The sequence below is a fragment of the Carassius gibelio genome, chromosome B20 (genome assembly GCF_023724105.1).
Source record: "Carassius gibelio isolate Cgi1373 ecotype wild population from Czech Republic chromosome B20, carGib1.2-hapl.c, whole genome shotgun sequence".
In the NCBI taxonomy this organism is placed as follows: domain Eukaryota; kingdom Metazoa; phylum Chordata; class Actinopteri; order Cypriniformes; family Cyprinidae; genus Carassius; species Carassius gibelio.
The window spans coordinates 27358622-27497832 of record NC_068415.1 but is presented as its reverse complement, the minus strand read 5'-3'; the positions used below and the strand labels follow the sequence as shown (position 1 = coordinate 27497832).

At 38.3% G+C, this 139211-nt stretch overlaps 4 protein-coding genes and 1 long non-coding RNA gene across 5 annotated transcripts; 3 read left to right on the top strand and 2 right to left on the bottom strand.

The window, feature by feature from the left end:
- Nucleotides 1-3201: 3201 nt before the first annotated feature.
- Nucleotides 3202-6374, bottom strand: marcksa (myristoylated alanine-rich protein kinase C substrate a). Its single transcript, XM_052587159.1, has 2 exons — nt 6001-6374; nt 3202-4834 (listed from the first exon to the last, which is right to left on the bottom strand). Exons 1-2 carry the CDS (start codon nt 6073-6075, stop codon nt 4241-4243), a joined length of 669 nt encoding a protein of 222 aa, XP_052443119.1. The 5' UTR covers nt 6076-6374; the 3' UTR covers nt 3202-4240.
- LOC127984503 (uncharacterized) lies at nt 5572-6051 on the top strand. Its single transcript, XR_008160606.1, has 3 exons — nt 5572-5683; nt 5798-5849; nt 5927-6051. It is a non-coding gene; the product is annotated as an uncharacterized LOC127984503 (long non-coding RNA).
- Nucleotides 6375-23223: 16849 nt separating the features above from the next.
- lama4 (laminin, alpha 4) lies at nt 23224-78956 on the top strand. The gene is made up of 40 exons (XM_052586442.1): nt 23224-23675; nt 35195-35296; nt 35921-36048; nt 38812-38892; nt 38983-39197; nt 39764-39864; nt 40023-40203; nt 50972-51055; nt 51496-51647; nt 51736-51846; nt 52181-52292; nt 52964-53128; nt 53212-53405; nt 53581-53697; nt 54785-54933; nt 55073-55214; nt 55455-55548; nt 57389-57505; nt 57926-58111; nt 59012-59151; nt 59698-59862; nt 63168-63313; nt 63554-63716; nt 64571-64704; nt 65228-65399; nt 65540-65671; nt 66388-66530; nt 66628-66757; nt 67224-67361; nt 67713-67846; nt 68130-68288; nt 68705-68855; nt 68941-69125; nt 70523-70712; nt 71501-71656; nt 73205-73364; nt 75273-75403; nt 76304-76397; nt 76487-76606; nt 78527-78956. Exons 1-40 carry the CDS (start codon nt 23580-23582, stop codon nt 78670-78672), a joined length of 5616 nt encoding a protein of 1871 aa, XP_052442402.1. The 5' UTR covers nt 23224-23579; the 3' UTR covers nt 78673-78956.
- Nucleotides 78957-80540: 1584 nt separating this feature from the next.
- tube1 (tubulin, epsilon 1) lies at nt 80541-94144 on the top strand. The gene is made up of 12 exons (XM_052585549.1): nt 80541-80710; nt 81697-81770; nt 82795-82847; nt 82976-83021; nt 83913-84028; nt 89066-89187; nt 89270-89457; nt 89893-90065; nt 90359-90499; nt 91704-91844; nt 92185-92359; nt 92526-94144. The coding sequence occupies exons 1-12, from the start codon at nt 80686-80688 to the stop codon at nt 92673-92675; spliced, it is 1404 nt and encodes a 467-aa protein (XP_052441509.1). The 5' UTR covers nt 80541-80685; the 3' UTR covers nt 92676-94144.
- A 2854-nt stretch (nt 94145-96998) lies between these two features.
- On the bottom strand, nt 96999-121081 carry ccn6 (cellular communication network factor 6). Its single transcript, XM_052585824.1, has 5 exons — nt 121001-121081; nt 118167-118428; nt 117699-117938; nt 107296-107489; nt 96999-97769 (listed from the first exon to the last, which is right to left on the bottom strand). The coding sequence occupies exons 1-5, from the start codon at nt 121046-121048 to the stop codon at nt 97488-97490; spliced, it is 1026 nt and encodes a 341-aa protein (XP_052441784.1). The 5' UTR covers nt 121049-121081; the 3' UTR covers nt 96999-97487.
- Between the last annotated feature and the right edge of the window lie 18130 nt (nt 121082-139211).

The following is a 139211-nucleotide window of genomic DNA, read 5'->3' as shown; positions in this document are numbered from 1 at the left end:
ATCCAGACTGTAAAACTTGACAAAAGTGCTCGGTGAGAAACATCATCGTGACAGTCTCTCGGGAAGCACAAATACCCAGCCGAACTCCAGCTAGAAGGAATTCGCTCACAGCGTCCGTTATCAAGGAAAGCGCATGTGTACAAGTCACTATGTTCTGTGTGTCTAATCCTGAAGCGTATCCACGGCAGAATTAAATCCAACAAAATGAACATCGGGCCACGCCACTAGCGTGATTACAGCAGCTGTGTGAGCCGTTATAAACTGGCCGTCTTTGTCAGCCTCTTGTGCCGTTCCTCAAACTCTGAAGGCTGGATTGTGCAGAGTGTCTGAGGGGGCGCTCAAGTGATAGCTCGATCCAATGACGCTCGAGGTGCCTTTGCTGCGATACAGTCAATGTTAGAGCGTGGGGATTGAGGACGAGAGGCTTTCTCGTTAAGAACCGCCATAAAGTGAAATAAATTTGCCGAGATTAGACATGACTCGACACGCCTTCGACAATACTTTAGGCCTCGGCCGAGTTCAGCGCGATCCGTTCGACTAGAGAGTTAGTTCACCAGCGGCATCGCTGTATAACAGCAGTCTGCCATGTCAGCAATGATGGCTAAACCCACAGCGTTCGTGACGTGCGCTGATTAAGGCTGCTTCCAGGACCTCAATAGGAAGTGGAGGCGCGTTTCTCCTTAGGGCACAGAGGATTCGCTTTTTCTGAAGGAATTAAAATCTGTGCGAAATAGTGTATACGATGCGTACGCATGCGTAGGGCAGGGCCAATCGCTATTTGGCCAATAGGATTGGCGGTATGGTATAGGGCTTCAGACATTCGTCACACCGAGGGAGGGTGTTCCCATACGGTGACATCATCGCAGCATCGAAGTGACTTATGAAAGGGAACTGTTTTTATGCCTGGATGCCCTGTTCAGGAGGCAGACACACGTCTGCCTGAGTGGAGAAGTGCAAACAGGTTATGATGGCCGGGGTGAAAGGGTTCTGTGATGATGTTACCTGCCAATTTTTCTTCACTCTGGAGTGGTACTAGTCCTGAAAGTGGCGCAGGTGCACATCAAATATCATTTCAGCTTTCCTGACCCTGTTGGAAAAAAACAGCATATGCTGGTTAGGTATGTTTTGAAGCATGGGCTGGATAGCTGGTCCTAAGCAACTAGCTTCAGGACCAGCTCAGATCTGGAAATCTGGAATCTGAGGCTGCAATAAATCAAAATATTGAGAAAATTGCTTTTAAAGTTGCCCAAATGAAGTTCTTAGCAATGCATATTAATACTAATTAAAAAAAAAAAAGTTTTCATATATTTACGAAATTTACAAAACATCTTCATGGAACATGATCTTTTCTTAATATCCTAATGATTTTTGGCATAAAAGAATAATCTATCATTTTGATCCATTAGGGCTGGGTTTGGGGTACTTTCTGTTGTACTGATTCAATTTTCGGGAGACAACAAACATGAAATTGTTAAAGTAGAAATAACATTAATAAGTAGGCTGCTCCTGTTTACATACTGCATATCAGTTTACATACTGTGCATGCACAAAACATTTTCACACTTGAATACAGCATATCAGAAGACCCATCCAAAATTTTAGCTACTTTTTTAAGCTACTCTAGCTTTATAATTATGAATTTGAATGTGAAATGTAAGTAATATTAATCTTGATTGAATTAAATTATTTTCTTAAATTAAAATACTAACATAAATGTTATTTAAAGTTAAAAAATGTAAACCAATAAGTATAAAATACTATTATGATTTAGATTCTTCTAAATACTTACAGTAAGTGTTACAAGCTATTATATGAAAGAAGAAAAACAGTGCAGAGCAAAGAGAAATGCAGAACATTGTTTGAAGAGCTCCACAGCAGCCCTGTTGGAGGCCACGTGGAATCATTAAAACTGGAAATGCATTGTGTGCATTATCTATATCCTTTCAACGTGGTAGTTCAACTGATAGACATTTGGAGCTGGTAAGATGTGCTACCACTGTACTTTTTTTAAGGCGACACAGTTCCTTCTGAAGAAGAAGCTCATAACGTAAGACATGACAGCTTGAACTACCGGTTGATGAAACTATCATTGTTGTCCAGATGGAGCCCAAGTGCCACTAACAAGCCTGTTACGTACCGTGTAAGCAGATCAAGTTCAAGAGCATGGGAAGACTTTATTATTTTTATAATTATTCAGAAATAATCTGCTGGAACATTGAAAATGATGGACTGGCTCCTCGAATCTGGACCTCAACCCCATCGAGCAAATTTGAGGCTAGCTGAAAAATAAACTGAACAGATCTATTGTGCATTCACAGGAAAGCCTTTGGCTTGAGTTTCATGGTATAACATCAGTGTTGAAGTTCTCAGGCAATATATTGACGCTATTTGTCAGAAAGATATGCTGCTGTAATTGCTGCAAAAGGTGGACAATAGTGGATAAAAACAGACCGACTCATTTCTTCTGATATGTACTGTGCTTATAGCAAGCATCTGCATGTTTAATCAACATTATGAAACTAAAAATTTTGGAGGCAAAAAGTTAAAATGAAAAATCTGATATGTCAGGTGATCTAAAAATGTTGGACACCACTGCGTGTTTGTATATACAGTATATATAATCTTACTATAAAAATTACTAAATTGAAATAAATCTGTATATAAGTGCCCCTTTTTACATTTGAGGACTTGCCCCCTAGTAACTCTCTGCAGATCACTCCTGTAAAGCTAGTTAGAGGCGGCATTCTTTCATTTTTCTGCAGCCTTTTGGAGAGGCGGAGATCTCTCTCTATTTAAACTTCGACTTTGGTCTTTATTGTGCATATTGGTCTCTTTATGGGGTCAAGGTGTGTTCTCCAGCAGCATGTTTTGCTCTCTGTTTGTCTGTATACTTGTGGGAATTTGATCTTTGGAGAACTTTGGGTGGGGCTGCTATACATTCATTTACTGCTTTATGCTCTAATTGTAGTATTGAATAACACTGTTGGGTCAAAGAGTTTGATTCGGAGTACACTCCCTATGAAAGAATGATTTCACCTTTAAAAGGTTAAAGGAAGTGGTTGCAATGAACTACAAAGTATAATAAGCCAATGGTTGTGAAAAGGCTTTCTCAGCTCATGGGTTTGCAAACACCAAAGGCCACCTGTTGGGTGGGTTAAAACCTTAGACTGTAAATAAAGTAAGACAACTGAGACAAACCAATTCAAATCGCATTCACATTTATTTTGCTTTTAGTGTGCTCGCATAAAATTTAGGACACCTTCAAGTTTAATATCAATTTTGTAAGCAAAGTTACATTCAATCTCTAAGTCAAAGGTAAAAGCTTCTCCAATATTTACAAAAGAAAGAGTCAAGATGCTACACAAACATTGCATCTGACAAGTTCTTTAATTTTGTCAAAAGACCAGTGAAAAAGCATCCTCCTTTATAATCAAAAAACACAGTATAATCAGGAATATGTGTCACAGCTTGGTTTTAGTTTTTTTGTTCCAATGTTTTAAGGTTGACTTACAAAAACAGACGTAGTGATAGAAGAGTTGCATGTGCTTGTTGAGATCAAGATATCATTTTTACAATAATCAGTTAAAAAACCTTCTATACATACTTATACTTTAAGCTCACAGAACCAGCAATACACCGTAAAGCATATGTAAACTGTTTCCCTACTGAATTAACAGACTATTACAGCAAAAAAAAAAGAAAAAAAAATAGAGTGTTTAAGGTTCCCAAGACCTATAAAATCACTGTTTTTAACTTGTTGGTATTGTGAGTTAATTTGGCTTGTTATTAACTATAGTGGATGAATTAATGGTTCTTCTGTTTTTGTATTACTACATGGTCTGTGATGTAACGCTCATCAATGTGCCAAAATGTAAAAACCCTCATTCCCAATCCCTGCACCCCTCTTTGACCCCAAACCAGCTGCCTCTAATCCACAGGGATGTCTATACATTTTCATAAATGTTTACATTGTTTTTGTTTTTGTATAAAAATGCAAAAAAAAAATATATAAAAAAGAGAGAAAGAAATTCCAAATTTTCTATGTTATTGGAGCCACCCATTTTTCGCAGCTCCAAGAATAGACACAAAGGCAGTGTGAGATTTGGGAAGAGGGAAAATGTATAAAAAAAGTAAAGACTAAAAAGATCTAGTTCTCGAACGTCTCATAACCTGGGACCACTCCACTGCACAACAGGGAAATACGCCGTGATTATCTGTTGTTTGGTCTGCACTGTGCACATTACTCTGTGGCAGATTCTGCATGGACCTCTGGACTGGATTCTGCTTCTTGAACAGTGGGAGTGGATTCCTCTGCTACAGGTGCTTCATCTTTAGAAGGAGCAGGCTCTGTCACCGCTGCGGGTTTCTCCTCCTCTTTGGACTCCTCAGGGGCAGGACTGGCAGCCTCGGGCTCCTCTACTGGTTTCTCCTCTGGCGTGGATTCTGCTTCCTTCTCTTCTGACACACCTCCTTCAATAGCTTCAGCTCCCTCAGTTTTGGCCTCCTCACCTTCATCTCCATCTCCATCCCCATCCCCGGTCTCTTTCTTGGTTTTCTTAAAAGAGAAGCCACTCAACTTGAACGACTTCCTAAAAGAGAAGCGCTTCTTCTTCTTCTTCGGTGTCTCATTGCTTGTGGATGGAGTTGCGGCATCCTCAGCTTTCGTGGCCTCCTCTTCAGCGGCTGCACTCACTTCTGTGTTTGCTTGATCACCCTCCACAGCCTCCTCTTCAGATTTAGCTGTCCCAGCCTTCTCTCCGTTAGTGTGAACCTCTTCTTTCTCCACAGCAGCTGCTGGAGATGCATCTCCGTTCACCTTAACATGGCCATTTTCCTAAAGCAAAACAGACACAATCACTATTAAGCTTGACTTAACACGAGTACTACCAAGTCAGGACACAGTGCAGGCTGCAAATACAAATGTAATTTTATGCACTGAACGGGGACTGCTTCCATTTGATCTATACATGTCCCTGGAGCACAAAAGCACAAAGCAGTCATGAGTAACACCGGTATATTTGTAGTTTATACACATTGCATGGGTCAAAATTATTGATGTTTCCTTTATGCCAAAATCATTAGGATATTAAGTAAAGATCATGTTCCATGAAGGTACTTTGTAAATCTACCACCATAAATATAAAAACACTGGTTAGTAACAGAACTTCATTTGGACAACTTTAAAGGCGATTTTCTCAATATTTAGATTGTTTCGCAGCCTCAAGATTCCAGATTTTCAAACTGTTGTATCTTGGCCAAATATTGCCCTACTCTAACAAACACATCAATGGAAAGCATATTTATTCTCAGTTTTCCAAAAAATGACCCTTATGACTGGTTTTGTGCTCTAGGGTCACATAACAAAGACCACTGTGGGTAAACACCAGACTTTATAAAAACAGGTAATCACTCATTCGCGCGCGCATTAAACTGCCACCGGTGGGCGCCGCTTGTCCATAAACGCTTGGAATAAACCAAACCTAATCACACACGTCACCTGTACAAACACAGACTGTATGAATGGCCATCACGGCACAACTATGTAAAGATAAATACACCCGTTGTCCTGCTCTTCTGTGGTTTCCCCCCAGTGGAAAAGTCCCATTGTGATACTGAAGAGAGCATCTGCGACTAAAGGCGTGGCGAGCCGTTGTTACTCGACAATCAACCCCCACTTCAGCCTGTAAGATGATTTCCAAACACTAAATTATTCTCCACATCACCTGTTTTGTTTAGATAAATCATCTTTACTTCTCAACAAAAATCCAACGCTAACTTAACATTTCTCAACAACAAGGCTTCTCCGGAAAATCAACGCCAGAAACTGGATTTTTAATCTAAACATCAAGGTATAAAAGCATTCGAGTAACATTAAACATATTTTACGATCACAGTTCAATTCAGCACTGACACAGCCTCTCTCTAGGGTGGAGAAATCGTGTAAAGTGAGTGGTCGTTGGATGCAGCAGTCGCCTAACAAACACTAAGACCGGGGTTTACCTGTCCGTTAGCTTTGGAGGGTGAAACTGCAGCCGTTTCTTCCTTTCCAGCTGTCTTTGAGAATTGCGCTCCCATGCTTTTGCCACAACAAAGAGCTCAACAGATCCTGGACAGAACAAAGAGCAGCACGCCTCTTCCTTGGAGTGAAACACCTGGCCAACGAGCGCGAGCAAATCCAGCCTCGGAGGGAAAAGTGTAGAAAAACCTGGAAATAAGTTTTTAATTCCCAAAATTGTGCCCGTGACACTGTAGACAGCTCAGAAAATGGGAGAAATTTCCCGGGTGTAGCCCGCTTCTTTCAACTAAATGTAGCTAAAGCCCGTTTGAAACGCAGTGCTGTTGCCCACTTCATTCAATGGAAAGTAACTAAAGCCAGTTTGAAAAGTCGCTAAATGTCGCTAGTTGACGTCATACGCTAATTAGCATATTCATGACGCCATCGCGTCGTGTTGTCTCTCGGTTTGCCTTGCTGTGCTCTCATTTTGTATTTTAATTTAGCCAAATTCCCAATAAAACTTTTTTTCATTTATATCATTTATTGTTTCTGCTGTCAGTCAACGGAATAAATATGGAATAGTGACTGAAATGTGGCCCTTTAAGACTACATAATCAGCTCTGGTTTATAATCGAGCAGTCGTCTGATGAAATCAAATACACTTAACATAGACAACGACAAAGACAATTCATGTGTCGTGTTTTCGGCCATGTTTGCATGTAAAATTAGAGAAGCAACATCATATATATTTTAACCGAGAGAGAGAGAGAGAGGTGCGCGCTATTAAAGCAAGCAAGAACTCGTGCTCGTGCGGCAAATATCAGTGAGTCAAAGAGACTCGCTAATGTTTGTCCAAAAAGTCGTTAGGGGGTATGAAAACAATGCAAAGTCGCTGTTATTCTGCACAAAAATCCCGATTCATAATTACGACGTCTCCTAATGAAAGCAAATGCACAAAAGATAAAGACAATGACTGTGCTGTGATTGCGGACATATTTGCATGTAAAATAGAGTAAGCGACAGAATCTATTTTGTAACTGAAAGCGATGCTCCTCCAGCAGCTCGCTGAACAGAGCAGACCATAGACTTTATAAAAACAGGAGCAGAAGCAGAGAAGAGACGTGTGCGCGCGCTGGGAAAACAAAACCTCGCGCTCGTGTACTGACGACACATGCTACCTGTCAGAATGTGCTACCACAAATATATTTGCATACACTTGTTTTAACGGTAGGATTATGGATAGGTTAGGGCAGGGATAGAGGGGTATAGAGATAAAAAAAAAAAGTCTCAAACCACATGAATAAGATTCTGGTAGCACAATCCAATCGGGCGCATGTTTCAGTGCAGATTTGAGCTATCTCTCTGCGCAATGTGAGCGAATAAGCGGCTTCTTTGAGCCCCCGTGACCCCCCCCCCCCCCCCCCCCAATGTACATTAAAAATCAGCTTTATTTATTTATTTTTTATTTAGTGATATATTGTGTAAATGGACAATGGTAATTATCCAAAAACTCAATATTAAACAACTAAAACATAAATAATATGTATCATCTTATAATCTACAAGGACAGGAGGCGTGTGTATAGTGTAAAAAATTACAATGTAGACGAACAGTGGGTAAAGGGCAGTGTGTATTTAATTTAATTTAATTTATCTTTGTTATATATTCATGCATCTCACTCACAGCCAGGCAACCAATGTTGCCAACATTTTTTAGCTAGTTTTAGATGAAAGTTTTTGTCTTCAGAGATGAGTAGTGTTATTGACATGGCAGTCTATGGGACAGTCCCAAGCATCCCGATTTTCATCCAAAATATCGTAAATTGTGTTCCAAAGACGAAAGAAGCTTTTACGTGTTTGGAACAACATGGGGGTAAGTGATTATTGTCAAAAGTTTCATTTTAATGTCATTTGTGCATAACATAACCACTTGTGGAAAGGGACCCATATCAAGGCGCCTCAACAACATCCTTGTGTGTGCAGAATTATTATTATTTTTTTTTTATCTTTCATTATGAACATCACTGTCAACAAGTATTCTTTTTGTTCATTTGTAATGTCACACACTGTTGTTCATATAAATAATTTGCATGTGTGACAACATATGCAAAAAAAAAAAAAAAAAAAAAAAAGGTGGGGCAGTCAATCACACACAGTTCAATGTTAAATAACAAATCTTTTTCACCAGTTTCGATGTCATGTTATAGTTTTTCATTTTTGCTAATACACTAAACTCCATTCTCTGAACCAAATTCTCAATAGTCTAAACAAATTTGTCAAAAAATATCACTTTTTTTTTTTGCAAAACCTTAAACAAGTTTAGACACTGTTTGAAGATTTCATGAACTCTTTTTGCAAAACTCTAAATACATTCTCTCAAAGACACAGTTTGCACTGTGATGAACTTGTGATGCAAAACCTTAAACACAAGAAAGCAAAAGATAAGCAGAACTGCATCACAGCTGTCTTCTTTTACACACATTTACTCAAAACTATACACACTTGTTTCTAAATATGACAGCAAAAGAATTATATCAGTAAAAGAAAAGTGGAAGAGAAACTTGTGTAGAATTGCAAGATTACCATGTAAGGGTGGAAGAACTACATGCACTGGACACTGCGTCTCCATTTTAATGAATGATCTGCAGTGCATTTATTATTGACAAATATGTGTATGATTTGAAGGCTTGATTTTGACTACAGGTGACATGGTTTTGAAGCCATTGTTTGATTTTGTCTGAAGAGTCAGGGGGATCTGTGAATGTAGTTTGAAGATTTGGATATGTGTTTAAGACTTTGAGAAAATGAGTAATGGATTCAAGAAATGTGTTTAACAATTCAGAAAAACTGTAATGGAGCATATAACACTTCACTTGAGACAATGCTAGTTGGTTTTTATAGTTATATAGTCACAGTTAAAACAACATCTGATGCTCATTTTGTTATGATTTTATCAGTATTACAGTTTTTCTCAGTCTCTCTTTTGCATTTCTCAGATCAGAAATTCTCAAAACTCAATCTCAACATCATCTAGTCACTTGTGCACATCATAAAAGCAGTTTCTCATTCTTTGAACAAGTTGTGATTGCTTTGGTACATTCATGCAATTGATTATTGAGATTTATCTGCGGTTTCCAACATTGTCAGTTTCTAATGTCACGTAGCTCAAAATATGTTATATAGTTTTCTGTGCAGTAGTCTTACCCCCAAAGACATCTAGTCATTAGTTCATCGTATAGTCATTAAATGCAAAATCTAGTTGTTATAAAATGTCAATGCACTTTTCTACCCATTTCTGGTAGACTTTTTGTGAATTTGTAAGGATGCATGGTGGAAAATTGCAAAGGCAAAAACATATAAGCGAAAGGATATAGGTGAATATGAGATGAAATGTCAACCATGGCCTTAGGTGGGTTTCCTGTATTTGCCTTTATAAATTTGTATTTTAACTTTGTGCTTATATTTCTTTCAGGCTAAAACTGAAGCTCAAAGGCCAAAATGTGAATAATGCACCAAAAAACTGTAATATCAAGGACAGTGGTAGATTGAAAGGTTCATTCATTATTTTTTTTATTATTGACATTATTCAGAATTATCATTGAACATCAAAAAGTTAGTCATCCTTAAAAATGCATCTACCATTAGATTTGTTGACTAGTGTTGTATATGGTCCATAAAATGAAGTGCTTAAAGATAGAGTGATGGAAAAGAATAGAAAAGCTTTGTTTTCCCATGAGTAACTTTGCATTTGCGTACAAAACATTTACATTCTTTGTAAACAAACGCAAAGTTTCTTGGGGGAACCAAAATATTCTGAGTGACTAACACAAAGTTGAGTATTTAGGTACATTGCAAATGTAAATGTGATGAAATTAACCCTATAATACGTTATTATGGATACATTTCTAAGGCCTCTATATAATCAGCATGAACAGAAAAATCATTACATTATTTTACAATACATTCTTTCATCTGACAAATATATATATATATATATATATATATATATATATATATATATATATATATATATATATATATATATATATTAGTAATGTTTTTTAGTATCATTATAAAAAAATGTCCACCTTGACTTTTATGTACACATACTTGACTTTTTAAGTACACATAAAAATAACTTTCACATTTTCACATAACAAATCACATTTTAAGCTGAGCGTTTAATGGACTGAAGCAATTTAGGTTTACCCACCCACAATAAAAACTACAGAGCTCTCATCATTCAACTAAAGATTATGTATCATCTCACAAAAATAGTATTTGAAGAACTGGTGACAACTGATATTTATATAAAAGTAATTTGGAGCTTTATAAATCTCTACAATATAACCATCAATGTTGCCTTTTTTTTTTTTTTGCATTAATAAAATTCAAAAATCTCTTGCAAGTCAATTGGCTCTTTTAAACATTATTTTTGGTCCTAAATTAAATGTAGAAGTAAATGCTCCAGTCATTCAAATCTAAATAAGCTGCCATGGTATATCTCCAGAACAGGTGGAAGTACACAAGTACCACATTCCACATTCTAGCAAATTGAATGGCAGACCATACTTTTTCATCTATTTGTATCACACATTAATTTGTCAATATACTCTATTATATCACATTCACAAGTATGTAATGTTAATTTGTAAAGAATAAACCAGTCTGTAATGAGGGGCAAGCACGTAAGAAGGAAGAAAGAGAATGAGTAAAACATCAGCCATTCAAAACCTAAAAACAGAATTTTAACTATATTTGTACTTAGTTGACAAAAAGTTGACAAAAAGTCATTTGTTCCTCTAGGGGGCATCCCAATCATCTAAAATATTCTCAGCATGTCAGACGGTGTTTATACATGAAGTTTTCTTGCTCCGTTGAGTCCCACCCTTCCGTCCCACTGTGCATACTTTCCATCCAAATAGTATGTGAGATTAGAATAAGCATTTCTCAAAGCATATGTTGAGAAGGGTATGCCAAAAATCCATGGAAGATTTGCTGGTAGTGTGGATCCATGCACGCTCAACTAATCCGGCTGATTTGGTTCAAAACTACAAACATGATTATATTTCGAGTTATATATCTGCCAACAACATTGTGAACTTTTATAAAGATATAATTACTAATAAATATACTGAAATTAACTATTAAATGCATCATTTAAAAAAAAAAAAAAACATCTACTAAAATGTGGTGTATGAGGATTTTAACTGGACTGGATTGATTCTGATGGGGTTTCCCTTGTATTTCTGCTTATTATGCTTTATCCATCTTAATATTCAGACTTTTTCATAAAAATGGTGGAAGCAGATCACTGATGGATGTGGTTTATTGCCAACTGGCTGATTTTAACCGGGCAGCCTGTGATCTCTCTCAAAAGTTGGTGGCCAACTCTAAGCCTCTGGCAGCATTTAAGTGATTGTGATGCACGTGTAATGGTGCCTTAATTGCTTTCTCTCATGGTCAAATGATTTGGAAAAACACCCACAGTCTCCTCAAGTACGTCTTCTAACCCTCATTAGAGTATTGGTAGATAATAGGGTTAGTAGACAGGTAGGGTTAGGGTTAGAATAAGTTGACATGCACTTGCAAAGTTACTTATAGTCAGTAGAATGTCTGTTGGGAGACCATCACAATAAAGAGTTGGCATATATTAAGCAGACAGTCTACTACTATAGATAATAGATTTAGTTGAAATTTAGGTGCAGCATTACATATTGTCAACAGAATGCTCAGAAGGGACCTTCAAAATAAAGTGTTACCAAATATCCTCCCATTTTCTATTTGTTGTGCAAACTGACACTATACATTTTATTTACAGTATATATAAATGGGTGATTTCCCATGTGTAGGTTCCGTAATTCCACTTTAATGGCAATGAATAGGTTCTTTTCATTGTCATTAAAGTTGAATAACTGAACATAAACAGGAGCCTGAGAAAAAACGCAAATTTTACAAGAAAATTTGACCAACAGCCCCTACCCTATACATCCTGTTGCAGTGTAGCTACTTCTTACAGATAGAAATTTTTAAAATGAATCACAATCACTTATACATAATTCCATTTACGCTACTTGCTACAGTTGCAACATATTATAGTTAAATTTAGGTGTCTGAAAAGTGTTTCATTAGATAAACTTACAAGAAAGCTAATGAATTCTACACAATTTTATGAGATGTGATGCAGGCTATTGGGTTGGAGGTCACAGGTCACTGAGGGAAAGGTTGCGGTCAGTATTATAATTCAAGGGTTGCTACAAAGTTCCTGACTCTATGAGGCCATTTCATGTGTTACAGTAGGCACAATGTATGTGACAGCAGCTGCTTGGTCTGACCTTTGACTTTGAATACTGTTTGCTACCCCAGATGAATGGACTCATTTACAGTCAAATCAAAGCATTCTTCTTTCATTCTACAATACTGTCTGTTCTTTATTCCATTACTGTGGTCACACACACACACACGCACGCACGCACGCACACACACACACACACGCACACACAAATTACTTACTGCTGTGCATTATGGTCTATTATCTCTTTCAGAGATCCCTCTCATCTGCTATTAATTAGAGCAGACAGTATTTAAATTCCTTTTCTAGTTCCAAAAGAAAAACAATTCCACAACCCATGAGAGTGAGCAAAACAGACAGTTAACATTCCATCCTTCCAGATCAACAACAAATTTGTAAACAGAAATAATTGTAAACAGGATCTTGCCAATGAATATTGCAGTCCAAACCTTTAAAAGTGTGTGGTTGGAATTTTAAAATTGACCACAATATCTGGGTTTTGGCTTTGTTTTCTTATCGATATATACTTTATAGACACGATATAGTTATTATTTTTTGCTTATTTTTTTTTATTCCATTTAAAATCATAGACCAATACTAGTGCTCTTAAAAAGGAGTGTGAATCATTGAATGTGCATATTTAGTACTTAAAAACAAAACAAAAAACAAAACAAACAAACAAACAAAAAAACCTGTAGCTTTAGTTTTTAACGATTTAAAGTTTTTGTACAATTGCTACTACATTTTTTACAATACTTATAAAAAAATTCCTAAACTCTTAATGCACCAACACACCTACAACACACAACTGACAAAACAGTTAATTTCATGCTGCAAAATCACACATTCAAAAATAAACTCTAACACTAATTTTCTAATTACAATAATATACTAACACAATACACTACATCTACCAAAACAACCACAACCTTTTGCACTGCTAACAATGCTCAACCACTGAGCCACAGGAACACAGTGTTAAGAACACTCTTATTAAGAACACTCGCACCACGGTGCTCGGGCCCTAACAAGAATGCATGAAACCAAAAGATATGCAATATTCTGTCATTTATTATGTGAAAGTACAAAATATACAGACTGAATAAGCCACAGAGTATATGTAATATAATAAAGTTTGTTTGGCTGTGAAGGAAGGAGATCGGGGTCGGCATTCTGAGGCTCGTGGGTTGTTTATTTTATATTTTAAAAAGAACAAAACAAATTGCGCCACATGCGCACACACTTCCAATCAATTTTCTATTTTACAATACTCTGCAGCCTTTCTCTTGCTGGCTTTCTGCTTCTACGTCCCCATGAGTCTTTAGCTCTCTCTCTTTTCCGGTCATTGCCGACCGGCTTATATATCGCCTCCCCATAAAGGAAACCATGGTGACACGTCGTGTAGTGTGGACTGAAGTGATGGAGGGAAAACATGTGGAGTTGTGGCAAAGAAAAATAAACAAAAAGGGGGAAGAAAGGCCGGGAAGCCATCTACCAAAAAATCTACTTCTGCTCTCAGGTCATACTGGATTTCATTTTTGCTATCTGAGCATCCGTCCTCCCAAGTTTCTTTTAGGAAGTTTAAAACCCCATGGGGCTGGAGTCCATAAAGAAGTTCTAAGGGGGAAAACCCTGTGGAGGCTTGTGAGACCTCGCACACTGTAAATAAGAAGTGTTACAGCCATCTGTCCCAATTTTTCGCGTCTTCTTGCACAAATTTACGAATCATTGTTTTCAACGTGTTATTGAACCGTTTGACCGGACCGTCCATCTGTGGGTGGTAGACGCTGGTGCTTACTGATTTAATGGCCAATAATTCGTACAATTTATTTAATGTGCGTGACAAAAACGCAGTGCCCTGATCCGTGAGATTCTCTTTGGGGATTCCCACGCCGGAGATTAAACGAAACAGGGAGTCCGGCACACTCTTCGATGAGTTGTTGAGGAGTGCCACTGCTTCAGTATATCGTGTTGGAAAAGCATTTCCCGATGGCTCTGTGGTACCAACAATTGGGTTGTATCTTCCTTTGTTTGAGCATCATGGGTCACTTGATTCAATCGGTCTTTAATAATGGCAAAATAAGGATAGGAGAGTGTGCCGTCAGGTTGGAGGACCTGCCCATCGATAGAACAGACCTGTTCAAATTCATGTTTAAGCGTCTTATCTTGGGACTGTTCCAGGGGAAAGTCATCGCGACTGGAGAGGTTTAGCCTTACCAAGCTGCTTGGTTCCCCTGAAACCACCCCACTGGGTCCCAACAAAGTTTCTCCAATCTGAGCACTCGCCCACCCTCCCTGCCATCTCTTTTCCCCAAAAGCATCCGCTGTTAAACATCCTGTTCAAAACAGTTCAAAAGCTGGCCAATTGGTTCCCAAGATTAGCAGATGCCGGAGGCACGGACTGACGGCCACCTCTACATAATGCTTTTGTCCCCTAAATTTGATGGTTATGCCTTTTACGGGGTATTCTACTATATCCCTGTGCACCCACCTCACCATGCGTCCCATATCCAATTCCCCGGATTGTATCAGGCTTTGATGGATGGAGGTCTGGTTAAAATCCTGAATCAACCAAAGCCCGATAGGTACACCCCTTAATACTCACAGGTATTTGGTATAACCTGGCTTGATCAGGGGCGGCCTGCGGGGTCGTCCGGAATCCGGACCAACGTTCCCACCTCCATGACCGGGCACCGATCCACGAAATGGCCCGGATCCCTGCAACGCCAACAGGCCGGCCCAGGCCTCCCCGCTGCTCTAGTGGCAGGAAGTAGGTCAAGGGATTGACATGGGGAGGCAGTGTGATCCTCTTCGAGTCCCTCTGAATGTGAAACCCCATTCCCCGGGCGGGGCCTCTTGACCTTGCTGCCGGCTCATTCCCTGTTCTCCAGTGGGAAGTGGCCCTCAGTGGCCAAGCAAAAAGCGAAAGCGTTGACAATGTTGCCCGGGATTGAGGCCGACCCTTTGGAGAATTGCTCGTTTTAAGTCCGCGTACACCAGGAGGTTCGGGATGGGCAGTTGTTGGGCAGCCTTCTGGGCTTCAACCAACAGCAGCGGAATCAAGGGCACTGGCCAGCTGGTTGGTGGCCACTCACATGCCTCGGTCCTCTCGGACAGGTCTATGAATGCCTCCGGATCATCTGACGACTCCATCTTAGTGAGTCCTCCTGCTGGGCTTGCATCATCACTTGGAACTGATGTTTCTGGTCCGCCCGCAAGTCTAGCAGGGCTTGATGGTTCCCTTGATGTAGACCCCGCGAACGATGTAATGATCTCCGCAAATGGCAATCGTGATGGTCCTGACAGAGTTTGCATGGCGGTGTTATTCTCCTTTCTTCCCGGGTTTTGGCACCAGTGTAATAATATAAAGTTAATTTGGCTGAGAAGGAAGGAGATCGGGGTCAGCTTTCTGAGGCTCATGGGTAGTTTATTTTATATTTTAAAAAGAACAAAACAAATCGTGCCACATGTGCATACACTTCCAATCACTTTTCTATTTTACAATACTCTGCAGCGTTTCTCTTGCTGGCTTCCGGCTTCCACTTCCCCATGAGTCCTTAGCTCTCTCTCTTTTCTGCTCATTCCCGACCGGCTTATATGTCGCCTCCCCATGCCAATCACTGCAACGAGAACCAGGTAGGTGTTAGTTGTTTTTCATTTGAATCACTTACCACCGCTCATCTCCTTGCTCTCTCTCCCATCGCAGACCTCTCTGAACCACGCCTCCCCCGCCACAGTATAAATAAATCTAATCTGCCCAGTTGTCTGTGTTTGGCCACATGTCCTCATCCACATCACACCTGATATCTTCTCTGGCAAGGCATCTTGGGAAGATACTTTTGGTATGGAAGTTTGTGCTCTGCAAGGGAACAGGGCCTTGTGGTGCCATCCCAAAGAAGTTCAAAATCACTTTCACAGACCTTTTCCTGTGCCCAGCTGGTGGAATGACCTGCCAATCTCAATTCGTACAGCTGGGTCTTTACTCATTTTCAAGAAACATCTAAAGACTCATCTTTTTCGCCTGCACTTAACCAACTAATACTAGCACTTTTCCCTTTCTTGTCTTTTCATTTATAAAAAAAAAAAAAAAAAAAAAAAAAAAAAACCTGCCTGTGCATTCTATACTAGACTAACTGAGACTTGTCATGGCACTTGTATACTGTTGTTGTTCTCTTGTTGACCTGACTGCTTCTATTGTTCATTTGTAAGTCGCTTTGGATAAAAGCGTCTGCTAATGATTAAATGTAAATGTAAATGTATGCCTTATCCACCCCTGCAGTGTTCAGCTGTAATGTCTTGGCATGCAGCATCCATTGTATCCTGGAGGGACATTTGGTCCTGTGGACTGTGGTCAAAAACCTTCAATCTCCAGACTCAGAAAAACTACTCAGTGGGGTTGAGGAAAGGGCCAAGGAAAAGAGACATCATTGACTGACTGCTCTGGGAATTGTTCAGTGAGATCACATATATTGGTCTCCCACCTGTCCCCTTTTTCTGGCAACAGTCTTTGGTACAGATCTTCTGGGGAAGTCATGGCCTAATGGTTAGAGAGTTGGACTCGCAATCGAAAGGTTGTGAGTTCGAGTCTTGGGCCGGATGGAATTGTAGGTGGGGGGAGTGCATGTACTGTTCTCTCTCCACCTTCAATACCACGACTTAGGTGCCCTTGAGCAAGGCACTGAACCCCGGGCGCCGCAGCATAAAGGATGCCCACTGCTCCGGGTGTGTGTTCACAGTGTGTGTGTGTTCACTGCTCTGTGTGTGTGCACTTCGGATGGGTTAAAAGCAGAGCACGAATTCCGAGTATGGGTCACCATACTTGGCCGAATGTCATTTCACTTTTTTTCTAAAATTTTACATTTATGCAGGAGTGCACTTTTCCACACAAGATCAGTCCAAAGAGGTCCTCTTTTACTGTATATCATATGGTCATGAGATTGAAAGAACCCTAACACCTTTCCTAGATGAGAATCAGCTATAATTTACATTTACATCAGTACATTTAGTAGACACTTCTATCCAAAGGAGGAGGACAATAGAAGCAATAAAAACCAACAAAAGAGCAACAATATGCAAGTGTAAAGTCTCGCTAACGCATTACACATAGCATATTTGTGTTTCAGTTTACAATATATTCACAGCTGTTCACTTTGATTTTATCTTACAAGTTAGAATTAGAACATGATGCTATCTGATCTGACATACAGTGTGAAAGCACTTGGCAGTAAAATTACCTTGTTTTGGTCTTTCGTCTTGTGTGTAAAGCAAGTTAAATTTGTGTTAACTATGCATTTTGTGTCAAAGCAACAATAAATGTGTTTATTGTATAGCCTACACAGACAGATGTTGTGCTAACTGCATTAAGAGTTTAGGAAAATTGTTAAAAGTATTGAAAGATTGTCATAGCAATCGTGAAAAACTGTAAAACAAAAAACAAAAGAGAGCATCCTGTCATGACTGATTCTTGACATTCTTAAGTACACTTTTAAAAAAGTTTGTTTTGTATCAATGTAAAAAGTTTTAAAATACATTTAAAATTATTATATTATGTTTTAATATTCTTTTGTTATGCTTTGAAGTAGAGTTGTTCCGATTCCGATACTAGTATCGGAAATATCTCCGATACCACAACAAATTCTGGCATCGGCATCGGCGAGTACATGAACCCATATACCGATCCGATACCATTTTCTTAAAAAAGACCTAGTTATGACCGCAAGCTTTGCCTAACCGCTGCACGGTTCTTCTTCGCTGCTCAAAATGCATTGAAAACACAGGAAGTTGTGCTGTGTTGCCACAAGCAACCCCTGTTTAGAGCAGCGAAGAAGAAATGAAAACGCGTTAGCAGCCCTTATCTATATATGACTGGATCACTCATCACATTCTAAACTGCCAAAACACAGTGAAGCCGCTACTATATTATAGATCAGTGGTTAGCAGTATGTCTCTGTAGTACCGGTAGTTACAGACTCTCGAGTATATTCAGTACCGGCAACTGCGTTCAGTCGCTTCCGTGTAAGTCAAAACGCAGGGCTCCAGACAGTAGCCGAATATATACTAGTGTCTGTGAATATTAAACTGCAAAATACTATTTAAATATTACTCCCGCAAAATCTACATCTCTGTGGGTGACTGGCACAGATGCGCGAGAGCTCGCTGTTTTGTAGTCTCTGCTGTGTGTCATGAGGACACGAACGCATAAACCGTCACTTCATGAGAATTTACCGTTTCATTTGAGAATACTGTCATATCATAAACACAGACACTCAAAGATCTTCATGGCAGCCCATTAAAATAAATGTTTGGTTTACATGAGTAAATTGACAATATATAAAGCTACTGTTGTAGCCTACAGTAATAATAATACATCTCTATAATAATAATAATTATGCCTAGATGGTTGCTTGTTTTTTACTTGTTTTTTACTTGTTAGAGATTATCTGATTAATAGATCTTTTTTTATATTCCTAGACTTATTTGTTGCAGTTTTTTTATACAGTTATATTGTAAAACTTAAATACCTTTTTTAGTTTGCGGTGTTAGATTTTTGGCTGCATTTGAAGTTCTTTTTTGCATAAGAAAATAAATAATACTGTCAAATTCATGTTAGATAATAAAAATACTGTAATAAATACAGTAGTTCACCATGTATTTGTTCATGTTTTATTGAGGGATCTGTCTGAAGCACACCATAAAAAAATTCTAGCAATTTACACAGGGCTAGTAGTATGTATATACAGATATACACCCAGGTATCGGATCAGTACTCGGTATCGTCCGATACCCTGAGCCCAGGTATCGGAATCGGTATCGGGAAGAGAAAAAGGGTATCGGAACATCTCTACTTTGAAGAATAAGGTCTACACTTACTTTGATGTGTTGACTAACATTCTTAAACACATGTAAATTACTTGATTATAGATTTAACAGGAGTGTGTTATACAATACAGTTAAACCATCACAGCTGTAAGATAACATCTTATATTAAATATAAAGTAATCTTGACAAACTGTAAACAGACACAGACACAGAGCCTGAGCTGAAGCCTGAGACAGAGATCGCCCCTGAGCCCGAGTCCATGAACCTTCTTCAGGATTGGTCCTTTCCTGTGTTGTGTTTTCATTGTTGTATTGTTTTCAGAGTCTTCTTCACTGTTTCTGGTCCCACCCAAAACAGAATTTTAACCATCACTAATCCCCAGTGTTGGGGGTAATGCATTACAAGTAACGCGAGTTACGTAATCGGATTACTTTTTTAAATTTTGTTTTTGTTTTTTACAAATTTTTACGTTTACGTACATTTTTATTCTTTTTATGTTTGTTGCGAAAGGGCTTATACATTTTCCAAAAATTATAATTTTTTATATTAAAAACAAACAAGTGAGCCCAGCCCAGATAAGAAAAAGTAAACACAAAAGTAATGTAATGCATTATTTTGTACAAAATTGCAAATGCAATTAGTAACATTTTTAAGGAGTAACGCAATATTGTAATGCATTACTTTTAGAAGTAATTCTCCCCAACACTGCTAATCCAAGCCATAACAGAGTGTTCTTGGTCAACATCTTTGTCCAGCACTGAGCTGTTTTTGTTAGCCTGACTACGTCAGACTTCCTACTTCCGCTCAATTTCATTTCACTTCTATACTCTGTCTACGAAGCAAAGTGAAGTAGCAGAGTCTGGTATTACCAGGCTATGTTTTTGTTGCTGCTGGTCCTACCTTACATGAAGGCTGTCTCCTCACTTATTACCTCTTTGATATTGTGCACCCCATATATTCTGAATGTCATAGAGGAAAACTGTGCCAAAATAAAATTTTACTGAAAGCTAATTTTAAGATATTAACCTCAAATTTGGAACACAAATTTTGGGCTTTGATTTTCTAGAAGTTTTAGACTCCAACAAAATATTTTTGATAAAAAAAATAAAATAAAAATAATATCTAAATATATATATATATATATATATATATATGTATATGTATATGTATATGTATATATATATATATATATATATATATATATATATATATATATATATATATATATATACATATATATATATATATATATATATATATATATATATATATATATATATATATATATATATATATATATTTAGATAGACAAAAAAAAAATACAAATAACAAAACCTTTTTAACAAAAATTGAAAATGGAATTTTGGTGTTATGCTCAAAAAGTGGGACTGGCCGTTAATAATGCAAATTATTAAATTCATGAAGTACAAGATTCCATAGCGTTTAGTTAACTCTTTACTCGCCAAACACAGAATTTTCAGTGTTTCCGTGTTTTCACTGTTATACGCTACTGGTGCTATTAAGCATCTCCTGAATGAGTATAGAGAGTGCTGATCAAAAACGCAGACCAGGAATATGCAGAAACAAGAGACCTCATATGTAAGCATATTCATATGAGAAATAATGCGATCATCAGCACTAATCGCAAATGAAAACTGCCTAATGTTACAAAGTGAAATGTAATTCCAGCAAGTGGTAGAGGCCTGTGCAGGCTTTGGGAGTGCTGATGGAAGTCATCTACTGCATTTTTGCCTTGATAACATTACTGAATATGATCCAGATGTAGTATTTGATATAAATGTGATGTTCTCACATACAACAAAATAGTCTTGGGGCAATGAAATTTTAGTGAAAATCAGCAAAACGCTGCGGTGGCTGGCAATCCTTTTTTTCAAAACACTGGAGGGGAAAGAATTCACCATAAATGCTTATCAGTACATTCAGTGGTACACTTTAATTCTATAAAATAAAATACATAAAGACAACCAAAAGCGATCATGGATGTAGGCTACATATAAAGATACTAAAGATTACTTAATTTTAATTGTGTTTAATCTGCATTATAAAATAAGTGCTCCTTTTAAAATTTTTGCTAAAGTCTGCTTATTTTTCACTTGGGTGCAATGTATTTATAAAATATATTTTATACATAAAATTTGATAAGTCAAATAAATAAATAAATAAAAACATCCTTTCGGTGATGTCACATCCATCTGCAGATTCATGAATTCATTTCCTGTTTTTTCAGGTGTGCAGAAGCAGAAGAAAAGTCTCTCTCATCTATATAAGGCTACTAATCCAATGAGACACAGGAAGTTCTCTTTGTGTGAAGTGGTGGATACTACTTGTGCTCCACCATCTATTGGAAGGTTAGTCCTGTCACAAACAGGAAAAACCCTGCTGTAACTGCAGACCAGAGTCAACATAAGTTCTTATGCATTTAGCAGTCCTGTAGTAAATATCTAACTTTAATTGTCCTGTAGTTACCTGAGCTTATGCGATTAGATCAAAGTCAAAATGGTGTCTGCTCACTCAGCCTACAATTCAGTTACTAGCTTCAGCCTCAGACTGCACACCAATAAACATCCCATAGTCTGTTTACATGTCAGCTTATGTGGCATCAGTGGTTTTCAATTCCAGTCCTGGCGACCCATCGCTCTTATGACTAAATATCGTCATCAACAAACATTTATCACATGACGAAAACGAGACGAGACACAACGTAAATGCTGGTCATGTGACAATGACTATAATTAAATGTAAAATGCAAAATTGTTGATGAATAAAAATGAGACTAAATGTGGTTAACAAAATAAAAACTATGCTAAAATGTCTCTTCAATTTTCGTTGACCAAAACGAGACAAAACAAAATGTTATAACGTTTTTTCATTTCGTTAAGTCGTGTTATTATTATTATTTTGCAGTATTTCTGTTTCCTGTGTCTCACTTCAGGTGCTGCATCAGATTGCACTGCGCAAACCAGGCGACGTCACTTCCTCAAGTCCCACTCGCGGCATTATTTAGAAGAAGACAGCAAACAGTTAATTCTGACACAGAGAAAGGGACTAATGTGTGTACGTCTAACATGTTTGGTTGGTAAAATAAATGTTGTCAATTTAAATCAGTGCGTCAGTGCGTGTATGGAATGGATGAATTCTTGAGTCTATAAGGTAACAATAATATAATAAGATAACCTTGTTATCTTATTATATTATTGGATAAATGCTCCACATGTTTTTCAGCATACCCTAATAAAACTGAAGGTCAGAAGACTGGTATATTTTTGGAAAGAAAATGCATTTAGGGACAGCAGCAACTCAGAGCTGAAGAGATCCTGGCATTTATATCAGCACAAATAGTACAATGCGAAGCATCGAAGGAGCGGAGTAAAGCACACTGTCACTGGACTCTAGAGCAGTGGAAACCTGTTCTAAGGAGTGATGAATCGCACTTCTCTGTTTGGCAGTCTGATGGTTAAGTCTGAGTTATCGGGAAAATATTTCCTGCCTGACTGCATTCTGCCAACTTTAAAGATTGGTGAAGGAGGGATAATGGTATGGAGCTATTTTTCAGGGATTGGGCTTGGCCCTTTGCTTCCAGTGAAGGAAAATCTTAATCATTTTGGACAATGTTATGCTTCCAGCTTTGTAGCAACAGTTTTTATTTTAGCATGGCTGCCTTTGCGCATAAAGCAAGGTCCACTTTCCATGAGTGACTACACCAACGGTTCTTAATTCCAGTCATGGTGACCCACCGCTTTCCATTTTTGTATGTCTCTCTCTTATATAACTTGCTTGATTCAGAACATCATCTCATTAGGAGAGTGTCAGATAAGAGAGACATACACAATGTGCAGAAAAGTGAGTTGATAGGAATTGAGAACCAGTGGACTACACAAAGAACAACCAACACATATATGTTTCTCAGCATACGGATATGTTGTCACGCATTCACCTAAATGTGTGTGTGTGTTGTAGGAGATGGTGTTTCCAGTGGGTTAGAAAGGTTAAGAGATATTCACAGGGAGGGGGAGGTCCACAGCCAAGGTCAAAGGGTAGTGTAATGAGCAAAGAGCTATCAATTACTCACTCTCTGCCAAGCCAATGCAAATTATTTCACTCACTTTTAGGGTAACAGCCAGAAGAAGTTATACAAGAAAACACAAAAAGTTTTGATATTTCTTCCTCGGGTTGGATTCTTTAAATTTATTATTTTTTTTAGCTGCATGTGATTTCCATTCAAGATCTTGTGAGGGAAATGTGTGCGTGAGGAAGAGGGGGGCCGGGGGTGCTCGAGGGAGGAAGTCCAGCTTGGCAGGGCAGGGCGTAAACGAGAGAAGAAGAGAACAGCAGTGAAGACTACACAGACTACACTGAGGACAAAAAATAGCCTAGGGAGAAGTAGATGTGAGAAAGACTACAGCAGTGAACACAACAACATTCACTGCCTGGGCATTTGTTTGCGGGGGGAAACATGGCCTCTCTGCAGTTTGGACCTATCTGTGTTCTCTTCATCTTGTCAGCACTCACGCACACAGCTGCCTCGCAACAGTTAAACACAGTCTACAGGGTAAGTCCTTTCTTTGTGGCTGAGAAAAGAGGAATATTTGAATTAGCATCATATGCCAAAGGTTTTACAATAAACACAAATAATATGTTGAATTTATTTCCTTTATTACTTGTTTGCAGATATACTTCTGTCTATAGCAGGGTCTTAAAAAGTGTTGCTTAACTTTTAGAGCGGCATGTGTTCTGAAATATAATAAAAAGATATATCATTGTGCTCAAATATCTCTAATCAAATTCAGTGTTCTGATTATTTGAGCTAGGCTATGCCAGTACTTAATGTCAAGGAGTGCCTCATTTGTGTTTATACTTCTCCTGAGGACTTATAGGAAAAATATATCAGAAATAGTCACTTAAAAAAAAAAGTGTTTTGTGAAAAGTGCTATACAGCATATAAACAAATTCGACTAACATTTCAGAACTTCATGAGCAACTATAAAGCACTTATCTCTGTTGTTTCTGGAGATGTTGAGATTTTTCTGTAGCTGTTGATCAGACTGAAATGTTCTACATGGATGTTTGGGTGTGGACTTCTTGTATGGACTCTAGTGTTCCAGTAAACATAAGGTTTAGTGCTAAATATGCTATTATAAAGTTGTTTAAAAAGGTCTTTAGAAAGAGAGATGTTTATGTGTCTCATGCTCTGTAATGAGAAAACTCTGTGCCCTCCCCACCCCCACCGACCCAACCAGCAGCTGTTGAGAGTCTAGAGGGTCTTGTCACTCCTCACCGGAAATGCAACAGAGGCGAATGGAGGCCATCTGTTGGGGGGACATACTGATCCAATGGGCAGAGTGGGAACACTTCTGTACTGCCACATTCCCTGAGGATCAGAGGAGATTCAAGTTCTGTTCCAAAGCCTATAATAATCTTTCTAATTAGACCTTTTTTTGTTGACATTTATAGACATGTTCTTCCTAATCCAAAGTCTGTCTTACAAGTAACAAAATAATGCTGCCATTTGAGAATTTGGCAGAACAATAGGTGCGTTTACATGGACACTTTTTGCTTCCATCGGAATTAATTCATTCTGATTGATGAGTCCGAATGTAGTGTTTACATGAACGCTGAATAAAGTGATCAGGTTGATATGGGCGTTAACATGTCACAAGCTTCTGATCGGATTTACTCTTTTGACATGCGCACACTGCATGCATATACAGAGTTGCTGCTTTTGCATGATGTTTTAAAAAGCACACATGATATTTGTCTTCTTCGGGTCCTAATTAGGCGATGACCAGCTGAACTGTTGTGCTGCTTAACGCTACTTAAAAAAAGTAAAAGTGCCCTTTCCTGCCCTCAAAACTAGTCGTCTTAACATTGCACTGTTGCCAGCAGGTGGCGCTATGACTATAACTGAATATGGGCATGTAGATCTGTTAAGGGCAGAAGTCTTATCTAACATGTGAAGTTTGGGGCAGATTGGACATTGTATGTCTGAGTTACAGCAACTTCCTTTTTCATGGCGAAACATCGATATTTTTCAGGCCGCCATTGACACGCCCTTTAACAAAACTCAAGATCTTCGCAATTTAACATCGAAAAGGCCTTTAGAGTACACTGACCTAGTTTGGTGTTGATCTGAATAAATCTCTAGGAGGAGTTTGTTAAAGTACAACCCCTGAAAGTGGCAAAAACAACACCAATTTTGCAGAGAAAATTCGAAATGACCGACTTCCTGTTGGGATTCGGATTTCGTACCAAGAAACTTTTCGTAGGTATTGGTGTGTTACATGTGTGGACCAATTTTCATACATGTACGTGGAAAATAGCTCGAGGTGCACTCCGTTGAAAGTATATAGGTGGCGCTATAGAGCCATTCTGCCACACCCGGTGGAATATTGGCCTTTAGATCTGTTCAGGCCAGGACTCTAATCACACATGTGAAGTTTGGGGAAGATCGGACATTTTATGCCCGAGTTATAACATATTTTATTCCCATGGCGAGACATCGAACTTCGTCACGGCGCCATGCTTTTTAACGAAAACTCAGTATCTTCACAACTGAACATCGTTAAGGCCTTTAGATTAGACTGACCACAAAAAAGACATTGATGTCTTAAAATTTCTAGGAGTAATTCGTTGCAGTGTCAAATATCTCACTTCCTGTTGCCAATAGGTGGTGCCATGACTATAACTGAATATGGGCATGTCAATCTGTTCAGGTTCGGAGTCTTATCAAACATGTGAAGTTTGGGGCAGATTGGACATGGTATGTCTGAGTTATAGCAACTTCATTTTTCATGGCGAATCATCGAAATTCGCCAGGCCGCCACTGACACGCCCTTAGACGAAAACTCAAAATCTTCACAATTTAACATCGCAAAGGCCTTTAGATTAGGCATACCAAATTTGGTGTTGATCTGAATAAATCTCTAGGAGGAGTTTGTTAAAATACAACGCATGGAAATGACAAAAATTAAACAAAATTTGGTCATAATATTAAAAATAACCGACTTCCTGTTGGTTTCAGAATTTTGCTCCAATAGTCTTTTTTGTAGGTATTGGTGTGTTACATGTGTGTGAAAATTTTCGTGCATGTACGTGAAACATAGCTGGAAGGCTGTTGATTTCTTAGTATAGGTGGTGCTGTCGAGCCATTTTGCCACACACTTTTCTGAATCATATATCATACGAAAATTTTCACCAGGTTTGACACATGTGCAAAGTTTCATGACTTTTTGAGCATGTTTGAGCCCTCAAAAATGCGATTCATTTTGGAGAAGAAGACAAAGACGAAGAAGAAGAATAGACGGAGCAGATACAAGAGGATCCTCGCACCATCGGTGCTCGGGCCCTAATAAACCATCCCTTACAATCCGATCAAGATTTTAGTTGGATCTGGCCAATTCAATCCGATTGACGTGTTTACATGTGACTTTTTTATTCTGATTGTGCTTCTAGTCCTATTATGATCAGATTAGTAGTGTCCATGTAAACACAGCTATTGTTTCTTAGTTCAATATATATATTTCATAGTTATATATGACATATATGAAAGCTGTCTTTTATTAGTAATCATCTTTAATGTCAACTTAATATTGTATGTAATTTTAAACTTAAAATTCGGTGTCAACTGATTTGTTGTAGTAACTTATAAAATTTATCTTGATATCTTTGAACACTGCATGGGCAGTGGGTTTCTAGTTCACAGCATGCTTGGCATAGAACAAGAGAAGGGGAGTTGTTTTTTGTGTGTGTTTTTAGTTAAGGCAAATACCTTTTAGTGTGGTGCACATGCCGTTCATTCCGCTGTGCATAATAGCACCAAAGGAAAAAGATATATGGGCCATTCTTCAGAATCCTATTTTTTATGTCATTACTGAAACAGTGTATGTTATAGTCCATTGGCCAAGACTGATTTTAACATAACATAAATTTATAATCAGAAAATATACCTGTGTGCCCCTCTCTCATAGCTACAAGGTGTGAATAGATAGGTCTCATCATTTTGAGGTAAATGTGTTCAAAATTCAGAAAAATCTGTGTGTAACATTCTAATACATTGAGAAACACGTGTGTGTGTGTGTATACTGTGCATGTATCTGATACAAGATGAATGCAAATGCACCAGGGTTGGATAGAATTGAGTCTGAAATCAGAGCAGTGCAGCGGGGGGAGTTCAGCAAGCATGCCCTTCACGAAAGCTCTCTAAATGTATTCCATATGTAAAATCATGTTCTATTTTACTGACAACTCATATTTTCTCATTTTCACAACAGGTGATTTACATTTTTAATGATCCATGATGATTTTTGTAGCTACAAGTTTTGACCTGTGACCTTCCATCAAATATTGTTTATTTGTTTGCTTGTGCCTATATTGAGGGTTTGGGTGCTTCTAATGTAGCAGACAGCATATGGAGTTTATTTTTTATTTTTTTATTTATTATTTTTCTTTCTTTCTTTGCAGGCATGAATTTCTTTTCTGCCTTCATTTCTTCTTTTCACCATCCAAAACACAGAAAGCCAGTCTAGAATAGCATATATGAGTGGAGCAGAGTGAGAGATATTCCCCCTCCCCGCTCTGAGCGATCACGTATATAATAACATAAATTTGCTTTCATTCAGCGCTGCATGCATAGTTTGGACTGCTTTGAACACTAACATAGCTACAAATATTGAAATGTCTCAGTATGCTATTATACTATATTCCAGAACTCTTGGAACACTGTTTGGCCAGTCAAATTTGAGGACCAAAACCTAGTGTTAACCTACTAAACTACAGATTGTCCAATAGAATTTGAATCTGGTATGCACTCTTGTGTGTTTCTTAGTTAGTGTGTATGTTCACTAAAACAATGTAAACAGTGTGAGAAACAAGGAGAGAGAGATGGGATACAGGCAAGGAGCATAACAAGCTGTTGCCTTTGCACAAACTGGGAGTCCCTGAAATGGAACTTTTGTTTATTAACATTTACCCACTAGCAGACATTTTAACCAAAGCAACACCTACATTTTATGAGCTCATGTATTCCTTGAGAAGCAGATTTACCGGACTTCTGACTGTTCATTCTGGCCAAGAACTTACCACTTAAGCCAAAATAATACTTCCCTTGCCATATGCTTTATGCTTGCATCCTAATTTTTGTGCCCACGTGGACAGCAGCGCATGTATGAGTGATTTATGTATCCAAAAACCAAAGGTGCATTAGGTAATGTATATTCACTGAATACATTAATCTGTGCATGCAGTCCATAGAATATACTTTGAAAGGCTTGTACGATCGACTGTGCACAAAATGGATAAGAGCAAAGAAAATGTATTTCACTATAAAAAAGGTAAACAGTTCAAACTAAAACTAAGGCAGAAATCAAATTAATAGTAATACAAATAATAATAATAGTCAAGTCAAGTCAAGTCACCTTTATTCATATAGCGCTTTAAACAAAAAACATTGCGTCAAAGCAACTAAACAACCATTAGTTAGGAAAACAGTGTGCAAATAATGCAAAATGACAGTTAAAGGCAGTTCATCATTTAATTCAGTGATGTCATCTCTGTTCAGTTAAATAGTGTCTGTGCATTTATTTGCAATCAAATCAATGATATCGCTGTAGATGAAGTGACCCCAACTAAGCAAGCCAGAGGCGACAGCGGCAAGGAACCGAAACTCCATCGGTGACAGAATGGAGAAAAAAACCTTGGGAGAAACCAGGCTCAGTTGGGGGGCCAGTTCTCCTCTGACCAGACGAAAACCAGTAGTTCAATTCCAGGCTGCAGCAAAGTCAGATTGTGCAGAAGAATCATCTGTTTCCTGAGTTTCCTAATAATACCTAAACATTGTATTTATGTTGTGCAATATAACTTTCAAGTTTCAGCCTAACTAAAGCTCAAGCATGACATAAGCATTATTGGAAGGCTTTGTGGCTTTTGCGAGAGGCAAAAAACAGTGGAAAGGAAGGTAGCTTGGAGAGCGAAAGTCCATATACTGTTTCTAAACCATTTTTCAGCAACATGAAATTTGTTATTTGGAGAATAGACCTTCTTAAATTTCATGGCAGTGATAGAAATTAATCTGTTCCAGGAAGTTTAAATAGATTTGTACATTTTATGGGCATTTTAACCTCTCATCTTTTTCCGGGTGTTAGTCCTGCAGTGCAGGATCCACCAATTGGCACAACATTCGCCACTTTGTTTGTTCATGGGCATCGTTGTTGTGGGTCCACATGTTGTCCTGAATGTGCTCCATCCATTTCTTTTTGAGCCTTCCTCGTGGTCGCTTGCTGGGTGGACTGAGGCGGAAGGCGGCCCTGACCACTGAATCGTCATTGCTCCACACTTCTTCCATCTTCTCCATAATTGGAGTGATGCCAATGGCCCGTCTGACTTTCTCGTTCTGCACGTGGTCGAGCAGGGTCAAGCCGAGCTCCCATTGGAGCATGCACATCTGTATGGCATGCATGGTGTTTTCGTGCTTTGCTGTAGCACTCAGATCTATACAACACAATGGGCGCATTACTTTTTTTTTTTGTTTAGTATATATTCAACTTCAGGTGAATCGGCATCCTCCTATCGCAAATCTGTCATTTGTGCCATGCAGCGTTCATGCGCGCTCGGGCATCAGGCAGCGAGTCACCATCTGTGGAGATCAGCAAGTTGAAATATTTGAATTTGCAACTTTTCTTCAGGGTCTGGTTGTTGGTTGTCTTCATGTCAGCTTCCAGGTACTCGGTCTTGGTGATGCTGAGCCTCATGCCGTTCACGTAGAGTCAGTCCAACCATTGCTGAATTCGATGTTGGAGCTGCTGGCTGGTCTTATCCACGAGGCAGACATCGTCAGTGAACAGCTGTAATAATAAAATCTTCCTAACCATCGGGAAGAAGGAGGCGGGAACCGGCGGACAATCAAAATGAAACTTTAATTACAAAATAAACACAAAACAGCGCATCAGCCCCTCACGGACGACTGATAAAAGCAAACATAAAATATGTCCTCTCTCGTCCTTCACTGTCGTCGCTCCAGTTTTATATCCTTCCATCTCCTACATGGGATTTGAGACTGGGGGTGGGTCGCAGGTGTCGCTGATTTCCCAATCATTCCACTGGCCTCACTCCTCGTTCCCACGTCCCTCGGCCCCGCCCCACTCGTCACATACCCCCATTGCCCCTCGCAGGCCGGGGGTACCCTCGAGACGGCGCTCTACTCTGACCGCACACAGGGACCTGCGGGAACCTGGGGGTAGGACAGATGAGGCGAGAGAAAAGGAGATGGAAGGAGGAGCGACAGAGACAAGATAAAATAAATAAAAGCAAATAAAATAAAAAGCAATCACTTATTCACTTATTCTATAGTAAAACATCGATGCTTTTGAATTTCAATATTTAACAAAGCATGCAAACAAACGGCCGCTTTTATCATGTTCTTGTGTGATCGTATATGTTCCAGTGATTTATTTCTTATTAGTTTTCTGATAACTTCTCTTTGTTGGTGAAATGATTTGGTTGCATGACGTTGTTCCTGAGAGGCGCGTAGAGGGCTTGTTTTAGTGACGCACAGCGGTGCTTCAGGCCTGACTGTGGAAACCCTGCGCTATTAGCCCCGCTCGGCCCATTTTAAGCCCTGGCTCGCACTGGCCCTACAGCGGAAATGCGGCTATTTAGATGTAGGCCTTAATTCAGCTCAGAGGGACATGGATGCATTTAACCAGTTCAATTCATGTCTCGCACACATCAATGCAATATGACTGCTACAAACTGGAATTATGGCAGAATATCCTGTGATGTCCACTTCGCAGAGCACTTACGTTCGAATAGAACAAGCGTCTGAACCCATAAGAGAAACATACAAAATGTGCAGAGCATGGGGGCATGAGGACTGGAATTGCTTTAGGCTGTGCAGACTGTTAGTTTACCTCATCCCCAGATATTAGTCGTTCATTTTTTCTCATATCACATCCCCCCATAAGCTGAAGCTATGCAGTCTATACTGGGAACAAAATTTATTAGTTCACCTCTCAGGTCTTTGAGTTTGAGTCATTCGTTCATCCTGTGACAGCCCCAAAGGCTATAAGGCTACGCAGCCTGTACCAGGAGAAACTGAACTGATTAGTTCATCTCTCAAGCCTTTGGGTTCTTCTTGTTTATTCTTTTGTCACATGGCCACTTTCTGGCTCAATATCATACAACAAACACAAATATTACATGTTATTAACTGTATGTTGTTGTAAGTTTCACTTCATCATAGTGATTTTTAACATAATACTGAAAAAGTATAAAGTTTACTATAATACGTTTTTTACTTCATTTCCACATTCAGATCATGACAGAAACACTGGCTTTCCTCAGTTCTGTGTTGTTGGTTTGGTATGTCCCTAACCTAAGACTTGAGAGGTGAACTGGGCCTCATCATTTCTGTTAACTGTAAATAACCAATAGGATGTTATGCATGCAGTCAACACAAAATGAACAAATCCTTGCTGAGATAACTCAATGTTTCCTATTCATATTAAAGATTTGTTAAAATTGAATGAATCATTCATGAATTACATGTCATTACATTCCACTATCAAAGAAAGTCTTCTCTAGAGATAGGGAGAGAAGGAAGTATGTTGAGGTGTGCACGTTTGTGAAAGCGTACGGTATGGTACTGTTTTTCCATCAATTTACATTGTAACGATGCTTGCAAAAATGCAATGTGCAGTGTCAGCTAAAGATGGAAAACAGACGTTTTCTCATGCTGGAATAAGCAGATGCACATGTGTGAGAAAATGTCATATGTAATTTAAAAAATAAAGAAATGACACAGCGGACTAGAACAGTTTCTATTCTCTGTTTTTATTTGAGCTTCATAAGATGAGGCATGGACCTAGGAACATTCTCTTGCTGTTGTCGGCAGGAACTTTTTCAGCGGAAGGATGAAAAGTAATTTATCAATGCATATATTTTTGCTTTTAATATTTTTGTTGTGTGGTAAACATTTAACAAAAGCAATAAGGTATGCTGTATTGTGAAGAAGTCATGGGTGAAGAGTTTGTAAGAACACTAATTCAGGTCAGTAAAGTTAAAACATCTTATAGTTAAACAAATAAAAAATTTATCAACAACATCATGAATCATGACTATCAAATCTCATATATACAAATACACACTCAAAGAGGATGTTTAGTTTCTCAGGCCTATCCTTTCCAGCAGAAATGATGACTCACACAGGATGTTTCCACTTCCCACGGTCCTTTGCTCCAAGAGTCCCCTGGTTGTCTATTGGCAAGAGTTTCGTATCAGATTAGACACACAACAGTCTTGTATAGCTAACCCTAAAGGACTTTCACAATACTGCAGAGCTTGCCCTGTCTTTTAGTTTATATTAACATAGAAGTGTAATGTAGTCTATTCTGACATAACCAGGCAAAATTGTAATGCTGCTGGAGTTGTTAAATCTAATGTAAAATCATGGTCCAGATTGATTAGATGTTTAATCAGTTTCTGGGTGGGTAAGTAAATAAATAAATGACTTACAAATCAACAACCACACTATACTATAGGCTACTAGTTTTGGTCACATAGGCTATTACTTTCACAATTAACAAATCATTAACTATGACTTTTGCCTCAACTTTGCTACTTGTTAGTAAGTAAGGTGGTTTTTTAGGTGTTGGATAGGATTTAGTGTTGGTAATTTATGGTAATTTTTCAAATCATCATTTCGTCAGCCCATGAGTTTGACGATACACAATATTATCGTGCATGGGTGGAGCAAGAGAGAGACTCTTTGTTCTTGTCATAGCATAACTATTTGGTGTGCGAGAGTGAACTACACAGGGGTGCGAGAGTGGGCCTATGGAAGCACTAAAATCTTTCAAAACATACTGATAAATTAACATGTTAAATATAAAGATGTCTTTTAAACAGCTAGTTCATGTAAAGTCAGATACAACTGTCATATTGCGCATCCTGTGACACATTTGCCTCATCTGTGCACGGACGTTATCAGTCTAAATGTTTAGTAAAATCAGTCAACCGTGAAAATCAATAGTAGATTTCATTTAAAGATCAACAGTTTAACACTAAATATTGGACATAAACAAACTTGTTAAATATAAAAGTGTATAAAATAGGTAAGCTCATATATTTTGAGCACCCGAGCCCGATACACTGCTACAGAAATGATAATGAGATGCCTTCTAAAATAACTGTGGCATTAAACTCAGTTAGTGAGGGCTTGGTTAAAATATTGCACATAGGCCATTCAGATTACTTGTTAAAGTGCACCTAATACCTTACATCTGCAGATGATGTATGTGTGTTTGTGGATGGAGACTCTTTCACCAGCTATAGGCTCTAATCCTCATTTGCGCATTTGTGTGTGACATGCGATGCTGAAGTGAAATAACAGGGCACTTTTATAGCAGAATTATAATAGGCAGCCTAATAAAAATAATAATAATTATTATTATAATACATTAATAGGAGAATGAGCCTAATATTGTCTTGACTATCGTCTATCTGCACAGCCATAGGAGGATTAGGGAAAGCTCCAGAATGTAGTGTGGTTGATGGAATTCTTCATATCTTGACATATGGAAATCCTTTTACTCTGACACATTAGTGGGCAAATAGCAGACAGAATTAATTTTGGGCAGTAGAAGAAGCCTATATCCCATTACACAAGATGAGAGAAACAGGTTGGTGTAAAGTTCAGTCCTTCAGTGAAAGATCTAATCAGTGTGGAATATTTAATCAGTGTGTTTGTTGTTGATATGATATAGTCTTATTTCCATTTACAAATGTCACTGTCACCACTGATCAAACACAAGGAAACGCAGATGAGATGAACTACTGATTTTTTATTCCATTTTCATTATATATTCATACTCCTAGGACTGTTATTTTATTTTATTCAGCATTATATATATAAATTAAAAAAATAATAATTCTCACCTAAGCAAAAGTTGTTCAATTTTTTTTTTTTCTTTTGGTGGGGTTTCAGATTGAAGGCACTATACTATACTTTTTGCTGATCTACCAATAAGGAATGTGTGCTAATGAAAAACAGCTCTGTGTCACGGTACACAGGAGCGAGGAAACGCAGGATTATTACCATTATACAGTCCTGTATTCACAGATGTGGAATCACACAGAATGCAGGGGGAGATGACATATACAACAGCCCACCGGAAACACAGGGTTTAAATGCACCGAAACTAATGGGACACAGCTGGGAACAACATGAACTAAACGGGGAACACCCGTATAAAAATCAGGGAGCAGGAACAGGAAGATAACCAATAAAGGGAATGGAAACATAAACAGACCAACCATTTGACTATAGATACTAACTGATTTTTTTTTTTTTTTTTTTTTTTTTTGTAATATAGCCCCAGGTGAATAGTCAAAGACCTGAAACTTTATAAGTCATTCATAGAATCATATACAAAGAAATGTAAATCAGGTTTCAAGGCTGAAACCTCTCAACATAAACAGATTTTTCTCATATTTCATATGAGATGTTTTATTTTATTTTATTGTTGTTTTTGTACAGAAAATTATTTTCTTACGCACTTACTTTTGAGGGAATTAGGCTAGATCATATAATTGTCTCTGTCTACTCCTCATCCTTATCCGTATGAAAGCTAAAACTTCAAAATTGGTGAGCAAAAAAAATAAAAAAATAAAAAAAATAAATAAATAAATAATAATAATAATATATATATATATATATATATATATATATATATATATATATATATATATATATATATATATATATATATATATTTTTTTTTTTTTTTTTTTTTTTTGTGATTTTAAAATGTTACATGATGGTATGATGATTTATATTATTGGCTTTTATATTTTAAGACTACATGTTGATTAATGCAGTCAAATAACATGTGTACTGTATATAAAATACATTTTAAAAGTAGTAAAATAAATTAAATGAGCACACACAGTAGAACAAAAAAAGTTTACAAGTTTTTATTTTTATTTTATTATGAACATTAGGCTATACAACAAAATCGAAAAAATTAAAATTTAATAGAATATTTTGATAGTTAATGTTTGGTTGTTTCTTTTTTGCAGGTATGTGCACGTGGTTTCTTCCTGAGTGAGCAGGAAACATGTCTCCCCTGTAACTGTAAAGGCCATGCTGACAGCTGTGAGGACATTACGGGGATATGCATTGTAAGTTTCAAAACTCTTCAAACCATCTGTCTTTTTTTTTTTACTTTACTCCATGACATCAATACCCATCTATTCTCGAAATGTAAACAATACCATGTTGAAGAGATTTTTATGTACACCAAAGAGAAAAATAAGATGGTATTTGGATGAATAATCTAATTAAACAATAAATGAAACAATTTACCACAAATGAATTTAAATTATGATCCAGTATTGAGAAGGCAACATAAAACCATAAAAATTCCCACAACACATACTATATTTGCTAATGCTAGGATGATACAATTTGGCTTTGCCCCAAAAGACCACAAATACATAAATTAAAGTTTAGACAACTTTACATTTTAAATGATAATTATTTGTAATATATAGTCCTAGGGGGCAGGTGTCCTGCAGATTTTAGTACCAGCCATAACGAAACATCCTGGAACAAACTGTTCAGTATTCAGTATTACTGGCAAATTAAAGGCAGATGTGTTTAATTCGAGTTGGAACTAAAGTGTGCAGGACACAAGCCCTCCAGGACTGGAGTCAAAGAGCCCTGATATATGCTGTTGACAGAGTTTAACATTTTTGCAATCTTGCCAGTGTAAGTTTAGCTGAAATGCACCATTTTTGTTTCAGGAATGTCAGGACCACACCGTTGGAGATTTCTGTGAGCAATGTGAAGATAGATATTTACCTGTGTTTCTTCCTCTTGGTACCTTTGTGTGTAGACCATGTGCCTGCCCGCTATCACTGGAATCTAACAAGTGAGTTCATACATGAGCTCTGGCTAAACAAAGCATGCTGACACAAACCATATCAGCAACATAAAAAAAAAAAATAAAATAAAAAAGAAATGCTGATGACTTTGGTGTTTATTATTCAGCTTCAAATATTACAAGCATTAAAAAAGGAATAAAGTTATTTTCATTATTAATACTGTTACTTGTGCAACTGCATCTGGTTTACATTTTAAGCATGCATAACAACATGTTTGGTTGCAATCCAGAGACTAGTGGGAAGGCCTTATGCCACAAGTAGGTGGAGACCTTCCAACAGTTAATTACATGTATGCAGTGATAGAAATGCACGACAAGTAGCAACTCTAAAGCAAAAAAACTGGCTTTGTGTCACAACAGCCTACTTTGCCATATAAGCTCATCAACCTCAACAATAAAAGGCTTCTTAGGATCAGGAAGGGTCAGTATAGGAACTGATGTCAATCGAAGCTTGAGGTCCTTAAAGCTTGGTTGTCTCAGATGTCTGCTGTTTGTAATTACTTTTCATGAGGTCAGTGAGTGAACAACGATGTTGTTGAAGTTTCCTGTAAAAACTGAAATGTTTCATGTTGTTTGAGGCCATTCTCTGGCACTTCAGTGTTCTTGGGATCCATCTGGACCTGATCACTGGAGATGATAAACTCCAAGAGGGAGACAGTAAGAAAAATGTAATTAATAGTTTTCAAGTTTGACAAAAAGATAGTATCTTAAGAGCTGTAGCTGAATTTGGCAAACATGTTGAATGTTTTCTTAGAGGTCTTTGGAGTAAATAAGCATATCATTAAGATGATGGTGTTATAAGCAGTCTTTCTCTCATCTTCCTGTCTAATGTAAACCAAGTTATAGGCACTGCAAATTATCTAATAAAGATGGTGGCCCCTTGCCTCCATCTCCAGATTTGGGTAATGGCTGGTTATGACATGAAGACAAGTCTTCACCTGGGAGGACAGATTCTTGGTAAAAAGTCTTAATTTCTTTGGTCATGAGTTCAGAGAGTGTGGAGCTTGGAAGCCTTTTTATTAATTTTTTTACTGAATACTGCCCAAAAATTATGATGCTCCACTGGGACTTCACAGTTTGGAAACTGTTAAGGTGCATGGTGAGTTTATAAGGGATTCTGAAGAATCAAAATATTGATTCTTTTCTTTTGTTTTCAAGCAGTGAGAGGTAGGATACTAATGGCTCGGGAGAGGTAGAATACCATAGATTGATCCCTAGTGTTTCAGTGAGGTCAGAGGATGCTGGAATCTTAAGTGTGGTGAAGAATTTTGCTCTGTAGACAGTTTGTGATTTAGTTCTGATCCCAACCTTAACAATCATACAGTTAAATTGAGGGTTTTTGTTGTGCCAGCCAAACTATGCAAAGTGAATGAGGTGGAATGAAAATCTCTCTAGATGCTGATAAATGCATACGTAACAAAATGGGTGTATCATAGAACAGGGGTTTCCTTGCTTCAACACACCTTCCTGTAAATATCAGGTAACCTTGAAAACCTTGATTATCTGGTTCTGGTGTGTTTTATACAGTAGGTATTGGAGCTAAAATTTCCAGGTCAGTAGCTTTCCAGAAGCAGGGCTGGAGTTACCTGTCATAGACTCAATGGCCTTCTGTGTTGTGCAGTAGTATTGTAGTTTCCAGTATAATACAAACAAAAACTATATTCGTATGCATCTGATTTGGATAAAATAATCAAGTACAAATACATTCCGGTATAATATTCAAGGAACTCTGGTGCCATACCATGGCGACGCACGGTTAGCGTCTGGACATATGGACAACATTACTCAAAAGACCAAGATTCCTTGCGAATAGAACATGCGCAGAACACACATTTTGATGGGGATATGCCGAAACGCGTTTAAAAGACCAAATAGTCGGGTTAGAAAAGGGGTACCCCAGGTATAATATCCCGGTTTTTAAAAACGGGTTATTGGCTGCATGTAAACGTAGTCAATGATCTATGCTAAGCTAAAAGTGCTACCTCCAGACCTGGAGATCGGCTGAATGGATTCGAAAATGGTAAAACTCAACTGTTTAACTCTAGGGGAGTTGGAAAATGTTTAAAAAAATAGTGGAGTGTTCCTGTACAGCATTGGGGATCCTAAAACATACATTTTGTTTATTATTAATTACTGAATAAGTAATGAATATAGAGTTTGCATGAATTGTAAGTATTATTTAAATTATTCCTATTTGCTTACTGGGTATTGATATGCCATTTACTGTTTGATGAGTCTATCATTGTTGGTTAAACTAAAGCCCAAGTGCCACCAACAGGCCTATTATGTGAAGTGTAAGCATTTCAATTTCAAGAACGTGTGAAGGAATTGTATAATTATTTTCATAATAATGCATTTATATAATTTTACTATAGTAACTCTTGAATTAAATTTTTTTCCATATGTAAATGCTCATTTTTTACATTTGAGCCCCTGACACCCAGGAGCTCTCACATCCCAAAAATTAATTCTTGAGGTCATCAATGCATGAACTAGCTTTGCTACATCAGAAAGAGATAACATGTTCTGCAGCTTGCCACTGTTTCAAATGTGGATAAAAATAAATAAATAAATAAATAAAAAAACACTTTACTAAAGTTTACCAAAATAGATTTTGTCGTCTTTGAAAATCATTAGATGATTGTAAAAATCAAGAAAAAATGGTTGGTCATTATGTGAAAATCCTGAAATAGTAATTAATAGAAATAATGACTTAGATTAATGTTTCTGTGTTTGTATGTGTCTTCTCAGCTTTGCAACTCACTGTGATAAGAGAGGTAATTTTCTGAGATGTGTGTGCCAGGAAGGGTTTGCTGGACACTACTGCGAAAGGTTAGTTCTCTACCCACAAATGGCAGGTTATACATAGTTGCATTTTTGTATTTTACTCCTTAATTATGTTTTTCTTCCCACACCACCAAGATGTGCCCCAGGTTTCTATGGCAATCCAATGGAGTTGGGCAATTCCTGCAAAAAGTGTGACTGTAATGGCAACTCTGACCCAAACCTTATCTTTAATGAGTGCAATAATGTGACGGGCCAGTGTCTGAACTGTTGGGATAACACTAGTGGTGACAACTGTGAAAGATGTGCACCAGGTTTCTATGGAGATGCCATCAGTGCCAAAGACTGTCAGGGTAGGTGCCAGCAACTGTACAATACATGCTGACCACGTGAAAATTTATCTGGTTTCAGGTGTGAAATTTACCCTTGACTCTGTCCAATTGTGTCGTTGTTGTTAAAAACAGTTTTGTTTGAGCTTTTCTCATGATTTACAAGCTATCTGTCATCTCTTAGTTCAAGCAGCGCACTGAGTTCAACAGTGCAGCATCTAGTACGTGAGGCTTTTGGCAGCCAGATGCATTGCAAGCTGATTTGCTAAAATATTTGCTTGCTGATTTGCTTGTCAAACCAGGACTGGCCTATGCAAATATAGAGTTATGTAGACTATAGTTCTAGTGATACTTAATCCATAGTGGTAAGACTTTAAAAATGTGTGTAATTATTCTACTGTAGCAGAACCACCAGAATTGCAAAATAAACATTTCAAACTAGTTTCTCTACAACATCAACCATAGTCTCTTCAAAAACGATTGTTCTATATATGTTGCGTATATTTCATTGAATGTATTATAATAATGGCTCAAGTGAATCACAGTTTTGTTAGGTTGTTATAAGGTCTCTCTCTCTCGTTGTTTTTCAGAGTGTAAGTGCGATAAGTGTGGTACTGCATCATGTGATGACAGGACAGGTGTTTGTCACTGTAAGCCTGGAGTCACAGGTCACCTATGTGACAGATGTGAGGTATGGACATTCATGACACACGCAAGGAAATGTACAGCCAAGAGATTTCATATTTGTTAATTAGAATGCATGTACTTATGCTCAAATATATGCATGTGCATACTGAGCACATTTAACATGTATTATCTTTTGAGAATCTTCTCATTTTGCATATATAGGAAGGTTATTCTGGATTTGGGAGCTGTATGGGTTGCCGTCGGTGTGAATGTGCCTCTGCTGCCCTCCGTGCTACCTGCCACCCTCTTACACACAGCTGCCAGTGCCGCCCCGGGGCTGGAGGCCGGTACTGCGAGCGCTGCCTTCCAGGATTTTGGGATTACAGCCCATCCGGCTGCAAGAGTGAGTCTGAGCGATCTCAATGCATATGGCATGATTCACTGCTGGAGCAGGTTCAGCCCATTTCAGTGTCTGTTCTCTTTTGCAAGAAGTTATAAGTTATAGTTATTCTGAAATTATATTTATTAGGTTGTTTTTACACTGGATTTCAAAAAAGAAAATACATTTTTTTTTTTTTTAAGTTAAATTGTATGGTTTCAAAAGACTCATAGAGCCATACTCTTCAATACTACTGCAAAATACTTCAATACTGGGGGGGGTGAAATGCTCATTTTCACTCAATATCCTGTTAATCTTGAGTACCTATAGAGTAGTACTGCATCCTTCATAACTCCAAAAAGTCTTTAGTTTTATTATACTCATAAGAGAAAGATAGTCTGTACCGATTTTTTCCGTAAAAACACGACCAGCTGGAGGCGTGACGTGTGGGCGGAGCTAAAGAATCACGAGCGCCAGTAAGCTTTTGCGTTGAGAGCATGTGGAAACTGTGACATTACCGTGAGGGAAAAACCATCATCCAAAACAAACCATGGCTTACAGTCAGATTCAGCCGTTTATTTATGATCCAGAATCAGATCCCGAGGCTGAAACTGAACGAGAGCAGCAGCAGCAACGACTCGCTCCGAGCGGGGCTCGAACCCGGGTCTCCGGCATGGGAGGGGACGCACTAACAAGGAGGCAGAGATATTTTAAGCAGTTTTACTCACCGCCTGCGGTTCCAACACACGATCGTGACCCTTTTTCGTTGGGATTGCATCATCCTTAAGAAATAAACGATACGCAAATCCGTCGTCAAACTGGGCCTTGTTTGTAAAACAAGCATCTTCGAAATGCAGGGAACAAACAAAAACACTTGCACAACTCCGTTGATGATCTGTAAAAATAAACTCCATCCACTGGTCCCTTAATGCTTTTTTTTTGGTAATCTGTGCAGGATTGTCTTGCCCTGGCAACCAAAAACACACTTCTTTTGTGACTTTTCGCGATGCTCTCGCTCTGACCAGTGAATCGCACTGATCAGTGAAATGTTCACACTCTTCCGGCAGAAGTGCCCTAGGACCCATATAAGGAAATTCCACTCCATCTAACGTCACACAGAGCCATACTCGAAAAAAACTTTCCGAAACTTGTGACAAACCAATTAGTATTTTGGGAACAAAAATACTCCTTCAAACGTACAACTTAATTTTTGAAACTTTGTCCATGTTTAGCATGGGAATCCAACTCTTTAACAGTGTAAAAAAACTCTGTATGCATGAAATAGCATTTCACCCCCCTTTTAAGCTATTCAGTATAAATTTCCAAAAATTTGGTTTTGGTTTTGACGACTGGTTTTGTGGTCCGGGGTCACATATAATGAAAGTGTGCAGATCAGCAATGAAAACTTAGTTTACTTAGTAATGGTTTTAAGTGTAAAGGAAACAGGTAAATTTATCTCAAGGGGAACCATTTAAGATTTTAAAGGGAATTTGAACAGAATCACTGTTTCATGGCTGATCACTGAGACACCTTGCGATTCACTGAACGAGCCGTTTAACATCAAATCTGCGCTGGATATTAATATCCAAACTATAGTGAAAACACTATCAATTAGCAGGATCGGCAGTCTAAGACATTAACTTGTAAGCACAAAACACAAGATACTTCTCCTTTCAATATGAATAAGGCTTTATTAGATAAATTTTAAGACATAAAAACTAATCTAACACATAAGCACACGCACTCACACATTCACACAAGTTGCAGGAAGATAGAGAGTTATGGAAGAATGAGTTTAAGAGAATGAAAATGTGGAATCCCAAGTTTACAGCAATACCTGAAATTGCATAGACATGAACAGCCATCAATCAGTTAATAAAGTTCCTCAATGATGTTAAAATTATATTAGATACACCAGAACAAATGTCTGGAGGTACTACTTGCGTCTCCTGTGTAAAGGGGGTTCCCTTTGTTGTTGTTGAAAGGGGGTTTCCCGATGTCGCTGATTGGCTGGTAGTACAGTAGTCATTGAAGTGACGTCTTGGGAAGCCCGTGGTTGGGCGTTGGCTGACGATGTGGAGTTGCGGGCACTCGAGGTCAGACAGAGACACGGCGTTACAAAACTTAACTCAGAAGACGAAACTCTCAATGGAAAAGAAAATAAACTAAAGTAAAAGTACAGAAGTAAAGTTTGACGAGACTAGTTGGTGTTTCTTCTCATCGTGTCTAAGTAGCAACAGGTGTGCAGGCTGAAGCATGCTGGAACCTCGCTCAAAGAACAAAGGTGACAAACAGCATGGCTAAAAGCAAAAGCTAGGAAGCAAAGCTACAAGCTAAAAGTAAACTAAAAACAAGATTTGATGGTGTCCTAAGTATTTAAACTGGCCTGTTGGCCACACCTCAAAAATTTGCCTTGACCAATCAGATATTGTCTTGGCTCGGGGGTATCATAAATCATATGTTATCTTATTAAGCACGTGGTCCGAATTTTCCCGCTCTTGCAGCGTCTAATTTTGGACATGATTCCTATAACAATAATATGATACATTTGACAAATAACTGATGCTTAGGACGGTTTCAAGCTAACAGATTCAAACACATACATACTAAACATGAATATGTAGGAGAAACGATGAGAAATCCAAATGCGAGTACGTCTTTATTTAAGGGCAATCCAAAGAATAAACAGTCCAGGCAGGGGTCAATACCAAACATCTCCAAAACATAAACAAACAAGGACACAAGGCTAGAGCACGACAAGAGATGGACGTGAATTAAACAAGGACTCCGTAACACATACTGAGAAAGACCGGGTATAAATACACTGGGAGAGACAAACGCTAATGGGGAATTGACTGAGTGCAATGATTAATGACCAGTGACAGCTGAGTGCAATGATTAGACAGAGAACGTGAGGAATGTGGTTCATGAAGTGACAGACACCGTGGGGAAGGAGGACATCTAGTGGATACCAAGGGAACACAAACCAGACACTGTGACAATACCCCCCCCCCCCCTCTATGGAGCGGCTCCTAGACCAGAGTGCAGGAGTGAGGTGGACAGGTGGAGGGACAGAGGGCCAGAAAAAAATGGTGAAACTAGAGACCAGAGGAACCAGTAAATGGGGAACAGACACCAGAAGTGCAAACACAAAACAGGGGGATCAGGAGGGAGGTGGACCGGAGGAGGTTCAGGGGGAGGGACGGAGGGCCAGGCTAACAGAGGGGAACAGGGACAGGAAGTGAACACAAAAAAAACAACACCAACAAAACAGGGGATCAGGGTGGATCGGGGTGTTCAGAAACCCAGGATGACACCGACCAGGCAGGACCCCAGTGCGGAGCAGAAGACCACCACAACCGTGTGGTCAGGAAGGAAGCCCACCAGTGCGGAGCAGAAGACCACCACAACCATGTGGTCTAAACCGAAGCCCACCAGGGCGGTGCCGAAGACCACCACAGTGGGATCAGACTGGCAGGAGAGCCAGTCTGGTTGTGCAAGTCTGAAACAAAGAACATGAACAAGTTAAGGGTAGCCTCCGTGCCACGACATGATCAGTCGGGCGCTCAGAGAGTTCAACTGAGATGTGACGAGGCTCTGGAAGTTCCGCAGAGGTGAGGAAAGACTCTGGTAGATCAGCCGAGACATGACGAGGCTCTGGAAGTTCCACAGAGGTGTGAAGAGACTCTGGTAATCCATCTGAGACGAGGAGAGGCTCCAGTAGTTCAGCAGAGACATGGAGAGGCTCTGGTAATCCCATGGTGTTTACACTGGATTCCAGAGGATCAATGCTGACTTAACACTGCTCCTGAAGATCATTGGTGGCCTGACTCTGCTCATTAAGATCATTGGTGACTTGCATTTGTTCATGGAGATCATTGGTGACTTGCATTTGTTCATGAAGATCATTGGTGACTTGCATTTGTTCATGAAGATCAATGGTGACTTGCCTTAGTTCTTGAAGATCACTGGTGACTTGACTCTGTCCTTGAAGATCACCGGTGACTTGACTCTGTCCTTGAAGATCGCCAGTGACTTGATTCTGTCCTTGAAGATCACCAGTGACTTGACTTGACTCAGGAAGGTCAACGGTGACTAGTCCTGATGCTGGAGGGTCAACGGTAACTAGCCCTGACTCTGGAAGGTCATCGTTGACTAGCTCTGATTCTGGAAGGTCAGCGGTGACTAGCCCTGACTCTGGAAGGTCATCATTGACTAGCCCTGACTCTGGAGGGTCATTGGTGACTAGCTCTGACTCTGGAAGGTCAACGGTGACTAGCCATGACTCTGGAAGGTCAACGATGACTAGCCCTGACTCTGGAGGGTCATCAGTGACTTGACTTGACTGTGGAAGGTCCACGGTGACTAGCCCTGACTCTGGAAGGTCAGTGGTGACTAACCCTGACTCTGGAGGGTCCATGAGCACCTGACTCGACTCTGGGGGGTCCACAAGCACCTGACTCAACTCTGGAGGGTCCGTGAGCACCTGACTCGACTCTGGAGGGTCAACCGGAACCTGACTCAACTCTGGAAAGTCAACAGGCACCTGCCTCGACTCTGGAAGGTCAACCGGAATCTGACTTGACTCTGGAGGGTCAACTGGAACCTGACTCGACTCTGGAGGGTCAACTGGAACCTGACTCGACTCTGGAGGGTCAACTGGAACCTGATTTGACTCTGGAGGGTCAACTGGAACCTGACTCAACTCTGGAGGGTCAACTGGAACCTGACTCGACTCTGCAGGGTCAACTGGAAACTGACTTGACTCTGGAGGGACAACCGGACACTGACTCAACTCTGGAGGGTCAACGAGAAACTGACTCAACTCTGGAGGGTTCATGAGAACCTGACTCAACCCTGGAAGGTCAGCTGTGGCTGTCATCCTGTGTAGAGGCGCTGGGCAAGCAGCCATCTTAGGCCATGACTCTGGACAGGTGGCCATCTTGTGCTGTGGTGCTGGGCTGGCGACCACCTTGTGCTGTGGCATTGGGCTGGCAGCCATCTTGGGCTATGACTCTGGACGGGCAGCCATCTTGGGCCGTGGCTCTGGACCGGTGGCCAATTTGGGCATTGGCGCTGGGTTGTCAGCCATCTTGTGCAGAGGCGCTGGGCTAGCGGCCATCCTATGCTGCGGTGCTGGGCTGACGTCCATCTTGTTTCGTGACGCTGAGATGACGGCCATTTTGTGCTGTGGTGCTGGGCGGGCGACCGCCTTGTGCTGTGGCGCTGGGCTGGCGGCCATCTTGGGCCATGACTATGGATGGGCGGCCATCTTAGGCCGTGGCTCTGGACCCGTGGCCATCTTGAGCATTGGCACTGGGCTAGCGGCCATCTTGTGCTGTGGTGCTGGGCTGGCGACCTCCTTGTGCTGTGGCGCTGGGCTGGTGGCCATCTTGGGCTGTGGCGCTGGCTCAGCAGCCGTGACGTTAACGTTACTGAACGTTAAATGCGGTGCGTTACTATGCATTGATTTAATGAACTATGCAATCCGAACAGACCCCTGGCTCACACAGCGAGTGAGCAGGTGGGTTAATGACGAGATAAGCGGTTGTGATTGGCTAAGGCAGAGTCATGTGTTTCATGGTAGCCAATGAGAGCCAGTGTTTTTACACACATGCCGGCACACGCGGCAGCTACAGCGGCGCCAAACACACACACACACGCGCAACAGCTACACAGAGATTCGCAGCAGAGATGGCGAGTCAGGAGCAATCCGATGAAAAGTTGGCATTTTCAAGGTGAAGATATAAGCACTACTTCAAATTCATTGTGGTCGAAGGCAAGAAGGTGCATGTAATGTGTACATGTAATGTGTGACATGCATCTACAAAGCTAGTGACCAAAAACACTTTTCTTACAAAGATAATACTTGAAGTGCAGGATAAAACTCTTGCTGTCTGTTGACGTGCAATAAATATTGAAAGTTATGTACAGTACCTGTCTGTTCTACTAATTTCAACTGACTTTTGAAAACTGCAAAAAAAAAAAAATTCTCTGACATCTAGCAATTTTTTTTTTTATTACAGTAACGCAAATAGTTACTTTCCCTGGTAACGAGTTACTTTTATTATAGAGTAATACAGTTACTAACTCAAGGAACTTTTTGGAACAAGTAGTGAGTAACTATAATTAATTACTTTTTAAAGTAACGTTCCCAACACTGGTGACGCATACATCTTCCATCTTCTGCCTGCACATCTTCTGGTTCCCAACAGTCAGCAGAAGTGAGAAAAAAAGTGTTTACATTTGAAATCTGGATACTTATCTTACAAAAATGCATGTATTCACTACATGAGGCCTTTATTCATGTTTTATTACAGATTTGTGTCACGTAACACAGAGACAGGATGTAATCGCAAAGGCGTGTTTATTGACAAAAGCTCAAAAAGTCAGAAAAGCTCGACCAGTTCACAGGGTAACACAGGGGGCGGACACAAGGCTGATGGCACGGTGACACAGGGACCTCGGTGGACAACGATGATGGTGCTTGCTTCAGTGAAGATCCCTCGAATCCCGGTGAGTGTGAAATCCTCTTGATGGTGAACGGTAATCCAGTGCTAGGTGATGATCCAGGAACAACGACGACACAGGAAGACTCAGGCAGGAACTAGGAACACAGGGAACAGGTACGGGAGCACACCGGAGAGAAACAATGATCTGACAACATGAAACACCAGTTACTGAACTTAAATAGGAGACAAACAATTGAAACCAGCTGGCACTGCTGATCATCGCTGATCAGTGACCACGCCCATAGACACAGACATAACAACACGTTAGACGAGAGAGAGAGAGTGAATTCATGAACCGTGACAGTACCCCCTCCCCTACGAACGCCTCTTGGCGTTCCCTGACGGTCTTACCTGACGATTGTAATCATCGATCAGAGAGTGATCCAGAATGTCTCTAGCAGGAACCCAACTTCTCTCCTCCGGACCGTAACCCTCCCAGTCCACCAGGTACTGAAATCCGCATCCCCTCCTTCTCGAGTCCAGAATACGGTTAACCAAATAAGTGGGTTCCCCATCTACGAGACGCGGCGGGGGAGGAACTGGGACAGGCGGATTAATAGGTGCCCAAAACACGGGTTTGATCTTTGATACATGGAAGGCGGGGTGAATTCTCCTGTACATGGGAGGAAGTTTGATGCGGCCTGCCACCGGACTAATGATCTTAGTGACAGGAAACGGGCCAATAAATTTGGGAGCAAGCTTATTAGAGACGGAGCGGAGAGGAATGTTCTTAGTAGAAAGCCACACTTTTTGACCAACAACGTATACGGGAGGCTTTGAACGGTGGCGATCGGCCTTGGCCTTGGCGCGCATCCCCACTTGGAGAAGAGTCTCACGGGCTCTAGTCCAAGTGTGGTGACACCTCTGGATGAAGGCGTGAGCGGAGGGGGCCGCGACTTCGGATTCCGTACTGGCAAAAACTGGTGGCTGGTAACCTAAACTGCACTCAAACGGAGTAAGGCCCGTAGCTGACACTGGTAACGAGTTGTGTGCGTACTCCACCATAGAAAGTTGTTGGCTCCAAGAGGAAGGATTCTTGGAAAACAAACATCGCAATACTCTCTCCAGATCTTGGTTGGCCCTCTCTGATTGACCATTGCTTTGGGGATGAAACCCCGAAGAGAGACTAACCGTCGGCCCTAATAATCTACAGAACTCTTGCCAAAATTTGGACACAAATTGGGGACCCCTGTCAGAGACCACATCCATCGGGAGGCCATCTAAATGAAAGACGTGATCTATGACAGCAACCGCTGTCTCCTTGGCTGAAGGTAATTTGGGCAAGGCGATAAAATGAGCCACCTTCGAGAACCGGTCCACGACTGTCAAAATGACAGTCTTGCCCTGGGAGGTTGGGAGGGCGGTAACAAAATCTAGTGCGATGTGGGACCAGGGTCTCGAAGGGACTGACAGCGGTTGTAGTAACCCATCAGGGAGTCGGTTGGACATCTTACCAGTGGCACAAACAGAGCAAGCCAAAACAAAACTACGGATATCACGAGCCATTAACAGCCACTAGAATCGTTGCTTAACCAAAAAAATGGTACGATTAACTCCTGGATGACAAGCTATACTGGAGCAATGACCCCACTGAATGACTTCAGACCGATACTCCTCAGGCACAAATAACCGGTTCGGTGGGCAATCGGGTGGAGGCGTTACCCCTTCTAAGGCCTTCATGACCTTCGATTCGACCTCCCATCTGAGAGTGGAGACCACTAATATCTCGGGTAAAATACACTCGGGAGTGGACGGGCGTTCGGAATGGTCAAAAATACGAGATAAAGAATCGGGATTGATGTTCTTGGAACCCGGGCGGTACGAAAGAGAAAAGTCAAAACGGCCGAAAAAAAAGTGCCCACCGAGCCTGTCTAGAGTTGAGTCTTTTAGCAGTTCTAATATATTCTAGGTTCTTATGATCGGTCCAAACGATAAGAGGTACCCCTGACCCTTCTAACCAGTGCCGCCATTCCTCCAGTGCTAACTTGACTGCCAACAACTCTCTGTAACCAATGTCATAATTGCGTTCGGCAGGTGATAAACGATGAGAAAAGAACATGCAATGGTGAATCTTATCGTCTGTGGAAGAACGTTGGGAAAGAACTGCTCCTACCCCCACCTCTGATGCATCGACCTCCACCACGAACTGATGTGATGGATCAGGGGCAACGAGGATGGGAGCCGAAACGAAGGGACTCTTAAGTTTGGCCAATACAGCCTCCGCTGTATCGGACCACCTGAACGTCGTTCTGGGGGAGGTCAAGGCGCTCAGAGGAGCGACTAGTTGGCTGAAGTTACGAATAAAACGTCGATAAAAATTGGCGAATCCCAGAAACCTCTGTAGGGCCTTACGGGAATCTGGACTTGGCCAATCTATCACAGCCTTAACCTTGTTAGGATCCATACGCACTCCCTCAGATGAGATGATGTACCCTAAAAAGGGAACGGACTGTGCATGAAAAACGCATTTCTCCACCTTGACAAAAAGCCCATTCTCTAGCAACCTCTGAAGCACTCGTCTGACGTTCTGAACGTGTTCCTGGAGAGAAGAGGAAAAGATCAATATGTCATCCAGGTAAACATATATGAATTGATCAACCATATCTCTCAGCATGTCATTAATGAGTGCTTGGAAGACCGCGGGCGAGTTGGATAGCCCGAAGGGCATAACCAAGTATTCAAAGTGCCCTCTGGGGGTATTAGATGCGGTCTTCCATTCATCTCCCTTCCTTATGCGAACCAAATGATAAGCGTTACGTAAATCCAATTTTGTGAAGATGGATGCTCCCTGCAACCGTTCGAAAGCTGAAGACATCAACGGCAAAGGATAAGTATTCTTTACCGTGATGTTGTTCAACCCTCGATAATCAATGCACGGTCGCAGAGACCCATCCTTCTTCCCCACAAAAAAGAACCCCACCCCCGCTGGAGATGAGGAAGGTCTAATGAATTTGGATGCTAGAGAATCAGAAATATATTTCTCCATAGCCTCACTCTCTGGAACAGAAAGTGAATATAACTTGCCCTTAGGCGGAGACTCACCTGGTACCAAGTCTATGGCACAGTCATAGGGACGATGAGGAGGAAGAGAAGCAGCACGAGACTTACTGAACACTTCTCTCAGGTCCTGGTACTCCTTGGGCATGTTAGACAAATTCACCACCTCCTCCTGGAACACAGACACAGGTACAGACGAACACGCAGACACTAGACATGACTTATGACAACTGTTACTCCACATGGAGATGGAATTGTGCCCCAATCAACTCTGGGATTGTGACGTGTGAACCACGGATGTCCCAGTACAATGGGTGCCAGGGGTGAATGCATGAGTAGGAATGTTATTGTTTCCGTGTGGTTGCCAGACGTGATGAGGGTGATGGGTTCTGTAGTATGTGTAATGTTAGGAAGTTGTTGTCCATTAAGAGCACTGACAGAAATCTGGTGTGTAAGGGGGGTGATAGGAACGTGGAGGTGGTGAGCCAGTTCAACATCAATAAAATTACTTTCCGCCCCTGAATCCAATAAAGCCCGGGTGTCATGAGTGCTGGTTGCCCACCTTAGTCTTACCGGAAGGAGAGTAGCTGATGATGGTGAGGATGAGGTCTTCCCGGTGGAGATCCCACACGATAGTAGCCTCATTGTTACTACCGGGCTTGGTCTTATAACGGGCACGAGTGAACGAAGTGCCCCCCCCCCCCCGCTTTACAGCCATAGTCTTTGGGATCTCCGCCGTTCCCTCTCCTACCGGGAAAGCTGAGCTCTACCCACCTGCATGGGCTCCGGATTGTAAGAGGGACTGACCGTATCCAGGACTTCCGGACGTCTGGTCTCCATGCCGTGAACTGGATGGTCTTGTTGGAAACGGCTCATCTTGCTTAGGCGAGCATCCACTCGAAGTGCTAATTAAATAAGTCCATTGAGACTAGTGGGAAGGTCCAGCATGTAAATCTCCCTCTGGATACGGTCAGCCAACCCATGCAGGAATCAATTTTTAATATAACTTGGATTGGGTTATTCTGAGAGAGCAAATTCACATACACCTGCTGTAGGATGCTTCGAGGTTGAGTAGACTTTAAATGAATTAAGTGAAGTGCTTGCATCATTTTTCTTTTTTCATTACATTACGAATGTCTCAGAAAGACCTTTTGCTACTTGTGTTTCTTAACAATTTGAATTTTTCTTTTGTTTGTCATCAAGGTTGTGTAGTTGCTTAGGGTGTTCTATTTTGTGTGCATGTATAATAAACAAAATGTGTACTGTGTGTTTTTATTCTTCAGAATGTGATTGTCCTGAGGAGAATTGTGACATGCACTCAGGAGAGTGTCTACCTGAGGCCTCAAAAATCAGCGAGTGTAATATTGGTGAGTTCAGTGACACAAGACAAAACAGCAAAATTAAGCAAATTTGTTAATGTGTTCCTGACAGTTCACTTTCTTATGTTAGAAAAGTTTTTGTACCACATATAACAAAATAATTAATAAATAGATAAATAAATAGAACATTATAGAGAAATACCAGAACATCATAGAGCCATATTAACCCCTTTAACTGTAACCCCCATTTTTGAAAACAGATGTGAAAGTGCACTTTACAAACTTAAATTGTTAGAATTCATGAACAAATACATCTTAAAGTTGTAAGCTTTCAGCTAATGTATAATTTATGATAATTACGGAAATGTAATAGGGAAAAAGGCAACGAAAAAAATACTTTTTGTAACAAAGGTGAGAAATCCTGTTATGATGTAGAAGTGCACTCATGTCATTAATTAATCTACTTTATAAATCTCACCACCTCTCAGACTGTGATGCATGTATCTGGAGTCTGATCGGAGATATTCGGCAGTCCAACAAAACCCTGGAGCAAGTGAGAAACAGCGTGTTGAACATTTCTTCAGGAGCTGCTGCCAACGACAGATTAAAGTACTACAACTACACTGCACACAGATTACAGGTGACCACACTCAAACCACACACAGCTTAAAGAAATGTATGTCCAAAGGATGTTGTATTTCATAAATAGTGTCACTGTGTTGTAACAGGATCAGTTCTTAGGCTGGAGAAATAAGTATGCAGTGATGAGAGCTGATACAGGACGCCTGGAGCAAGAAACTCAAAAACTGCTTACAGACATGCAAGTGGTCGCAGAAGAGGTGCCTCTCATTCCAGCACTTCCTGATTTCATTTTTTTTTTTTTTATTCTGAAATTTCTTAAAGGTGAAGTGTGTAATTTCAGCACCATTGCCAACCTTGTCAATGATAAGGCCTGTATCACTAGTTGAACAAAAATAGGGTTACAGAATTGGTATTGGTTTGACAAACGCCAAACAATTCCTAGTTGTCTGGGTTTAAGCGGCACGATAACACTCTTTCATGAACATAAATATAATGCATGAGGGTGAATGGGTGCTTTCTCATGTACTTGAAATGAGGGGATGAAAAAAGCTGAAAGGCTGAAATGAAGGGATGTTTGTTTTATTTTGTCAGGAGGAAACAGTGCAGTTATTGGGAGAACGGGTGGATCAAGACACACTTGATAGCTCCACACTAGCAAAGACACTTGTTGCTAACCTCTCCTCACTCAGTGATGTCATTGAAGGTAACATGATACCTTGTGAACTATTTTTTGTGTTTTTTTTGTTTTTTGTTTTTTTGTGCTGGGGAACAGACAAGGAGGTCTGCACTACCTGGAAATATCTGTCAATTACTTTCTTAAGTAGTACTTCAAGCAGATTCCCCTCAGAGAATTGCCAACTGTCCCACATTATTCTGGCCCAAATTAAATAATCCTAATTGCATAATAAATTAGATTATAACTGCTGAACTGTGGAGCACTATATAATGTCCTGGTAAATGTTCTGTCCAACCACTGTTTAACCGTTTTACACCAGTCAACCACTAAAGCTCCTTATCATACAAAATACTTTCTCTTATGCATGCACACTGACTGATGTAAATGGATACTCGGCGCAAATTGAAACAAGCATCCGAAAGAGAATAATCTGTCATTGCATGCTTCCATCACAATGCACAAGACAGCAGTGCTAAATGTGCAAATAACTCAGGAAAGACTGGGTAGCCTTGTGTCTTGACAACTTAAGATTGGCTGATGGCATCACACTGTAATTGTTCAGAGTTTTGTGACGTAATTGGTAGCATTCAAAGAACGCCCAGAAATACAGCACAATACTGTAAATACAATACAATTAAAAAAGCATTTATTTTATTCTGTGTTTAGCTATGTTCTGAGTCTGTGTGTGTGTGTTTCAGATATGATCAGGGACTGGGAATTATATGGTGTCTATCAGGAGTTAGATCCTCAGGTAAAGCTGCAGAAAATAGCAGAAGCCGAGCGGATTTTGGGCTGGATGAGAAGTCTGGACCTCTCTTCCAAAGAACCTCTTGCTACTGATGAGTCCTCCGAGGCACATGAATGTGAGGTTTTGTGTTTATTAACTGAATTCTGTTTGTGTGTATGTGCTTTCATTCAACTTCTGCATTTATGTGTCTGATTGTAGTGCTCCGACGTGTGCGCAATTTTGAGAAAACTCTGATGACTACGCAGGGGCGTCTGTCACCTATGCAGGAAGTCCTGGGTAGATTCACCTCCAAACTCTTTCAAGCTCAGGATCTCCTCAACAACACTAAAGACACACTGAAACAGGCACTCAACAAATACACCAGCAACCAGCTCAAACTACAGAGGAGAGAGGTATCTTATTTTCAAATTCAGTTTTAACTATGGTAGCCTTATCTAGTAGTTTTTGATTGAGTAATAATAATTAGTATTTTAACAGATACTTTAGTCAGATTCAATCAACTTTTCGTGTTGTTTTAATGTTTATATTGTGATTAGATGTCACAGAAACATTTCCTCCTTTTCTCAGGCACAGCAGCAGCATCTGAAAGGGAGCTATGACAGTGTCAATCAAACTACTGTAACTGCAGGTGTAATCATCTCTGAGGCAAACCAGACTGTCCTTGAGATGGAAGATATGATCATGGTAAATCTTCTGTTTAATCTACGGCACAGCATACAATATGCTGTAAACTACTGTAAGCAAATATAAACTATTATAAGAGTTTATATAATCAATTTTAACAGCCTTTATATTTTCCATTAAATAATGAAAAAACTGTTCACCAAAGATATTAAGAAGATAGAAAGATATTAGTTTTCTCTCTCTTTTTTTCAAGTGCACCAATGATTAATAAGCACGTGTTAGTGAGAAAAAATTATCTTAAAGTTTTTCAAAATACCCTAGATCAGGGATCCTCAAATCTGGGCCTCGAGGTCCACTTTCCTGCCGAACCTTAATCATACACACCTGAGCATGCTAATCAATGTCTTTGGGATTATTAGAAAATCACAAGGCAGGTAGGTGGTTTTGATCAGGGTTGGAGCCAAACTCTACAGTGCATTGGACCTCCAGGGCAAGATTTGAAGAAGGGGGCCCTAGATGTCGCAGTCCGATAGGGCTAACTTAATCTGAAATAATGACATCATTATCACATGGCACAGCTGATTGGTTCTCTCCTGTATCGGTAGCCAATGAGCTTGCTGCTTAACATTCAAATATAAAACTAGCTCTTGCTGTAGCAGTTGCAGCTTACTCTCCACCTCCCCCAGCTCCACCTGTATAGATGTGCTACGAACTGATTCATGAATGCTATATGGGTGTTATTTAATGTATGTTATATTTGTAGCAGCAATATTTTTGCTCACAGCAGCAGATTGTGAATGTACTGGCAGCAGCAAGTATCAGTACTTGCTATTCAGCAGCAGCGTAGCAGATCTTTTCCACCAAGACCAAACACATTAAAATTGTCATGTACAGTGTATCACCATGCCAATCCCTCCGAGATTTGTCATGACAGAAGTAATATTATGTTTTAATATTATTATTATTTTTTTAAAAGTACATTTCTCTGTTGTAAGCTCTAGACACAATTAACATTTATACAATGAAATGGCATAGCAAAATGTAAATATATAAGCTGAAGAACAAAAAAGTGCATTGCCTATAACCTCTTTAAACCTCAATGAATGTATTTATTGCTACTGTTGTCTTGTTCAATCTGTATGTATAGAATGTGAGAGAACAGCATGCAGAAATCGATGGTGCTCGTGTGTTACTGGAGAGAAAGACAGAGAAGTTGTCTCAGTCAGACAGAGATCTAGTTCTGAGAGCCGAGGATCATGCTGATGATCTGCGGAGACATGCTGAAGAACTTCAGTAGTGAGTTTCAAACCAGAAATGACTAATGTTATTTCTCCATCTGTATGATATACTTTCATCCATGGGTATCACAAAATGGCTGTTCCATCATTTCAGCACACCAGATGACAATTTCTATTATCTTATTTATTTTATTTAGTAATCTGAAAGGAAGTGATGCCAATGGACATGTACAAAAAGCCCTGAATGCCTTGAATGTTTATGACAATATTGTCAAAAACATAGATGATGCTAACATCACCGCCCTGACCGCCCTCAACATCTCCAGCAGTACTCATGACGTAAGCATACTTTGATATTACTATATCTGTATTATTAACATTCATTTTATGCTATTTGCACAAAACTCCAGTGTTTCCAGAAGATAATGGAATTATTATATATCTACAAAAATGGTGAAAAGGATCAATTTCTTTCAACAACATAAATGTCTTATTGATTCCAAACTTTTGAATGGCAGTGTATCTCTGTTCAAGGTGGTTAATGTGGTAACTTGAAATATATTCTGATATTTCTCTCAGGCTATTGATGAATTAAACTCTCAACTGAACCTTGCGCGCTCTCAGAGTGATGATATCTCCTCAAAGGCCTCATCCTTGTACTTTAAGCAGCAAGGTAAAGCAGATTTTTCTAAATTTCATTTATCTAAAACATCTTACAAATGAGGAACATCACAATTTGTAATAACCCAGCTATTAGAATTTTGTGATAAGAACGTTCTACAAATATTCAGTGTTGGTTTTGGGAACATAAAATATGTCCAGTTTTTAAAAAGTTTTTAAAAGGTATGATGTTCCTCAAATTATCTTTCAGTCACATGTCTACAGAGGTTATTACTGAAAATTAACAAAGGTTTAGATAGTGACGTCTTCTTGAAAATGGTACGTTTGATGTCACCCTCATTGGGATCAGTGTTTCCTTTAGTTGGGCTTTTGACTCTTGACATTTAATTAGTTGCTTCATTTGCAGAAATTGCAGGTGTTTTCAGAAAACATTTATGTATTTATAAAGCAGCTTAGCGTGTCTGTTTTAATAAAAAACAAATGACTGCATTAAAGTGGTTTAAATAACTCAACCAGTGTGAAAGAAATAACTTAATGTTGTCATTGTATTTCAAATGTTGATGTTGTTTGGGAGTGTATAAATACTGTCATTGTTAACTTCTTGTTTAAAACATGTTTTGTGTCACTCACAGAAATCAAAAGTTGAAATATGAAACACATGGCTTTATGCCAGTATACAAAACTCATCCATGGCTCCCAGCATGCATTGCTGCATTTGTTTTTTTGTCGCCATTGTTGAGGTTTGTATGATGAGTGCTGATGTCTAAATTTTATGTGTTTATTTTCCGAATAGTTCTGGACAATTTTAAAGAAGTCATTGAAATGTTGCATTTTTTTCACATTTGAGTTTATTACTTTCTTCTCATAAAATATTTTTCAAATCCAAAATTAAGTAAAACACCATGAAAGGTGGATGTTCAATTTATTTTAATGTAGTCATTGATCTGTTATCAATGCAGAACTGTTTTCTGGAAACAGGCAAATCAACAAAAGTCAAGGGTCAAGAGTCAAACTTAAGCAAATGCTGATCTCCATGATGGTGATCTCAAACAAAATTTTTCAATAAGACATCAACATCTAAACCTCTGTTAATTCTCAATAAGAACTTCTGTAAACGTCTGAGAGAGAGAAAAAAAATATGTTTAGTAATTACTTAAGCTGGTAATGCTGTTTGTGAGGTTGTTTAATCAGATCTTGGGAAATTTAAAGTATTTTATCTTCAGTTCATCTAAGGCTGTGGCTGAAGAAAGTTGTAGTTTGTGAAATTATGAAAATACATTGTTTTCTGACAGTTCAAAATATTTTCTGAATTATGGAGTGACTATTAACACCCAGAATTCCCTCTGTAAAAACATTTGACTCTGAAACTGACTTCATCCAGTGTTCAGATTTTTGTACTAGAAATGTATGCAAATATTTAATCAAATAATGCCTCATTTGCATATTTAAACATAACATTTGAGAAAACTTGTAATCCAAAAATGTTTTGCAATTATCAATGTAATCAATCAACTGGGTAAGTAAAGTGATAACTATTAGTTAATTATTATATTCTCACCCTATTTACCTGCCTTGTCTCACCCAGGAAACTGGACAATTTTATTTTCTTTAAAATTACAAATCAATGTTCTTAGAATGTTGATTTTTAAATCAAAATTAAGTTGAAAGAACGTTTGAGAAACATCATACTTTAAAAACATTTATGGATATTTTTTTATGTTCCAAGAACCAACACTGAATATTTGGAGAATGTTTTTATAACAAAATTCTGTTAGCTGGGACGAGCCAGTAATATTTATAGCACATGTTTTAAATCATGTTTAAAATATTAAAAGTAGTTGTGGATTATAAGTTATTTTAATGCAGAGTATGTGTTGTATTTTGTTTTGCAGATGTTGAATCCACAGTCCTCGACAATAAGAAATACATTGAAGAGACCAATGAAATGATGGAAAGCTCCTCTAAAAAAATAGCTAAGATCATAAGTGACATCAGTGCAATTCATAAAGGCAAGAATAAATAGTTCCATTCCTGCTTATGTTGTACTACAGTCTGTCAGAGACAACTTTGGTTCTGAATTTGACAATTCTTTTTTTATATATTTAAACTTGATTTTTCTGCTCTTCTTTTATAAAGTCTTAGTATTCTAGTATTTTCACCAACAAAAAGGAACATGAGTGATTAATCTAAACAGATGGGGAGTTTTATTTGCCTTTACTCTGAACAAACAAAACAGATTAAAAAAGTTTATGAAGTGTTCCAGGCAAGTTTAGACCTAGTACAGTGCCTGCTCATGTCAGAGTTCACAATGACTTACTTGCCAGCAGACCAGTTGTGTTTCGGTGCTCGTACTGCATGTGCATTTGCATATGTTTGTGTTATAATACACATTTGTGATTAAGTTTGATTTTTATATGTTGTTATCTCAGATCGAACCCCAGAACGTCTGCAGTACACTCAGAAAGTGGCTGAGGACACTCTGAACCGCTCTGCTGAAGTGTTGCAGAAGGTGACACCCATTTTAAAGAGAGTGGAGGAGTGGGATAACAACATGAAGAAAGAGGCGTACTCCACCACAGCTTTTGACCGGACTGTTTTGTCTGCTGGCGAGGCAGGTATGGTTGCCCTGCTCACCTCCACTCAACTGAGTAGCAGTACCAAATATCATTTAGGTAGCAACAGGAGATTTTTAATGTTCTATATGTAGGATCTACAAACAAATTTAGTGTTTGGATTATTATGCTTAACACCCAGTAATGGCTAGTCTTTATAGCCAGGAACAGTTTTTCAATTTGTTAATTCGAGTTAGTTTCTTAGCCAAAACTTTAATGTTGCATAGTCCCATAACACAAAAACATATTTTTGTCATAATAGCAAAAAGGTACTGAGCCCCTTTGGTCCCACTTTGTAAAAAAAAAAAAAAAAAAAAATAAAAAAAAAAAAATATATATATATATATATATATATATATAACTATTTCATGGCCTCAAGATACTAACTCATGAATGAGGTCATGAGTTAGTATCTTGAGGCCACAAGTTAGTCATATATATATATATATATATATATATATATATATATATATATATATATATATATATATATATATATTATTTTTATTTTTATTTATTTATTTTTTTTGTCAAAGTGGGACCAGAGGGGCTCCGTAAAAAGGAATAAAAAACTAAATATATATATTTTTAATTTCATAACAACTGACCATTTTACCCACATTTCAGGTTTGCCATGGAAATTTTATGCTTATTCCAGTATAACGTTCTTATTCTTATGTTCTAAATCATATGGTATACTGAAGCATTTTGTGTGGGGAGTGCTATTTATATAGCACAAAGATTTCTTCCTATGTCAACCTAATTTTAATGGACAAAGTCAGCAATTTGGAACAGATGTATTGTGTATACTGGCTTTTTTTCCTTGTTGAATTCGTGCAGGATTACGAAAAGTGTTGCGAATGTTTCCATACTCAGTTTGCACATTTATTTGTATGTGTTTAGTTAAAGACCTGTCAGAGATTGTGCCAGAGCTACTCAGTAAGCTGCGTGTGGTTGAAGAGAAAAAACCTGTGAATAATGTCTCCACAAACATCATGAAAATCAGAGAACTCATTGCACAGGCCCGCAGTGTCGCAAAGAAGGTACATCAGGCATTACATATAAACATCATGTTGACTGATACACTTGTAAAACACAACACATTTTGACTTTTTCTCTTGTGAATAGCCTTGTTTTTTACTTGCCTTGGAAAAGTTTTAAAACATTGTATTGTATCCATTTTTAAATGTTTAGAAAGTAAGTGTGAGCGGTCACTGTTGCGTAAGTGAAAAGAGTGGGAGAAATATTTATTTTGCATTTCAGTTGTAAATAAAAAAAAATCTTTTTACTATCGAGAACTTGACTTGATCAAGAAAACTTGACGATAACAGACTTGATGGACTCGACTTAAACTTGAACATGAATAGGCTTGACAAAACTCACCAGCAGTGGGTTACACAATAAAATATGGAAATGTAAGACCTATTTATAGGACTATGGGAATCACATAAAAAAATTTAAAAAAAATCCTTTTGAGTTGGAGCAATTCAAGCTTGAAGAATCTCAATTTTGGCATTTTTGCCAGTTCAATATTATACTACAACAAGAGTGAATACTGACTGTAAATGCAACTTTTTCTATATTTGCAGGTGCAAGTGTCCATGAAATTTAATGGTCAGTCTTCTGTAGAAGTTAATCCCCACTCCAACCTAGACGAGCTAAAGACAGTCACGTCCATCAGTTTCTACATTAGAGTGGACCCAGACAAAGACCCCATAGAAGATCGCTTCCTACTCTACTTGGGAGACAAGCAAGTAAGCACTAGTGAGAAAGAAATGGGCCTGAAAGGGGGAAGTGGATATATAATTCATTCAAATGCTGGTTTAGGAATGATTATTGTGTGTTGTTGGAGATATAAGACAGTTTATCATTATTTACATATATACATATCATTATTTACATGTTTACACAGGTGTCTGCATTGCAATAGTGATTTGATTCTATACACTCCATAAAAGTATTACAGATTGTTGTAGTCTGCTGTATTTTCCACAACTTAGCATTTAGAAACTGCAAACAGCAAAATGAGAAAATATGATTTGCATAGTCCCTCTGGTTAAAGCAATGTAGACAGCATTTGGAATGACACTAGCAGCTGGAACAAATTACATTCAGTGAACTCCTTCCTTAATTAGGATGCTTTCTCATTTCACTCAGTTGTTGTCCAACTCAAGTTCTGTTCCACCCCTCCCCCTTTGCAGTGTAAACCAAAGGACATCTGCATCATAAGTGTGATGAATTTATAAAAAAGCTTTAATTTTTCATTATTTATTTATTTATTTCTGCATTGTCCTATTTACAGTTTGTCTTGATTGTTTAAACACATTTCTTAAAACTATGCCTCGTATTCTCAAAACAGTAAACACGAATCCATAACTTCTAACTCAATTCACCAAACGTCCTATATTCAGTTCAAATCGAAGCTCTCCACTCAATCTTGCTGAAAAACCAAACTTTACTCTCAGATATGACACACAAACAGTCAAACACACACACACTTCAACACAGTTTACATTCTGATGAGATCAATTCAAAACAATACTAAAAAAAAACAGTAATAAGTGTGGTACTCCCCAAATGTTTTATTCCTAAATTTAATGTACCGTAGAGTACAGCAAACAACAGCAAAAATAACTATTCTGCCCCAGTATCCCCTGGAACAGGCCAAAGAACCTCTTCAACATCACAGGCTATCCTAGCCTTGGACAGGCAGTGGGGGGGGGGGGGTATCCTCTCACATGTCTGATATCCTTGTGTCATTGTTCACAAACAAGAGTCAAAATGCTTAGTTCAATTCAAGTTTATTTGTATAGCGCTTTTTACAAAATAAATCGTTACAAAGCAACTTTACAGAAAATTATGTTTCTACAATATTTAGTAGTAGCTAGTAGTTTGTGCACATTTGACAGGATTTTAGAAAAAATAATAATAATAATACAAGACGTAGTCAGCTAGACGATGAACTATCAATATTATTAAGTTATTATATGATTCAGTCACACATTTAGCAATAATTGTTAGTTCTGTTTGTTGGTTCAAGGTTAGCATCATCTGGGGTCCTCTGAGGGTCAGCATCATCTCTTCTCAGGTGTTCTGGATCCAGACTGGAGCTTGTTTAAATCCTAGTTACCACGTGATGTAAATCCCGTGGCGAAACATAGAAACAAAATACAGACATCATTAGCATAGCTGCTGATCCAACAAAGTAAAATTAGTTTAACCCAAGCTAATGAATAAAAATGCACCTTTGAACAGATGCAACTACACTGACAATTGGCGAAAGAGATGTGTTTTTAATCTAGATTTAAACAGAGAGAGTGTGTCTGAACCCCGAACATTATCAGGAAGGCTATTCCAGAGTTTGGGAGCCAAATGTGAGAAAGCTCTACCTCCTTTAGTGGACTTTGCTATCCTAGGAACGACCAAAAGTCCAGCGTTTTGTGACCTTAGGGTGCGTGATGGGTTGTAACGTGGTAGAAGGCTAGTTAGGTACGCTGGAGCTAAACCATTTAGGGCCTTATAGGTAAGTAATGATAATTTGTAACTGATACGGAACTTAATAGGTAGCCAGTGCAGAGACTGTAAAATTGGGGTAATATGATCATATTTTCTTGACCTCATAAGGACTCTAGCTGCTGCATTTTGGACGACCTGTAGCTTGTTTATTGAAGAAGCAGGACAACCACCTAGAAGTGCATTACAATAGTCCAGTCTAGAGGTCATGAATGCATGAACTAGCTTTTCTGCATCAGAAACAGATAACATGTTTCGTAGCTTGGCAATGTTTCTAAGATGGAAGAATGCAGTTTTTGTAGTCATGTTGCAGAATTTGTAAATCTTTTGTTGTCCACTGTATATATGCTTACCAGTTGATGGTTCAGGAGCTGTACCTTTGAGCTATTTCAAAGAACTACTATATATAATAATTTTGAGCAATATGACAAAAATAACTGATAATGTAGGAAATTACAGACAAATGTACACAATCAGTTGCATGAATAAGCAATCGCATCTTGATCAGAAGATCAAGGGCCCTATTTTAACGATCTAAATGCAAAGTGTAAAGCACATGGCACAGGTGCACTCAGGGCGTGTCCAAATCCACTTTTGCTATTTTAAAGACGGAAAAACGGTTGGCAAACGCGTCTCTGAGATGAAATGGAGCTGCTCGTGTGCGAGCAAATAGATAGCCTAGTTAATCACTATCCATTATGACATGTAGACATTTATATATATATATATAAAATCTTATGCATTGTTATCCTTTCATTTTTTATATTTGGCATGTTTGTGTGCTGCTGTGTGTCCCTGTGGTTAAGAAGCAGCATGTACGCTCTTTAAATAACATAGAAAAAACATGTGCCAGACTTTAGAACAGGTTTGAGTTGGTCTATAACGCAGTCTATTTTCAGCTCCTTAAAAAAGCATTGCGCCAGTAATGCGCCTGAACACACCTCTTTTTTAGACCAGCACGCCCATGGGCACAAAAATTTGCGCAAATGGATTTGCTAATTAAATATTAATTAGCCAAACTGAAACTAGCAAACACACTTGCACTGCGCCTTGCATCGCATTACTCCGGGTGTATTATACGTCCCCAAAACTTTTTATGATGTGCATAAGTGACTAAATAAAGTTGGAGGTTGAAAAATTAGTTTTGAGAATTTCATTTCTCATTCGAGAAATCCATCAAAGCCACTGAGAAAAACTGTAGGCTGACTTTGGCCCTTTATCCATCGAAGGTTCTTATTGGTATGTGATCAATTTTGACTCCTAATGTTTCCACTTGGGTAATTGTGTGCTTATTGAGCTCAAACTGTGCAGACTTGGGTGAACAATATTGAATGCTAGTGCTTTCTAAATGACCACATGGTGTTAGCAATGAGAAATTTAACAAATCTGACTCGTGTGTTAAAGCAGGGGAATAGTGTTTATAGTTCAGCAAAATCGGTGTGATGTTTTGAAAAAATTTAAAACATTTTTAGTTCAAAAGCCTGGTTATAGTCTTTTAGCAATCAAGAAAAACTGTTATGTCAATTCTGCTTCTCTGTGTGTGTAGGGACGTAAGGACTACATGGGACTGGCCATAAAGAATGATAATCTGGTATATGTGTATAATCTGGGAGGAGAGGATGTGGAGATTCAACTCAGTTCAAAGCCAGTCAGCTCCTGGCCTCCTGTCTTCAATCTTGTTAAAGTGGAGAGGTAGAGCATCTGCTTTCATCATATGATCATGCATAATGTTTTTCTTAATAAATTGTTCTACAAAAGCCAAATATGGGGGTCGTTATAAATACAATTAAAGTAAAAACTTTCAGCTCTGTTTCATTTGAAGTTTATAGAGCCTGACAAGAGTCATACTTGCTAGTTAATAAAGTACTCAATCCGAAAATTTGTATATGGCACTTTGTCTATAATCACTGGATTTACCCTTCTTTCTGGTAGGTTGGGTCGGCATGGTAAACTGTTCCTGACGGTTCCAAGTCAAGACAGCACCGCAGAGCAGAAGTTTATCCAGAAAGGAGAGGCGGATGGGACAGACTCCTTGTTTGATCTTGATCCTAAAGACAATGTTTTTATCGTGGGAGGAGTGCCTCCTGATGTAAAGGTGCAAAATCTATTTTTTTCTAAGGGCAATATCTCAAATAGGGGTAAAGCGTCTGATATACTCACAGTGAAGTTCTTTATCATTCTTTGTTTAGGGGTAAAAAAGAAGTTTGAAATGCCTTTTCAGCTTCCCACACTGCTCAGTGAAGGGATTAGATGAATATGTAAAGATATGGTGCGCTTCTTCTCCCAATAACAAAGTGGTGAGAAAATAGCAGTTAAGAAAGCATCTGATCATAATGATGCAGATTTGTTGCGCAAGCTCTGGAGTTCTTCACTTCAGTCAAGTAAAGTAACATTATGTTTAGTTATATAGCTCTCTAGGTTTTTTCTTCTTCTTTGTGCAGCACAATGGTAGTGTGAAGATGTTTACCAGCCAAAATGAAATTTTCTAGAGATTTGCTTTGGCAAGCTGTTTCAAACTCCCAAAACAAACTCCAAACATACTTCGTTTTGACCTGATTTTTATTTTTGTCACACCAGTTCTTTTTACGATTTCGCTTGAAGTATATCAGGATCTTAACACTTTATTTCGATGGTCCACTTTAGACATTCTAATAAACTTTAAGTATCTTTGCAACTATGTCAATTACTAAGTCATTAGAGTTTTAGTAGACTTAATATCTGCTAGAACTTTATTTGATGGTTTCCCAACAGACATTCTACTGACTAGAAGTAGGTTAGCAAGAACATTGACATTTTCTCCAAAAACTGCAACCCTAACTGAACATAAAAGTCTATGAATACTCTAACAAGAATGGATTATCAAAACAAAGTTTAACCCAATTAAAGGGTAATTAATACTTTTTTTTGGTAATATATTCATATGAATTAATGTCTATTGTGTTGTTCCAGCTTCCCCCAGCTTTGGCTTTGGCTCCTTTTGTTGGTTGCATTGAATTAGAGGCTTTGAATAGTGATGTCATCAGTTTGTACAACTTTAAGCAACTTCACAGAATGGATGTTGTGGAATCGATACCTTGTCCCAGGTAAAGAAACCCTTCCTTACACCCCCTTATGCTTTAAACCATAGGTGAAGACTGCCTGAAGCTTGTGCCAAACAGTTTCATATGGCCTTAAGTGTTAAAAGTTTATCTAGCTATATTCCCTTATTCCCTTTATGGGTTTTGGTTTGCCTTTTAATGTTTTATTGATATATTTTAGTATTTTTATGTTTAAATAGTGTTACATCAAAGCAAGGTTTGATTTTCAAGCAGAATTTCATGAATACTAGTCTCATTAGCCATTAAGCATGTAAAACAATATTTTAAGTATGGTAAGATGTGTTGCTCAACTCTACAAAGGTCTGTCCATGCATCAGCGGCTCTGTGACTGTGCTTAATATCTTGAAAACAGTATTGTTGCTTCATGCTTTAACATTTTCTTCTAAATGTTTTCAGATGTTTCTCACAAACGGTGTCTTTTGCACTTGAATAACATCAAAGTTTATACTGTAAGGCTATTTTTGCTGTATATGGTCTGTTTATACATTGTGATCTCTGTGTTTTACAGGCATAAGTTGGCTTTCTCCCAGAGTCGTGTGACAAGTTTTTTGTTTGATGGCAGCGGCTATGCTTTAGTGAATAACATTGAGAAAAGAGGCAAAATGGGCATTGTCACTCGGTTCGATATCGAAGTTCGAACTGTTGCCAACAATGGTATTCTGTTCCTCATGGTTAATGAGGTAAATATTGTTTCATTGGAAAATTTGTTGTTAAATTATTTTGCACTAATTCTTGAGCTCTGGGAAGAAAATCTAAAATTTGAAAAAATAAATAAATAAATAAACACAGAAGGTATTGCATTGTTGGATTTATGCCACAGGCAAATTTTTTCGTGCTGGAGCTGAAAAATGGGTTTCTCCGTCTGATGTACGACTTTGGGTTCACTAATGGTCCTGTCATCATGGAGAGTAACTTACCCAAACTCCAGATCAATGATGCTCGATATCATGAGGTAATGATGTTCTTAAAGGGATAGTTAACCCAAAAATGAAAAATTTGATGTTTATGTGCTTACCCCCAGGGCATCCATGATGTAGGTGACATGATGTTTCTTCAGTAGAACACAAGCTGAGATTTTTAGCTAAAACCATTGCAGTCTATCAGTCTTATAATGTACGTTGATGGGAATCATGACTAAAACACACACACACACACACACACACAAAAAGAACATATACAAGCAAAACCAAATTAAACCCTGCAGCTTGTGAGGATACATTGATATGTAAAGACACAAAACGATCGATCTGTGCAAGATACTGAAACATGCTCAGGAAAGTTATAACAATTCGGATATTGTGTGACTCAGAGGTAAAAAAACAATATAAATACTGTTCAGTTTCTTGCACACACCAAGATTGTCTTTACATATCTATGTATCATCACGAGCCACAGAGTTTAATTTGATTTTGCTTGATTCCCATCCACTTACATTATAAGACTAATAGACTGCAACAGTTTGAGCAAAAATCTCAGTTTATGTTCTACTGAAGAAACAAAGTCACCTGCTTCTTGGATGCCCCCAGCAGATAAACGTAACATTTGCAGTTTTGAGTGAACTTTCCCTTTAAAACCACTGCAGGGCATTCATCAAGTAATAACATTTAACAAAAAATGGCCACACATTGTAGCTCTTAACACACTATTATTGCTATTTTTCTTTCTCAGGTGTCTGTAATATATCATCACTCTAAGAAGATCATTCTGTTAGTGGACAAAAGCCATATTAAGTCCATGGAAAATGAAAAGAAACCCTTACCGTTCTCTGATGTCTATATTGGAGGAGCTCCTTCTAGTATTCTGCTTTCTAGGTGAGAACCATTGCGGCATATTAATCCTCAGATCAGCAGTATTCATTTGTAACACTCAACCCAACCACATGAATGAGCCATAGCCTATGTGTCACAGGCCAGAGCTGTCATCCCTGGTGGGACTGAAGGGTTGTGTAAAGGGCTTCCAGTTCCAGAAGAGTGTCTTCAATCTCCTGGAGGAGCAGGGAACCATTGGCATCAGCAGTGGCTGTCCTGAAGAATCGTTTGTATGTAGCACACCTTCCTATAGTCATGTACTCTATCTGAAATTGAATACTTGTAGGTAACTTTTTGAATAAGTAGTACTTTGCGACTTCTAAAAGGTATTTTCTGTATAATATATGTGCAATATGAATGTAATCCCAATGTACTACCTTTGCCATGTTGTCATGTTACCCACCAGCACCAGTTCCAGTAACATTGCTGGATTTGTGCTGTTTTGCCTGATGCCGTGAATGTGGCCACATCATTTTGATACTTGAATTTTGTTACTCCAGCCATGGATGAAATATTAGTTAGTTAAATGATCACAGGCTCACAAAAATTCAATTTCCATCAGTGCTGAATTAAACTTATCTAACAAATACAATTATGGTTATAATTATGTGTGTGTTATGTATATATGAAATATATATAAAATATATAAAAAAATAATGATGTTTTAAAAGGACTGTTGTTGTCTTCTACCTTCAGATGTCCCGTAAGGTTTATTTCTCGGGCGATGGCTATCTGGGCTCTACAGCTAAAATCACACCATTCCAGTCTTTTGAGGGAGGACTAAACTTCAGAACACTACAGTCCAATGGACTTCTGTTCTACCACAGAGAAGGGGTAGAGTCTAGTTTTATTATCTTTTTAGTTTAAACATGTTTTACCCAGTCACGTCTTGTTCTTTCTCTGACCTAAAAGAAAGTGAAGCCAACCCTTAACCAACCAACAAATAAAGAAGATCCAAGGTTTTGTCGCTTATGTCGTTTGAAACATGAAGTTAGATACCAGTTTCAGTAGTTTCATCACATAGTGTACAACGCTTTTGCCCCATTTGAACCTGCCAGGTACCTGCTAGAGTAGAAACTGTGCTTGCTACTGTATATGATGAAAGGGGTTTTGGTGAATGTATGTTTGATAAAGAGGGTAATTATTTTCTCCGTGATAGATCAAGCCAGTCTTTCTCTGTTCTAGCTGGATGAGTTTTCTCTCTCACTGGAGAATGGTGCTGTGGTGCTCCAGTCCAAAGGAACCAGAGTCAGATCACAAAAGAAGAACTATAATGATGGACGATCTCATTTCTTAGTCGCCTCAGTCACCAATCAGAAGTAAGCTGCTCACTTTCTTCAACAATTTGCTCACTTACTGACATATTATGTCATCCCAGGACAGCTTGTACTGTATACTGTACATTTGCACACTTTTTTACTGCGTCAGCATTTTCATCCATCCATTTTCATCCATCTTGTGGAAGTACTGGGAACCAAATCTCATGTCAACATTCCACACTTCCCTGAAGAATACTTGTATTAGATGAAGTTCTGAATGTTTTGAATTGTCCTTACATCTATACTCTTGTTAAATCATCCAATTTGTATTTATGATCTCTAGGTATGAACTTGTCATTGATGACAAAGACAAGCAGGATAAGAAGAAGCCGTCTTCCTCATCTCAGTTAGATAATGTTCCAAAGACTTTCTACTATGGAGGCTCTCCTATGAGTGCCATACAGAATTTCACTGGGTGCATCAGTTACGCATACCTCAGCAGGTAACAAATACAACCTGTACACTCAAAGCCCTTTACAAACAAGACTAAATATCTGATAATAATTCAAAATTATGATAGCAATGACTATGAAAAGCTGCATGTTTTATGAAACAAATCCATTAAGGCATCTTATTTTAAATCATTGATTTTGGCCAAAATACACGTTCATCATCATCCATAATAAAGCTTTTTCCAGTGAAAAAGTCCATCCCTTGTTGTCCTATCTCTTCAAAATCCACGTATGCATTTTCTGATTCAGATTTCACTGGTGAAAGCAATATTATGGATAGAGGACTCTTAAACAATAGTTTAAATGTAAAAACATCTAATGAGCTCGGTCACGTGTGATTCCAAAGTGTTACATTTTATAGTGACTTCAGACTTATTTATGAAAGTGTGGTGTGTATGTGATGCAGGCAGGATAGAGATATAGAGCCAGAAGACTTCCAACATTACAGTGAGAATGTGCAGGTGTCGCTCCAGGATTGCCCACTAGAGAGACCCCCTGCTGCTCTGCACAATAAAGACAGAGAGTCATCTAGAAGAAGTCCAGGACACTCCCGAAAGGTGCAACATAACATCACACACAGATGCTCAAACACACGGTGTAAATACACGGTTATACACTTATAAGCGTACTGTTGTTTCTCAGGTGGGCAGGGATGAGGCTAGCCTGCCACACGGCTTGAAGAACAATCCCTTGGATGTTCCAGACACAGAGGCTGCTTCCTGTTACCTGTCCTCTCGCCCGCGAGTGACCCGCCATGCCCACCACTATGGTGGTTTTGCCCACAGCCGGCATGAGTACACAGGAGTTGCCCGTGTAGTCAGAGATGAGTGAGTATTGTTGGGTGACTGAAGAAGGATGACTGAAATGGAATTAACTTTAATTAATTATTAGATAATTTCACCAAAATTTAGTATTTCCAACAGGATTTTTTTTTCTCTTTTATTTTCAAAAACTCCTGGGTTGTTTTTGCTGTATGTTTTGGGTCATTGTCCATTTGTACAGTGAAGTGCCATCCAAACAGCTTTGCTCCGTCTGGCTGAATCTGGGCAGACAATTTATCCATATACACTGAATTTATCCAGCTGCTTCTGTTCTCTGTCATTTCATCACTAAATCACTCACCATTAACCAGTCATTTAACAGCTTTTTTTACATTTTTTTTTTAGGCAGGCAGTTCTAGGATAAGGATAAAGACGAAATGAATGTTGATATGAAGTTATTTACTTGTTTTCATTGGGAAATGGAAAGACCTGCTAGTGTTTAATGCTGTCATCTTTGACATTTAAAAGAGTTTCTATAGTGTTGAAGTTTTTGTAGTTACCATTGTGTTTTTGTTGTTACCTTTTTCTTTAAAAAAAATTAAGATTTTTTTTTTTTTTTGCTGTTTAATTACAGATTATTTCTGTAATTTTACATACTTTTGTATGTAATAAAAAAATTAATAAATAAAGAACACTGTATAAAAAAATACAGTACTATTTCTGTATAAAAAAAAGTGAATTACTGTAATGTATTGTTAATTTCATAATGCTTAAAATAACAGCCATTTTTTTTTCAGTTACAGATTTTACAGAGTTTTGACTACAATTTCAAATAAAAGAAAACAACCGTCAAAAAAATCAGTTATTTTCCATAAAATTTAGATTTTTTTTTAATTGTACAAATTACACACTATAATAAACTCAATATTCCCAATAGTCAATAGTACCGTTCTTTAAGTTGTGATTGTTTATAGCAGTAAATTTTATGTATAAGAATGTTTTTTTGGTGTTTCGCAGGTAGAGGAACTCTTACCAAAGTATTTCACTGCAAAAACTTGCTTGATATTTACTCACTACGCACCATCCGGCTTAATCAGAAGGAAATGTGCTGAGTATATAAACAAAGTAATTGTCATTCTTTACCAAGGCCATAATGAGGATCTGAGGGCATGTGAGGCTTAAGCCAGAGTTACAACCAGTCCTCACAATGCAGAATAAAACATGCATATGCTGCATAGTTACATATATGCTACATAGTCAGCATAGCCCCAACAGAGAAGAGTGTGACTAATGATATGGGACTGCAGGACTTTATATGTATAAACTCTACCACAAATGCCTGTGGATATATCAAAAACATATCCTGGCCAAGTATACCACCTGACTTATTTATTTTTAAAGAGCAAAATGAATGTGTGTGTAAATAAATAACCTATGTTCTCTGTTTTTCCATCTGTTTTTAGATCCCACTTTTCTTTATCATTGAAAACTCAATCAGCACTTGGACTCATCTTCTACCTGGCTGACGAGTCTGAGGAGAACTTCATGGCTCTGTTCCTCGATCATGGCAGGCTGGTCTTCACATTCGGCTCGGCCCAGAACCAAGTCAGAATCACATCCAAGGAGAAATACAGTGATGGACTGTGGCATGATGTAAGTTCAATCTGATTTCAGTTTGTCCTCGAAAATATGTAACACTCCCCATACTGGCTAGTTATACTGACAGCAAACTTTTTTGTTAATTTAATTTAATTTAATTTACATGTACGTTTAAAATACATCACAATAAACATTAACGTCTTTTAAAAATTTCTTTATTTATAGTAGGAACATTAAATTAAACATTGAATAACAAAATTATGTTATAGTTCATTTAGCTTTATAGTGTAAATCCCCAAAAATTATACTGACCTACATGAAGTAACAGTCTGGCTTATGTCTAAAGAAAATATATTAAGTGTATAATGTTTATAATAAATAATATTTTTTTATTTAAATGTAATGTTTTTATATTTGGGAAATTAAATATATTTGAATCAGATTAAAATTGTAATATAATTTGTAAAAAACCTAAATTGTAAATGTTGGTCGTTACAAATTATGTTTGATACTTTCTTTGTGTATTTTTTTAATGATTGTTTCCAAGCATATAGAGTTCTACAGAGGCCAAATTAATCACCTTTAGATCAGTGTCCCACTAGAACTTTTAAGATTCATTTACATTACATAGAATTGAGAAACACAATCTTCTAATGCTGAGATGTTCAGTTCAGTTGTTTGATTTGTGAGTCTTTCAAGTAACAGCATCCTTTTCCCAAATAAGCAGTAATTATTGAATAGTTTACCTATTACAGGAACGGTTTTTTTTTTTTTGTGACACCCTCTCTCTCTCTCTTTATCTTTCTCTCTCTCTCTCTCTCTCTCTCTCTCTCCTTCTGTAGATAATCTTTATCAGAAGTGGAAATATTGGCAGATTGATAATTGACGGGCTTACGGTAGTAGAAGACAGTGCTCCTGGCAGAAACATCTCACTGCTCGTCCAAGATCCTCTTTTTGTCGGTGGGGTGCCGCCTGATCACGCCAAGAAAAACATTCAGGTATGGTGACCCCTCATTAACTGCTCCATTCCTTCAGGTGCTGCAAATCATTCAAATCTATCTGAAAATGAATAATCCATGAAATTACCATCACAAAGTTAACTAAAACTAAGTACAGTCCAAAGATGACCAGTGAACCCAGTAAACAAGTGCAGTAGTGCACTAAACATCTTGGCGTTAATGGCATCCTATCACTGTAAATATCCTGTTGTCACAGTTTACAATAGTATTCACATAAATTTGGCACAATTTTTAATGAGTGCTTTAAGAGACATGGTAAAGTGTTACCATGTTACCAAATGTTCTCTGCTGATATATTTTATTGTCTGTGTGGAGTAGCTCCCTGTCATCATCTGCAGCTACCCATCATTTTCATACGGGTTGGTAAATCTTGAGAAAAGTATAATGTTTAAAACATTTTGTATGTAATCAAATTGATTACAATAATGTTTAGTGTAATCAGGTTTAAGTTAACAGTCTGGAGATTAAGCTTCTTCAGTCTGCTGCCATAAGGGCTCCTCCTCTACTGTGGAGTCTCCAGGTCAGGACCAGCAGACTGAAGGACAGTTTCATTTATCAGGCTTCAGGGAGCTGAACTCACTCCTGACCTGGTCGCCCTCCCCTCTTTCCCCCGTTCACCACTGAACTCTGACCTCAGATCCGACACTGTGCAGCATTGGTCTGCTCACTACCTCATTCAACATTTAACTGACCCCATTCAACTACCTCTTCTGTCAGTTTGTCTCTGAGCTTTTTGTCACTTTAATCAGACTGAATAAGTTGTTTTGCACTACAATCATTATATCTGCACTGTTAGTATTATCTGTATGCACCAAGGGTCTGAGATTAACATAATTTAAATTCTCTGTATGTATAAGCTGTACATGTGAAACAAAACAGCAGACTTGACTTGCCTTGACCCTCGAGCGATTTATCCCCCTGCTCCAGCAGGAGGAGGATGTATTCAGGGTGAAGAAAAACAGAAACAAAATGGAGGGAAAACATGCAATAAACGTTTTTTTTTTTTTTTTGGTTTGAGATTCTGTTATGTTCACTATGGAAAGAAATGAGGAACGAGGAGACATGGCTTAAACATACACAACAGTCTTTTTAATCCAGCATCCAAGGAAATAACACAGGGTAGACAGGAGCACAGTTAATGCCAGGGTTGATGTACAATCTCAGACAAAGACACAGACTTGATCTTAAATGCAAGGGATAATAAAACAAACACAGGTGAAATGAATGACTAATTAAACTAAACGAGGAAAGGAGAAAGACAACACAATGACAATGACAAGGGCAAAGCACAACCTAAACTGGTCAATAATCCTGACACACAGCACATAACACTTTCTTTTATTCTCACATCATAAAAAACTCAATATTTGATTAACATGCCCTTTCATTTATTTTAGTGTACTGTATACCTAGTGTTGGGTACATATCAACATATATTTGAGTTTATTCTGTGATGTTGTTAATGAAACTGACTGTTAATGAAATGTATTTGTTTCTGAAGTTCTCATTCTTCTCATACTTCTGTAGAAGACATCTGTGTCTGGCTTCTCTGGCTGTGTGAGGAGTCTCCAGCTAAATGGCCGCTGGCTCACCCCTGCCTCCCACAGTTTTGGGGTCACACCCTGTTATGAGGGCCCCTCTGAACCAGGGACATACTTCACTGAGGAGGGAGGATATGTGTTGCTGGGTAACACACAATTCATCACTGCTACACTCGCTCAAATTCACTTAATTCAATGTTTTAGCGTAGAGATAGAGGAGACCGTATTCCCACTGGGTATATCAGCATGAATTTATTTGCATTCTTGATTTATTCTTCAGTGACATTAATGGAACAGAGGTTCATAACTTCAGTGAATAATTTACTCATTTAATTAAAAAGTTATTAAGCTATTAAAAGCTGTCATGTATTGTGGATTAAGCATACGTTATGTGAAATGTTTTATTCAGCCAGGGTTTTTATCAGTTATTAAAACTAAAAGATAAAAAAGAAGTTACTTGAAGTAAAATACATGTTAAGTGAAATTAAATTTAAATATAAAAATACCCCACATACATTTATATTTTAGGTGACTAGCTTTTTTTTATTTATCTTAAAACACTGAAGTAGCAACTGAACATAACTGAAACTCTATTTGTGTTATTTCAGTTTCAATCATTTTAATAGTTTAACCTGTCAACTGTCAGCGTCCCAGTATCATTCAAAATATAGTAAAAAAATGTATGTTAAGATCTTTGATAATCTTGACAAAGCACTTCCTTGGAAAGGTATGAGTCTCAAGGATCCATATGTGGTGGTTATTTTGTGATATAATTAATTTGGGGTTGAATGTAAAATTTGTAATAGGAAAATGCATCAAAACATCAAAGAAGTTCAGTGATGTTTGGGTGGCACCCAAGGGCTATTTTTGATATAGTGACTGAACAAAATCTCAGAGGAACCAAATTTTTTGTGATATAAATTAAATAAAATGACTCATGACTTATTTAGACAATGCTTTAAATTAAGATTCCAAAATATATATGTAAATATATATATAAAAACTTCACATATTCTTTACTATAAATTTGAGGCAGTGGCTAATGCACACTAAGTGCATTGCTATTTGCGATAGATTATATTTACTTATATTTAAGTGAAAATAGCAGTATTTTTTTGCAAATTGTGGTAAATATCTGCACCTCAGTATGGTGGTACATTGTACAGTATTCAATAACATACTGTTAAGAGACGTGAAAATAGAGAAGAATGAGTTCGACAAAAGGCAGATTTGAACTCAGGTCGCTCGCGTCATAAAGTATGCGTCAATCGCTTATCATCTACATCACTAAAGCTGTTAAGTGCTAGCCCCCTTTTTGGTTATGTTGTCAAGCACAATCACACGGTGGGCACAGTTAGTGCAAATGGCTTCTGCTAATAAAGCAGGCCTTGTGCGCTTAGTGTAAAAAGAAACTCTGTAAACTTATACATGATCTTGTTTTTAAAGAGATTTAGAGGTTAAAATGTGGAAAGTAGCACTGGCAAAGAATGAATAGAGAAATATTTCACTGCTTAACCCAGTACACTAATCCTAATTTCTAACTTATCGAGACAAAGCATGCTTTGCTTTTGAGTGACATTATGGCGAGAGCCAAACTCACACTAACCAGCATAAACCAGTTTGAACCAGCTTGCATTCTCAAGAATACCACAAAAAAATAAAACCCAACAAGCAGCCCAACACATAAGTGAGAGCCCCAGACAGACAGAGGCTCCTGTGAGAGAAGTGGAATGTGATCTGCCGCTTGTTCTGTCATCTGATTGGTTGGTGCAGAGGCTGGGGAAGATTTAAGCAATCCTCGAGGTCTTGGGAAATGCAGTTGCAGCTGTTAAATGTGCATGGAGACATTTCACGCCCTAATGCGGCGGTCAGGGGGTTACACATGCACATAACTGTCCTTGGCTGAAGAGGACACAATCCCAGCATGCACAGCTGAATACACAGCAGTGATCAAGAATCAGATGTCCTTGTCTAAATGCATTAATCATTTGCGGTAATAAGTGAATCCAAGGATAATATGCTGACATAAAGTATGTTCTTCTCCTGACATACAGATGAGTCCTTTAACTTTGGCTCAAGATTTAAAATGGTGATAGAGGTGCGCCCTCGTGTGGCGTCGGGAGTGCTTCTCCATGTCTTCACCGGAGAGAAGGAATATCTCACCCTGTACATCTACCAAAACCAGGTCTGAAGGTCTTATCAAAGATTTATTATAAATCCAGTGATGTGTGATTAAATTTCTGATCATGAAAATATGACTTATGTTGTAGTATGGTAGTCAACACATCGAGTATTGTACTTCTTCAAAGCATGCCAAAGATTATTAAACATAATGATTTAAAATATACTATATAGTATACTATATACATAAAAAAGTTTAGTTTAGTTTTAGTTTAATTAATATTATAGTATCTGCAGCTGTTTAAAAATATACTTTTAAGACTGTAAGTAACATGCACATTCAATACAATAAAGTGGACATCTTTTTGTCTCTTTAAAACCTTTTCCAACCCTCATTCCTAAATGTCAGTCATGATCAGTAAGGACACCTATTGATTTTTTTTTTACCTAAAGTTAATGTTATTCATTTCAATGTTAACAAAACATTTTTATTTTGATATGTTAACTATTAACTAACTACTGTTTCCAGTCTCATAGTGATGCAGATTGCATGTTTGTGCTCATTCATCATTATCAGTGAGAACAGTTTTTTAAAATGAGGCTTTTCTCTTTTCTCTTGACTGTGATCAATCTTTTGACAAAATTTGAACTGATTCACCACAACCTGTACTTGTTACTGCACAACTGACCTATTTCTTGTTTTTATTTTAGCATCATTTAAAATATAATTCATAAGCACATTGTCTTCTGAATCTTGCAGTTCATAGAAATCTCAGAATGATTTCTAAGCTGTCGTACTTGATTGAGCAAGCAGCGGTAACCAAAAATCAGAGCTTAGAGAATGCAATGCAAAAGTTTTATGATGTTTTCATGTGCATGTATTTGTCTTCTTGCTTGTTTTAATGAGAGAGATATTTAAGAGGAACAGTGAAGTCAATGTGTTTGGTTTGATGGGGTTTTGTAGGTGGTTGTTGTGGTGAATAATGGTATCCGTGAGTTCTCCACCTACGTGTCTCCTAGACAAGAAATCTGTGATGGAAACTGGCACAAAATCACAGGTAGAGACCCCTACAAGTGTTTTACTGGGGGCAGTGGGCAGAGGGGCAGCACTGGCCCTTCATCATGTGTGCTTTGCTGTGTTTTGCAGTGATCAGAGATGGTAACGTGGTGCAGCTGGATGTGGATTCAGAGGTGAATCATGTTGTGGGCCCTGTTCGTGAAGCAGCACAGAACAGCAGCCCTCCAGTGTTTATTGGAGGAGCCCCAGGTCAGTCACCATCTGTCAGATCGATGTCTGTCTTTCTGTTATCAGTGTTATCGTCTGTCTGTCTTGATGTCCTTAGAAATGAATCCAGAGCTTTTGCTCAGGCTTTTTCAAGCCAACATAAAATTTGTATTGGTGATGATGTACATTTAGACATTTTATAATTAGAATTTAAAAACATGTATATATACAATAAGTGCAATTTATCAAATAATGCATTTAAATTTAGATTAATATGAAGAGGATCAATTTTAGCCAATCTACTCAGAATTCAGCTGTAACTATTAAAATAAAAATCTTGGTTTAACTGCAGTTGGTTTTTGGCCATTGTGCTGTGCTTTGCCTAATTGGTGCTACCGATCTAAAATGACCGGCCTGTAAATCTGCTTGTAAATCTCTCATTGCTATATGAAAGCCAGATATTGGCTTCAGTCATTCTGTTAGCTTGTTTTCTTTCAGTTAGCACAGGTTTTTGATCATTGAGCGTATGCATCTCAGTAAATACATATATACACTCAAGTTTTGTAATAACCATTTTTTTCTAGGAAGACCACATGTGTAACACGGTGGGGGGCAATCCCAAAATAGTACAAAAGTTATAAAATTATTTTTGGAAAGTTGTTATACCAAAGTCAGCGAGTTTTAGTCCAATGCAATAAAATTAATTAGCTATTTTTGGGAGAAAAATCTTCTCTGGTATAAATTGGTCATAAACTCGCTTTTATAATAATAATAATAATAATAATAATAATATTGTACCGTTTCTCTGAGGTCCCCTTATAATGTTATTGTGATGAAAAAAAAACATCATAATTTAGAAGTAATAGGCTATTTTCTGTCCTATTTTTGACAACCCCCCCCCCCCCCCCCCCATAATAAGAAGGCTCTGTTTGGATCGATGTGGTAGATTGTGCACTCAGAGGTTAACACTCACTGCTGTGATTGGCTAGTTGTTTATATCTGACAGCACGTCATTCACAGACGCTGATGTGACTGAGGTCAAAAATGCATGAATAACTTAATACATTTCAAACAGTCTGAAAGAAGAGACAAAGCAACAGTGATCACGTAGTAATAACAGTTACTCATACTAAACTGTAAAACAAGAAAATCCCAATTTTATGAAAAATAACTTTCATTTCTTGAATTTCTTAAATTGTAGTCAAAACTCTGTATTTTTGTTGGTATTTTTAAATTAACAAATTGGCTGTTATTTTAAGTATTATGAAATTAACAATACATTACAGTAATTCACATTATTTATACAGATATAGTACTGTATTTTAATACAGTGTTTCTTCTTTTTCTTAAATTATATACAAATGTATGTAAAATTACAGAAATTATCTGTAATTAAACAGCAAAATTAAAAATAAATATTTAAAAAAATAAAAAATGACAGGCAGCCAAAATAGGTAACTACAAAAACACAATGGTAACTACAAACACTTCAACACTATATAAACTCTTTTAAATGTCAAAGATAACAGCATTAAACACTAGCAGTTCTTTCCATTTCCCAAAAATAAATAAATAAATCACCTAATTTCAACATTTGCAAAGCATGCTGGGAACTAGAACTGCCTGGCTAAAAATAATCGAAAAAATTGGACAAATGACTGGCAAACAAAAACCATAAAATTGAAGTAAAATATCCTTATTTAAATAAACATTAAACACTTTTATTATACAGGAATTTACTACATTATTATGACCAAACACCATCACATTAAATAAATAAAATAAATAAAATGGTCAAATGAATGGCTGAAGCTGCCAAATAAAGCTGCCAATAAAATAAAAAAAGATTAAAGTCTATCCTATTTTGGAATAAAATGCAGAGATGGAAAGTCCACGAGTGAGTGTGGTATTTAATCCTACTCTAAAGTCAGTAATTCATAATTCTTCTCTTCTTTCCTCCAGACTCCATGCTGCCTCACAGTCTCCACAGCAGGAGGGGCTACACAGGTTGCATGAGGAACCTGTCTGTGAACGAGTCTCCTGTGAGCTTCAGTAAAGCAGCTTTGGTCAGCGGTGCTGTCGGTGTGGGCGCCTGTCCTGCTGCTTGAGCGACAGCAACAGAAATCACTGCGTCACTGCTTGTGTTTCAGCAAAGAATGAAGCACCACTGTCTCTTAAGCATCATTTATAGCTACAGTATTCTATCACTATGAAATATTTAATGAATTACTAATGTACTGTAAACCAGAGCACCGCAAGCATTGTGTTAAACTGATACAAAAAGATCTTAAACTGAGGTATATAATTTCCAAAAACCTCATACTTTAAGCAAATATGCACAACATATTAACAAAGCCATACAGTACCCCTTAATAAAGCTGATGTTTTCTGATGTTTGTTTTGTATCTGTATTTCTATGTAAATTCCTGTGAAATGTCAACTTTAAATGCAGTATATAGGTGAGGTAACAACATTTGAACAAAACTGAAGATAGATATACATTTTAATAATTTTATATGAATGTTTAATTTTTTGTAAATATTAAATTAATATAACAGCAATATACTTTTAACTTTCCAACTTTTATAGACCATTCTTATGTAAGTTGTATAGTTCTAAGTGCAAATCAACTGTTTTATATTTTATGTCTAATACCTGCAAAAGACAAGTTCAGTTTATTTTCTCCTGTAAACAATTCTGCAGTTTATCCCAAAAGGCACAAGAATTTTCAAGTGAAAAAAATGTTCTGTATTCGTGGTAGAGGAGTTACAAAGTCTACATGGTGCACTTTTGATATAAATTTAACACTTAAGAACTTATATTTTAAAATGGTTCTCTTAAATTCTGGGGCGAACAAGAGATTTTAATACACTTAAAAGTTGGGTAAATATATATATATATATATATATATATATATATATATATATATATATATATATATATATATACATTAGGATTGAACAAATGAATGTATGAACTATGTCTGCTTGAACTTTTAGAACATTTATCATAAACTCAGACTTCTCCAGGTATAATGATGGATTGCAACAAAAACTCAACAAATATGAAAGATATATTTGTAACCATTTATATTTAATTATTTTGTCTTATATATATATAGTCTTTTTAGACTGATCTTTGGTCTTTTTGTAAATCACCTTCCTGCATTTCTCATTAATGTAATAGGCTACCTATTTACTTGTATCCTGAACAGGGATTCCAGATTTACATAGTCAAATTGGGACATGATCTTACAATTTTACGAATTTAAATGAAGAGTGTGCATGGATCTGTGCTTTGATAATCCATCAATATCAAGACAGAAGTGCTGAGTTTAAGATTTAGCCCAGACTCTGTACCCATCTGGATAGTAGACCATCCAAACCAGATATCTTTTGGATTTAAGCATACTATGACCTGGGACACACTAATTTTAATCTTGGATACTGTTTAGTGTGGACAGTATGTGGTTTGATACATCCAGATTCATTTTCTGACAGGATGTAAAACTTTTTTTTTAAGTAGGCCTAAAGTAAATTGAAGTACAATATTTTTTCAACAGCACATGACAGAACATAACAAAATGTAAAAAATGCCACACACTTTAAAAAGTAAATAAATAAAATCAAGAGGTATGCCTATTACAAGCTAGGCAAGAACAAGATGACATTCAAATTACAATGAAAATGCTAAATTAGACACGTAAATATAAAGGGGTAAATAAATAAATAAAATCAGCTGCACAAGCTCAAATTAAAAACATTAAAGGGGGTGTTTTTACGAGATATAATCAAATAAATTAATAAACATACTTATCAGTTAAATACAACAAAATATCAGCTTTTACACTTATTCCAATAATTCTTGAAGAGTTAAAACAGATGGATACGTAAAAATCTACATTTGTGGATAAAATGCTAAAAGGAAAAACAAAAACAAAACAGAACTTCCTTGCGCACTGTGTTACGTCATCAACCAACGACGCTTGGACTTCAAACTGTCGCACGAAACGCACACTGTTTCTATGCAAACAACCACCGCAACAACCGTTAACAAACGCTGGGTCTACAGATGGACGTACGATGCAGATCAAAGTAGATACAATTATATAAACTAAAAAGATGACACAGTCGATAGTAGTCCAAGGTAAGAGAGTTCATTTTCAATGGTCATAACTAGAGTAAACCGCGTTACTCCCTGTGACAGGGGTTGAAACATACTCATTTAGAATTTAGAGTCATGTCTGTAGCCATGGCAAGTTCAGGAAATGGAACTAAATCTTATTTTAAGAAATATGCTTTCAGGAAGTTTCTGTATTACTGTCCCAGTCTGTTTGTGACAGCTTCTAGGTCTGTAACGTATATTCTAGTGTTTAGCTTCTTTCAGCTGACGTTAACGTTAGGTCGGTAATAAAGACTTTCCTTCATCAAGAGCGTGAGATTCATTCAACCCAACCGTGTCCCCTTCAGAACTGGATTTTGAATTCTTCTTCTACATACAGAAATACTTACAAACATACATGCATAAATAAATGTGGGTGATCTTTTAGAAATGATTCATCAGTTCAGTTAAATTTATTTATATAGCACATTTGAAAACAACCATGGTTGACCAAAGTGCTTAACAATGTCCAGAAAATAAAAATTAAAGGTCACACACAAATAAGACAAATACAGTAAAAACATCACAATGTCTCAGCTCAGCTCGAAATAAAATCCAAGGAATACAGGTGTTTTTTAATTACTTAATTACTTAAAAATTCCAACAGTCTGAGCAGTTCTTGTGTGTACTGATAAACTATTCCACAAATTAGGTGCCACCACTGAAAAAGCTTGGTCACCTTTATTTTTTTAACCTGGTTCTTGGAACAATGTGGAGCACCTGATTGGATGACCTCGGTGCTTTAACGGGAGCGTGGACATGTAAAAACTTAAAAAATACCACTGATATGCTGGACTTGGTTTGCCCTGTTCAAATAAAATGTAGAACTCCTAAATCTATGTATCAGTTCATTTAAATGCAAATAAATAAGTTTTTAAACCGACAAATAAATGTTCATATTTAAAGTGTTTATTTAATTTGTTCAAAATAAATTAATCCCAGAATTTGTTTTGTGTGTGTGTGTGTTTTAGTTGGTCAGTGTGGGAATCAGGTGGGCTGCCGCTTCTGGGACCTCGCACTCAGAGAACATGCACACGTCAATCAAGTAAGACATAATATGACACTCTAGAGATGTTTTTCAAATATTTGTTTCTTTTTTCTAATCATTTTTTAAGACTTGCATTAAACTATCTATATTACAGGTAGACTGAATGTAATATTTGTATCCTTTTTAAGTAAATTAGGAGTTTATTTATCATGTCAGTCATATCCTATTCACAGTAAGCCTGTCAAGAACACATCTGGGTCACATTTCACCCTAAAATAAAAAGACAAAAAAAGGAAATTGTATTTTGCGATAATATAAATGCATATAAAAATGTTATATGATGATAAAAAAAAAAAAAAAATCAGTTTCATTACATTTTAAAATTGAATCCAGCATAAAGAGCAAAAAGTACATTAAGTGCCTCTATCATGTCTAAATTCTTCTTTACAATTATATTGAATTGGGGGTTTGCATTGTTCATTGGTTTGCATTGAGCTTCACCATAAAAGGTATTTTCTAACATTGGTACTGCTGTGCTGTGAGGGAATATCTGGGTGTTGACACTTCAGTCGAAGTAAATACCTGCAATTGCTTTTGTTTTTTTATCTATGCGCAATAGATTATTTAAAGTGAAAATTGTTATTAATTATTCATCCTCATGTAATCTCATGTAAGACTTTTTCATGCAAGACAGTTAATCTTTGAAACACAGGCAACAAAAACCAAAATGTAGAAGATTCAAAAGCTTATAAAGGATTATTTTGCTATGGTGGCCCTTGATGAAAGCAAACAGAGACTGTGACAAACCTGTTTTTCCTATACTTTTGCCAAATGATTATATGATCAAGTCCAAGCACCCAAGTCTTACATTTACATTTATGCATTTAGCAGAAGCATTTATCCAAAGCGATTTACACTGAAGAGAGACACTCACTTTATATATAATATTATATTATGACAATGATTCATTCGGGTTTATATTCTCATGTAAACACACATAGAGAACATCACACTGGTAACACTGAAGCTTGAGCATCTTGTGGTCGAACAAACCAAAAAAGTATTGCTTTTGTCTCTGCAGATGGGAATTTATGACGAGGCACTGAGCAGCTTCTTTAGAAATGTTGACCAAAGGTAGCCTCTCTTTCTTCTCCTTATACTCCCTTCTACTCTGTTCATGTTACTTTGTCCATACGTCCTCAGTTCCTTGCTGATCCACTTGATTTATTGTGGGATCTTATGTGTGTGTGGTGTATTTGTAGAGGAGCAGACTCTACAGGAGGCAGGATCAACGCTCTAAAGGCCAGGGTGAGCACCATGTTAGGTGATGTACTGAAGATGGTGGATGGAGACGCATTTGATTTTGGCTGCTGCCGTGTGTGTGTGTGTGTCTGTGTGTTTGGTCCTGGTAAACACTACGTTATGGGGACAAAATGTCCCCGTAAAGATGGCAATATTCAAAATCTTTGTCCTCGTAGTCAAGTTTTTTTTTTTGGTCCCCATGAGGAAACAAACCTTTATATTAATAATAATTTGTTGTAATTATAAAAATGTAAGTGGTTTAGGTGTAGGCCCATAGGAAATACACTTTGTACAGTATAAAAACCATTATGCATATGGAATGTCCCCATTAAACATGGAAACCTAACGTGTGTGTGTGTGAGTTTGAGATATGTGTAGTTTGGCCTCCTTGAGGAAATACATTTACCGAACAAAAATTCAAAAATAGTACAACCTTAGGTAACACTTTAGAATAAGGTTCCATTAGTTAATGTTAGTTAACTACTTTCGTTAACATGAACTAAACAAGAACAATCCTTCTACAGCATTTATAAGTCTTAGTTCATGTTAATTTCAACGTTTACTAATGCATTATTTAAATCAAAAGTTGTGCTTGTTAACATTAGTTAATGCACTGTGAATAACCATGAACTAACAATGAATAACTGTATTTTCATTAACTAACATTAACGAAGATGAATAAATACAGTAATAAATGTATTATTCATTGTTTGTTCATGTTAATTAATACATTAACTAACATTAACTAATGGAACCTTATTCTAAAGTGTTACCCAACCTTACCTCCCAAGTACTCAGTTAATTAGCATCCAGTACTTGAGTATATAAAAGGACTATTCCTAATAAAAACAGATGTCAGTGGTAAGGCCCCAACATAATCTGTGTGCGTGTTTGCAGGCCGTGTTAGTGGACATGGAGGAGGGAGTCCTAGGAGAGATTCTGCAGGGGCCGTTGCGTTCTCTCTTCAGCAGCACACAACTCATAAGTGATGTCTCTGGTTCTGGGAACAACTGGTAACTCTGTCACACAGCTTCTAAATGCATACTCTGTTCAGTGTGTGAATGTGCAATGATTGCTTTTAAACATATACAGTCCTACCAGGGATGGATGATATGATGTTACATACTTTGCAAAGACATAAATTTGTCAACAGGCAGAGATTATTTTATAACTTTAATAACACAGTACATCAGATGCATAATTTTTAAAAGTCCAATTCCAGGAAAAAAACTTGGGCATGTAAAACAAAATCACAGCATGAAAAACGTTCTAATGTGGCGTAACATTTTTTAATGTGTGCAGGTTGCTGTCAAAACCTATTAGGCATTACTGCAGTGTTGTAGTACTTAAAGGGTTTGTTCAGCCAAATATTAAAATTATGTTATTAATAACTTACCCTCATGTCGTTCCTTCGGGACACAGTTTAAGATATTTTAGATTTAGTCCGAGAGCTCTCTATCCCTCCATTGAAGCTGTGTGTACGGTATACTGTCCATGTCCAGAAAGACATGTAAGAAAAACATCATCAAAGTAGTCCATGTGACCAAAAATTGCAAAAACTACGACTTTATTCAGCATTGTCTTCTCTTCCGTGTCTGTTGTGAGAGAGTTCAAAACACAGCAGTTTGTCATATCTGGTTCGTGAACGAATCATTCGATGTAACCGGATCTTTTTGAACCAGTTCACCAAATTGAACTGAATTGTTTTTAATCCACAAATGACTGAAAGGCACAACATGCCAACCCAATGGCTAAAGCCTAACGGTTTTTTATTTGACACATATGCTAGGTTATGGATACATTATATATGATATAAGTTTCATCATCAGCACAGCACGTGCACACTGTTCATGCAAAGCTTGATTTTTCAAAACCAGCTTGCACATGTGCCTTATTTTATCTTTAATTAATTAGTTTGGCCCACAAGGTGGCAACATCGTCCCAGGCCATTGTTTTACAGTCAAAAAAGAAATGGAAGAGATGGAACAATTACAAAAACACTCACATCAGTAACACATCCCTTCACACTGATGTCTTTCACAGCCTCAGGTAACCCCACTACGTATGAAACTCTTTACATGGCACTTTTAGAAAATTTAAGTATCCCTTCTTCCATTCATTGCTAAACCAGAAGAATTATGTTCAACCAAGTCTCTGCTTTTCTCACATAGAAAAACCTGCTAGACAGCAACCAGGCTGGCTTCAGAAGTGGATACTCAACCCAGTGCTCATTTTGACAGCAAATTTTGATTTAGTTTTAGTCATAGTCTTTTGACTAAAATGTTTAGTTTTAGTCATCTCAATTGTTTTTTTATGATTAAATATCATAAGATTTTAGTTAACTAAATCTACAGTAAATTTGGTTGGCTAAAATCGAATGGGTTTAGTTACAGTGCATTTATTAAAAGGGTCATCTGATGCGATTTCAAGTTTTCCGTTCTCTTCGGAGTGTTACAAGCTTTTGGTGCATAAAGAAGACATGTAAAGTAGCAAAGACTAAAGTCTCAAATCCAAAGAGATATTCTTTATAAAAGTTAAGACTCGTTCACGCCCTCCTAAAATGCCTTGTCTAAACACGTGGGGCATGTCTACATCACGATGCCCAAATGTTCACGCAAAGAAAGAAGGCCTTGCCTTTGATTCCTGCTGTTGCCGCCAGCACCATGTTGTAGAGAGACTGTTTTATTTTGTGAAAGCGAAAAATATTTTATTTGGCCTTCCAAAAGAGGACACAACTAGAAATCAGTGGTTAAGTTGTATTTACAACAATGTTCCAAAACAGTTTAACCCAAATATTCAGTGCAGCACATTTTATTGAGGACTGTTTCCTGATCCTTGGAGAGTAGACTTCAATGCTGGTTGTTCTGACTCACAGTCTGTAAGTACGTTTACGTATGTATTTGGATTTGCCACTGATGATTCAAATGTGAGTTTGAGCAGTGAGTAGCACTTGTTGTTTGCCTTTTCTCAAAATGCAGACATGGTTTTATGTTTACGAGGCGTGATTCCTCACAGTGCTCTGGATAGCTGGCCAATCAGAGCACACCTCACTTTTCAGACCGATGAGCTTTATTAAAAAAAACTATGCATTTCAGAAATGCGGGGCATAGAGGAAAAACAATAATATACAGTATGTGAAAATGTGTTTTTTGAACCTTAAACCGCATAAACACATTTCATTACACCAAATACACAAAATAATGTTCTTTTCAGCAACATCATATGACCCCTTTTTTCTAAAATGTAAAAACCCATTATATAGGTTTGATAGTAAGGTTTTATTATGGTAACGATTTAACTGCGGTGACGCACAACATGCCTTGATGTTAAAATGAAATAAAATACTTCTCATAAAGAACAAGATGGCCTTCTTTTTAATGAAGTACCAATGGTTATATAGGCTAATCATTTTTTTATAGCAACTTGTTTAACATATTATTTATTCTTTCAAGCAGACATATTTATGTAAATAAATGTAAATTAATCTTTAGAACTACTTAAGTTTTTCAGTCTTTTTATATGTTAACATTTGTAATACTTCTTAATATAGTGCAGTTTTAATAGCCCTATTCAAAAAATTTGTAAGCTGTCTTCTGAGGCAGCGTTTTAAGACATGGACTGATGTAAAATTTTATCTCAAGTTGCTCGATTAACATCAATGACTCTGACAGTAACAGGTAAATCATCCCTTTAAAACCGAATGCACAGCTGCAATGGATGTAATGCATTGATACACGTTCTTCCTGCTGTTTACGTTCACCCAAGACGTAATCAACTGTTTACGTGAATACTTGTCAAAACTGACAATTTGACATCCATCAAAAAGTACTTGTGCGCTGTGAGACATGCTTTCTGTGTGTGTATGCTTCAGTGTCTGCACTTCTCTCTTGCGTTGTCAGATTTATCCTTATGTCTGCTCTTCTCTTTCTCCCACATATTGAATTTTTTTTACGTTTTACAGTATGTGATATGCAGCAAGTGTATGTTAGCTTATGTCCCGCCGGTTCATATGTACGCATCTAACCTCCAAACCATGCAGCAAATTAGTTCTGAATGAATCTCATCCCAGATCGTCCCTCCCTAACATTTTGGTCTCTAATTATTTGTTTATGAAAATGTAAATAGATTTACGTCATAGTTTTTGTCATTCAAATAGAGGTTTAATTCGTTATGGTCTCATTGCTGTCATTGAAAAAAATTATGATGATAAATTATTTGTCAATTATTTGTCAGCGAAATTAACTCAACCGAGACTGCCCTTCTAAGACTCTAAGACTGGCAAGAGGACCAGTTCCTCCTGTCAACCCTCATGGCAAAGGGCATTTCCGGAACCACACCTGAGTTGTTTTGAGTCTTACCTCTCACATAGGTCCTTCAAAGTATCTTGGAGGGATGAGAAGTCCAAGTCACAACATCTAAGTACTGGGGTGCCTCAGGGCTCAGTTCTTGAACCACTTTTCTTCTCCATATACATGGCATCACTACGTTCTGTCATTCAGAAAAATGACTTATCATATCACTGCTATACTGATGATACTCAACTCTAAATCTCATTCCTGTTTGATGTTCCAACAATAGCTGCTCATATCTCAACATGTCTAACAGACATTTCTTGCTGGATTAGGAACCATCACCTAGACAGAACTGCTTCTGGTTTCAGCCAACGCATTGCTTCACAATTTCTCCATACAACTAACCATATCTCCTTCAAAAACAGCCAGAAACTTTGATGTATGACTCCAAAACAACCACAACCCTTTTACTTAAATTCACTACTTTAGACTTACATGCCCTCCAGAAGCTTGCATTCTGCAAGTGAACATTGCATTATTGTGCCATCCCAAAGAGGCCATCCTATCTTCAAGAAACGGCTAAACAGGCAAACTTAACCCATGTACTTCATAAACAACAATAATGATAAAATTCAATGCAGATCCCTTATTACTTAGCAGGAGCATCCTTATTGCAGCCTCCAAAACAAGCATATCATATATAAGCCACTGGCTTGTAGGGCTGTCCAAATAATCAAATGCGATTATCATGCACATCTCATCAGTAAAGCCGGTTCTGTGATTAGTAGAAAATCACCATCACTTGCTTTCAGATGGAGCAGCATTTATTACATAGAGCCGTAGTTCACAGACAAGCTATGCAATATTGTGTTTATAATCTGCGATGTATCACCTGCGATTATGAACATGATATTAAATAGCTTGTCAGTGATAGTTTTGTGATTAGTTATTGTCATTGATTTGTGATAGTTATTGTCATATTGTTGATCATGAACACCCTCATTAATATCTCTTATATGGCACCCAGCCATTTTAAAATATACTAATATGGCTAGGTTCCCTGTTGAAATTTATGCTCTTAAATCCTTCACTGTTTGGGCATATCTTTGGGTTCATCTTTGCTCCTCAAAGTAATTCAAAGCAGTGTTTTTATACTTCAGAAGCTCCTAAAAGCTTCCAGGCATGCTAGTGAACTGTCACATTTTATAGTAATTGACTGTTTAAGTGGTTCTTCATGTATAAGTGCACAAGGTCATTTGCTTGTCATTCCAGACAGATATTCAAAAACTAATGATTTTGATTGAATTGACACCAACCAGTCTTAACCTAAGGCCAAAGATGAGCCAAACAGAGTCCGACACTGTCATATTGACTCGCAGTTGTTGTGTTAAACAAACATCAGTTCACCAAAATCATTATAAGTTTTAATGTTAAATTTAGCTTTAAAACTAATACATACTATACCTAGCTATTAAATCATAGACTTTTATGCAGAAATTATTTAGATGTTAAAATATTTGTAATCCTCCATAATATGGTGCAGTTTTAAATAGCCCTTTTTTTTTTAACTGGCAAGCTGTCTACTGAGGACTGGTGTAAAATTGTATCTTTTATAATTAGGTTGGACAAGCAATATTATAAGAGTGCTGATTTTTAATGTCCTATTCTTTAGTTAATGACAGTATTTTTTATTTATGCATTGTTGTTGTTTTTTTGACTGATCAGTGACTGATACCATGATTGGTCTATGACTCTTAGGGCAGTTGGGCATCACACATATGGCTTGGCCTACAGAGAGCAGATTGTGGATCAGGTCCGCAAGGCTGCAGAGCACTGTGATTGCCTTCAGTGCTTCTTCCTCATTCACTCTATGGGAGGAGGTAAACTTCTGATGTCTAGCATGTTACCCATGTTGGTGTTTGAGGAACATGGGCTGACCTAAGCATACATTTGTCTGTTTAGGTACTGGTTCGGGGTTAGGCACTTTTGTGTTGAAGCTTCTAGAAGACGAGTTCCCTGAGGTATGTCGGATAGTGACCTCTGTCTACCCGACAGCAGAAGATGATGTCATCACCTCTCCTTACAACAGCATCCTAGCCATGAAAGAACTCACAGAACACGCAGACTGTGTCTTGCCAGTTGATAACCAGGTATCCCACTCCTGACATCATAGCTCTCAAACCATATTTGTGGCCATGTATATTCTGATAAAGCAAGTGAAGACACATTGCACCATATTTGACATCAATGACACTAAACACAATATTTCTCACATGTCTCATTACCAAACTAGATGGACTGGATGGAAAGATTTGAATAAGGACTTGAATATCAGTTCCTCATACAAAGCTGTTCATACAAAGCTCATTTCATGCCTTTGGGGAAAGTTGGAATACAAGTCACATGGATTACATTTATTGTACTTTTCTAAAGTGTTATAGCTTGACAGACATTGTCATTGCTGCTTTTCCCAAAATTGTTCCTGCCGTGTTACACGTATGAAGGGACTTCATAAAGTTTTGGAACAGCTTGAGGGTCAGTATATCATGATGATTTCAATTAATATGTTTTTACCTTTATTGTAGTCTCTGGTTGATATTGTTGGTAAGATACAACACATGTCCAACACTGGCAAACCAGGAGGTACCATCAAGAAGGACTGTACCATCATCTCGGGACAAGGAGGGGTGGTGAAGGTCGAGAAACCTTTTGATGCCATGAACAACATTGTGGCCAATCTACTTCTTAATATTACCAGGTACTAAATGCTTTGTGACAATGGACATTATCTTCTGAGCTATTTTGATCTGGTTTATAGTCTCAGATTGGTAGATCATTTCTACATGTGTATATGGATAGTAAGGTCATCACAAAAAATATCACTTAAATATTTAAAAAAACATTCTAAAAATAAAAAGCTTATAGAAGACATGTAACTAACTGGCCATATGTTGTCTTTGACTCTTAAAAAAAAAGTCCAACATTTTATCACTAATTTAATTAGATCTTTGGACTAATTTAACTGTATTGAATTAACTTGTCCTCTTGCAGTTCAGCACGGTTTGAGGGCTCTCTCAACATGGATCTGAATGAGATCGCCATGAACCTTGTTCCATTCCCACGGTTACACTATCTTTTGCCCAGTCTAACTCCTCTATACACACTTGCTGATGTCAACGTACCACCACGCAGGTTTGTCATTATATATCTGCAGTATTTTTAAACTATTTTCTCATTGTATGCTCTTATACCTGCCTCAGACACCCTGGGTTTGCAATATATAGATTATAAATTACTGATTTGCAGTTCAGGTAGGTTCCTGAATGTTTAATAAAAAAATGTTTTGTTTGTTTTGTAGCTGTGCTGGAAGTCACTCCCTGTCTAAATTGTATCAGTACTGGGCTTACAATTATTTAAATTAAGTGCCCCTAATATAGATTTTTGAAAAATGACCTTTTATGCAGTGTGTAGCACAGCTTTAAGTGAATAAAAACAACCTGCAAAGGTTTAAATCTAAAAGTGCATTGTGAATGAAGTTATTGTCTTTCAAAAGAAAGAGTCGATTCCGAGACATGAAAATGAGCCGTTTTTTAAAACAAATCTTTAGCTGTTTCAAGGTAGGTCTGGGCGATATATCTAACGATATGATCATGCGTATCTAATAAGTAATGCTGCTTCCATGATCACTGCTAAAATCACCATCACCTGCTTATAATTGGAGTGGCATTTAATAGACAGAGCCGTAGATCGCTGACAAGCTATGCAATATCGCGTTCATTATCGCAGATGAATCGCCTTCGATAATGAACGCGATATGGCGTGGCTTGTCAGCAATATTAAAACCACTGACCGCTGAAGTGAAAAGCATTGATTATATTGTTACAGTGGCACCTTTAAAAGTTTGGGATATTTGCTAGACAGCAAGTTAGCAGTCAATTATTTGAATTTATTGTGTTAACAATTGTTTTTAAGTAGTCTTTAAGTGTTTTTTTTTATTATAGTTTGAATAATCATAAAATAAATAAGCATGAGAAACCAGTCGTTGTTGGATTACATGCCTACAGTGAGTGACCTTCTTGTTCCCCTCTATCAAGACAATTGCATAGAACAGGGGCTCTCAACTCTAGCCCTCGAGGTCCACTTCCTGCAGAGTTTAGCTCCAACCTTGATTGATTTCGCCTGAAGTAAATTCCTAGTTATCCTGAATAACTTGATTAGTTTTCCCAGACGTGCTTTATTAGGGTTGGAGCTAAACTTTGCAGGAAAGTGGACCTTGAGGGCCAGAGTTAAGAACCCCTGGCATTGAGCATAAATGTAAAAAGTGCAACACCATGCAAAAAAAACTCTTCATTTGTGTTTTGTCATCACCGAATGGATGCTGTGCTGTGTTCTGTAGGCTGGATCAGATGTTCTCAGATGCGTTTAGTAAGGAGCATCAGCTAATCAAAGCCGACCCCAAACACAACCTGTATCTGGCCTGTGCTCTTATGCTGCGTGGAAATGTTCAGTTGTCAGATCTGCGCCGGAATATTGAGCGGTTTGTTTCTACCTCTTGTTTCTTTTTTATTGTAATATACAGTTTTCTCAATGCATGCTCACTTAATGAATTTTTCATAAATAAATTCCACATATAATGTAAAATGCAATGTAGAAAGCTTCCTTGGTTTAAAAGGGTTTTTTTTTTTTTTTTTTTTTGCAAGTGAGTGTCTGTTAATACGAAATTTAGAAATGGAAAAAGGAAATAGAAAACACATCTCCTAAAGTATTTAATTGATTCTAACTTTTCATAAGCCGTAAAAAAAAGCTTTTTCTGTTTATTTTTTTATTTAAAAATACATTTTCAAGTACAGAATAATCCGTTCTTTTTATTCCCTTAGGCTGAAGCCCACCCTTCCGTTTGTCCCATGGAATCAGGAAGGATGGAAGACTAGTCTGTGTTCAGTCCCTCCTGTGTGTCACTCACATTCTCTGTTGGCTTTAGCGAACAACACTTGTGTGAAATCTACCTTCATTGAACTAAGGGAGCGTTTTGTGAAGCTCTACCGTAGGAAGGTGTGTGTAGCATATCAACAGCAGAATCATATTACATTGTGGTCATTTTTTTTAATGCATAGACACTGGTTCTCTCAACAGTAACACAGATTTGACTTGTATAGGCATTAGGCATATATATATATTTGCACAAACTTAAACTTTTGAAATGTCGTGCCCCTCACAGGCTCACTTGCATCACTATCTAGCAGTTGACGGCATGGAGTTGGCTGGATTCAGTGAGGCCTTGTCATCGATCTCAGCTCTAATTGAAGAATACACACACCTGGAAAGCCCTCTCATGCCCAACGCACCCAGACTCACCATCGCCACCTGACTCGTGTGTATAATAGACAACGTACTCTAAATTTCTACTTGTACATAAACTAAATATTTAATATTTTTGGACTAAAGTTTTATGTAAAACGTCTCTATTTCTAGAGGCATAGAAACATTGGTTCAAATATTGTGAATTTAGTGTGGATTTGGTAGTACTACCTACAGCATAACAAACAGTATTAAGTCAAATACAGTTGAGCTCGATCCCTAAGCAAACCTGTCTGCTTGCAATTTTCAAGTAAGCCCAAAGACTTTTTTAAATGAATTAGTTTTTGTTTTACAAGTTTGTGTTTGATTAGGGCCAGACATTAACTTTGCAAGACAGCGGAAAGTTGAATTGTCTGTCTGTGTACTGTACTGGAGGCACAGAAATTACACACTTCACCTGTAAAATGTTGTTACTTTTTCTTTCATATAAAAAAAAGTTAATAAAATAGTCATGATATCAAACATTGCCTGGATAATGTAGTTTTAATAGAAGAAGAATCGCTGATTCATTTGTCATTACACGTTAGTAATACACAAAAATATCCACTTTATCTTAAACGAGATTAAAATACACACTCAATCCCATAGTCTTGGCATTGACAGTCAGCACAAAGCGTAAAATTGTATTCTCATTTAATATGGCTCTGCATTAACCTGTTGACAGATGGTTTGTTTGCAGGTTAGCGCTTAGTTTTGTTTTTGCTTCAATCTATGCCTTTACAATCAGTTGGTGCAGGGCATCCATAGGTCCCAAAAGTATTGTTGTCCAGCTCTTGCCTCAGACTCAATGATCAACACCTCTCAAACATGTACCATTTACATGGTAATGCAATGTCTGATTTTAAAATGGGTTTTGAAGGATGAATTTTGAGATTTTATGTTTTCAAGTGATATATAACTTCTGATGATTTCTAAAATGTGATAGAGAAAAAGGCAACGAGGAAGTCTTTTTTTTTTAAACAAAGGTCAAAGCTCCTTTTGTAATGTAGATTTCTGAGGGTGCACTCTTGTCATAAATTGATCTATTACTTTTCCTACATAATTTTTAACAAAAAATATTGGTAAAATATATATTTGGGAGTCTTAGACCTTTCCAACGATATATAGTTTGTCAAGATTAGATTAGATTTGATTGTAATATAGTATAGTCAACGTAGGCGTCCCGTATACGGGACGGGGTTACAATTAACAGGTTAAAGAGACCCTCTTTAGATGAAGCTGTTTGTTGCATTCATTTGTACTCTATTTTTGCACTCTTTCTATAGTGAATGTCCTGTTTTGTGTGTGTGCTAGTAGGGTTAAGTTGTCTTGTGTATGGGCTAAATTTGAAAGCAAAAAGATTCAATCAATATCACTGTCACTTCAGAGTGCACATCCCCAGTAGTAGTAATACTATTGTTTATATGTACCTAGTGTTACATTGTAATGCTTTCAAAAAAAAAAATGAGAAACAACCCAATAAACTCATGAAACAACTCATATTTTGGGATTTATTATAAGTTGTAAGTCATTCATTTTTGTTAAGCTGAAGGTTTGTTTTTCAGGAGTTCAGCTCTATGTAAATGCACAGCAATGTGCCAGCTACTAGTGGGAGTTCATAATATACTATTATATTATTAACCTTCCTGCACTGCACCACATTACTGCTCTCATCTACAGTTGAAAATATATTCATCATTCATAAATATTCCTGTTTCTGTAGTGACCTGTAGTTGGTTGAGTTTTGCTCCAAAATAATGGCTAGCATACACATACTAAAAAAAAAAAAGTAAATTTGTTTGACTTTTTTCACAAGTATATGCCATTGTTTAACCTCAGAGCTGATTGTAGCTGATGGTCTTAAATGTCTTTGTTTTCCCACAAGTTTAAAATCACTACAGGTTCTTCACATCCAGGTGAGCACCTATGACCTGTGAATTTGCTGTAAATGTATGGGGAATGTGAAACATGTATTAATTAACAAGACTTTGCTTCATTTAAATGTGCACTAATCAAATTTTGGCAAACAATGTTGATATTTGAAAGCACCAAAACAAACGCCCATACCCCAACAGGACATCGCCCTTATTTTGATATCTCCGCCTAACACATACGTGAACAACCCCGGCAACGAAGATGGTGGAATCTACTATGCCTGCCGGCAGCATAGGTATGAGGTTGGGGTCACTTCATCTACAGTGATATCGTTGACTTGATTGCAAATAAATGCACAGACACTATTTAACTGAACAGATGACATCACTGAATTCAATGATGAACTGCCTTTAACTATCATTTTGCATTATTGAGACACTGTTTTCCAAATGAATGTTGTTCAGTTGCTTTGACGCAATGTATTTTGTTTAAAGCGCTATATAAATAAAGGTGACTTGACGTTCTCACTTTCTAGAGTTGGGTCCGAGTCCACCTTTGTCGAGTACGAGTCAAGACCAAGTCCACAAACATCGAGTCCAAGTCCGAGTCCGAGTCCAAAAGGGGCCGAGTTGGACTCAAGTCCGAGTCCTTAAAGGCCGAGTCCGAGTCGAGTCCGCCCGAGTCCAGAAAGTAATTAAATTTAAAAAGATTATAAATTGGTATTGTACATTTTTACATTCTATTTATATTTTAACCTTTCAACCCATTAAACCAATGGCAATATAAAAATGTAATAAAAAAAATACCACTGTTACATCTAGTCATTGCCATTGAACATTTTTATTTTATGTCAACAGAACTAGTTTCCTATCAAAAAAGTTTTCAAAGGTTTTATTGTATTACAAGTGCATGAAAATACAAATGAACCTATTTTATTATTGTATCACACTATATTGTCCTCCAGTTAAAGATGACATTTCAGTTATTTAATGCCTCTCCCCCACATTTGACAGAGGTAAAGTGCAGCCAATGAGGAGATCCTTAATGATGACATTATGAATTTCTTGTTGTCTTGGAGAACTTGCATCATAAAGTTGCATTGCTTGTTTGGTCAGTTCTGGTCTTGCAAATCCTGCAATGCTGAGCTGTGCAGCATCTGTTGGTTGCTGCTGCTGTCTTTGGTACTCGGTTGCATCGGTTTTCGGATCACCAGTACACTGAACCGAAAACCGTGTCTTTTTCAAGTATTTTGTTAAACATCGGAAAGTGTGATAAAACTATAATATATATATATATATATATATATATATATATATATATATATATATATATATATATATATATATATATATATATATATATATATATATATATAGGGTTTTTTTTTAAGATAGGGGCTACATGTTTCTAATCTGTATATTGTAGATTATGTATAAACCGAGGAGCTGATGATACTGCGCATTCGTGATTCAGCATGAAGCCGACTGACTCACAGCGCGTCTGAACCGAACTGATTCTTTTGGTGAATGATTCTGAACTGATTTTGTGCTAATGTAATGAGTGCGGGTTAACCGAGGGCTTGAATGAAGGGCAATCTGACGAAACGTAAGTTCATTTAATAACAAATACATCGCAATGGATTATGTATCCGGTGAACTGTTTTTTTTTTCAACCGGTTTATTGAATCAAACCGTCCGAAAGAACCGGTTCGCGGAAAAGAATCGAACTTCCCATCACTAATCCACACTGATATCCAGTGAGTGGTGCGTGTGTTTCATCTGCAAGCAGGAGACTTCTGCCTGCCGGTGTGGTGCAGTAAAATCACAGAAGGGGAGACATTCATTAATTTATCATTTCAATTTTATGCTGGTTTTATTGTTACACATGACGCGGACTCGACTGTACTCGGAATATTTTCCGAGTCCAAAATGTTCAAGTCCGTGTCAAGTCCGAGTACAAATTCACCCGAGTGCGTGACAAGTCCGAGTTCATTCAAAATTGGACTCGAGTCCGGACTCGAGTCCGAGTCCAAGTTCGAGTACCCCAACTCTATCACTTTCGTTACTAGACTGGACTGCTGATTGGCTGCAAGAGTGTTTTGGGATTCGGTCAGACACTGGTCAAGAGCATTTTTAAAATATTGCTTAGTGCACATTTGGTAAATGTTTACAAAAAATATCTCCCTCTTCTCTTTACCCACAGTGTTCAAAACAGCAGAGTAAAAAACTGGTTTTAATGTGTTTATACAGTTGGGCGTTTAGGCCCAAATCATACTCTACTCAAATATGTGAATGCAGACACATTGATGCATGGATGATTTCACAGGTGCACTCTTCATTAACCCAAGGGATGCTTTAGGTGCATCCCAGTTCACATGTTAATGTGGTATTATAAATAATGAACACTGAAAATTATTAAAAAAAAATAAGAAAATGGTGTACTTTACATGTTGCAGTTGACCAAGAAATGACTTAATGCATTCACTTTTCACAGCTTTAATTACATCGCAGAGGATAAGGGCCTATCAGACATTATGAATGACAAAATAACCTTCATACACTAAAATAAAATTAATCGGCTACCCAGTTAAGTACATAGTCATAGTGTATAAGTGCACAGTAAATAATGTGTCATTCAGGATTCAACTTTTGTCTGTCCTTTTCGAATTCAACTACTCATTGTAAAACAGCAGTTTGAACTTTGCCATTAGATTTTATAAAAGCATAAAGCTACCTGAATAACAACACCATCAGATCAATGGCATAGACAGTTGAATGTAACTCTGTCTTATTCAAGTTCTGTGGTTAATTATATTATTCTGAGGCAATAGCACCTGAACAGATACTATTTACTACATGTCTGTAAAATCAGAGTGTGTTGACAAGTTACATGTTCATATACTTACACAGAGTATTTCTGGCCAAATGCTATAGATAACATGCAGCATCGTGTACTTCCTCTGTTTATTTTATATTAAGTGCAGCTCTGAAAACATGTCATTAGCATCATTACACTTCCTCTGACATACACAGGAAGTGATCCACTGCATCTTCCAGCGTATGTTAGATCCCCCTTTGCAGTGGAACTCTATGTTTACCATTTTGGACTTATTGGGAACGCAGCAGCGCTTGTCTGTGCAGTTGCCGCAGTATGTCGGGCGGTGCTTCTTAACACTGGTACACCCAGACAGCGAGAGCTTCTCTGCTTTACTGGCCTGGAATTTCGGTCTGCAGGTTTTACCTCTTGGTATCTAAACATAAATGAGGAAATAAAAAATTAATCCCTTTTAATGGTTATGATTTTTGGTTATAAAAAAATAGAACTTTGGAAAAGTCCCAGGTTCATCCACCTAAATATCTTTCAGTTTTATAGCATATGAAACATTTAAGCCTGGGTCAGTCTAAACCTTGGGTAAACAGGATCATAAGGAATTTTGTTGACCGTTATTCCTGGGTATACAGTGTGACAAGTATCCTAAAGGAAAAATCTTACTGTATGAGCCCGGCTTACGCTATAAATACACACAATAAATACTGACACAGAATAGATGATATTTACCTTATGTTTTAAGATCTTGTGAAGTGAGGAATTTCGTTGGAGGTCAAATTTGATCGCAATGGCCATTAATCGGCTGTCGGTGAACATTTCAAACCAGTGATCAAAGACTACAGCTTAGGATCATAGGAATCGTTTATGATTTTCACATTTTGGCTCATAAGACCAAATCATGGCCAAAATTACACAGTGTGAGCCGGGCTTTAGTAATTCTGTAATTTGAACTAAATGTTTTAAATATATGTGTATTACTGTTTAATTCATGTATATTAAGATGCTAAGAGTCAAAACTAAAGTAGAAGGCCATGCTAGCTGCCAATAAGTTGCGATATTAGCAAAAATTAATTTCTGCAACATTTCTTTACTGCAACAAATTTAGGTGTTGTGGCAAAGACCTTGTGTTGCGTTAGAGACAAGTTCAAGGTTTACTGTATATTAAATTAAATTCTGTATATATGTGTCCTTACCGACACAAGATGTCATTACGGCAGCTCTACTTTATTTATTTATTTTTTCCCATATTTTTATTTGCAAAAAGCATTTTAACACTTAAGTTGAGTTTATCCATAAACCTTATATATGTTTTTTTCTGGATTTATTTATTTATTATTATTTTTTTGGTTGAAATTTTGTCTTTATCTTTTAAAATAAACCTACCAAAAATGACAGACCCTTTATTTCTTTAGCAGGGGATCAAGTGAATATTTTCCCTACTGTATATCCTTTTACATTTTTCTGAATGGTTTACATTGTTTGTGTGTGTTTTCTTAAGTGCTTATTAACATCAGGATATGATGGTTTCTTTTCAGTTGAGGCTTTTGTGTTCATGTCAGGCCCACACATGCCTGTTCTTCAATTCAATTCCACACATGCCTGTTCTTCAATTCAATTCCACACATGCCTGTTCTTGACGAATTGTTTCAATGAAGTCTCACTACAAGACCCTCAATTAAGTACATTTCCTTTAAGCTCCTTAGGAATGTAGTAATACAGTACAGTGACTCATCTTACATCAGTATTGACTACTCTCTCTCTCTCTCTCTCTCTCTCTCACACACACACACACACACACACACACACACTCTCTCTCTCTCTCTCTCTTTCATGGAAGTCAGACTTTCTTTTCCTATCATTCACTGTACCACAGCGCCAGATTTCACTTTCTGGCAAATCCACCTTCAGATAAAGCTGATGAGATTTTATTGCTCTGAGCATGTATTTTTGATATTCAACTACCAACACAATAAGAAACAGACTTTAATTATGCAGATTCAACTTTATAATAAAATGATAGATACCACTGCAACAAAAGTATTTGGATAATAAAGTGACACTTATAATGTCCTTCTATATAATATATCACAGTAAGTAGCACCACAAATTATGCTAGAAATGGAGTAAATCTGCTAAATTAATCTTATTTATCAATGAATTGATTTATTGCTTGAAACATCAGAAATGGTTTTGTCAAACTAATCTTCATCTCCGCTACTTACAACTGACATAATTTTTTAAGCCAGATTTTCATCGACTTTCAGCTGGTGTCAAAGATATTTTTAGTAGATGTTCACACATGTGAAAACGTTAATCACAAATGTTGATCATAACGTTAAATAACATTTGACCATTACAAAATACCCAAATATATATCTAAAACACAAATTAATTGTCTTCATTTACAACACAATATATACTGAATATTATCTTAATAATTTACATTCTGTAATCATTTACTCACCCTCATATTGCTACAAACTCATACATTTTTCCATCTGACACTTCTCTTGAATGTGCTGACCATTAATAGTATTTGAGCAAACTTATTTCCAGAAACTTTGACATCAGTGATCAGAAAATCAGTTGAAGAACAGATAAAACTTTATTGACTCTCAAATCAAATTATTGATCAACTTGCAAATATAGTGCTCGGATCAAATATTCCGATGTCAATTGCATCAAGCCACACATGTTCTTGTGTTATGACATTAGGTCAAATGCCACAAGAACCAACACTGTTAAAAAAAAAAAAAACGTTCAGGGCTTTTTTGTTTTGTTTTGTTTTGTTTATGCAACACATGCTTAAATTGTTGATTGCACTTTGTCTGTGCTTTCATCAAAAACAGTTTTATGAGCTAATGTTTCTTGTAAATCCACATTCAGTCAACATTTAGTTTGCATTTTAAGTTAATTGAGCATTTATATTACATATAATAGCGATGTAGAATGTTTGTCTATGAAAAGAACAATAATAGCTCTAATGATAAATTTTACAACAAAATGTTGTCAAAATCAATAAATAGATATTAACCAAATTATTTCTGATGAACAAATATTTGTGTCATTATAAGTCCTCATGTTTTCCATCAAAACATACAGTATTGTTCAAAATAATAGCAGTACAATGTGACTAACCAGAATAATCAAGGTTTTTCGTATATTTTTTTATTGCTACGTGGCAAACAAGTTACCAGTAGGTTCAGTAGATTCTCAGAAAACAAATGAGACCCAGCATTCATGATATGCACGCTCTTAAGGCTGTGCAATTGGGCAATTAGTTGAATTAGTTGAAAGGGGTGTGTTCAAAAAAATAGCAGTGTGGCATTCAATCACTGAGGTCATCAATTTTGTGAAGAAACAGGTGTGAATCAGGTGGCCCCTATTTAAGGATGAAGCCAACACTTGTTGAACATGCATTTGAAAGCTGAGGAAAATGGGTCGTTCAAGACATTGTTCAGAAGAACAGCGTACTTTGATTAAAAAGTTGATTAGAGAGGGGAAAACCTATAAAGAGGTGCAAAAAATGATAGGCTGTTCAGCTAAAATGATCTCCAATGCCTTAAAATGGAGAGCAAAACCAGAGAGACGTGGAAGAAAACGGAAGACAACCATCAAAATGGATAGAAGAATAACCAGAATGGCAAAGGCTCAGCCAATGATCACCTCCAGGATGATCAAAGACAGTCTGGAGTTACCTGTAAGTACTGTGACAGTTAGAAGACGTCTGTGTGAAGCTAATCTATTTTCAAGAATCCCCCGCAAAGTCCCTCTGTTAAAAAAAAGACATGTGCAGAAGAGGTTACAATTTGCCAAAGAACACATCAACTGGCCTAAAGAGAAATGGAGGAACATTTTGTGGACTGATGAGAGTAAAATTGTTCTTTTTGGGTCCAAGGGCCACAGGCAGTTTGTGAGACGACCCCCAAACTCTGAATTCAAGCCACAGTACACAGTGAAGACAGTGAAGCATGGAGGTGCAAGCATCATGATATGGGCATGTTTCTCCTACTATGGTGTTGGGCCTATTTATCGCATACCAGGGATCATGGATCAGTTTGCATATGTTAAAATACTTGAAGAGGTCATGTTGCCCTATGCTGAAGAGGACATGCCCTTGAAATGGTTGTTTCAACAAGACAATGACCCAAAACACACTAGTAAACGGGCAAAGTCTTGGTTCCAAACCAACAAAATTAATGTTATGGAGTGGCCAGCCCAATCTCCAGACCTTAATCCAATTGAGAACTTGTGGGGTGATATCAAAAATGCTGTTTCTGAAGCAAAACCAAGAAATGTGAATGAATTGTGGAATGTTGTTAAAGAATCATGGAGTGGAATAACAGCTGAGAGGTGCCACAAGTTGGTTGACTCCATGCCACACAGATGTCAAGCAGTTTTAAAAAACTGTGGTCATACAACTAAATAATAGTTTAGTGATTCACAGGATTGCTAAATCCCAGAAAAAAAAAAATGTTTGTACAAAATAGTTTTGAGTTTGTACAGTCAAAGGTAGACGCTGCTATTTTTTTGAACACACCCCTTTCAACTAATTGCCCAATTGCACAGCCTTAAGAGCGTGCATATCATGAATGCTGGGTCTTGTTTGTTTTCTGACAATCTACTGAACCTACTGGTAACTTGTTTGCCACGTAGCAATAAAAAATATACTAAAAACCTTGATTATTCTGGTTAGTCACATTGTACTGCTATTATTTTGAACAATACTGTACATTTATTAAAGTGTGTTATCAGTGACCAAACAGCCTGTTGGTTGGACCCTTACCCCCAAACTTGACATTATCATTTCTTGCCGTTTAATATTTTAAATCGCTCAAACTAAATGGCCAAAAATTACTTTATTTAATATTTAGATTAGATACCAAAATTACAGAAGTCTACAAATATTATATATTTTTTTCCCCGGAAATACTTTATTTTGTGGAAAATACTTTGATCAGAATAAGAGAACAGTAACCACTTTAGAATGAAATATGACAACAACTGAAGTTTAGGAGAGGGTAACAGCTGTCAGAAACTGTCGTCCCAGGCAATGCAACTCTTTTTGCCAAAACGCTCCAGCTCGGCGGCTGCCGGCAGTCACGTTACGCCTGTTTCACACATATTCCGTCTGCAGAGTGTATGCATTGCATATTTTTTTATGCACCTATGTTAACGGATTCCAGCGTTCACATTGCACTCGGCTGCGGTCCGTCAGTGTGTTCCAGGAGTGGTGCGTCTGCAGCAGTGCAGCGATCGTTTATGTACCGAGTCTATTTTTACTGTGCTGCACGCGCTGAATTAAAGTGACAGGGCATTGTTTGCTTTAAAAATGAACATGGATTGACACGGAAATGCAGTCATTTCACAAAACATGTATACTAATTAAAGCCTACTATGTTTCACACTCAACTTGTGGGTTTTTGGCTAGGTTTCAAATAAGAAAAAGAGCACCTTTAGTTAGGCAACATAATATATGCACTTTTATGGAAGCAGAAAAACAGAGTTCATTATGACCCATGGGATTGCTTGTAATAAAGATTTGAATGCAAAAGGCACGAGAGTCGACTGTTTCTGTCAGTGGTGTTTTAATTTTAATATTTGCAATATCCCAACAAGTAATTGTTGTGTTTAATTTTTTTGCCGCTTGCTTGAGCAGCTTATTATACAAACCTAGAAATCAAATGCATGAATAACATTGTATATATTTATTGAGCGTCTATGATTATGAAAGATTGTTACTGTTCTTTGATAAAAGAGTCACAATGCTGAAAATGATCAGCATTGATTTTTTTTTTTTACATGATTTGAAATCTAAATAATGAACAAATGTTGAGTTTGTGGACTAAACAGCCGCGGATCAGTAGCGGACTGCAAACGCATCCTGTGTGAAAGCACAAGGAGTCCGTGCTGCTTCTGCACCACATACGTAATGCACACGGACTGCATACACACTGCAGAAGGAGTATGTGTGAAACAGGCGTTAGATTGTGCCGACTCAGCAGCCTGTGAAGCCCACCTCATCAGCTGCACCACCGGCCTCTATGCCTGAGCCCCGACATTGCTCCTGCTTAGCTAAATGCTAAAACGCAATGTGTTTGTCCTAAATACTGTTGTGAACCCCGGACCCATTCAATTACCACCTGAACAATGTACCGCTGTTATAGAGAGAAAAATAAAACAAATATTTCCAAAAAGAGAGCAAATTTCCTCTTCCGCATTTCACTATTGTTGGGTCCCTGCATGGTGGCCTGTCGCTCGAACCAACCCAACCTCTTGCCACATAGGCTGAGGCCTGGCAGGCCATCCCCGTGGTGTGGTTCTGGAGTTAATAGAATGAGGTTATTGTCTGCTATTTGCTCAAAGACCCCCGTGATTCTGTGGCATGGTCTCCACCTCAGTTCCGATCGAAGATGCACACGTCCTGTGCGTAGAGATGCATTTGCTGATGAAAGGAGCCATAGAAATGGTTCCCCCAGCTCAGAGGAAGTCAAGCTTCTACAGACGTTATTTTCTCATCCCCATAAAGGATGGTGGCCTGAGGCCCATTCTTGATCTTAGACTCTGTAAATCTTCATGAGACGGCCATTCAGGATGAAAGTGACATGACATACAGCCAAGTATGGTGACAGCAATTTATGCTGTGGCGCCCGTGGAGCAAGGGTACCTCAGTCGTGGTATTGAGGGTGGAGAGATCTCTGTATGTTCACTCCCCCACCTACAATTTCTGCCGGCCTCAACCTTTGGATAATGAGTCTGACTCTCAAACCATTAGGCCACAACTTCCCCAAATGATGATTGGATGGATGATTACATTGAAGCAGATCCTTTCGCAACTGTGCCCAGGTGACTGGTTCTTTTTGCTGGATCTGAAAGATGCCTACTTTCACATCCAGATAGCCCCCCCACGACAGATGATTCTTGAGATTCGACTTCGAGGGAGTGGCATATCAGTACACGGTCCTTCCCTTCAGACTGTCCCTAGCCCCCCACACTACTCTGTAACACTCCTCAATCAACAAACCAACTATGAGGATCTATGGACCCTTCCTCCAAAATCCACCTCAAAACACCTCAGAAAGGCAGAACAGGCCTCTGGTTCCATGGCAACCAATGCGGATATCACTGGTTTTAGTGCACTAAGAAATGCGGGCAGAGCACAACTCACAATTAATTTACCCTTAGGAAAAACACACAATGCCCATACAAATGGACTCTCTGAATAAGCATAAATCTCTTCTGGTCCTTGTGTATATTATTGCTGTTCTTGTATATTGTCTTTTGTATTGTACAGTTGTATGCATGCTTATGATAGAACCCCTCATTAATCTAACCTTACATATACCATGTTTGGTCTCTTTGAATTCGTCTTCAGATGATCTAATATTATATGATGGTACATAGGCAATATATTAGTGTTCTAAGAATCTTAAATAATTTTGCACCAACACCCAATCAATTTCCATACTTAAAATACAATGCTTTCACACAAAGGGTCGTAAAACTCTCCAGCAGTTCCAACCTCCCGCTTGGAATTTCAGCTGTTCTCATTGGACAAGCCCATTCTGAGAGGTGTGAATCTTCTCAGACCTTAAAAGGCTTATTTAAAAGTTATTCTGCTAAGGCTAAAACATATGGGTGAACTGCAGGCATTCTCTGTGAGCCCTACCTGCCTCGAATTTGAGCCCAATGACTCCAAGGTTGTCCTGAAGCCAAGACATGGTTTTGTACCTAAAGCGCTACCTCATTTTCAGGCTGTCGGATCAGCTTTTTGTATGCTTCGGTGACTGCACCAGAGGGTCTCCAGTTATGGAGCAGAGACTTTCCAAATAGATAATTAATGCTATCAAGCTAACAAACTCTTCTTTGAACCTTCAATGCCCATTGGGAGTAAGAGGCTGTGCTTGGTCTAGCAGGGTTTCCATTGCAGAAATTTGTGCGGTAGCTGGCTGGGCCTTTCCGTCCACATTTATCAGGTTTTAGAATCTGGAAGTCAGATCTTACAGGCCTGGATCTTTTCTGAAGTGAAGTGACATACAGCCAAGTATGTTGAGCCTCATGGCTCTGCATCTAACCCGTCAAAAGTGCACACACACACAGCAGTGAACACAGACCATGAACACATACCCAGATACTCGAACCCACAACCTTGGGTTTAGGAGTTAAACTCTCTAACCATTAGGCCACAACTTTCTGTATAACTGGACCTACTCTAGAAAAACCAGTGTTGAATAAGCCTTTTGCCTTCTCTGTACACTCTTGGCCCCCACTGGATTCCGAGGCTGTACCATTTTTTCTTGGAATGATTACTTAGCATTAGGCCAACCTCTGTGAGTTTGGCCCTATTACTTGTGGGGCATACAATTACTTAGTCCCTCTGGGGGGAACATTGGTCATTCCGCTAACATAGCATGGTGGGATTGCAGTGATTCCCCATAGCGTCTTATGCAAGATGCAGCACGAGTGAAGTATCAATAGAGAACGTACTTTGTTACTAAAGTAACCTTGGTTCCCTGAGATTCGGGAACGAGTACAGCATTGCTGGCCGTGCTCTGCTGCACTACACTGTCGACGCTACAGTCAAAGTAACCTCAGGATCCTTTGGTGAAGTGCACACATATATAGCCAGATGCCCCACCCATATTGGCAGGTTCTAGCGGGCTGTGCGTTTTAAAAACACTGCATGGACCTATGGCCGTGCAGTTACACTGTGTGATTGAAAAAGGCTTTAGTATTAGGAGAAAAATTAATTTTCCCCATAGTGTTTTAAGCAAGATGCAGTACTCATACCCATATCTCAGGGAACCAAGGTTACTTCAGTAACCGAGGACGTTCTGATAAACATTAGCATTCATCTTTCATGTAGCTGTATAAGAGGCCCAATGCCTGCTGCACACTAACACTTCATAACACTCCCTCTTCCAGCTTTCTCTGACACCTTTACACACTTGGCTTCAGTCTTTCCCCAGTTAAGATATTGAACATGATGTTTCCCATCTGACATAAATAACTTAAACTTGCTCTCATCAATAAATTGAACTCCTTTCTTCACACAATGCTTCTCAGCAAAGGTGAGCTTAGGCTTTTGATTCTTTCTGCTGATGAATGGCTTGGTCAATGCTGAGTGTGCTATCTTTTTGACTTCTCTTAAATGTGCCAAGACAGATCCTTACCATATTTAGCGGTGAACTGCCAAACAATTCCAGCTGCAGATTTGAACCAATTACCCAATGAAAGTATTTGCATTATACTGTCGTCTTGTGCATTTGTCTTAAGTGGATGATCAGCTTTTCTGGGGAACTTGAATAAATTAGTTTCACTGTAGGCCTGCAATATTCGAGAAATCACAGATTTGGAATGGCTAACTTCAATTGCAATGGCTGAAAGGGTTATCCCATTGGCCTTCATTTCATGCTGAAAGTTAAATAGTTTGTTATAATTTATAATTAAGGAAGTAAGCACTAGGTGCCATATGATAACCAATGACTTGGAGGTATATGTAAGTGTTCTCTAATTTTGATCAGAGTTATTTTCAAATATCTAATTTTTATTTTTTTCATACTGTGCCTCAGAATATAATTAATTCGTGAAAGACGCTTAAAATTGCCTGTTAGGATAATTTAGCAAATCTAAGCAGTGACCTCTTTAATTTTTATATTATAAATCAGTCACAATTAGTGATTTGGACAATGACTGTTGAACAAAATTATTAGATTTTCTAGAATTTTTTTATCTGTTTGTCATTATACAATATGATAATTTTGTCCTCTGAAGATTTGGAATAAATCAATGGAGGTGTATCGATTACATATACAGTAGGCTACACTTTTGTCCTTTTTGGCAATTGAATACAAGTATTGAATGGCATGAAGGGTATGTAGATGAAGACAGAACTTCTGGTTTAACCATGGCAAGCATGTTAAGTTCCAACAGGACAGATCTCTTACCTTAAGTCCCTTTAGAGCATTTTTATCACACGGTCGAAGCAGACAGAGTCGACGCTCTTTTCTCATCTCACACTTGCTGTTGTCGTTGTTGACTCGTACAGAGATGCCGATTCCGCAGGTGCGTGAACAGGGTGACCAGGGTGTAGTCTGAACCAAACAGTTCTTCTTCCAGGCTAAGGGAGGATCCCTGTAAGCTTTCAGTGTTACAGTCACAAAGCACTATGTCATCCCACAGCACACATTCAAACATCTGCCCTCACCCCAGGCTTTACATTCGGACAGGAACAATGAGTCTGTGAATACTGTATAGTTATTGATTTGTCACATGCAGCTACTTAGGAGCTGTTTAGTTATGACATTAATTCATAGAACAGTCCAGAAGGCATATTCACCATGGGTTCTCTCTGGAGTTTCTAAGAAGTTCCCTCTTCACTTAGATACTTAGATGACATCATCGCTTTGGGAACACCTTTGGTGTGATGAATGTCTGAATGTCTTGCCCGACATCTCACAGTGGGTACTATGCACTGTTTGACACTGTTACACCATTCAGTTTCAGAAAGGGCCATCTCCTTTCAGCAAGGTTCTTCCTACGACAGTACGTCCCAGTGAGGCCTCAATTTTAAGTCAACAGATTATAGAAGAGGAACCCCTCACTCAGATGTAGTCAGGCTTTAACAGCCGATATTTTGTTGTGCCCAAAAAAGATTTGAATGATTTACGTCTGATTTTGGACTTGCATCGTTTAAATCTTGCACTCAGAGTGAGCAAGTTCAAGATGAAGATAACAATGAAGTCCATTCTGTCTCAGATTCAATCCGAGGATTGGTTTATAACCATCGATCTAAAGGATGTATGCTTTCACATCCAGATTGTCAAGAGACACAGGACGTTCCTCAGGTTTGCTTTCGAGGGCAAGGCTTACCAATTTTGTGTTCTTCAGCTCGGTCTAGCTTTGGCTCCTTGAACATTTACAAAATGTATGGACACAGCCCTGGCCCCGTTGCGGCTCCAAGGCATCAGAAATTTTGACTATATGGATGATTGGCTAATATTAGCTCAATCTCAGGATCAGGCACTGTCAAATCGAGACTCAGTCACCTGAGGAGCCTTGGTTTATGGACATACCTACAAAAGAGTGTCCTGCTGCCATGTCGGCAAACAACCTTTTTGGGGGTGGACTTGGATTTTTGCATGATATGGGTATATCTGTCTCTGCACGTGTACAGTCAATAACAGGCTTGTCTAAGTCAGTTCAAGACAGGGCGCCTAGTGCATGTTGGCTTATGTCTCAGACTGTTAAGTAAATCGTTTGGAGATGCTAGCAGTCTTTCTGGCTCTCAAACAGTTTTTACCTCAGCTGAGGGGTTGTCACATGTTAGTCAGTATGGACAACATGACAATTGTTTCGTACCTCAATCACCAAGGAGGATTACATTTCCCTATACAGGCTAGCGAGGCTTGTTCTTCTTTGGGCTCGGACAAAGTTTCTGTCGATCAGGGCAGTCTATGTCCCAGGTCGCCTGAACTCAGGAGCACACTTGCTATCGAGAGAGAGGAGAGGAGAGAGAATGGAGATTACACCCTCAGGTGGTGGATCTCATATGGCAGAAGTTTCGCTGAGAGGAAGTGGACTTGTTTGCTTCGAGCATGACTACTCACTGCCCACTGTGGTTTTCCCTGTCACCCCGTCACCTCTAGGTCTGGATGTTCTGGCCCACAAATGGCCCAGGACCAATATTTATGCTTTTCCCCCGTCTGGTTGCTCCCAGCAATTCTGTTCAGAGTACGATCAGACAGAGTGGAGCACTTGCTGCTGGTAGCCCCATGGTGGCCCAGTCAGTAATGGTTCTCGGACCTGGTCTGTCTGCTAGCTGGCCCTTCATGGGATCTGCAGACTCTATCGATCCGTCCTTCATGTATGGACTTTGCCCCAGGACTGGTCTTTTTGCGACCTAGGCCTGATTATGTTCAGAAGGTTGCTTCAAATCCATTTCATTTCCAGCAGGTGGTCTTAGAGGCCTTCTCCCCTGCTAATGCGGGGTCAGATAGCCTGAGTCTCTGCCCAATAAGGACTCTTAGGATCTATGTTGACTGCACAGCTCAGTGGCGTGGGTCTGACCAGTTATTTATATGTTTTTGTGGTAAGAGCAGAGGTTCTGCAGTCACCAAATAGCGCATGTCAAACTGGTTAGTGGAGGCTCTGGCCTATGACTTCGCATCTAGGGGTGCATGCTCATTGTACAAGAGCAGTGGCTTCTTCCCAGTCCTTCTTCAAAGGGTCCTTATTGGAATATATTTGTGCTGTGGCAGGATGTTCCTCTCCTAGCACCTTCATCAAGTTCTACAGTTTGGACGTGAAGTTGGCTCCTGGCTCTTATCTCAAACTTATCCGATTGAACAGATGCTTTCATTGGTCTTCCAGCTATCATAGGCACATCAGGCATTATGGTATAGTGTCCCAAAGCGATTATGTCATCACAGCATCAAAGTGAACCTATGAAAGGGAACATCTCGGTTACGTATGTAACCTTGGTTCCCTGAATAGGAAACGAGATGCTGCCATGTCGGTCGTTCCATACCTTTGATAACGCTTCCTTTTTAAACAAGTGGAAATCTGATGAAATAGCATGCAGAATGGTGATATAGCTCCCCTACGTGCATGTTGGGGCAAAATTGCATTTCATGTATTTAATGAAAGCCTCTTCAGACTTTTAACTGTTGTCCGTAAGGAATTCTAGAGTGTATGATTGCACACACTTTAGTTTGGTACCCATTCTCACAAATTTTGTCTAAAAAACTTTATATTCTGCTTATTAATAGTTAGTAAGGTAGCTGTAAAATATGGTCATGAAGTAATATGTGCTTTATACTGTAAGTAGTAATAAACAGTTAATACACTGGCAATATGGATGCTAATAAGCAACTAGATATTTGTGCATAAACTGGTGTAAACAAACTAGTGTATTAGTTTTAGGACAGGAAAGAACATCTCATTCTCATAATCTGAGTAACTCTCACATGCCTATAAAGGAATGCACTATTAAAAACATGTATGACATACTGTCTGTTTAATTGCCATAAATAATTTACATTTCGATAAAGAATAATGCTTACAATGAAAGAAAATCAGACCAAGCAGTACATTTTAGAAGTATAGGCATAAGCTTTAAACATTACAGCCTACTGCTTTATTTTGTACAGAATTTACTCATACCCTGTTTTAAATTAATAATGTGCAACTGCAACTGCACCTAGCCCTAACACTAACCAAAATGAGCCTGCTGATCAGTAAAAGTGTCCCAAGCAACCCACAGCAGCTTTAATTTCTTAATCCACGTTTTGAACGAATCCGGTGAACCATTTGGCACGTTGAACCATTGTCATATGCATTGGCCTTGAAGTGGCGCTGCACAGAACTATCGGTGTATCACATTAAAGTACCGCGAGAGTGATTCTAAAGCACAAGGACTCATCTGCTCTCTAAGCTCTTGCGGTACTTTAGTGTCACACACCGATCGGTTTGATGGTGATGACCCGCTTCAAGTCAAACAAGCCTAATGATTCAATGAACCATTCACAAAGAACCCTTTACTTCACTCCTGAATGAATCAGCCATTTGAACGAATCAAATGAATGAATAAATGACTCGATGACTTAATCATTAAGACATTTACCACCATCTACTGGCAGTTTTAGTTTTTTTTGTAGAGTATCATTTCATTACAGAAATAATTTTCATAGTAATAATAATAACACAATTTAGAAAATAAATGATTCAAGTTATAGTTCACCCAACCAATTTACTTTAATAATATTTCTTGCCGAACCTACTTTTTGTAATCTCTTGTTTGATGCAACAGCCGAGCAACAGAGAAGGACAGCAGTTTGTAAGTGTTTTGTCTTGTTTTCTCATTAGACTACTGTGTGATCGTCAATGCTAGGAAAGTTTTTGGTTTAAATTGTATTATCTTGTCTTACCCTGGTAAATACGTACTATAGTGGTGCTTGGTTTCGTGTTTGCCTATGGCGGGACTGTCCAGTTTCGATCTGCTTAATAGTGAGGCATGGCCAAAGCCAGTGAAAGTACTTAATTAGATGTTTTGAAAGCACTTGTCAGAAGAAACAGCCGAGCAACAGAGAAGGACAGCAACTTGTAAGTGTTTTTTTTTTGTCTCGTTTTCTCATTAGACTACTGTGACTAACAATCGGAGAGCACGCTATGTACATAACAGGAAAGCCTGTCTGACAAACCTATGGCCTGTCCCTCTGACCTCTACTACTATGCTCTCTATTCCAGTTGGTCTCTGTAACTGCCAGTCTGCAGTTAACAAAGCAGACTTCATTACTTCTATTGCTACTCATTCCGGTCTGAACCTCATGGCACTGACTGAGACTTGGATAAAACCTGAAGACACTGCCACTCCCGCAGCCCTCTCCACTAATTTCACTTGTTCCCACACTCCTCGCACCAGTGGGAGGGGTGGAGGTACTGGTCTCCTTATATCAAAAGAATGGAAATTTGATCTTCAGCCATCACCTACAGGTAATGGTTCATTTGAATCACATGCCATTACTGTAACCCACCCTGTTAAAATCCACTTTGTGGTCATTTATTGTCCCCCAGGTCAATTAAGAAACTTCTTGGAGGAATTGGATGTGCTTTTATCAAACGTTCCTGAAGATGGTACTCCTCTGGTACTACTTGGTGACTTCAACATCCACCTAGATAGACCCCAGGCTGCTGACTTCAAAACTCTGCTCACCTCATTTGATTTCAAGCGAGTGTCTACTACAGCGACTCACAAATCAGGCAACCAACTGGACCTCATCTACACTCGCTGTTGCTCTGGGGACAACTCTTCAGTTGCTTCACTGCACACCTCAGACCACTTCCTCATTACTGCTAACCTAGCACTTACTCCTGAATCGGCACACACTCCAAGGCAGGTCACCTTTCGGCAGAACCTACGCTTACTCTCTCCATCTCGCCTATCTTCTGTGGTTTCATCCTCGCTTACTGCACTCTCTCAGTTTTCAGCTCTGGACAAGAACAGCGCTATGGACACTCTTTGCTCCACTTTAACATCTTGCTTGGACAACTTTTGCACACTGTTGTCTAGACCAGTACTTACCGCCCCATCTGCCCCCTGGCTGTCTGAGGTTCTCCGTGAACATCACTCTAAACTCAGGGCTGCAGAGAGGAAATGGCAGAAATCAAGAAACTCTACCGACCTCAGTGTGTATCAGTCTCTCCTCTCTTCCTTCTCTGCAAATGTCTTCATGGCTAAACCATCCTATTACCACAACAAAATTAACAGCTGTTGTGACGCTCGGACACTCTTCAAAACTTTCTCTTCTCTTCTTAATCCGCCTCCACCACCTCCTTCATCGACTCTTACAGTGGCAAGAGCAACTTCAAAATCCTCAGTACTCGTCTTACTGGGCCTTTCTGGTGCTTTTGACACAGTTAATCACCAGATTCTCCTGTCCACAGTCTTGGAGGAGTGATGTTTCTAAGTCACAACACTTTGCTACTGGGGTTCCTCAAGGCTCAGTACTTGGATCACTTCTCTTCTCCATCTACATGACATCATTAGGATCTGTCATTCAGAAGCATGGTTTTTCTTATCACTGCTACGCTGATGACACCCAACTGTACTTCTCATTCCAACCAGATGACCCGATGGTAGCTGCACACATTTCAGCCGGTCTGAGTGACATTTCTAGCTGGATGAATGACCATCACCTTCAGCTTAACTTTATGAAGATAGAACTCATGGTGATTCCAGCTAACCATCACAACTTCTCTATACAGCTGGGTTCATTAACCATTACTCCTTCGAGGACAGCCAGAAACCTAGGAGTTGTGATTGATCATCAGTTAAGCTTCACAGACCACATTGCTACAATGACCCAGTCCTGCAGATTTGCCTAATACAACATTAGGAAGATTAGACCCTTCCTGTCAGAGCAAGCCACAAAACTTCTTGTCCAAGTTCTTGTTCTCTCCAGACTGGACTATTGTAATGCTTTCCTGGCGGGCCTTCCTGCATGTACTGTAAAGCCTCTGCAATTGATCCAGAATGCAGCAGCGAGGGTTGTCTTCAATGGGCCAACAAAAGCTCATGTTACTCCTCTCCTCATCAGGTTACACTGGCTACATGTATCTGCTTGCATCAAATTCAAGGTACTGATGCTTACCTGATGCTTTCATTTTATGTGACTTTTTTATCCGTTGGGATCTGGACATTTTGTGCTTGACTGAAACTTAGGTCGGTGCTAGTGATTTGTTACCTTTTGAAGAACCTTGTCCACCGAACTGCTGTTTTATTAGTACCCCAAATCTACTGGTAGCGGTGGTGGGGTTGCAGTGGTTTTAAAACAATCACTTAATATTCGATCAGTTTCTGTTCAAACTTATTTATCGTTTGAAGTACAGTGTGTGGTATTACAGTCTAATTCATCTTTGCTGTTCTGTGCTCTCATCTATAGGCCACCTAATGTTGGAAGTAATTTTACCAGTGAGTTTTCTGAATTTTTAACTTCTGTTGCCCCGTTGTATGATCGTATGTTGTTTCTGGGTGATCTGAATATACATCTTTGCTGCCCGGGGCCTCCTTTGGTTGCTGAGTTTTGTAATATCTTGGACTCGTTCTGTTTTTCTCAACATATAAATCAAGCAACTCATGTTCTTGGTCACACACTTGACCTTATAATGTTACATGGTTCCTCTGTAGTTGATGTTGTCATAGATGATGCTTCCTTCTCTGATCACAAACCCATTCTTTTTAAGGTTCCCGCTGTAACCTTTGCTACTGTGATTAAGCCTGCTGGTTTTTATTCTCGTTTCATAAACTCAGTGACAATTTCTCAGTTCAATGATGACTATCTAGCTAATGCTGTTGAAAAATCTATCTTACATGCTGCAAAGGCATCCTGTGGGCCTGATGATTTGATTTCTCTGTTTTACACAGTTTGTTCTAATATCTTAGATTCTATTGCTCATTTTAAAGTTAAACAACCTACGATAAAATCTTATTATTGGTTGGATGACAACGCTCGCTCTCTTAGACAGGCGTGCCGTCTAAGGAAATGGAAGCATGATCATCTTACTGTGTCTCTTGAGATTTTTAAAGATTGTCTGGTTACGTTTCAAAGAGTTACTAAGTTAGCAAGATCGAAATATTTTTCAGAACTGATTACTGCACACTGTCATGGACTTAGGGTTTTATTCTCCACAATAAATTCAGTTATTAATCCGAAATCCATGAAGCATAATGTCTCTTTTCATTTATATGCTGATGATACACAGTTGTACCTCCCTCTAAAAGCTGGTGATTCCATTCAACCATCGCTGGAATGTGTCTCTGATATAAAAAGTTGGTTATCAAATAACTTCCAATTCAATGAGAACAAAACAGAAATTATTGCTTTTCGTCCACCCAAAATAAGAAAGGATATTATTAATGGGGCTGGGCAATCACTTCCCCTTCCTTTTCCTCACAGGTTAGAAACCTGGGCATTATTATAGATTCAGAATTAGGTTTGTCCAAACAAATTAATTCTGTCTTGAGGAACAGCTTTTACCAAGTACGGATAATCTCCAAACTTAAACAGTTTTTGTCTTTTCAGGATTTGGAGAAAGTTATTCATGCTTTTATCACTTCTCGTTTAGATTACTGTAAATCACTGTACTCAGGTCTTCCTCAGTCAACGCCTCCAGCTGATACAAAATGCAGCTGCAAGGCTGCTGACTGGGGCAAAGAAATATGACCATGTCACTCCAATTTGAGCTTCTCTTCACTGGCTTCCAGTCCATTTTAGGGTTCAGTTAAAGATTCTATTGATTGTTTTTAAAGCTCTTAACAATCAAGCTCCATCGTATCATCCCTTTGCCATCTACCTGACTTTTAAGATCTGCTGACAGGGCTCTTTTATCTGTCCCTCATTTCCGTATGAAAACTAAGGGTGACAGAGCCTTTTCAGTCACTGCCCCCCGTCTGTGGAACGAATTGCCTCTAGACTGCCGCCTTGCACATTCCATTACCATTTTTAAATCGAGGTTGAAAAAGTATCTTTTCTCCTTAGCATTTTAATTTCACTTCATTGCGGTTTTATTGTATTATATGTCTTGTTTGTCCTTTTCTGTTTCCTCTTACTTTTAATTTGATTTTACATTGTTCAGCACTTTGGATAACTTTGCCATGTTTAATGTGCTATATTAATGACATTTACTTACTAAAAAGTGGATTTTAGCAAGTGAATTAGACTTTCCTGGTGTGAATACATCGTAAGAATTAGGGCTGTCAAAAAAAATTCACATTTTGAATATCAAAAATATAAATCCACATTAGAATTTTAGGTGTGCATTAAGGAGGCTACCTTATAAGCCCTGGGTATACTTCACATTCTGTGGTCCATTCCGTATCACGCACAGCTGCGTCCGCACAACTTTCTGTTTCATCATTCACCTTGTGTATGTGCACAGTCCGCACAGTCTCAAAAAACTGCCTGCACGTGACATATCATAAGTGGCGCATGAGATGCGATGACGATGTAAGTGTCATTGCATTACAAGGTTTATGTTAGCCTATCCAGTTGAAGCCACTAGAAAAAAAGAGAACATCAATGTGTGGAGAAAATCTTGTTCAAAACTGAAACCAAGCCGTTCACACAGAACGCATATTTCAAACATTTTCTAGAGGGACACCGTTGGATCCACGTCTCTCACAAGAGAGCCGCATGTTTAGAAAGCGATGTAAAATTAATGTAAGTTCAACTTTTTAAAAACATAAATCAAGATTTTATGGTGGGTTTCTGTTCCCCATCTCATGTTTTTAAATAAAAAAAATGTATTCTGTGTGACTGGCTTTCCGCCCTTTGTATTTAACTATGCATGCATGACGCTGTTTTGTTTATAGTTTTTTAAGCAACTTAATTAATTATAATTGGTTTATAAACATTTTTTAATATTATGCATTTTTTTCCACAGTCATGTTTTCTTATGCTTTGAATAAACTTGCATTAGTAATATTATGCTTGATGCGCCCTCTTGTAGCCTCAGGAGAGAAGCAAAAACACTTTTCTTCACCCTAACTGAAATTATGCATTTTAAATTTGAATATAATTTGAATTTTGATAATATTTAAGTACAAGATCTAGTTTTTCAGCTATTTTGACAGCCCTACTAAGAATTACACGTTGCATGTTTACGAAGTGCATGGTTTCAACTCGGGGTGCCTCAGGGAGGGAGGCAACAGCACCAGCAGATACTAAATTTTACTAAAGTTTCTTTATGGGCTTCAGATGGTCATCACACCAGGGGGTGTTCTCATAGCGTCAGCTGCCGATACATTGTTCCCTATTCAGGGAACCAAGGTTACATATGTAACCGAGATGTTTCTTTTGTAATTCTGTCTGGCTCAACCAGACAATGGCGGGCAGAAAGAGAGTAAATAGCCTTAGCCATCAAGGTGGGCTATTTGCACTTGTGTAAAAAGTGTACACTGAATACTTTTTCTATGATAACAGACATTATGCCACAAATATCATTTAACCTGGAGCATTCCTTTTTAAGGCAATGTGAAATCAAAATCGTACAGTAGATTGTACCTTTCTTAATATCCTCAGTCTTGTTGTTTTCATAAACTTATATCAACATGTTACAATTAGGGGTGTAACAATGCACTCGAAGCCAGTTGAAAATCAATTAAAATATGTGACAATTCAAGTTAGAAAAGATGTTGAACAAATCACAATACAGTTGAGTGGAGGTTCATCGGAATGTATTTCTAAGGGGAACTGACTGTCTTCAAATAAGTTTTGATTGTATTTTCTTTTCATCTTGCCTCCATATAAAGCATACTGAAGTAGATTTTATCAGCCCAGTGCTGCTTTGTTTACAGCGGTAACCAACAAAACACTGTATCACTGTTCTTTTGCTTTAAATGCGTTTTCTGAAAAGGTATATTTTCTGCTGGAAAATGTCTATATGCTGAAAATTCAACATAACAGATATTTCAGTTTCACAAAGAAATGGGCAGCATTTTGTCTGTGAAATAATAAAAGAACACTTTTTTCATTCATAATTTATATTACACTTAATTTAGTTTAAAAATAAAAAAAAAGTAAATCATTTTGTAAAGCCAGTATCATTAATCATATTGCTTTTGATTTGAGTTGAGTGAATTGTTACATCCCTAGTAATAACCCTCTTCATTTCTAAAATTATTTTTGTTTCTGCTAAGTAAATAAACCTGTGTGGGTTGTGAAAAATAAAATGAACCAATAAAATAAAATGCTGACATGTTTCCATCTAATGAAACCCAGATGGAGAGAATTATTTTCTCAGAATATTCAAATTTTTTTTTATTTATGTGTTTGCACAGGGTAACATTTACCTGACATGGCCCTGTAGGTGGTGTCCTGCTGGTGTTTGGGGCTTTGATTGCTCTTGAGTCCTGCAGGCAAGCTGCCCTGGAGAGCATCGGAGCTCAACATGCCAGCCGGCTTTTGGATGAAGGCAGGAGTGCAGCCGATGGCTCCAGCAATGCAAGTGCACTTGTAGAGTGGGCTGGGTTGGAAGGTGTGTCCGTTATCATAGTGAGCCCCATTCAGGTCACAACCAACCCCCATCATGTCTGCAAAAACATGCAGGATTGACTATTACTTACAAAAATGTAAACTTAATTTAATATCTATCTATCTATCTATCTATCTATCTATCTATCTATCTATCTATCTATCTATCTATCTATCTATCTATCTATCTATCTATCTATCTATCTATCTATCTAAATTCTAAACTGAATGCTCTTATTTCAAGAAGCTGTGATGTTGATTGTTGATATCATATAATGCTCACTCACAAGCACAGATGCCAACTTCATAACGTGGCTGGTCTTTGGAAAAGTCACAGTACATGCTTTTGTGAGGGTCACAAACATCCCTTTCGTTGCATGATTCCCCAATCTGCTGTGCACAGGTTTTGCAGCAGCCGCAGCCATCCAAGATGGAGCTGACACCAGGGGCACACTGCGGCCGGGTGCCACATTTACACGGCCAGCTACAGAACTGCCTCCTCTCCACCAGGCCCGTCGCTTCCCGCTGCTTCTGCCTGCTATCAGCACCCTGCAATACATGCAAAAACATAACAAGAACCTGGAATAAAAGATATCATAGAGAGAGAGAGAGAGAGAGAGAGAGAGAGAGAGACTCTCATGATTCTGTCACCTCTGTAAGCTCATTTGTAGCTATTTGTGATGGAACACTTATTCTTTGGGTTTAATTTCCTTGGCATGCACTTTATATTTGTTTAGAGCATAGTTATCTGATCAATATGGGTTTTTGAATGAATAATCCAAATTAGAATGACGAAATAAAAGATAAATTATTCAGACAAATTCCATTGCATCTTCTTCAAAATAAAAATATATGCAAACGATGGCATTAATGGTAGACCTACATCTGATCATGAACATGATTACACATTACTAAGATTCACAGAAGAATAGACGACAAATTCTCTGTTTCACAGAGAAATGTCATACGTTTAGAATTAAATGAGGTAGAGTAAATTATGAAAAAATGTCCATTTTGGTAAAACCATCCTTTTAAATTAATGTGTGTCATTGGTTTATAGACTGCTCCTGGAGAAGGATTTGGATTGCATTTTAAATGTGCTTCCTCAGTTTTTGTAATTACTGACCAACAGCTCAGGAATAATAATAATAAAAAAAAACTAATTTAATGATGTTTCTAAGTATGATATAAAGGTCACACTTTAGTTTGGGAATCAATTTTAACAAAATATTAACTATAAATGTTGCCTCAATAAACTCTTAATTTGCTGCTTATTAATAGTAAAGTAGTTGTTAAGTTTAGGTATGGGGATCTAAAATATTTACAGAATAAGGCTTTAATATTTGTGCTTTATCATTACTAATAAACAGCCATTATGCAATTAATATGCTTGCTAATAAGCAAATAGTTAATAGTGATAATTGCTCCATAAAAAGATTTATATTTTAGATTTCAGATTTGTTTATAATTGTTGTTAATATTGTGTGCTAGAGAACCCCTCCACCTTCCCACCTTTCATGACACTAAGCACTGTGTTACTGTAATTCTCTGGCTCTTTTAGTTAGTTTAGCAGCAAATCCACATGCAAAGCTTGGCAGAGGAAAAATCCAACCCTGATGTCAACAAGAGACCCCTTCACACAGCTCTACTGACTGCACTTCTGTTAAAGAGCCTTATGGAAGAAAAACATCAACCGCCCCAGCTGCATTTATAGTGTTGACATTCTGCAGGCAGCAAATAAAAAGCCCATATATGCACCCTTTCTTTCATTTTCTTGCTTTTAAGTAGCACTTGAGCATATCAGTTTACTTTATTCAGTTGACCTTTTTTTACTTTCAATTTGGTAAATTACCTGCAAAAGCCTTGCCAGAGAGTAAGGGTGATTCAGTATAAAATATTACAAACCAAGGGCCTGTTTCATGAAACAAGTTTACCAAATAATCCAGGCTTATTTTGAACCAAAACAACTGACAATAAATCAGACTAACTGAAATAAACCTGGATTATTTGGTAAACTTGTTTTTATTAAACACAGTCAGTCATTTGTTAATAATGTCAGTGCAAATGACAATATGACCACAGATTGTAGGTACTGTCATTTAGTTAACCAGATAGTAAGCGGAAACATAATACATGTACTAACATAATGTTATTACTATTTTGTAGTAATTATAGTAATAGTTTAAAAGCAGAATTTTGAATATGAAAAGAAAAGATCTATTTTGAAACTAAAAATTAAAACAGGTATTACTATTTTGTGAAATATTATATAAATGTGATAAATTCCATTACAATCAATTATATTCAGCCTTTATTTTATAATAGGCTATATTATTTTTTTGAATATAATTCATATAATAATGAAAATTATATAGCATACCCAGACATCAGAGATTTGAACAAATATGACATTTTAAATTCACAAGAGCCTTGGTGAGCTTAGCTCTGTAGGTTTAAGTGTAGTTAGTTAGATTAGTTGTGTTTATCATAAGAGCTATATCTATATCTATAGCTATTTCTGTACCTTATAGGGTACACTGCAGGTCCCTCTCTTTCACACAAATACTTCCAGGGTCACCAGAGGTCAAAACAAAAATCTGAAGTCTTTCTGTCAAGGTTTACAGAATGAGCAAATTTTTGTGGAACTGGAATAACAATAAGAACCTACATGCCAATGCAAACTCATGAATATCTGGTTTATATCTCTGAAGAGGTTTCACTTTAAAGAGATGCTATATTAAAATGCCATTTCTCAGGCCACATCATCTCAAGGTTTTAAACAGCAGCCTGACCTGACCTGTCATAAGCACTTGGACAACTTCTAAAAAGTACTTCTAAAAGACAAGAACACCAGCACAGCTTTGATGTGAACTAAAAAGTTTTCTGTTTTCCTGGGGTCTTTACATGCTTATGTAAATAAGCAATCAACTACAATTACAGATGCATGCAAACAATGTACATTTAACATCCCCAAAAATACAGAACCTCAAAGCCCAGGTTTAACTTTAATTAGCATGAAAGTATGGGTGTATATTTAAGGCCAGTTTATGGGCAGACAAGGATTCTATTGGTTATAGTCAAGCTTTGACTGTTAAGAGATAATGGAAATGGTGGCTCTTACCTGACTCAGAAAGAGCAGCAGAACACAGCACAGTAGTGATAGCATCATATATGGCCTGCAAAAGAGCTCTGTGCACCCAGAATGAAAGAACGAGGGAAAGAAGGAAGGCTGGGGGAGAGAGAGAGAGAGAGAGAGCTGACCTGTCTGAGAGTGGTACACAAAGCTCCCCTCTGTCTGTTCTCCAAACACACCTTTCCCCTACAGAACTCACACAGAACTCTATCCGAAATATTTCACCCTCGCTCTGCTCTCATGCGCTACTGTGTAGATTAATGGACACAAAGAGATAAACAGGCTTTAATAATCCACAAGGGTAATATCCAGACAAGGCAGGTAGAGATTAGACATGAAAAACCCAACTAAAACCCACTGAAAAACAGGTACTCAAATACACTAGCAAATGAGGAGAATTGACAAGACACAGTTGAACCAAACGACACACAGAAAATCAGACACATAGGAAAACTGGGTCAATGAACAAAAAGTCCATAGTATGACAGTATGTATGATGGCCGAGAGAGCTCAATGCACTCCAGCTTGAAAATCACATGCAACACCTTTGAAAACAGCTTTGTCTGTTTGATAAGATAGGTGCTGCAAATACTTCATGTTTCAGAAGGATCCCTACTAGAGACGAAACATTACTGTGTTTCTAATCGATCACCTGAAAGGTGAGTTTTTGTTTATTTTAACATCCTGCATATATTAAAATCTGTATTTGCCAGCACATGTGTTGTCAAACTGATGAAGAGTTTTTCCTTTTTTGCTGGTGCTTTTTCAATTTATAAGATATATCTTAACATCTCAAATACTTCTCCTAGATAAAAATAAGGATACTTTTTAGATCAAATGGAGACTTGTGCTTGAGTCTCTTGCTTCCTATGGTCGCCATGATTTTGCCAAGTAAGACATGTTCCTGGATCAACATTACTGTCCAAAAATATAGACTTAACCCAATCTCTACCTCTAACCTAAAATCAGAAGGAAATGATAGGTGAATAATAAGGATGTAGAAGCATCTAACCCTGATTGTAATCCTAAAACGGACATTTCTTGAAAACGTATCCCTCGATTCCAGCAATCGTTAGCCAGAGATTCTAATGGTGCTGTGCTGTTTCCAAATGCACATAAATACAGCAAGCTAGCACACTCTCCACAATGCATCTACATGAGAAGTAAATGTTGCTTGTGTATTTTGAGTTTGATTCTTTTAAGGTAGTTTGGCAAGACCAGAACACAGGTCAAAGTTTTAAATTGTACATGTTAACGTGTAGCCCTATAACTGTTCAAATTTCACTCGCACAAATATCCTACCATACCATACCATACCAACTTTATTTGTTAAGCACTTTACAACAACCACAGTTGACCAAAGTGCTGTACAGAAAAATAAATAAAAAATAAATACAAATAAAATAGATAAAATAAACATATGTACCATTTATAACCACAGAATAAAACATTCAAAGTAACAAATTGAATCAAGTAAATAAAGTCGACATCTTACTAGGTGTCAAAAGCCAAAGAGAAAAGATGGGTTTTAAGAAGGGTTTTAAAAACAGATAAAGAAGAGGCCTGCTTAACATGCAAATGCAGATCATTCCACAGTTTAGGGGCAGACACAGCAAAGTCACGGTCCCCTCTGAGCTTACGCTTAGTTTTAGGCACAGTCAGGAGCAGCTGATCATCTGATCTGAGAGAGCGGACGGGTTTATAAGAGTGTAGAAGCTCAGAGAGGTATGGCGGAGCAAGACCATTTAGTGATTTAAAAGCAAATAACAGAATTTTAAAATGGATCCTAAATTGAATAGGCAGCCAGTGTAATGAAGCTAAAATAGGGGAAATGTGCTCATGTTTAGGTGTGCCCGTTAAAAGACATGCTGCTGCATTTTGTATCATCTGGAGACGGGTGATGGAGGACCCACTAACCCCCACATATAGTGAATTACAGTAGTCCAGCCGTGTAGTTACAAAGGCGTGGATTACAGTTTCAAAATGTTGTCTTGACAGAATTGCCTTTATTTTGGCCAGCTGCCTTAAATGAAAGAAGCTTGATTTGACAACAGCTTTGATCTGACTGTCAAATTTAAGCTCAGGGTCCACTTTAACTCCTAGGTTTGTGATAATAGGTTTAATATAGGGAGCTAAGGAGCCCAGATCTACAGGCGGGGTCCCAGTGGTGCCTCCGAAAACCATCACTTCTGTTTTTTATCATTAAAATTTATAAAGTTCAGAGCCATCCAGGCCTTTATGTCGTCGAGACAATTGACTAGTTGTCCAACGGAGTTATAATTTTTCTTTTTAAGAGGTACATAAATCTGACTGTCATCTGCATAACAGTGGAATGAAATGCCATACTTTCTAAGTATGGAACCAAGTGGAAGCAAATACAGAGAGAAAAGTAGAGGGCCGAGGACTGAGCCCTGTGGCACCCCACACAAGAGAGGACTAGAGGAGGATACAGAGTCACCTAAGCTAACACAAAAAGTTTGATCCCCTAAGTATGACCTAAACCACTTCAGTGCTATGCCACTCATGCCCACCCACTGCCTTAAACGTGAAATCAATATTTCATGATCCACTGTGTCAAATGCAGCAGTTAGATCTAAAAGCACAAGGATAACAAAGTCACCAGAGTCAGTAGCTAAAAAGATCCTGCTCTGTGCTATTTCGCGCCTCCGGAACAAACTGTGTGCTGCGTTCAGGGTCAGCATGGTGATGGGCTGTGGGGGGAAACAAACCATTACCCAAACTATTCCTCCATTTCTGTCAAGAGGAATGTGAACAAGGATGATGAAATAGACCTTTTCTACTCTCACACAACAAATAACATTTTTTAAAGAGACTGATATAGTTAAACGAACACTTGTTTGTGTTAAATTTTTTTATTTAACTTTTTTATGGTCTGCTGTGATGGAGCTGTAAGCACATGCAGAAAGTCCAGGTGCTGTGCCTTCATTTGACAGATGCAACCTTTACTATCAGATAACGATTGTAAAATTCTTTTAAAGCTCCTTGGATTCAACCCACTTTCCTTTTGTGCGAACATTGGATGTATCCTAAAATGCAACTAATTCAGGTTTTGCTACACTCCGTCTGATATTAGTCCAAATATGCTCAACCTGTACACGCAAAAATGTTGACTTGGCTATATAAAGGGAACATTACACAGTATTTGGGGTGGTGTTGGCACAGTGGATAAGACACATGCCTAAGGTCTGAGAGACCCAGGTTTAAATCCACTGTGAGACACCAATATGTCCCTGAGCAAGACACTTAACCCCTAGTTGCTTCAGCGGCGTGCGACCTCTGACATATATAGCAATTGTAAGTCGCTTTGGATAAAAGTGTCAGCTTAATTAATAAATGTAATGTAAATGTAGTATTTTATTGATTTTACACACAGTTGATTATAAACACTTTGCACACCCCCTTGAAACAAACAGAAAGCTTTCTATATTTTATATATTGATTTATTTATTTATAGATTATTTTTACAATCTATAATTTGTAAATTGTCCACAAAATATGTGTACACACACACACACACACACACACACACACACACACACACACACACACACACACACACACACACACACACACGCAAACACACACACACACACACACACAGCTTTTCACTTTCTAAGAATCAACCTCTTTTTTATTTGGTTAATGCTCTTTCCCTGTGGGTTGTTTTGCTGGACCTCTGTGTATTTGATTTTGCATTCCTGTAATGTTTGCACAGGGGAGAGACCTCAGAACTCAGATAATTCAGATGGTAATGTCTGCACAACTCTGGTTATTATAACCCTTCCAAACAAATTAACAACTATAATAAGAACTCTATAAATTCTTAATATATAGAAAGAATATGTACAATTATCAATAATTTTTTAAGTTTTTCTTCAGTTTTGAGAGTCCCTTTTAGTTTATTTCGTTTAGTTTAGACTCTTTTTAGATTTTGTGGCTATGGAAGTTGGAAGGTTTGATGTTACTAAATTTAATGTTTTCACAGTTGCCAGTCAAGTTGTGAATGACAGTCATGATTTAACTTCATCCAAGGTAAAACCTGAAAGACAGCATATTTCTTTGAACTTGCTGATTTCACATAATTCTGTGAATTTTGTCATCATAACAGTGAGCACTGGTGTTTGTGTAACATGAACGTTTTGAATTTGTGGTCTCTGTTCTCCCACATGATGCTTACCTCATAGGCAGAGCCTCAATATAACCCAACACACATCTCTGCTTTAAAATTATCTACCAGCATAACCACTATCTAAAATTGTCAGCAGTTTTCAACAGTTGTGCTATTTTAGGGAATCCTGCAGCTGGAGTAGAGGCAGGATGTGAGCTTTATTGCTATTTGAGGTTGGTTATTTTTGGCATATGTTTTTGCAGACGCTATTAAACTATGCTATAATAATATTTAGGTAAGGTGTGACCCAGTGTCATATAACTCGTGCTTACAAGCCATGTAATTGAAATTTAAAATGAAGGACGATGAAATATTGGTGATGAAATATTGAATGTTTTTTTATTATTATTATTATTTGTTGTGACACATGGTGTGGTATGTTCCAAAGAGCAGAGCTTCCTAAAGGAAAAGTATATTTGTCTGTGTTCTCTACACTGTACTTGTTCTCTACTGGCCCAGCAGACCTTGCATGGGACACAATGTGAGAGAAAGAAGAAGAGAAATGGTTTAGGCCCTAGGATCCTTGCCAAAGATAAATGAACTCCAATCCATACTTGTGACTGTTGCACCTAAGAAAGATCTTACTGGTGCTTGTGAGACATTTCTTGAAGGCCGAAGAGCAGAGGCATGAAGGTTTTCTCCAAGAGCTCAGGGGGCTACAGGAGTACATGCAGCAAGCTCCAAAGACAGCAGAGATGACAATTCGTACATCCAAGCCAGCCACTGCTAGAACCACAGGAAGTTCAAAATTCACAGAAAATCCAAGAATTGACCTTGCTACCCAAACCCGGATTCATCAAGCCAGCACCATGACTATGAAACCTGCACTTTGTTATCCAACAACATTTTTTACATTAAACCACCTGTTTCTGTCCAACAGTCTGGATACTAAGACCAGTAACCAGCCAGTTATTGCTCAGAGGGTGTTCTGTAAAATGCCCACATTCCAACCAGGGTAGTACACTGAGAACTTTCCCCTAAACTTGGAAGTGGCCTGAGGAAAAGTAGGTATGTCAGCTGTTGCCCTTGCTCTCTACCGCAGGATGAGGAGAAGATAGACTGCTATGACAAGCTGACATCTCACCTGAGACTTGCAATAGGAGCTTTCACACCACATAGTTCCAGGAACTAGCCAGTAGGGTCATTCCTAAAGAACCAGTTTCTTCTGTTTTCCTGGTTGCATTCAGCAGGAACTCTGAAGTGGCCGTTAGTGACTTCTTTATGCGAGGCATTTACAAATATCAACAACGGGTGAATGGATGGATGCTGTGATCTGAGCTGTTTTTATTGCATGTTATGGGTTTTATGAATGCAGTTAACGTGATTGAAAGAGCATGAAAATCTGACTAAGGGCCCTATCATACACTTGGTGCAATGTGGCGAAAGGCGGAGCGCAAGTGTTTTTGCTAGTTGTCAGCCTGACGCATATCTATTTTTCCATTCTGTGCCGAGTTGTTTAAATAGCAAATGCATGTGCACCCATTTGTGCGCTCATGGTCATGCTGGTCTAAAAAAGAGGTGTGTTCAGGAGCATTTTTGGCTCGTTTCTATTTTGAGGAACTGAAAATAGACTGAGCCATAGACCAACTCAAAACAGGTCTTACGTCTAAATTAAATTGTGCAATAATTTGTATTTTTTTTTCTTTTTGTTATTTAAAGAGCGCTTTAGTAGCATAGTTTAATAGTGTGTCCACAATGCCCCATTCAATTTGCATATTACACAGCGGGATGTGTATCAGCATACACATTTTTAAAAAATATGAAACAATAAAAGATTAAAATGTAAAAGTTTATTATTGTGTAGGCTATTTGAATATAAAAATGCCTACATGTCATAATGGATAGTCATTGCATGTATCAGAATGAGGTTACCTATTTGTTTGCACACAAGCAGCTCCGTTCCGTAAATAGCAAATCCACCAATTTCACGAGCTCAACTGCCTCTTAAAGGGAATGGGAGATGACACTCTGATTGGTTTATTGCAGGTTAAGACCAAAAAACACCCACTATTCATTAAGAGAATGGGGACAACCCATTTAGACCATGACCCCGTGCGGCAACCATTTTCCCGTTATTAAACTAGCAAAAATGGATTTGGACATGTCCTGAGTGTACCTGCGCCGTGCACTTTAGACCATGTGCTTAGATCATTAAAATAGGGCCCTAAATCCCCTATAACTACTTGCCGTGTTATCACTGAGGCTGAGAAAAGAACACAACACTGCTATCACTGATTTCCATGTTCATGGAGTAAATATTTTTGCAAAGCTTTTTAAAAATGCTGAGTAGCCAGTGTTTGGTATGTGTTTGTCCAATCAGCATACACTTACGTCACTGTTAGTTCCCATAAATCCATTTTAGACATTTTAGAAGTAGGAGTCAATTTAGTTCCCCCATGTGGAGTTCCTAGAACTAAAACCGCTCCTGGTTCCTGTGGTGTGAACATGCCAAAAAGTGGAAACTTCCACCAATAGTTCTAGGAACTATGTAAAGATTCCTCTTGTCTGAAAGACCCTAATAACTCCACCTGGTGAAACCCCATCTTAAACTTACACCATCTCCAAGGCCTTTAGAGACACTGAATCTAAACTGAAAAGTGTACCAAGGAAGGGACTGGCAGTATTTGGAGGAACCTTGGAACCTGGTGTGGTAAAGCATGGGATAAAAAACACTATGATATTTATGTTGTGGGAAAAGGATTTATTTATCATTGTTAGCAGTCAGGTCATAAAGCCAAAAAAATGTGTGGGTGTGTATGAGGAGGACAGACTTACAGTGAACTTAATGACAGAAAACTGCATCATTGGAAAGTCATTGTCAGTGGGCAGGAAGAGTTAAACATAGTTCAGACAGGAGCCCTTTGGCAAGTTACTTGAGTTTATCTTTGGCGGTATGGTTCCTTATAGGGATACTTGCTCCCAAATTGATTGAACATACAAGAGCTTAAACATTAACCCCCCGGAACCATAAGCTTGGAAATACATGACAATTAAGACACTTAATCAATGTCTTTAAAAGCAAACAGTGGTAATCGCGTAGATGTGGTAGTGGGACGTCTATCCTGTAGCTTGGTTATGAGGATGAGTGTCTTCAGCAGTGACGTCCATGCCAACAGGGACTTGAAAGCCTTAGTGATCTGAAACAAAGAGACGACAACCAGAAGGTGCACGGTAATATGCTCATGCTTATAATGGAAAAGGAGGGAGGGTTGCAAGCCATTTGAGCATATTTGCCAAGCAGTAGTGACACGTATATGTCCCATGTCTAATAGGAGAATGGTAGTGATTGGAGCTATTTGACAGTTGACTGCATCAACTGGTTGCAGCCTATCACTCCATGGCCTGACTGAACTAATGCTGCACTAGATTTCAGACAGGATCACTTTGGCAAATTACTTGAGTTTACTGAACACAATTTATCTTTGGCGGTATGGTTCCTTATTGGGGTTCTTGCTCCCAAATTAATTGAACATACAAGAGCTTAAACATTAACCCCCCAAACATAATGAGAGGTATTACTGCTTGAAAAAGAACCCCCCAAAACCATCCTTGTTCCATTCCTGCAAAAGAGAAAAGACAATGTTATTGAGGTATTCTTAATGCAGCCTACTGTCTAGCAGAGTGTTATTCTCCCCTCTAAAAGGAGGGATAGAATGGCAGGCCCCTCTTTACTTTAAGTGGCGAGGGATGTTTATCCTCTGAGGGATAGAACAGCAGGCCCCTGTAGTTATATCAGCAAGGGTGTTCTCTCCAGCGGGAGAAAACAGCAGGTTCTTTTTCTTTTTGAGGGGTCTTCGTCCCTCACTGAGGGATAGAAGAGCAGACCCCTGAAGTTATAGCAGCAAGGGTGTTCTATCCAAAGTGAGAAAACAACAGGCCCTTTTTCTTTTTGAGGGGTGTTAGTCCCTCACTGAGGGATAGAACAGCAGGCCACTGTGGTTATATCAGCAGCGGTGTTCTCTCCAGCGGGAGGAAACAGCAGACCCTTTTTTATTTAATTTTTTCTATCCTTTTCTATCTTCTCCATCTCCTTCTTCTGCTCCTCATTCTCCCTCTCCTCCTTATTCTTCTTCTTCTCATTCTTCTCCATCTTCTTCTTCTTCTCCTCATTCTCATTCTCCTCCTTATTCTCCTCCTTCTCCATCTTCATATTGTACTTTATTGGTTTAGTAAACGTTTAAATAAAGACTTGTAAAAGTCTCCTTCTCCATCTTCTCCTCCTTCTCCTTCTCCATTTCCCGTCTCCAACTTCTTCTCCTTTCCCTCTCGAGGGACTGATGGCTGCCAATGTGCAGCAGTGGTGTTCTTTCCAGCGGGAGAACCACGTAGAGAGCTTCTCAAGTTTTGAATGTGATTAAGATGTACGTTTTGTACAAAATACCCACCTTAGTCATCATCAAAAATTTCTAAAATTAGTTGTAGATCATTCTGTAGACCATTACTCTGCCTCAGAAGCCTGTCCAAGATCAGTTCATGAGGTGCCTTTGTGCAAAGTCATTGCCTGATATGCAGCAAGTCAGCTCCCTAAAGTTTTGGATGCAGCCAATGACTCCTCACTGGTCATTTCCCATGGCTTTAGAGGACGATTACTCCTCATCGCCCCCTGTTGTTCAGAGAATAGTACACCAGGGTTCTTACACCTTCTAAAGTAAAATTCAATTCAAATTTCCAGCACTTTACAACTGTGGTAAATTAGCTGTTTACATGCACACACACAGATATAAACACCTTACTTTGTAAATCATTTGGATTTTTGAAGGCACATTGGGAATTTGTATTGTTCTAACAAAATCAGCAAATTGGCAACAGGCGGCGCATTTGGACCAGTTTGTATGAATGTCCTTACATTTTAATGCCCTTAGATTTTAGTGACAATGACGATAAATGTCAATTATATTTTTGGTTTACATCGTTTCCACTGTTAATGATGAAATTGAGAAAATCCAGTCCAGTGAGCGCATGATCTGAACCCAACTGTAGCGTTCAATGCTGGGTAAAAGTTGTGCATAAAAATTTTGTGGTAAAACCTGTAAAACTGATGGAGGCAGCAAGAGACAATGCAGAGACACTAGTTGCCAACAAATGTGATTTATTGTAAAACGTGAAAATCCAAATAACTACCAAAAAGAATATAAATCATTAAAGAGACAACCAATATATACAAATATTTACAACTCAGAAAATAAACAAAAAGAATACAAATAAACCCAAGAGAAAGAGGACGCTAGTGACGCCAAAAGAAAGAAACAAACAAAACAAAAGCACTTCTAACTTATTTTAAACCTCTAACCTAACTAAAGAAAAGAAAGCAAATCTTCAGCGCCATGCACCATAAACTTCCCTATTCTCAACTAATAAAAACCAAAAATACAGGGGGTGGCGTTCACCTATGGAGCCAGAAGAGTCTCATAAAGATAAATGCACACACTACATTCACATATGCACACACATGATTCATAGATGCACACACATGATTCATAAATACACACACAAGATGCACAAATGCGCACAAAATTCACAAATGCACACACAAAATTTAAAAAGCAAAGAAGATTCACAAATGCATACAAAATTCAGAAATGGACACAAAAATCAGAAATACACACACAATTCAGAAATGCAAACAACATTTACAAATGCACTCAAGATTCACAAATGCACAGGACAAGATTCAGAAATGTATTTCTGATGCACACACACATATATCTTGATTCACAAACTGCTTGCAGTCTGTGAACTTCACTGCATTTGTGTGTGAATTTTGAGACTCCCCTGACTTGGCTCAACACACAAATGCTTTTTTTTAAACAGGGAATGATCAGCAACCAATCAGATATCTCCCTTCTTTTAGCCAATCACAAGAATGCACCCCATGTGGGGGGATTGTTTACTTATAAGCCAATCACATGAACGTGTTCACACAGCAATTGTATTAAATTGTATGAAAATACAGATGTTTAGATTACAATTCAGGTTTATTTTTTATTATTTTTTACTAAATATAAATTTAAAAATGTCTCAATACATATAGCCCAGTGACTGCAGAAAAAAAATTAACCATGGATTCATAAATTTGCAATAGGCAATTATTTCATTTTATTGAAATATTTTAATGAAAGTAAAAAAAAAAAAAAAAAAAAAAAAAAATGTTTAAACCTTTTTGAATATTTAAATATATCTAAATATTCTTTTGGATGCAATATAGAAGTCACTTTAATTATAATATTCAGTCCCTACATGAAGAAAGAGTCAGTGGTCCGCTGCGAGAGGAAAGTGGCTCTCTGGCTGAGAAAAGTGGGTCTCCGGCTGTCGTTCGCTTAGGAAAGTGAGTTGATCGCTGCGTGAGGAAAGTGAATCGTTCGCTCAACTTCGCTGCTTGAGGAAAGTGAATCGTTCGCTGAGGAAAGTGAGTCGCTCGCTGGGTGAGGAAAGTGAGTCGTTCGCTGCGTGACTCGTGAGGAAAGTGAGTCGCTCGCTGGGTGAGGAAAGTGAGTCGTTCGCTGCGTGACTCGTGAGGAAAGTGAGTCGCTCGCTGGGTGAGGAAAGTGAGTCGTTCGCTGCGTGACTCGTGAGGAAAGTGAGTCGCTCGCTGGGTGAGGAAAGTGAGTCGTTCGCTGCGTGACTCGTGAGGAAAGTGAGTCGCTCGCTGGGTGAGGAAAGTGAGTCGTTCGCTGCGTGACTCGTGAGGAAAGTGAGTCGTTCGCTGCGCAAAGTGAGTCGCCGGCTGTGTGAGGTAAGTGAGTCGTTCGCTGAGGAAAGTGAGTCGTTCGCTGCGTGAGGAAAGTGAGTCGTTCGCTGATTGGCTTATAAGTAAACAATCCCCCACGTGGGGTGCATTCTTGTGATTGGCTAAAACAAGGGAGATATCTGATTGGTTGCAGATCATTCCCTGTTTAAAAAAAGGCATTTGTGTGTCGAGCCAAGTCAAGGGAGTCTCAAAATTCACACACAAATGCAGTGAAGTTCACAGACCGCAAGCAGTTTGTAAATCAAGATATATGTGTGTGTGCATCAGAAATACATTTCTGAATCTTGTCCTGTGCATTTGTGAATCTTGAGTGCATTTGTAAATGTTGTTTGCATTTCTAAATTGTGTGTGTATTTCTGAATTTTGTGTGCATTTCTGAATTTTGTATGCATTTGTGAATCTTCTGTGCTTTTTAAATTGTGTGTGTGCATTTGTGAATTTTGTGTGCATTTGTGTATCCTGTGTGTGTATTTATGAATTATGTGTGTGCATGTATGAATCCTATGTGTGCATATGTGACTGTAGTGTGTGCATTTATCTTTATTGAGACTCTTCTGGCTCCATATTCACCTCTTACCTAGGGTGTCTAAACAGATCGAGTTACCTAAATGTTGCACAATGGAAGTCGTACAACATCTTTCCTATCCACCTTCCTCTTGGGTAAGGAGTAAATGTCTTAGAGCCTAAGCTCAGCAAAGCTCAAAGAGCAACGCCATCCAAGTCACAAAGTGGCAAATAAACAAACAAAATAGCAAATCAAAAAGAGGTAAGGTAAAAAGAAAAATGTCAAAACAAACTAATTGAAATTTGGCATAAACAAAGTAACAAATCAAATCAAGAAACAAGTAACATAACAGCAAAAACCCCAGGAAGCAAAAAAGTCTCCAGTTTACTTCCTTGCACGTCCTTTTATCTGATGGTGGAAACTTTACTGGCACTGGATAGGTCAGTGGTTAATGAAGACGGACAGCTTCCTGAGCCAATCAGCAGACTAAGGAGGCGCCTAAGAGATTGACAGCCAAGGAGGAAAATAGCGAGAGAGAGAGTAGACACTCAAAGGAATATTTATGGATGTCACACTCCCACCCTTAAGAACAAACTCGTTTGTAAAAAAAAAAATAAACACCATACCCAACTATGCTCTTGAGAGAGCATCAGCTAAGACATTCTCTGAACCCTTCTTATGTCTGATTTCTAAATTGTAGCTCTGGACAATAAGAACCCAGCGCACTGAAAACACTGATTGTGGTTGCACATTCGAGTTAAAAACACAATCGGAAGACTACTGGAACCAAGGTAGACTTCAAAGTGTTGTAATGCAAACAATAAAGCAAGAGCTTCTTTTTCAATTGTTGAGTAATTCAGCTGATGTTTATTAAACTTACGAGAATAATAACTAATAGGATGTTCTATCCCATTCTCTTCCTCCTGAATAAGAACGGCACCAGCACCCACGGCGCTTGCATCCACCTCCAATTTAAAAACACGAGTACAATCAGGTGCCATTAAAACAGGTGCATTACACATCAAAATTTTGACTGAATCAAAAGCATGCTGACTCTCAGCAGACCACTCATAAGTTTTAGAAGGGCTGAGTAGTGAAGTATGAGGACTCACGATCGTAGAGAAATTCTTGCAGAAGCTTTGATAATAGCCTGCAATACCCAAGAACCTCCGCAACTCTCTACGGGTAGTAGGAACCGGAAATTCAATTATTGCCGTGACCTTGGCCTCTACCCAGGTAAGTGACCGTTGCTCTGCCAAATTCACATTTTGCTAGGTAAAGAGTTAAATTTGCTTTAACCAGTCATTCAAATACTGTTCTTAACAGTCCAATGTGTTCTGTCCAACTCAACGAATACAACCCCAGATCATCAAGATACGCATTGCAATTTGGTACATCTTGTAAAACTATATCAACGAGGCGCTGGAATGTTGCTGGGGCATTTCTAAGCCCGAAAGCCATTGCTGTATTCTAGAGGAAGTTATCTGGGGTTACAAAGGCTGAAATCTCAGAAGCTTGTTGGGTGAGTGGAACTTGCCAATATCCTTTCAAGATAGGAGTGTAGATCTTCTAAAATCTCTGAGTTTGCTAACCTTGCACCCTGCTGAACAGCCTGGCGAAGCAACACACCATCTGTGTCCACACCCAAGATACTAGGAGATGGCGCCAAATCCACAGCTATCGCAACAGAAGAGACCGCGGGCCCTGCAGTGTGTTCCACAGCACTTGCGGTTGACGACTCTCTAGTATGATAAGCTTTTAACATGTTTAGATGACAAACACAGGTTTTTTGTTTTCAATCAGGTGTGTACAACATGTAATCAGTTCCACTCATTCTCTTTTTCACAACATAAGGACCAAAGAAACGAGCAGACAAAGATGATCCTGGGACAGGTAACAGCACAAGCACTTCATCACCTGGTCGAAATGATCGCACTACCGCTTGCTTATCGTATTTACTCTTCATGTCTTGGACCTCTAACTTGGTGTCCGAACACAAGTTTGGCTGGGCTAAAACCAAGAGATTCTTGACTGGTCTCTCTGACAGCAAATAAAACTAAGGGAACCCCCTCATCCCAGTCTTTAGCACTGTCCTGGCAATATTTCTTAAGCATTGATTTAAGAGTTTGGTGAAAACGCTCAAGTGCACCCTGACTCTGCGGATGGTATGCACTTGAGACTCTGTGAGAGATTGTCAGTGATTCGAGTACTTGTTTAAAAAGTTTTGATAAAAAGTTTGTACCTTGATCAGTTTGCACTACTTTTGGAAGTCCAAAAGTGGAAAAGAATTTCACCAATGCTCTTATGATGACAGGCGCAGTGATTTTTCGTAGTGGAATCGCCTCTGGGAATCTGGTAGCCACACACATCATGGTTAATAAAAATTGGTTACCAGACTTAGTCTTAGGTAATGGACCAACGCAATCTACCATCACATGTTCAAATGGTTCTCCAATCGCAGGTATAAGAGACAAAGGAGCAGGTTGAATTCTCTGATTCGGTTTCCCGACAATCTGACAGGTATGACAAGTACGGCAATAATGAGTGACATCTTTTTTTAATCCTGGCCAAAAGAAATGGCTCAAAATCCTATTATAGGTCTTCGTAACTCCTAAATGACCAGCAAGCTGGTGATCATGAGCCAAGCAAAAGACATGTTGACGATAGGAAAAGGGGACAAAAATTTGATAAACAACATTCCAGTCTGAATTCTTTTCAACATGAGAACACCTCTTTCTCATCAATAAGTCATTGTCAATAAAATAAGCAAATTTATTTTCCTTAGCTCCATCAAGGGAAAGAGAAGAATTGAAAGAAGTCACAAGAGTTTTATCCTCCTCCTGCGCAGCAATAATTCTCTCACTTGAGACTGGTAATTTGAGTAAATCTGCATCAGACACAACTACACCTTTAATCTCAGTCTTTGAACCATTTTTCTTTTCAAGATTCATATCCAGTGATGAGTCACCTGACAACAGTGGAAACATGAAGGAATTAGATAGATCAACTACTCTGCGTGACTGAGCATGTGTGACGGCGCAGGCTGGAAAAACATCAGGGTAAGTTTCAGACAGTACCTCTAACTCACAAAACACATCTGGTTCATCAACAACTTCAATAACAGGCATTACCTTTCCTCCTGCCAGGTCATTTCCAAGGATAAAATCAACACCGTGAAGGACACGCAGCAACTCTTACGAAACCAGTACACAACTCGTTTTGTAAGTTCAAAAAATTTCACACAACCCATCTCAATGCCCTGAACAATCACGCTAGAGCCACAAAAAGTGTTGTCAGACAGCTGTAATTTACCTGCCAAAATAAATGATTGCATGGCACCAGTGTCCCTGAGTATTCTTACTTCTTCCTGGTCCTCTCTGATCCCACTCAGTGATATTAATCCTTTCGACACAAAGGGCCGATAACTCTCATCAATTCTTTCCTCCGAATGCACAGCGACTACAGATTTAAGAGCTTTCACATACCCCACGCTCTTTGGTTGTGGTTGCTGCTTGGGCTTCATTGCCAAGCAATCCGCGATCACGTGCCTTTTTTTGTGACAGTAAAAACATTCACGCTCCTCTTTATTATAAGGGGGACTAAATCTGGAACGTGACGTTTGAGATTGCAAACTGTCAATCTGTAACTTTTCAGGACGTACAGAGGCAAATGCGTTCTTGTGGGTTAAAATAAACTCATCTGCAAGTACCGCTGCGTGTGACAAAGTAGTCACCTTCTGTTCACTAAGGTATACTACTATGCGTTCAGATAAGCATCCCTTAAATTCCTCTAGCAATATCAACTCTCTTAAGGAGTCAAAATCACTCACTTTACTGGCAGCGCACCATTTATCAAACAACACTCCCTTCTCCCTAGCAAATTCCACAAATGTTTGTGTAGGACTCTTTTTGTGTTTCCTAAAATGTTGCCTATAAGCTTCCGGAACCAACTCATATGCTCGCAGGATAGCAGACTTCACAGACTCATATTTCAGACTCTCTTCTAGCGATAATGTAGAACAAACCTCTTGCGCTTTACCAAACAATCTACATTGTAAAAGCAGAGACCAAACCTCCTTAGGCCAATGAAGAGAAGTTGCGATGCGTTCAAACGCACTGAAGTAAGTATCTACCTCTGTTTCTCTAAATTGAGGAACAAGTGCAATGTGTTTACCCACATCAAAAGCATCTGGGGCTAAACCAACCCACGGAGGAGTAAAAGAGACTTCAGCAGGGACTGGCTGTAAAGCTGAGCCGGTAGCAACGTTTGATGCACCTAGCTCAAGCTGCCTCAGCTTCACCTGCGTCTCAGCCTCAATTTCCAGCTTGCGTACTTCCAACTGCAAATTCAGTTCTGCTTGGCGTACCTGGGCGTTCTCTTTCCCCAGAACTGAACTGCGCCAGAGCCACGCCATCCACGTTAACATCTCCACCCGTTTCACTGCCCCCAACGTCTGACATAGGCAACACCTGCAACTCATTCAAATGCAAGATCAGTGTTTGTTTTATTTCTTCTTTAAGAGACTGTTTACTTACGACAATCTGAAAATGGTCTGCAATCTGCAATAAATCCTGCTTCCTGCATGAGTTAATTTGCTGTACAGATCAATCAATCACCTTTATTTATATAGTGCTTTAAACAAAATACATTGCGCCAAAGCACTGAACAACATTCATTTGGAAAACAGTGTCTCAATAATGCAAAATGATAGTTAAAGGCAGTTCATCATTGAATTCTGTTATGTCATCTCTGTTCAGTTAAAATAGTGTCTGTTTTAATTTGCAATCAAGTCAATGATATCGCTGTAGATGAAGTGACCCCAACTAAGCAAGCCAGAGGCGACAGCGGCAAGGAACCGAAACTCCATCGGTGACAGAATGGAGAAAAAAACCTTGGGAGAAACCAGGCTCAGTTGGGGGGCCAGTTCTCCTCTGACCAGACGAAACTAGTAGTTCAATTCCAGGCTGCAGCAAAGTCAGATTGTGCAGAAGAATCATCTGTTTCCTGTGGTCTTGTCCTGGTGCTACTCTGAGACAAGGTCTTTACAGGGGATCTGTATCTGGGGCTCTAGTTGTCCTGGTCTCCGCTGTCTTTCAGGGCAGTAGAGGTCCTTTTCTAGGTGCTGATCCACCATCTGGTTTGGATACGTACTGGATCCGGGTGACGGCAGTGACCCTCTGATCTGGACACAGACTGGATCTGGTGGCCACGGTGACCTCGGAACAAGAGAGAAACAGACAAATATTAGCGTAGATGCCATTCTTCTAATGATGTAGAAAGTACGGTGTTATGTGAAGTGTTCCGGTTCCAGTTTACCTAATTAATGCAGCCTAAAAATCCTTTAACGGATTTGGATATTAAAAGCATATTAGTATGTTATGTGCATGCCAGGTTAAAGAGATGGGTCTTTAATCTAGATTTAAACTGCAAGAGTGTGTCTGCCTCCCGAACAATGTTAGGTAGGTTATTCCAGAGTTTAGGCGCCAAATAGGAAAAGGATCTGCCGCCCGCAGTTGATTTTGATATTCTAGGTATTATCAAATTGCCTGAGTTTTGAGAACGTAGCGGAAGTAGAGGAGTATAATGTAAAAGGAGCTCATTCAAATACTGAGGTGCTAAACCATTCAGGGCTTTATAAGTAATAAGCAATATTTTAAAATCTATACGATGTTTGATAGGGAGCCAGTGCAGTGTGGACAGGACCGGGCTAATATGGTCATACTTCCTGGTTCTAGTAAGAACTCTTGCTGCTGCATTTTGGACTAGCTGTAGTTTGTTTACCAAGCGTGCAGAACAACCACCCAATAAAGCATTACAATAGTCTAACCTTGAAGTCATAAATGCATGGATTAACATTTCTGCATTTGACATTGAGAGCATAGGCCGTAATTTAGATATATTTTTGAGATGGAAAAATGCAGTTTTACAAATGCTAGAAACGTGGCTTTCTAAGGAAAGATTGCCATCAAGTAGCACACCTAGGTTCCTAACTGATGACGAAGAATTGACAGAGCAACCATCAAGTCTTAGACAGTGTTCTAGGTTATTACAAGTAGAGTTTTTAGGCCCTATGATTAACACCTCTGTTTTTTTCTGAATTTAGCAGTAAGAAATTACTCGTCATCCAATTTTTTATATCGACTATGCATTCCATTAGTTTTTCAAATTGGTGTGTTTCACCGTGCTGCGAGGAAATATAGAGCTGCATATCATCAGCATAACAGTGAAAGCTAACACCATGTTTCCTGATGATATCTCCCAAGGGTAACATATAAAGCGTGAAGAGTAGCGGCCCTAGAACTGAGCCTTGAGGTACTCCATACTGCACTTGTGATCGATATGATACATCTTCATTCACTGCTACGAACTGATGGCGGTCATATAAGTCATTTAAGATCCAATAAAACTAATAGAGAGATACACCCACGATCAGATGATAAGAGCAGATCATTTGTAACTCTAAGGAGAGCAGTTTCAGTACTATGATACGGTCTAAATCCTGACTGGAAATCCTCACATATACCATTTTTCTCTAAGAAGGAATATAATTGTGAGGATACCACCTTTTCTAGTATCTTGGACAGAAAAGGGAGATTCGAGATTGGTCTATAATTAACTAGTTCTCTGGGGTCAAGTTGTGGCTTTTTTATGAGAGGCTTAATAACAGCCAGTTTGAAGGTTTTGGGGACATGTCCTAATAACAATGAGGAATTAATAATAGTCAGAAGAGGACCTATGACTTCTGGAAGCACCTCTT

Excerpts from the sequence above, each read along its gene's own strand:
- marcksa (XM_052587159.1), bottom strand. The coding sequence starts at position 6,075 with ATGGGAGCGCAATTCTCAAAGACAGCTGGAAAGGAAGAAACGGCTGCA. Across the intron at positions 4,835-6,000 it reads CCTCCAAAGCTAACGGACAG|GAAAATGGCCATGTTAAGGT; the intron begins GTAAACCCCGGT and ends GTTTTGCTTTAG.
- lama4 (XM_052586442.1), top strand. The coding sequence starts at position 23,580 with ATGGCCTCTCTGCAGTTTGGACCTATCTGTGTTCTCTTCATCTTGTCA. Across the intron at positions 51,847-52,180 it reads TGCAAGTGGTCGCAGAAGAG|GAGGAAACAGTGCAGTTATT; the intron begins GTGCCTCTCATT and ends TTATTTTGTCAG. Across the intron at positions 64,705-65,227 it reads GAATCGATACCTTGTCCCAG|GCATAAGTTGGCTTTCTCCC; the intron begins GTAAAGAAACCC and ends TGTGTTTTACAG.
- tube1 (XM_052585549.1), top strand. The coding sequence starts at position 80,686 with ATGACACAGTCGATAGTAGTCCAAG. Across the intron at positions 80,711-81,696 it reads ACAGTCGATAGTAGTCCAAG|TTGGTCAGTGTGGGAATCAG; the intron begins GTAAGAGAGTTC and ends TGTGTGTTTTAG. Across the intron at positions 90,500-91,703 it reads GTCAACGTACCACCACGCAG|GCTGGATCAGATGTTCTCAG; the intron begins GTTTGTCATTAT and ends TGTGTTCTGTAG.
- ccn6 (XM_052585824.1), bottom strand. The coding sequence starts at position 121,048 with ATGATGCTATCACTACTGTGCTGTGTTCTGCTGCTCTTTCTGAGTCAG. Across the intron at positions 118,429-121,000 it reads TGCTGCTCTTTCTGAGTCAG|GGTGCTGATAGCAGGCAGAA; the intron begins GTAAGAGCCACC and ends CATGTATTGCAG. Across the intron at positions 97,770-107,295 it reads ATGCTCTAAAGGGACTTAAG|ATACCAAGAGGTAAAACCTG; the intron begins GTAAGAGATCTG and ends ATTTATGTTTAG.